General features: G+C 37.7%; 10 protein-coding genes and 2 pseudogenes across 13 annotated transcripts; 6 read left to right on the top strand and 6 right to left on the bottom strand.

The window, feature by feature from the left end:
* Nucleotides 1-5055: 5055 nt before the first annotated feature.
* LOC131299567 (PKS-NRPS hybrid synthetase cheA-like) lies at nucleotides 5056-6343 on the bottom strand. The gene is made up of 2 exons (XM_058325152.1): nucleotides 5604-6343; nucleotides 5056-5497 (listed from the first exon to the last, which is right to left on the bottom strand). The coding sequence occupies exons 1-2, from the start codon at nucleotides 6272-6274 to the stop codon at nucleotides 5056-5058; spliced, it is 1113 nt and encodes a 370-aa protein (XP_058181135.1). The 5' UTR covers nucleotides 6275-6343.
* A 3164-nt stretch (nucleotides 6344-9507) lies between these two features.
* LOC131300332 (DEAD-box ATP-dependent RNA helicase 13) lies at nucleotides 9508-29621 on the top strand. Its single transcript, XM_058326105.1, has 15 exons — nucleotides 9508-9882; nucleotides 11065-11415; nucleotides 12359-12534; nucleotides 12618-12812; nucleotides 13342-13518; nucleotides 14297-14685; nucleotides 21836-22016; nucleotides 23110-23232; nucleotides 23386-23502; nucleotides 23685-23789; nucleotides 25048-25188; nucleotides 25331-25396; nucleotides 27309-27467; nucleotides 29065-29143; nucleotides 29280-29621. The coding sequence occupies exons 1-15, from the start codon at nucleotides 9723-9725 to the stop codon at nucleotides 29333-29335; spliced, it is 2475 nt and encodes an 824-aa protein (XP_058182088.1). The 5' UTR covers nucleotides 9508-9722; the 3' UTR covers nucleotides 29336-29621.
* A 5525-nt stretch (nucleotides 29622-35146) lies between these two features.
* On the top strand, nucleotides 35147-38700 carry LOC131300331 (ammonium transporter 1 member 1). Its single transcript, XM_058326104.1, has 2 exons — nucleotides 35147-35912; nucleotides 37736-38700. The coding sequence occupies exons 1-2, from the start codon at nucleotides 35273-35275 to the stop codon at nucleotides 38572-38574; spliced, it is 1479 nt and encodes a 492-aa protein (XP_058182087.1). The 5' UTR covers nucleotides 35147-35272; the 3' UTR covers nucleotides 38575-38700.
* Nucleotides 38701-67179: 28479 nt separating this feature from the next.
* LOC131300327 (cysteine-rich receptor-like protein kinase 44) lies at nucleotides 67180-75484 on the top strand (annotated as a pseudogene).
* Nucleotides 75485-89583: 14099 nt separating this feature from the next.
* LOC131300328 (cysteine-rich receptor-like protein kinase 44) lies at nucleotides 89584-98437 on the top strand. Of its 3 annotated transcripts, none has more exons than XM_058326101.1 (7): nucleotides 89584-90464; nucleotides 90688-90867; nucleotides 91759-91895; nucleotides 95176-95386; nucleotides 96260-96497; nucleotides 97022-97184; nucleotides 97886-98437. In XM_058326101.1, the coding sequence occupies exons 1-7, from the start codon at nucleotides 89693-89695 to the stop codon at nucleotides 98210-98212; spliced, it is 2028 nt and encodes a 675-aa protein (XP_058182084.1). In that variant the 5' UTR covers nucleotides 89584-89692; the 3' UTR covers nucleotides 98213-98437. The 3 variants fall into 3 exon arrangements, with proteins under 3 accessions (XP_058182084.1, XP_058182083.1, XP_058182085.1); XM_058326100.1 differs by having other exon boundaries at nucleotides 90685-90867; XM_058326102.1 differs by lacking the exon at nucleotides 90688-90867.
* Nucleotides 98438-98780: 343 nt separating this feature from the next.
* Nucleotides 98781-105327, top strand: LOC131300329 (haloacid dehalogenase-like hydrolase domain-containing protein At2g33255). The gene is made up of 5 exons (XM_058326103.1): nucleotides 98781-99227; nucleotides 102834-102876; nucleotides 103708-103768; nucleotides 104302-104436; nucleotides 104952-105327. Exons 1-5 carry the CDS (start codon nucleotides 98885-98887, stop codon nucleotides 105114-105116), a joined length of 747 nt encoding a protein of 248 aa, XP_058182086.1. The 5' UTR covers nucleotides 98781-98884; the 3' UTR covers nucleotides 105117-105327.
* A 2996-nt stretch (nucleotides 105328-108323) lies between these two features.
* On the top strand, nucleotides 108324-113666 carry LOC131300325 (probable folate-biopterin transporter 8, chloroplastic). Of its 2 annotated transcripts, none has more exons than XM_058326098.1 (2): nucleotides 108324-109045; nucleotides 111573-113666. In XM_058326098.1, the coding sequence occupies exons 1-2, from the start codon at nucleotides 108577-108579 to the stop codon at nucleotides 112727-112729; spliced, it is 1626 nt and encodes a 541-aa protein (XP_058182081.1). In that variant the 5' UTR covers nucleotides 108324-108576; the 3' UTR covers nucleotides 112730-113666. The 2 variants fall into 2 exon arrangements, with proteins under 2 accessions (XP_058182081.1, XP_058182082.1); XM_058326099.1 differs by having other exon boundaries at nucleotides 108838-109045; nucleotides 111584-113666.
* Nucleotides 113667-114475: 809 nt separating this feature from the next.
* LOC131300324 (pentatricopeptide repeat-containing protein At3g12770-like) lies at nucleotides 114476-116659 on the bottom strand. Its single transcript, XM_058326097.1, has one exon. It carries the CDS (start codon nucleotides 116553-116555, stop codon nucleotides 114657-114659), a length of 1899 nt encoding a protein of 632 aa, XP_058182080.1. The 5' UTR covers nucleotides 116556-116659; the 3' UTR covers nucleotides 114476-114656.
* A 2643-nt stretch (nucleotides 116660-119302) lies between these two features.
* Nucleotides 119303-120556, bottom strand: LOC131299565 (putative F-box protein At1g65770). The gene has a single exon (XM_058325151.1). It carries the CDS (start codon nucleotides 120554-120556, stop codon nucleotides 119303-119305), a length of 1254 nt encoding a protein of 417 aa, XP_058181134.1.
* Nucleotides 120557-127296: 6740 nt separating this feature from the next.
* LOC131300323 (pentatricopeptide repeat-containing protein At3g57430, chloroplastic-like) lies at nucleotides 127297-129911 on the bottom strand (annotated as a pseudogene).
* A 4454-nt stretch (nucleotides 129912-134365) lies between these two features.
* Nucleotides 134366-135619, bottom strand: LOC131299564 (F-box protein KIB3). The gene has a single exon (XM_058325150.1). The coding sequence runs from the start codon at nucleotides 135617-135619 to the stop codon at nucleotides 134366-134368; it is 1254 nt and encodes a 417-aa protein (XP_058181133.1).
* A 1561-nt stretch (nucleotides 135620-137180) lies between these two features.
* LOC131300322 (transcription factor MYB21) lies at nucleotides 137181-139305 on the bottom strand. The gene is made up of 3 exons (XM_058326096.1): nucleotides 139096-139305; nucleotides 138280-138409; nucleotides 137181-137796 (listed from the first exon to the last, which is right to left on the bottom strand). Exons 1-3 carry the CDS (start codon nucleotides 139235-139237, stop codon nucleotides 137325-137327), a joined length of 744 nt encoding a protein of 247 aa, XP_058182079.1. The 5' UTR covers nucleotides 139238-139305; the 3' UTR covers nucleotides 137181-137324.
* Nucleotides 139306-144179: the final 4874 nt, after the last annotated feature.

The raw sequence follows: 144179 nt of genomic DNA, 5'->3' as shown, positions 1-144179 counted from the left end.
ATCAAACCACAGAATCGGCAGCAGCCCCCGTCCTTTTTTTCCTTTTGTTTTTTCCACGGCAGGTTTCGTCAACAGTAGGTTAAGCCTTTTAAATAGGTATTGAAAACATTAATCACACAAAGGACCTTTGAACTTCATGAAATAACAAATGAATGATTCAATTTTGAATCATTTCGCATTTGAACCCCAAACTTTCTTTTATTGCTATTTTTGTCCAAATTTCTTGAAAACAAGCTTGAGCAACCTCCGCTTTGACACCCCGGCAACGTACGAACCGGCCTCGAGGCCACTCATTCCAACCTTGGTGCTAAATCCGCCTTATTACCTGTGAAAATAATAAAAACACAAAACAAAGACAAAGCACAGCATCAAATGGAAAATGAAATAAAACACGCCTCTAATGCGCTAATTCGCCCTACTTAGGCGCTCATACCTGCAATATTGCGCGCCTATCAGGAATTCATGTGCTAAAGGTTGATTGCTCTGAATTGGTGAATACAGGAAAATGAAGAGGACTCGTCCTACTATTTCAGCAAGAAAGAGGAAGGCTGACCAAACTTTAACTTCAGAAGTTGGAAGGAGAGGACGACGACAGAGGCAGAAGAAGGTTGTCAGAGAGGTCGGGGAGGAGGGGAACAAGCCTGAGGCAGAGCAACAAGTGGAGGAGAATGCTATAGAGGCGGAGGAGGAGGCTAGGCCCAATGCACAGGCGGAGGAGGTCCAGGAGAAGGCCAGACCGGATGCACAGGCGGAGGAGGATGAGGCAAGGCCTGATGGACAGGCGGAGGAGGAGGCTAGGCCCGATGCACATGAGGATGATGCACACATTGAGGCTTCGGTTGTACGCAGAGGGCGAGGGAGAGGGCGACAACAGCGGCAGAGGCATGATGAGGTTCCGGTTGGTCCAGAAGATCCGAGCTTGTTAAAGGATTTCAGGAATCATGTTGCAGCTGATATTTGGAATGGTAGGGAGCGACAGTTGTTGAAAATATATAACCACTCGCGTTATTTGAAAATTTGGGAGCTATCGACAACCAATCCTAGGTTCATGGATAGGGTTAAAGTTTCAAGGTTGTTTCCACTCGCTCAAATTATTTACAGGTATTGCAACAAGGTGTTAGTGTCTGCGTTTGTGGAGAGGTGGCACCCAGAGACAAATAGCTTCCACTTTGGGTTTGGGGAGATGACCATTACACTTAAAGACGTGCTCTATCTTGTTGGGCTCCCAGTCGAGGGGTTAGTTGTGCATGCAGAGGTTCATAGTAAGGAGGATTGTGTTGCTCTTGTGCATAGATGTCTTGGTGTGACAGTGGCTGAAGCGAGTGACGCTGTTTCTTGTGGTGGTGTTAAATTGCACTAGTTGAAAAATACTTTCATGAATGTGGGAGATGATGCCACAGATGAGAGGGTGGATTATTGTGCACGGGCTTTCTTGTTGTACCTTCTTGGGACCACACTATTTGTAGACAAGATTGGAATTAGGGTGAATGTTTCCTACCTCGCTCTTTTGTCTGACTTGGGACAGGTTAGGAGGTATGCTTGGGGTGTAGGAGCATTGAGGTTCCTGTATAGGCAGCTTGGATAAGCAAGTAGAAGTCGCGTTATGCAGATGGGTGGCTACATGACCTTGTTGGTGGTAGTTAGTTATTTTCAAAAATATTGCTACACGAACAACGATTTAGATATCTCTCGCACATTAATTGTATGTACTTATTCATCAAATACGTGAAAAAATTAGATATCTCTCGCACATTATACACGGACAATTTACTTAAAAATTGAAATGAGAGACAGAGAGTTATAGAGAAAGAGAGACATGTTCAAACTTAAAGAGATTTGCTAGAGAGAGAGAGAGAGAGGATACAGATACATGCATACACATTGATAGACTTTGTACTTTTTATAATTGGGACATGAATTTTATAGATTTGGGACATTAATTTTGACACGGATACAGACACATTAAACTTGCAATGTACACATGGATTCTGAATTACTAAATATATGAATTATGTGTACTAAAATGCAGGCATGAATTCAAAAGCATTTTCCTATGTTCTAGCACGCCATAAATGCAAACTACACGGAGGACCTACCACGGGAAGCACACTGGCAAAGTCGTAAGGAGGCTAAGTCGGCCACCACAGTTCGCTACCGTGAGATGTTGGACGATGTCCAAGCTAGCCAGGTAACTAGAATACATACCTGTAAGTTTTATTGAACTAATCAATTGACTTATGCAAAATTTGTTGGGCAGTGGTTTTTGACCCGTACAGAGAACGTAGGCAAATTGTGGCAGGTATAGCTTTATACACTGGCTGCATCTGTTGCATGATCGTCGTTGAGCACTACCTACCGGACAGAGTTTTGAGGCAGTTCAGCCTTGTGCAGTTAGTCCCCAGGCCTCCGTTAGCCCCGTTGCGGGGTATTCGAGGATCTACGTCTGCTACCTACAGTGTGGTGTATCAGTATACAGATGGTCTTTGGCAAAATTGGTGTGACCATATGCTACATGAGGACAAGCGAGTTCCGGTTACACCTGGAATTCCTTGGGAGTCACACCAATACTACCTTCCCTGGTTTATGAGGGTCTCACACTTGAAGGTGGCACGTGGTCGCAGAGACGGGCATAATACTGAGAGTGCAGAGGAGCGGACTGCTACAGCTTTGGTTCTTTTAGACAGTTGCTTGAGTGGAACACATATTTCCCCGTTTGACATGAAAAATACCCTTCGTGAAGTGCAGAGGATTTTTAGGGGCCAAGACGCTGCTCACCCTAGCACATCAGGTCCTAGCTCGGGTTGTTTTTTCGCTCGGCACGCTCGGCGCAACCATTTCACTTGACACATGGTCTGTGGTGGAATAACTTTTGTTTTATGATGGATTAGTAGTGCCATATGACGTTCATGACGGACATATTTTGCACTAGTTGGCCATGGTAGTTCTCGATGGATGTTATTTATTTTGTGTATTATTTGATGATGTAGGATATGACGATTGACGGATACTATGTTCAATTTCTTGGTACCATAATTTTTGGAAAAACTTAAAATCATAGGTTGATGCCAAATATGTTGCTAATATATGTGTTAGCTTATTCGTGCATTTGACAAATACTTGCGGCTACAGATTTGCAGAAAATTAAATAAATAAACAGCTGCCGCATTTGTTTTACCAACATTCGGATGTTAAAATTTGAAAAGTCATGTCAATTTCAAACCCTAGAGTATGAAATTATAGCAACATTTCATATTCTAGAAATTGAACCCAACCCGGTCCTTACCAACATACTATGCAAACATTGCAATATCTAGAACTAGAAATATTACAAAAACTTCATACATTAGAATATGAAAATCCTCAAAAGTTTGGAACTCTAGAGTATGAACTTTTACCAACATTTCAGATTCTAGAAATTGAACTACGTTATCCGAAATGCATAAATTAAATTATACCAATCTAGTCTGTGCATTACATCAATATCATACATTACAATATGAAAATCCTTATAAATTTCAAACTCTAGGGTACGAATAATGCCAGTATTTCAGATTCCAGAAATTTAAATACATAATCTGAAATATATAAATATGAAAAACAGATGGTATGAGGTGGCCCATGTCTGGCATGGATATGAAATTGCATAACAAAATCAGAAATTAAAGTATGAAATTTTTACTAATTTCGAATTCATTACATTGAAATATTTCCCAAATTTCATGTACTAGAGTGTGATTGTAAGCAGTTTGTTCAAACTCTAGCATCTGAAAGTTCTTTGTCAAACTGCCAACATTCATCCATAAGTACCAAAATTGCCAACATTCATCCATAAGTACCAAAATACGTACAACTACAATATGTCAGATATTAGGATCCAAAGTGCAATCACCATTCTATTTCCCAAAATACGAGCACAAAGTACAAGATACATTTGACAAATAAAAATGTCTAATCCACATCAATGACCTCCTTTGTTGCAACGTCATTGTCAATGATCTCTTTGAACTTTTGATTGGCCTGGATATGGTACATCCCAATTTTTGGCTATAGAGTCGCGATAGATTGTTCAATTGCAAGCTATTGGTGGCATGGGACAACCCTTTTTGAAGAACACCTGCCATAGTAGGTTTTTAAAAAAATTAACTTTAATTGGACTTTAAGAGTAACATTCATGATGTACAAATTAATGAGAGGGTATGTATAACAATTACATTAACTTGGACTTCAAGAGCAACATTCGTTATATAGAAATGTGAAAATAATAAACTAATAACTTGACTACCTGTACAAAGTGTCCGCCATCAACGAATCCAATAGCAATAACCTTTCGCTTCATGGAGGGTAGGGGTTTAGATTGGAGGGGAAGGAATGTAAGGCATTGTAGTTTTGATAAGTGGATGAGGACACAGTTATAAGTAGAGGCTATGAGGTGACCCATGTCCGGCATTGTCATCCACTTAGCCTGTGGCGCAGGACTTTCAGACCAATTTAAATGCAATGTAATTCCCAAGCCCTCCCGCTCCTCAATGCCACTCTTTCGTACAAGTCAAAATTTGCATCCAACTCTCTTAGCAAATCAATTCTTACTTGTTTCCACTCATGCTCATTACAATCCTCATTGATGAAGGCCGATATTGCCCGGAACCCACAATTCCCATCAGATTCAACATCCTTAACCGATTCGATGTAAGGTCTTATTGGTTCCGGAAATTGATCGAAGAAGTAGCATGTTGAAACTTGTGCTGCAACTTTTTCTTTGGCTTTCAGATTGCGCCGCGGTTTCTGTTTGACTACCTTGGGGGTTTCAAGGGAGGGTTGAAGGGAGGCCAAAACGTGCTCAAACTCCGAAGGATCCCTACGCGTTGAATTTTTTAATTTGGTTGCATTTTGCATTTTGGCTGCATTTTTTTCTTTTATTGACATGCGACCGCGTGGCTTTGCCTTCTCTTGGGGTTCAACAAGGGTAGTGCAATCCGGATTGATAACCTCTTCGAACTTTTTGAACATATGGCGCTGGACATCAGGCTTTTCACTAACAAATCTATTGTAGAAAATCTAAAACTTAGCCTTCATTGTCTCCCCCAACGAAGCATCATTCTTGGCTGGAACCAAAGACAGCCTTTTCCAATGGTCGTGTATTAACTCAAGCGGTAGAGGGATATTTTTCGTCTTGTAATGAGCAATCTCATGAGCGCAAGGTAAACCATGGGTGTACCTCAAAGCACATTCGCACGCATAGTTCGATTCCACAATCCATTCAACTTGACGTGACGCGGCTAGAACATGTGTCATGCCATTCTTCGAAACAACTTCCCTCAGCATCTCAAATAGAGGACTCCTAAATTCATGTGGGATAGAAGTAAGACTCTTCTCCAAAGAAGCTTTGACTTCAGTTTCTTGTAACAAAATAAGTCGGTGCATTTTCTCCAATATATTGTTAAAGTTGCATTGGGAGTACTCTAGTTGATGTTTTAGCGCAGCATGTGCACTCTCCGCCCTACGAAAAAATAAATATATCCAGACGTTAACCATATCAAATAACATATATAGATTTTACTTGAAATGCAAAAAGAAAGTGCTTAAATTGCGAATAAAACATTTACCTATTACTTGTTAGGTTACCAAAATGCATGACTTTATCCGTCCAAGCTCCAACAAACCTCTCCTTATAAGGTATTAACCAATTTTTCTCCTCATAATCTAGTGCTGCAGGAAACATTTGAAAATCACGCTTCAAAGAACGAAGGCGCTCTTCATACTGTGTAACACTCGCTGAAAGGACAATTAGGCCCCAACTACAACTAAACTCCTCCCACGTCTTATCATCAAACATCTTCCTACACTTACCTAAGACGTTCTTTGAGATATGAAACCTACATAGGAGATTGGTAGCATGAGGGAAAACACTTCTGATGGCATTCATAAGCGCCAACTCCCTATCCGTGACGATAACAACCGGAAGTGAATCAGCATCCATCATGCCCTTTAACTTCTCCAACACCCAAGTGTAGTTTTCCGCCTTTTCACACTCAATGAAAGCAAAGGCTACGTTAAAAGTCAACTCCGTACATGTTACGCCAACAATTTGCAGCAATGGAAACTTGTACCTATTTGTCTTGTACGTGCAATCCATCATTAACACTCGAGGGAAAGCACGTAATATCTCTCCAGCACAAGGGGGAGCCCAAAACAAGTCCGTGACATTCTCATCCTTGTTCGAACGGTCCCAATTCACATAGCTAAAATGTTGTAGCCGAGCCATTAGATGTTGCATTTGAGTTCTCCTCGCTTTCTCTATCACTCTGTACTTATGTCGTGCATTGTACACATGTCTGATTGTCGTGACGTTCGAAGGATCATTGCCCTTTAACTAACTTAGAATTTGTTTGGGTTTAACCATAAAGACTGACAAATCCACCAACATGGCAGTTTGCTCCACTGACAACCTTCCAGGATACGAATGCCCCTCCAAGTACACCACTGGGGGATGATTGTGAGTGCCATTGTGGACAGAGACAGTCCAACCATCATTGTCCTTTACACCTTTCAATAGAAATGGGCATTCAATTTTCTTTATGCCCGTGGAACGCGTCGCCCTTTTCTTCACAGCCACCTCCTCCCCCAAAGACTTCTTCACAAACTTCCTATACTTTCCGCTCCTTTCGCTTGAAAACCTCATCCTTGGTTTGCGATTCTTAATAAATTTCTCCGAGGCCTTAATGATAATGACAAAGCCATATCGTTTACCCGTAGATCTTATCCACTCTACCAATTCTTTCTCGGACAAAAATACCTGTAGAAAGGTAAAAAAAATAATCATAACCCGCACCAGAAGGCTGCACATGAAAAAAAACTCCATGGTTTGAAACACTCACCTTGTCCGTTGTGAAATGCTCTGTATAATCATATAGTGTAGGAGTGGGAGTAGGATTAGTTGCGGGTCCTACATGACTACCAAATGTTGAAGTGTCACCCTAGAACACCAAAAGAAAAATCAATTAAACACACTTTGCACAATATTCGAACTCTAAAGTTTAAAAGTTTGGCAACATTTCAAGTTTTAGGATATGATATTATCAGCAAGTCTCGAACTCTTGTGTTTGAAATTTTGTGATAAGTTCAAGATTTAGAATATGATATAAGTTTCAAACTTTAGAGTTTGCAAATTTAGCATAATTTTAAATTTTAAAATCTGAACACATCGGGACAGAACCAGCTTAAAAATGGGAGAGTGATTATTGTATACAAATTCAAACTCTAGAGTTTGAAATTTTGGCAACATTTCGAGTTTTAGAATATGATATATCTGCAATTTTCAAACTCTAGAGTTTGAAATGTTGGCCTAATTTCAAATTTTATAATCTGACAATGTCGTGCCAAAGCCAGATTTAAAATGGATGAGTGATTATTGTCGACAAGTTTCGAACTCTAGAGTTTGAAATTTTTGCATAATTTCGAGTTTTAGAATATGATATTGTTTCCAATTTTCAAACTCTAGAGTTTGAAATTGTGGCGTAATTTCAATTTTTAGAATATGACAATGTCGGGACAAAACCATGCTAAAAATGGAAGAGTGATGAGTTACTTCGTGCTGTGATTTTGGCTTTGAAACTACAACATCTAGGGCTCCCTCTTCCTTGTCAACTTCCATTTCCATTGCACAATCTTTCAATCCCCAATCAAAATGCACATTGCTCTCATATGTTGGGTTCAAGACTTCTTCTTTACCAATGGAGAGAGAGGAAGCAATGGAGGTTTCCATTGAAAGTTAGAAGGTGTGAGGCGAGAGTTTAAAGGTAGATGTCGATTGGGTTTCTGGTGGAAGCTCAACAATGACGGTTTGGAATGGAACCAGAGAACCAGACGGCTTCCCCTGAGAGGAGATAGAAAAAAAATGGAGGGAAACGTGGGTGGGTTATGGACTTATGAGGTGTATGTTTTTTTGACGTGGTTATATATTTGTGGTTGTATGTAATAAAAGTAGGGGTATTTTTGTCCATTTTTATAAAGGCATTTTTGTCCGAATATTATTTACTTAAAAACAAGTTACATGCAGTAAATTCGCAGTTGTATTTATAAACTCCCTTAATAAAAGACCTGCTATTCCCCCCCCCCCCCCCCCCCCGACAACCCCCCCGGCCCCACCTCCTTTTTCCCAGTTTACCCCCGCCTCTCTCTCTCTCTCTCTCCCTTTTCTTTCTTTCCACCGTTCGCTTCTTCTGTTCTTTTTTTTTTTCCTTTTTTTTCCAGTTTTTTTTTTCATTTTTTTTCATTTTCTTTCTTTCCAGTTTGAATTTTTTTCTCTCTTTAATAATAGGTTCAAGTCTAATTCTAGGCTTTGTAAAGTAATTGAGAGAAAAAAAGTGTTTCAATTGATCATGTTTATCCCACTATTTTCTTTTTCTTTTTTTGTCCTTTATAGATTAAAAAATATAGTTACGAAAATAAGTGTTTCAATTTTCAATCTGTTTGAACCGGGGCAAAGTTGTTATTTTTCTGATCATTTCATCCTAAATGGTCATAATAAATTTTTGGCTCCAAGACCTTTCAATGGACACCCTAAGAGAGTCTTGAAACTAAATAATGAGTCTTAGGGTGTTTGTTGAAAAGCCTTAAACCAAAAAATTCATTATGACCATTTAAAATAAAATAATAAAAAAAACGATCTTTTCTCTGATTTAATTGAATTGAGAATTAAAGCACTTAATTCTTGAATTATATTTTTAAATATACAAACGGTGTATTTATAGAAATTAAATAAATAAGATATAAGTAATTAAATAAAAAAATAAATTAAAAAGTATGGGGGACGCGGGGGCTCTGCTGCCCCTATTGACATAGTAGCCCCTAAAACGTTTCCGTTTTAGTTAAAAAAAAAATAGAAACCATCCATTTGCAATCCTATAGAGTATAAACGTGATTTGAAGCAACATACTACTGAATCAATTAAGAGGAGGATCTATGCTAAATAATGGTTAACAAATTTATAAAATTGTACTATAGTTAAAAAAAAAAGTAATCATAAATATAACATTTGTATTCTGGATTAGTATGTCGTTTGCAAAATACATTTCGTAATTAGTTCCCGAACACTAATTGTAATTTTAATGAATTTTTTACTTTACGACCTTTCAACGAGTACCCTAAGACTCATTATTTAGTTTCAGGACTCTTTTAGAGTGTTCATTGAAAGGCTTTAGAGCCAAAAATTTATTACGACTATTTAGGATGAAATGATCAGAAAAATAACATTTTGCATTAGTTCAAACGGATTGAAAATTGAAACACTTATTTTCGTAACTATATTTTTTAATCTATAAAGGACAAAAAAAGAAAAAGAAAATAGTGGGATAAACATGATCAATTGAAACACTTTTTTTCTCTCAATTACTTTACAAAACCTAAAATTAGACTTAAACCTATTATTAAAGAGAGAAAAAATTCAAACCGAAAAGAAAGAAAATGAAAAAAAATGAAAAAGAGAGAGAGAGAGAGAGAGAGAGAAAAAGAGAGGCGGGGTAAACTGGAAAAAGGGAGGTGGGGCCGGGGGGGTGTGTGTGTGTGTGTCGGGGTGGGGGGAGTAGCAATTTACCTTAATAAAAGAAAAAACTCTGGTCTAGGGCTAGGGTTTACCCATCCGACGTCGTCTTTCGCATTCGACGCCTCTAAACGAGCCCTAGAAGAAGGTGGCCGTTTAAACCCAGTAACACAAAGCTCCGGACATGGCCTCCGAACCTCCCAAGAAGAAACCGAAAAAGGCAAAGCGCGCCAGAGTGGACTCAGAAGAACTCGAACGAATCGACTCACTCTCATGGAACCCCTCCCTCCCTCAGAACGACGACCCTTTCTCTCTCTTTGTTGGCTCGGACGATAACGAAGGAGGTTCGTTCAATTCGTTTCTCTCTTTTAGAATTGTTAATTTATGTATTTGATTTAAGTCTGCTGTTGGTTTTTGCCAAAAATTACTGAAAATAGAGGAGCAAGACAACGGTGAATAGATTGTTGAAAAAACTATAGAAAATAACAAGGTTGATTGACTAGTTTGGTGCCACACCATTGGGTTAGGACCATTTTATTATGTCAATAGAGAGAAATTGGCTTGGATTATGTGGGTAATTTGGCAAAGCTGTCATTAGTATGGCACCAATGATGGCCTTGCCATTTTTAAGCAGCAACTAATGACAATGGGTGAAGTTGGATTTAGTCAAAATATTTGCCAAATGGGTCATGGGTTTTAGGTAATTTGAGTGCACGAGCCTCGAATTCGAAAGTTGAGTTCTTCTAAGGTCTGTTTGATTAGAATAAAGAAACTGAGATGCTAAAAAAAAAAGAAGGTGAATGAAAGAAATGAAACTTTAGGATATGTGAGTATTGCAGAAAGTTTTTTTCGAAAAATTCCATTGTATGGCTTGGATAACAAGAGAGTAATTCACAAAGAAAGATGGATAGATTTAGAATTTGTCGAACCGCTTTTCCACCATCTCTCCCAAAACCAATTGGTGTTAGGAAGGATTCAATTAAGTCTTTTTATGGCATTCAACATTGCACCTGCAAGTCTATTTTTAGAGCGGTTGGCATTGTGTAACCAAATCCATGGTGCACTCCGGCCCAACAATCCCTCTTTCACTTTGACTCGAACCCATGACTTCCTAGCCTTGATACCACTTGGCGGACCGCTATTCCACCAGCTGTCCTAAAACCAATTGGGGTTAGGAAGGTTATGGCATTTGATATCGCACCCGCAAGTCTGTTTTTAGAGCGGTGGAGTGACATTGTGTAATCAAATCAAAGGGGCACTCCAGGCCCAACATAATCCAAATTTTGACGTGTCTGCTTCCCCGGGGAAATTTAGTATGGGCACTCTAAGTGTGTTGTGTACAAGAAATTATATTTAGATGCACTTTCAATGATTCTCTTGTTACGCATAAAAGTTCAATGAGTATTTTCTTTCCATCACTTGCGCAATTTTCTTGCTAATGAGACATACCCTTGCATTCTTTCATTTTCCCGGGAACCAAAAGATGTTACTTTTTGTATTGATGGAGCACAATAATGTGAATGTAGGTTTTTTAACGCTTGAGGAGATTGATGAAGCTGAGTATGGTTTGGAAATTCCTAAACCTGAGAGAACAAACAAGAAGGAAAGACCAAGCAAAACTGCAGAGTCACGAAAAAGGAAGAGAGCAAAAAAGAAGGAAATACGAAGCGAAACTACGAAGTCACAAGAAAGGAAGCAAAAAGAAGGTGTTGAAGGGTCCAGCGGCGGGGCTAAAGCTGGGAGCGAGGAAAAGGTTGATGAAGAGACTAAGAAAGAGAAGAAGCCGAAGAAAAGGAAGAAGAAGAAGCAGAAGACTAAGAAAAAGGAGGAGAAGCAATCCGAGGGAAGTGAGAAGCCTGCTACTGCTGCTGCTGCTGGTGGTAAGTGTTGTGCTTATTTTGAAATTTGATCAGGAATATTTTGTGATTTTGTTTTCTGGGTATCTGGTATTATCGCAAAGTTGATGGTTTCCATAGTTTGAGTCTGTTGAAACTTTTCTCTAGTTTTCTATTTATATGGTTTAGAGCATTTCCAGCACATATATGTCAAAATTTAACAGCAAAACTGTAGTTAGCTGTCTTAGATTCATTTGAAGTGTCAGTTTTTGCAGTATACTGCAGCAGACTCTTCTGATTTGTTTGTGTATGTGTGTTAAACCCAGAAGTAAAAATGTATTGCTATAACGAAAACTTGCAAAGGGTTTGGAATAAAATATATTTTGATGTTTGAAGATGCTTCTCATTGTTTAGAATGAGTGAGAACGTAAAATGAAGAATGAGATGGGGCTAGAAGGATCTGCTTGAGTACTGAAATCATAGCTGAGCCCTCAAATTTCTTTACTTTTGACATTTAAAGTAACTAAACCGTTCTCTTCCTGTTGTGGATCAGTGTAAAACTTAGTTTGATTATATCAAGGCACATTTAGATTTATGTTCTTATTATTAAGTTTTGCTATGCTCAGTTATTGATTTGGTATTTATCGTTTCCTTGTCAACCTTAAATAGAAACTCGGTTCATTTTGCTCACGAAGGTTTGCACATTTACTCCACGTGGAAGGATAATGCATGACCTTTGAATGCGGTACATTTAGTTTATCATGTGGTTTGAGAAGCTGGCATTTTTCTGTTTCGCTCGCTGTAATAGTTTGATTTTGTTTCACTTTAACTGAGTAACATGTTAGCATTTGAGGACTTATCAGTGTTTCGTTTGATTGCAATGTTTAAGTTTATGGGCTATTTTAGACCGGTTAATCAATTGGTCATTTTTGTTTGACATTGTTATTCCGAACTCGATTCTCTTATCGAGTGTTTACTTTGACAGGCACCAGTGACTTCAAAAAAGATATCATAGGAGATTCAGTTGATGAAGCTGACTATTATGCATGGAATGAACTGAGGCTCCATCCCCTACTTATGGAATCAATATTCAGGCTTAGGTTCAAAACACCAACACCAATACAAAAAGCTTGCATTCCTCCTGCTGCTCATCAAGGGAAGGTAGGTTTCTTAAAAGTATGGGTGTAGAAGAAAGTAAGAGCAACACATGGCATTATATTTACCCTGGAATTTTTTTATCACAGGATGTCATCGGTGCTGCTGAGACAGGATCTGGGAAAACTCTTGCTTTTGGTTTGCCCATTTTGCAACGTCTCCTTGAAGAACAAGAAAAAGCTAATAATCTGGTGGCAGAGAAGGGAGAAGCAGTTGAAAAAATTGCTCCAAGAAGTTTCCTAAGGGCTCTCATCATAACTCCCACGAGAGAGCTTGCACTTCAGGTATTCAAATCGGTTTTTTGGCTGCATACACTTTTGGCTTAACTGATTTGGTTTTCTATTATCATCATTTTTGTTTGCAAAATTGGGTTATGTGGCTTATGTGGTTCCATATAACAGTATAAAAATTCCAAGATTACATTTTTTGTGCAAATTGTACTCCGTAATTTTCATATGATCAATCTAATTTACTTATAAGAAAAAACGTGTTAGAAAAAGTGTATGTTCTGCTTTTTTTGGGCTATGCAAGATATCTGACACCAGAAGATGTTTTGTATTACTCTTCTGGTTTTGGTTGGGATAGTTGATAACCCATTATTTGGTTCCAAACTGGCTGAATTTCTTTTTTAGTTTCTATTTTATGGGCAGGTTGAAAGGAAATAATCTAAATGTTTCTGTATGTCATAAAAGAGGCAACTAGAGCTACCGTGGCTAAGCTGATTTTACAGATATGGTTTCTTTAATTGCTTTTCACCCTGCCCCCGGTTATGCGTATCATGTCATATGGGGGTTATTCATGTTTCTTTTCCAGGTTACTAATCATCTTAAGGAGGTTGCAAAAGGTACCAATACTAGGGTGGTCCCAATTGTTGGCGGGATGTCAACAGAAAAGCAGGAAAGGCTTCTGCAAGAAAGACCTGAGATTGTTGTTGGGACTCCAGGGAGGCTATGGGAACTTATGTCAGGTGGAGAAATTCACCTTATTGAGGTTAGTGCTGATGCATGCTATATAGGCATGTATTAGGGGTTATGTTTAGCACACCTCCCCTTCTAAATTGGAATGCTTATTTGTGTTGCGCGCAAAAGGCAAGTTTTTCAGTGAGTACTCAAAATGTTAACATTAATTAAGTTGAAGTTTTGTAATGGAAAACTTCAAAAATCTATTTATACCTCAGTTTCCACAAAGGACCTCGTTGCACTATTACATGTTATGTTGTTCTTTATTGCGAGCTTGTACATGCCAAAAGTTCTTATAATGCCTCCACACATGCATGCACGTTTTACATGTGGACTCGCTTTATATTTCTGGTGAAACTATTTGCGTTCATTTGTGCTGCAAATGATTGCAAGATAAAGAGGACTTAAAACCCATATGGGAAAAGTGCCACGTTCACTAGTGGTACACACGAAGCAAGAGCACAACTAATAGTCTCGTCAAAATTAAGCTTGCCTAAGCAATCTGACGAAATAAAGAGGTATCAAAATCCAATTACAATCTTAATCTTTGTCGTTCAAGTTTACTTACAGCCACTTCCGGATTACAATGTAAATATCACAGCAGTAAGATCCTTCAGTCAACATCATTTGTGAGATAATATGTAAAAAAAGCTTGTTCTATTTCCTTCAATTTAGTTGTTTCCCATACCATTGGGGTTCTTATTTCTCTCTGAAGATTTTTGGTGATACCAACATGTAACTTCCAATTGTTTAATTAGCTTATGTTAAATTGGTCTGCATTCTCGACCCCGCATTTTTCGCTTTTGCAGTTACATTCACTGTCTTTCTTTGTGCTGGATGAGGCTGATCGAATGATAGAGAATGGTCATTTTCGGGAGTTGCAGTCCATAATTGACATACTTCCAATGATCAGTGCCTCAGACGAAGGGCATCCTCAGAATACACAGAACTGTACAACAGTCACAAGCTTCCAGAGAAAGAAAAGACAAACCTTTGTGTTTTCTGCAACTCTAGCCCTATCGGCTGATTTCCGTCAAAAGCTCAAGCGAGGATCACTCAAATCAAAGCAATCAATGAATGATGAATTAAATTCTATAGAAACTCTTTCTGAACGAGCTGGAATGAAAGCCAATGCTGCTATTGTCGATCTGACAAATGAAACAGTTGTCGCAGATAAGCTTGAGGAGACATTTATTGAGTATGTACTTCTCTTTTTGGTCTGTTTTTCACCTATTAATGCAGAATGTCATCATGTCACCCATTATGAGTGTGGGCTACATTCAAGTTTTTTTGGGGGGCAAGCTTGATTAGTAAGATTTGAGGGCAATTCCATCGGACAGATAACTACGCAGCCAAGAAGCCAAATACCTCAAAACTTAAATGAGGATTATGGTAGGAGTACCTATAAAGAAAGCCACACCAGCCTGAAAGGCTAGGCCTAAGAGAAGATAGCCAGTTACCACACGAGATGAGTTATACCCATTGAAATTTTTTAAGCATTACTTTTTGCTTCTTGCTCGATCTATGTTTAAGCATGACTTTTTTGCTTCCACATCTAAGGCTCGATCTTCTCTTCAAGCTTCTTTCAGTTTTCATCCCTTGGAGTCATTGCACTATTCTTAACTCCTTCAACAGAAATGACTCTTCTGTACCTGAATTTCATCAATCGCTTTAGTGTCCACATCCCCACCCTAGTCAAAATCATCTTTCCCATCACAAGACTCTAGGAGATTTGTAGAGATGATGCCAAGTTTATCAGTTCTTGCACATTAGAAGTCACCTTCTTTGGTGATCCCTCTAGTTTTGAAACACTAACTGCCTCCCTGTTTTATTTGTTACCTGCATTCATGCCTTTAAATGTCTTCCTGGTTCTCACTCCTAATTTCCTCCTTTGTTTGCCATTCTGGTTATGGAGGGTTGGAGATTTTGAATCTTTTTGCTTATTCTTTTGGGTGCCCAAAGAGTACGTGCAAAAGTATCATAATTTGAACATCTTTGTAGGTTAGAAGTAGTTTCCCGTCTGATCGCAGATGGCTCTCCATATCCTAGATTGACTTTGGTTCCCTATGGAATTTGTCTATGCTAATTCCAAGAAAATGGAAGTCTGTTGTTAGGAATTGAACTCCTTGTTCAACTCACAACGCCCTACGGATTTTGGAAACTAGGATCACAGAAAATCGCGAGCAAACAGAAATAGTGCGTAATAAAAAAAATAAAAGGAAAGAAAAAGAAAGAACACAAGATATACGTGGAAAACCTCAACGCGAGGAAAAACCATGGGAGCCACACCAGTCCGCTATGGAATCAAGAGTACAAGTCTTCTCGCAATCTCTCTAAGATCTGCGTTTTCTCTTGCCTCTCTCTGTTTTTTTCTAAAAACACGTTAACCTAATTACATACAAACTGCAGTGTAAAATAGGTCAGGTCTTATGTGGAAATTACACCACAAGTCCTTGAAATATCATTTTTGCTGCTGAAGGTTGTCTGCACTTCTAACAATCTCCCACTTGAAGATAACCAAAGCATCAGCAAACAAACAACTGCAAACCCAAATAATCTCAATCAACGCAGACGTAGTCATCTAACCCCTCTTGGTGTGGCTCCAGCCCCATCATTTTTTTCAAACATGAAGGCCAATTGAAGTTGAACACAACTTCAGTTTCTCAACAATAACAGGCTTGGTCAACATATCTGCTGGATTTTTGTTTCCCAAAATCTTCTCTAGTAACAAATCCCCATCCTCCAAAAGTGAACGAATGAAATGGTACCTCAAATCGATGTGCTTCATCCTAGCGTGGAACACTGGATTTTTGGCAAGGTGTATAGCACTCTGGCTGTCACTGAAAAGAACACAGTTCTCTTGCTTCAAACCCAACTCCTCCAAAAAACTTTTCAACCAAATCATCTCCTTTGCAGCTTCAGTCACGGCCACATACTTAGCTTCTGTAGTGGATAATGTCACTATTTTCTGCAGACGTGAAACCCAACTCACCGTTGTTGAACCAACAGTATAAACATACCCCGTGGTGCTTCGCCGCGTATCCTGATCACTGGCAAAGTTTGCATCCACATATCCCTGTATTGTCAACTTCCCTCTCCCAAAACAAAGTGGCAAATCAGTGGTACCTCTCAAGTAACGCAAGATCCACTTGACTGCTTCCCAATGTTGTTTCCCTGGATTGCTAGCAAACCTGCTTACAACTCCCACTGCATGGGCAATATCTGGTCTCGTGCACACCATCGCATACATCAGGCTACCAATGACCGAGGCATAAGGAACCTTGACCATGTACTCCTTCTCTGCATCTGTCTTGGATGATTGACCTAGAGAAAGTTTGAAGTGACTTCCCAAGGGCGTGCTAACTGCCTTAGCACTCTGCATATTGAACCTCTCCAGTACACGTTCAATATACTCAGCTTGACTCAGTCGCAAGATCCTCTGAGCCCTATCCCTACTGATTCTCATCCCATGTATCTGCTTTGCTGCACCCAGAACCTTCATAGCAAACTCTGTTGCCAATTGTTGCTTCAAACTATTTATCTCCCTAACACAGGATCCTGCTACAAGCATATCGTCGACATAAAGCAATAAAACAATGTAACTGGATTCAAACCTCTTGAAGTAACAACAATGATCTGCATTGCACCTCTTGTAGCCGTTGCGCTACATAGAACCATCAAACTTTCTGTACCACTGTCCGGGAGCCTGTTTCAAACCATATAGACTCTTCTTGAGTCTACACACCATCTCTTCTTTTCCTTTCTCAATGAAGCCAACAGGTTGCTTCATGTAGATTTCTTCATCCAAGTCACCGTGAAGAAATGCAGTTTTCACATCTAACTGCTCAAGGAAAAGATTTTCAGCAGCAACTAAATTCAACACCACTTTGATAGTGATGTGCTTCACAACTGGGGAAAATATCTCCATATAATCGATCCCCTGCTTCTGTTGAAAGCCCTTTACTACCAATCTAGCCTTGTACCTCTTCTTACCATCACTTTCTTGCTTAATTCGAAAAACCCATTTATTGTGCAGAGCCTTCTTTCCTGCGGGAAGAGTAGCCAAATTCCAAGTTTCGTTGGAGTATAGAGAATCCATCTCATCCTGCATCACATGCTCCCACTTGGCTGACTCACTAACCTGCAAAGCCTCATCATAGCACTCTGGTTCTCCACTGTGTGTCAAAAGCAAGTAATCTAACGACGAAAGGTACTTGGGATTAGGTTTGGGTACCCTGGTTGACCTTCTCAAATCTCTGACCGGTGAGCTAGACTTTGTCTCTAGAACTGCCTCATCTGAAACTGCCCCATTTGTCCTACTAGAACTTGGCTCAACCCCTCTGTCATCTGAAAGATCCTCTAACCCAAAGTACTTTGAAGTGTCCCCATCTGTAATGCCACTCCCACTGTTCTGTTTGCTGTCCCTATCTTTGTACATTACCCTTTCATGAAATACAACGTCCTTGCTTCTGATTATCTTCCTGTTTTTATAATCAAAAAACTGATAACCAAATTCATCACCGCCATACCCAATGAACGTACACTTCTGCGATTTAGGATCAAGCTTATCCCTTTCCGTATCGCTAATATGCACATAAGATACGCAACCAAAAACCCGTAAATGTGAAAGAGTTATCTCTTTGCCACTCCAAACCTCTTTCGGTATCCCAAAGTTCAACGGAACTGATGGCCCATGATTGATCAAATATGCTGCTGTGCTAACTGCATCTGCCCAAAACTCCTTAGGCAAACCTGCGTGTATCCGCATGCTCCTTGCACGCTCAGTCAAAGTCCTGTTCATCCTTTCTGCGATGCCAATTATGCTGCGGAGTCCCTGGGGGTGTTCTCTCTAAACGAATCCCATAAAGAGCGCAGGCTTTCTTGAACACACCCAACTCATACTCTCCGCCATTATCAGACCTCAACCGCTTCACTTTCAAATCTGTTTCATTCTCAACCATGGCTTTCCACTTCTTGAAGACCTCAAAGACCTCTGACTTTTTCTTCATGAAGAATACCCGTACCTTCCTCGAGTGATCGTCGACAAAAGTAACGTAGTAGTAAGAACCGCCAAGAGAACGCACAGTAGCTGGACCCCAAACATCTGTATGGACAAGTTCTAGTTTTTGAGCCCTGGGAGGCCTGCCGCCTTTCTGAAAGCTAACCCGTTTCTGTTTACCGAAGATGCAATCCTCACAGATGTCAATATCCACTGACTCTAACCCTGGTAGCTTCCCATTAGCCTGCAAAACCTTCATCCCCTTCTCACTCATATGTTCCAGTCTATTGTGCCACAGATCTGAACCTTTCTTGCTGTCTGCAACTGCAAGTGTGTCACTACCATGTGAAGTCAAGTAAAGTGAAGCAACTTTCTTCCCTTTAGCCACCACCTTGGTACCGCTGGAGACTTTCCACATGTCCCCTATGAATGTCGATGTATAACCCGCTGCTGCAAGCTGCCCAACCGAAACAAGATTCCTCTTCAAATTCGGAACGTGCTTGACATCTTTCAGACACCATTTGAACCCCCGCATAGTAATCTGAACATCGCCTCTTCCCGCAATAGTACACGGCTGATCGTCACCCAAGTATACTTTCCCAAAATCCCCTGCTACATAGTTCTGCAGAACCTCCCTGTTAGTAGTGGCGTGGAATGAGGCCCCCGAATCAATAACCCACGAATTGGTGTCGCTGTTCAGAGCAAGAATAAGTGCATCGTGCATAACACGAGCCTCCTGCTCATCCTTATTCTTTTTCGGTGCTTTGCAAGTTGATGACATATGGCCTGTCTGACCACAATTCCAACATTCACCTTTAATAGGCCGAACTTGAAAAGCCTGAGATTTACCCTGATTTCCCTTGCCGCCCTTCGACTTCGACCTGTTTCTGTTCTGATTCTGACCACCCTTACTCTGGCTTCTGCCCCTCTGCTGCTGAAAACTTAAGGCTGAACCCGAAGTGCCTGAACTTGAACCTGAACAATCAATCGAATTTCTTCTGACCTCCTCGGTCAAAATTAAACTAACAACCTCACTCAGTTTCAACTTTTCTTTCCCAGCCGAATTACTTACTGCAGTAACCGTACCCTGCCAGGTCTCTGGCAACTGAGACAGAATCAACAAGGCTTGAACCTCATCATCAAACTTGATATCGACAGACCTAAGTTGATCAACAATCGTATTGAACTCACTGAGGTGTGACATAAAGGAAACCCCTTCTGCCATAGATAGGTTGAAAAGTTTTTTCATAAGATGTACCTTATTCGCAGCAGACGGTTGCTCGTACATCTTAGATAGCGCTTCCATAAGATCCTCCGTCGTTTTCTCCTTCAATATGTTGTGGGTGACTGCCTTAGAAAGGGAAAGGCGAATAACTCCTAACGCCTTTCTGTCAAGAACATTCCAATCTGCATCTTTTTCTTCAGCCTTCTTTCCCTTCGCTTTACCCTCCAACGGACGATAAAGATCCTTTTGATACAGATAGTCCTCTATCTGCGTCTTCCAGTACGCGAAGTCTGACCCGTCAAACTTTGCTATCTTCTGACTGCCTTCTTCAGAACCCATAGCTCCCACTGAAACCCTAGGCTGCCCGAACAAGATTAAACCCTAACCTGTCGAACAAAACCCTACCGCAACCTGCGGCTCTGATACCAGTTGTTAGGAATTGAACTCCTTGTTCAACTCACAACGCCCTACGGATCTTGGAAACTAGGATCACAGAAAATCACAAGCAAACAGAAATAGTGCGTAATAAAAAAAATAAAAGGAAAGAAAAAGAAAGAACACAAGATATACGTGGAAAACCTCAATGCGAGGAAAAACCACGGGAGCCACACCAGTCCACTATGAAATCGAATCAAGAGTACAAGTCTTCTCGCAATCTCTCTAAGATCTGCGTTTTCTCTTGCCTCTCTGTTTTTCTCTAAAAACACGGTAACCTAATTACATACAAACTGCAGTGTAAAATAGGTCAGGTCTTATGTGGAAATTACACCACAAGTCCTTGAAATATCATTTTCGCTGCTGAAGGTTGTCTGCACTCCTAACAGTCTACTCCTTAAGGTAGGCTCATCAAAGATAAGCATTTATCCATCATATCATCCAAACATCCCCTTGTCCAGTGCTCCAATAAGACATTGTAGTGCTTTACCCACGACAACACTGGTACACATTTAGAAGTTCCCCCTCCCTGCGTAGGCATTTAGAAGTAGCCACGATAATTTCATAAAGTTCTTCAACACTTGTTATCAAAAAAGTACGAAGAAGCCACTTCTGCGAAGGTCAATATCAATGTCCCAGTTCATTTTGTGAAAATTTTCAAATGCTTAAAGAAAGTCTCTTACCAACAATATATGCCACTAAGCATATTTCCAATGAATAGAACTTTGTTAGATATCTCATGAGTCCATCCCTAATCACCATTTTCTACTGTTCCACCCTAACGAGCTTACGAGCATTAATCACACATATTGGCATATTTTTCGAGTCATTTTACTGCAATAGAAAGTTAGGAATGCGAAACCACTGGTTGGATTTCTTACAGTGGAAAGCTAGGAGCATGAAACCACTGGTCTTGTTTTCTGTATTTTCATGGCTCATTGTAATGATACTAGTTGTTCCTAGAGTGTTTTTTTGTAGGTAAGAGTTTGCAACGGGTTGGTTACTTTTTTCACCTGGATGATCGTTTTTGGTGCTGAACCTGCCTGAACAGTGGAGGTGGCGTCTATGCTCCTATCCCATAATGCATAACTGCTTGGCCATGGCCTATTGATTGGCCCTGGGACAATGGCCATCACACGATTTCCACCTCCAATAACATTCTGCTACGCACAAAATTTTCGCCTTGTCCTCAAAATCGACGAGGTTGTCATATCTGATCTCGGCAGTGCTTCAGAATCAGTTGAACCTCTAATGGAGCATTCGAAACATTACTAATCTGCAAATTGCCCTCCTCCATTCCAATCTCAAACGCTCTGATTTAGCAAATTACCTCATGACCAAATTCACCATCACATTGGTCATCTTCATTGACATTCTTAACCAATCCCAAAGCATTGAGCTTCATCGCACCCTCTTCTCCTGTACCCTTCGATTTGTGAAGGTAGCCCAACAAAATCTCTAGCAAATGCAATTTGGAGGTCCTCGGAAGCAGACAGATCATCTAGGGTTCCATTCTTCACTATTTTAAACAATTTCTCCTTGAATTCCAATTGTTGGCTTATGAAAATCTATGTAGTGGGACATCTTGTTAAATTATGGGTTGTGACGGTGTTGGTGTGTGTGGCTAATCTTGTATTGGGTGGAACGAGTTCCTGCAACAAAGCAATACTTAAGCCCTATAGGTTGCAGATGCAGGGAAGAAGACAAAGATGCCTATCTATACTACATATTAACTGTGCATGGACACGGCCGCACAATGGTGTTCTGTACATCAATCGCAGCTTTACGCCATACTTCTTCCCTTTTGCGCATTCTTGGAATTAATGTTTGGACACTTCATGCTCAGATGCAGCAGCGAGCTCGCTTGAAGGTTTGTAGTTCTTGCTGGTGTCTGTAGTTATATGCTAGTTTGGATATCAATTTTTGTATGACGAAGTTTGCATCATGAGTTCACTAGAATTATACTAATTTTCATATTTCTACGTATATTTATAGTCTTTTGGTTTTTGTATCTTATTGTCTACGCCAATTATATGTTTGTCTTGTAATATGGCACCTCCTGATCCATCTTAGAAATCTACCACGAAACTGTTATTCAGGACTTTCTGGGTCTGGGTGTGGCACATGTAGTAAGCTTACTAGGAATTAGGATTGTTTGTTTGTGACTCTTTCATTGAATTTGGTACCTCTTGATTCATCTCAGTGAAACTTACTTAGACATCCTTGCTAATAGCTGCTGGAACTCCATAGTTCCATGTTAGCTCGTTTGAAAGGGTGAAATTTTTGTCCTGCTGTTGTTCCGGGCAAATAAATTCTTCCATGTTTTTGCTGTAGGGGCTGACTTTTTCACAGTTGATCCTTTGGTTCTCTTATTTGTGCAACTGGTTTAGTGCTGTTGTATTTTGGTCAAGTTTTTTATCCAGTGATCTCCTTTAGAGTTACTCGATAATGGGTACTGATATTTTTCTTTATATTTTCAAGTATTTGAATTGCTTGTATGACTAGCTCTATGGATATCTTTGATTTGGTTCCATTACCTGTTAGGTTTCTCCCTTCTCATCTCACATTTCATTGTTAGTTTGTATATCGACCTAGTTGAATATAAATAGACCCTTGTTATTAACTCTGCAAGAGTAAATCGACGTCTATTCATAGTTCATTTCAAGATGGGGTACATGGTTGATTCACACTGGGTAACATGTTTGGTTTCTTTCTTTTTTGTGAAGAGGATGTCACTGTTGTTGGTTTTTGTGACGTACATTCCCAAGGCAACCTTGTCAAGTGCCAGAGGCTGGTTCTCTATATTGGAAAAGACTAAAGAGGCTTAAAATTGCTAGCCTGATTAAAATTATAGCACTCGTTCTTGCATTTACTGTTCATTTTTTGGAGAGAGAGAGAGAGAGAGAGATCAGTTTCTGTTTCCGCTCTGAGCTTCTACTACTTTTTCATCTAATTTTCTGCAGGCAATGGACCGTTTCCGCGGAAGTGAGCATGGTATACTTGTTGCTACTGATGTTGCAGCAAGAGGGCTTGATATTCCGGGTGTTCGAACTGTTGTCCATTACCAACTTCCACATTCAGCAGAAGTAATTGACCTGTCTCTTGCATTTCTCACTGCGTTTTTTTTTTCAGTTTTTTATTTTTATTTTTTTATGGTGTGTGTGTTTATCTCTTTTTTTGTCTACACTAGAATTTTGGTATAGTTTGTGGTTGATGACAAGGAGTGAATTCATTGTCAGGTTTATGTTCACAGAAGTGGAAGAACTGCTAGAGCCTCCTCTGATGGGTGTAGCATTACACTAATCTCACCCAATGATACATCTAAATTTGCTGCTTTGTGCAAATCATTTTCAAAGGTAATGCTCCTGGGAAGCAATTTGGCAAATCTTGAAACCTGAATATATGATAATCAAACAGTAAATGTAGATGATTTATATACTATACCTGATACGAGCTGCGGATTGAAAGTTTCTGGAAGTCATTTTTATCTTCCTGATTGAATTTGTGGTTCTTTTCCTGTCTCTGTTTCTGTATCTAGGAAACTTTCCGGAGGTTTCCCATAGAGCTCTCATATATGCCTGAGATTGCTAAACGATTATCTCTTGCACGTCAATTAGACAAGAGTTTGCGGAGGGACTCCCAGGTAATCATTCTTTTTTTATTGATGGCAGTGTTATGATTATAGTAGAAGGGTTCCTTCGTGGAATGGTAAAAAGTTAAAAACTCAAGCGAGCCAAGCATGAGAACTTGGGTTTTCAGACTCGGATCAGCTACCTTGTGATCATAATTCTAAAGATTAGGTGTGTCCAGTAGTACCCCTCCCACACATTCAAGTCACAGGGGCCAACAGGCTCAACATTGTGGTTATGTTATTTGCAGAACCATGACTCACAACTTGCATTTTTTTAGTACATTTTTAAGAGGCTGATAGTGTTATAGGTATCTGAACAGGTCATATTGATGACTTTCTAACTAAAAAGTGCTATGATACATAATTGTCTTTTAGTGTGCAATTTTGTTTTCTATGCATATCCAACGTAAATACTGAAATTTTATGAATGGCATTCACCTCTATACTTGACAAATAGTGTTGTAAACTTGCAACTTATAGGAATTGAAAGAATCTTTCAGAGTGTTCGTACTTCTTAGCATTAATTGGTCCTATATCGAGGTTAAAATAACAATTTTTTGTTAATCTATGTATCGGTTGACAGAATATTATACCTCATTTGGTTTCTATGCAGTTATAGAGATATAACTATGGTCTTGACATTAATTTTGTTAGAATGTGGTGCAAATAGTGAAGTGATTAATTTGTTTGGAAAAAAATTGGGCCCTTGGATTGTCGATTGGTGTCTAAAACGTTATATTTTGTGTTATTCTTTTTATGGTCGAGTAAAATTACAAGAACCGGTGTTATATAAATGAATATATGCTTACGATTCTATATGGAGAATGATATGTGTAGCTTGAGGGAGAAAGAAAGCAGACAGGGAAAGAGGAAGTAGTTTCCACTCCCAAAAAAGAAAACGTAGAAAAGGCCATGAACAAGCTGTCGGAGAGATCAAAAGGGAAACAATAAATTTACAGCCCAGCAAATAGTAATGAGAATAACTGTAATAATCGTAACATTATTAGTCGTTGTAATAATAATAATAATACAAAAAGAGAAGGGTTAGAGGTCTTGGAAATGAATTTGTATGTCGAATTCCCTTGTCTCTGGGCTGCAAAATGTAAAAGTTGGTTGTATCAATATTTCTGCATGATTACCTTTGTTACATATTTTACTGCTAGACTAGTAAATGCTGATTGACATGCAAATGCAATGTGTTCTTTTCAAGATAAATGATTGCTATGCACGTTTTCAATAATTGATTATGATCATTATTTTTATGTTCTAGGAGAAGGCAAATAAAAGTTGGGTCAAACAAAATGCTGAATCAATTGAATTAGATATGGAAGACAATGAGAGTGAGGAGGAACAAGTGATCAATCATAAGCAAAAGAAAGCCAATTCCTATCATCTGAAGAGGCTGCGAAAGGTTTATTCTAACTGTAGTTGCTTTTCTTCTTTGTTAAGTGAAATTGCGTCTCCAATTTGGGAAGCATATGACCCTCAGCAACTTCATCTTCCTAAAAAAATTTCATGTCATCTGAAACCAACTGACTATATGGAGGCTGCAGGAGCTAAATATGCTGCTTTCACGGCCGTTGCAACCAAAAGCATTTTCACAACGCTTTTTAGCGGGGGTAATATTTTGATTTCTGTTCTTCATTCGTTTTCTTTCTCATTCATATTGACTACCTTTTCCTATGTTACTATTTGTTACCCTATCAAATTAATTCTTTTACTTCCATTGGATCCGTAGGGAGTTAAGAAGACAGAAAGTGGGGGCTGGGTACAATTTTTGCTGGTAGTGAGTTATTGTAGGCTATATGCATGATTTTATAACTTTGGTTGATTCATTATAGACTCTACGAGCTATGGCAATAGTTGGTTCAACCCGTTGTTGTTCATATGCTTTGTGAAACAGCTACCAAATTTAAAGGACTGATCTGCCTGCTGAAATCCATGCTTAGGATGATTTTTTCCTTGGAAGAAAAAGGTTTGAAAGCGCAGCCAAATGGCTGTTCTTGTGGTCTGTTAGGCTAGGAAAATATAGATTTCCACTCTGCATAATCATTTACAACTTCTGGAGAACTGGTTACTTGTATAGGACCCATTTATATGTTTTAGTCGTTTATAGCTATTAAAAAAGAAAGAAACAGGAACGACAAAGAAAAGTCCTAATTCTTCTCAACTTTGTTGTAGGGTGATCAGTTGTTTATGGGGAGAGGGGATTGAAGCTGGGGTGACTCTTTTGGTGTAGGATGATAGTTATCCCAATGTATTCTAACAAAAGTTGTCAAAACGGGATATGTGCCGTGTAATTCTTTTTTCCATTTATCTATCATATCGAGATACATATCGCATTCTGTAAGATACGTTGACAAAAGTACGTCTTGGTCAAAATATAACTATAACCAATGTTAAACGAAATTTCCGTTCTACATAGAATAATAAAGTAGTCTAGAAAATACTGAATATCATGTCTTCTACATATAACAAGTTCTAGTAAAAGAAGAGTATTTCGGTAATTCACATGCTATATAAGCATTGTCATTGACAACACATACGCTAACGAGAAATATTACATTTGGTACAAAAATCATAATATCAAGTGTGTCTTGAAGATCAAGTCTACTCTTCATCCATGAAGTCAATTGTCTTAAAACGCCATTAACGTTCATCATTTAATCTTCTACTTTTACGGTTTTGAACATTCATCCATATGTTTTTTTTTTTTTTTTTTTACATTTATCCAACTATTAGTAGGTACAAATCAGTTACCTAAGATACTTAGCATTAAGGAGAGTTATTTATCTAGATTCTAGAATATGGACGATTTGAATTCTCACAAACTAATTACTTCTTTTGCAAATCAAGTGCAAGTAACTAGAAACATATCGGCGTATTGTGTCATGTAGCGCGTATTGCATCATGGATTAGACTGGTATCACAAGAGTATTTAGTTAAACAAATATCATCTTTAGAGATTGTATTGGTATTACCTCTAAACGTATTGAACAGGACGATACCTTGTCTTTCAGAAAATTTCTTTGAATATAAGATACTTTTGGAGACATGTATTGGTTTTACCTCTAAATGTATGGAAACGTAAGACACGTACAATTGATTGTAAGATTTCTTCAACACTCTGATTCTAACAATCGACAAATGGCTTATAGGCTTTATTTTCAAGTGCTGAATCAGCTGATCTGGGTTTTGACCCATATAGGGTGTTTGGGCTTTGGCCTTTTTAGATGGGCTTGTCCCATATGGGTGTCCTTTGATTGGTGTCTTTCCAATTGTAGGTTTTGGTTCTTCGGATTGTACTGAAGTGTTCTCGGAACATGGACGTTATTTCCTTGCTCCTATTAGTCTTGTAACAACTTCAAGATTAATGAAACTCTTTTTGCCTTTCAAAAAAAACAATCGACAAATGCTCTATGTTCTCATCGCACTTGAAATGTCCTAGTTTGTGCCATCTCGAGTATGTGAAGGCAAGCATGAAATTGCCATACAAAATCATCTAGTAATGTGATCATTTTTTTTTCTCAGGCTGGCGTTTCACCTCTTCTCCAACACCAGTTTGAAGAATTAGCTTCGCAGAAGCTTGGTGATTTCACGAAAGTGGGGAATGGAGAAAGAGGAAAATTATTGGTTATAGGTCAGGATTTCGTGGAACCACTTCAGGCGCTTAGGAATGCCAGTCACGAGGTAACCTTTTGAATTAGTGTCAAAGAGTATCTCTGGTTATCATTGATTGTTCTCTGGACACAAATATGGGTAATTGCTATAACTGAGATTTGTTTAGCGTATGCACTCTGCTCAAAATATGGTTTTCCCAGAGGCTAACTTTGCTGTCTCTGTGCTTATAGTTTCTAGTTAGTAATTGCACTAATTAAATAGATCACTGAATGTTTTACTGTCTCATAACTAAATAATTTAATGATGGACTTTTATTGCAATGAACATTGGTCTCTGAGTATGAGTTACGGTGGTATTTTTACTTGTCCAGTAAAAATAAGAAAATATAGTGCTGGTATTTTTCATATATTGTATCATTTTAGGCTATGCATTTACCATTAGTTAAAAAGGATGATAGCTTGGATTCTCTGTACTCGTTTGTATTTACAGTAGCTACTACAGTTGGACATTATAAATGAGTCAATGACCACGTGATTTTCAATTTCATGAACTATGTCATCTCTGTACGGGGAAAACAAGGGGGATCTTATTTTTCTTCTGAGGCCAGCAGCTTGTATATTTCGCTGAGAACCAGTATTTGTGCTGTGTGCATGAGGTACTTACCGAGTTTCTCCTGACCACTTCCCTTCTTACCTACCTCTCTCCACAATCAGTCTCTATGATAACTCACTATATCAATAATCTTTTTCACTGTCCTGCGGGGGTGGGGGGGTCTACTGAGGTTCATTGTGTGTACTTCCATTGCCAATCTCTTAGCATCTCTGTGCATGCATTAGGACTGTTTAGTAGTACCTGCACATTTTAAACTGGTTCTTAGTCCCACTGATTCCCAGCCCGTGTCTTTATGCAGAAAAATTATTCAATGCCCTTGGGGGCATTGCCAAGTGGTGCCCCAAACTCTTTCTCTGCCACACATTTATGTGGTCCCCACCAAAAAGTATGTGGAGCCCACACAAATGTCTGGTAGAGAAGAGTTTGGGGGCACTGAATAATTACTCCTTTACGTAAGAGTTCCGCAGCATAGATGTTTATTCTTGTAAAGGGTTTATACTTATTTTTCTGTATCATTTTCCATAATTCTTTGCTTTTTGTCTACTTTTTATTATTTTATTAATTTTTATTTTTTTTATCTCAGTTCCTTTGTGCTTCAGAGAATGCACTAAGAATTTTATGAACTTTATGACATAATGTTGACACTTGAGTGATTGGTATATGCTATATTTGCTTCATATGCGTTCAGATTCAGTGTACATTAACTGGTCCTCGTAGTTGCCTCTATTACAACGGGCTAGCATTTCACAATGCCTATTTTCTTAGTTTTTAGTTGTGAACAGGATCATGCATATGGCTCGATGTTGGCCTATTCAATTTAGCCTTTCTGCTATATGAAAGCCGAAGTCTTGAATTTTTACTCGAAATTTGATTATTCAAGACCGTATAGTATCCAATTCTTGGATTTTCCCTGGCAATTTAAATGTATCAAGACCAATTAGCATTTCCTTGCGTGTCCTGATGTAATTAGTTCATCTCTCATTCATGTACTTATCAGCCTTGACCTTTTCTCCCTTGAAGTTCTAATCTTTTGAATTGGTTCCCACTTTCCCAGGTCATGGATCTCAAAGAGTCTGCTGGAAAACGAAGGAATGTGGAAAATTTGAAGAGAAAGAGGAAAGAGGAGAAAAAACGTACACTTCTATTTGTCCTGCCTTTTTTTTTTTTTTCCCTTCTCCGGCTTTATAGATTTAGCGTAGTCCTTTCACCAAAAGTTGGGTTTGGCACTGAAGTTGGGTTTCTTCTCATAATTTGATGATTTTTGTCCAGGTTTGCACGACCAACGGAGGAAGCAGAAGAAAAGACAAAAAGCCGGAACTGAGTAGGATCGATGATTCGACGGAGGTAAACCCAAAAGTCACGAGGAAAATGTGAAAGCTTATTAGTATCATGAAAGTATATTATTGCAGACAAGTCATAACCTTAAAAGTCCAATTTTGAAAATAATTAGCCTGGCTATAGTTGTAAAATTCAAGTTATATGTCTGCACCGATGGGTGTTGTAAGTATCAAATTTTGACATTCATTGGGCATTTCACTTTGGGATTGTCAACTGGGTACGGCTTTGCCATCTGTTCAATAAAATGTGTGAACGGCTTTGCCATCTATTTAATGAGATGTGTGAAAGGCATAATAATAGCAGAAATATCCTCTCATTTTTTCAGTTGATAGTTGTCTAGTCTACTGCTAAGGGACGGAAAAGGGTACCGCTAAGCAGCATACGGGTGGAGCAAGTTTAAAGGGCATCAACCACCACACCAAGCACTCGCGCTCCTAGCGAAAATCAAACTCTCACCTTCCATGTGGAAGAGGTGAGAAAGTGCCGTTGGGCTACAAGCCCGTTGGCGGCGGAAATGTCCTTAATCAAGTTTGGCTTTTCATGTGAAACTTATGATATGCTTTGACATGCAGATTGTGACTTCAATTAATGTGGTGTTACTTGAATTGGAAAGACTGAAACAGATGTGAATACGTTTGGTGTGTCCCACAGTGTTTGATTTTGAGAGTTCAGAATTGCTAAGCTTTGATATTTCATCAGTCAACAATCATTTGTGATTAATGGTCACCTCATTCAGCAGAAGAGCTGACACGTTAAAGAACGTGCTACCTAATGAAGAATTTTCTTGCATTTTTTTTATTTTTTATTTGTATTTGTTGAATGTTTTTCTAAACGTGACAAATTTCATTTAAATTCTCAAGGCATTACAAGCGATTTCATCTTATAATACATGAATGGACCAAAACCACCAATCGTTAACGCTCGAGCTCGACAAAACTCGAACTAGGCTTGTTTACAGCCCTAATCATTTGAAAGAACAAGAGCACGTAAGTAGGTATATCAGACTTAGACCCTGTTTTGCTTAGGGGAAATAAATACTCAAATAAGTACTTAGTTTTTTATTTAAAGGTAATGTATTGTGAGAGAATGACTTGTCTCGTAAAACTAAAATAGGTATTTAAAAATAAGAATCTTAACAAAACTGAGCCTTAGTTTAATATCAAACATGCTTTTTCCTTCTCAATTACAGTAATTATGTACCAAAAAGAAGAGAAGTGCTAACCAAGCAAGTTCACTTAAGACAATGATAAGGGATCAACAAGAAGAGAAGTGCCAATTAATCAAGTGATTCGGGGACATGACTTCAAATGCACAGTTGCTGTAAATTAGGGATCAACAAGAAAAGAAGTGCCAATTAATCAAGTTCACTTTGACAATTGGTTAAAATAATGGGATTGCTAAACGCAGAATGCGATATTCGACCCTACTTTGGGCTTAGCTATCAATTTCTGATTAACTTTGATAGTTTATACGAAAAATATGTCGAGTGAATCAAAAAGATAGACGATTTAGATCATCGAGATAGGTCGTAGGTGGTTCATGTTATGGAAATTATTTCTCCATTCTAAGAAACGGACTGCAGAGGAGCATGGTAAAGGATTTATTTTTTATTAAAACATAGTGACATTTGTCACCTTTTTATTACTCCCTCCGTTTCATATTGAGAGTCCCACTCTCTCTCGTGTCATTTTTCAAATCAAAAAATCAACTACTTATGTGTATAATTTTTTGAATTTGTTCGCACCATATTAAAGATCTTGATTATTACTTTAATTTGATGCGAAAAAATTTAAAAAATTATACACGGAAATAGTAGATTTTTTTATTTAAAAAATAACACGACTTTTCGTGATTGGCTCTCAATATAAATCTGAGGTAGTAGCACTTATAGTACCACGTTTGTCCCTTAATCTGCAACCCATGTACGGCAACTAATGGTCAATTTTCTGCCTCATCTTTTTAGAAAATTCAAACACAACATAAAAATACCATTGAAAATTGAAGTTTGGTGATAAAAAAAAAATTACGCATAGAAATGTCAAGGAATTCAATGGATTGTTGCAAATCAGGAAATAAATCCACTAAACTCTAGCCATAACCCATCAAAAAACTAACAGTATCGCTTATTAGGAGAAGTCAACCCGTGTTGATAAGTACTCTTATCCTTGTTAGAGCAAGTCCAATGGTTGATATGCCTAGCAGAAAGTCTACGTCCACCGCTTAACTTTTACAGAGACGAATAGTGAGGTGTTGAGCGGTGAAACAGAGTGGTGGGCATAGCACCTCTGTACACCTAGTGCTGTACTCATACGAGCAGTCGAGTGTGTTTTAATTCGTTCAAGAACATTAACTTTGTAAAAAACTAGTATGTCAATCAGAATCCAGTATATGAAGTCTGTTTCGAAAATCTATTTAGATTGAGAAATGACTTCCAATTAAGGTTGTCAACATGTTTAATTTTGTCCCTAGATACTCGTTACAGATATTGGGTGGTCTTGGCACCTCCGGGCTGCCCCAAACACACTATTCCATTACACATTTTTTTGGGCTCAATATTAATTAAGTATATGAACTACCGGTTTGTTTCAAATGAGGGGGCCCTCGTTTAAGTTAAAATGCGGATCCTCCTTTTTCGATCTAATTTTGATAATCCGAGCCACTCAATGTGTTCAAAACATGATTTTAAGAGTATCAGCAAGAAATTGGCAAAAAAAAGACTGGAAAGGGCTTCATCCGAACAGTTTTATATTGACCGGTTCAAATAAAAACTGTTCAAATCAAGCCCTTCCCGGTCAATTTTTTTGCCAATTTCTCGCGAGCACCCTTAAAATCACATTTTCATCACATTGAGCGGCTCGGATCATCAAAATTCGATTTGGAAAGGGAAGAAATGGGAAGATCCACATTTTAACTAAAATGAGAACCCACTCATGCGAAACAGACTATATGAACCATATAGAAATAGAAATATGTGGTGAAGAAAGACATTGCGGCAACATGTGGTGGTGCCCCCGCCACCACAGAATAATTACTTGTTTCGATGACCTATTGATTCTTTCGTCATGCAATACTTTGATTCTGTGAAGAACATATATATTTTTTTTGTATGTTTCTTTTTTGAATGATTACTCGTTTCGATGATCTTGCTTTTCTACAATCCGCACCCTCATGTTGAGGTCTTCGTGGATTCTTTCCGTCTCCCAAAGTGACCAAAACCGTTCATGTTTCAAATTCGTCAAGAACATTAACTTTGTAAAACACTATATGTCAACCGGGTATCAATAAGTACGTTTCCAAATTTATTTATCTTGAGAAATGAACTTCAATTTTTCTCAACATGTTTTTGTCAATAGATACTCATTGCAGGTTTGTTTCCAATGACCTATTGATTCCATCCCAAGCCCGGAGCTTGTTGGCCTTACCCCAGGACTGGCTCCTGTCATCCTGTCCTCATGCAGTATTTTTATGCTGCGAAGAAGAACTGATTTTTCTCTTCTTTCATTTTTATTTTTTTATTTTTATTTTTGGGGTGTGGTAGTGGAGAAATGGAGTAAATATGAGCCAATATTTCCAAGACAAGAGCATTATGAGGTGGTGGAACATTGTGAACAACTGTAATTTTCAAGTGGAGAGAATTTGAGCCAACATTTCCCAGACAAATTAATAAAGACAATTATGAAGGTGCGTTGCACTTTAATTTCTGACCCCACCACCCACTAAATTCCAAGTTCCAACACAATTTTCTACTGTATTTTTATTCACTGTGTGCGGAGTACATATTGCGTCCCACTTTGATAATCTTTGTTTAACTAACACTACAGTGATAATCAGATCGGTTTGTTTTCTAAGGTTTGATTGTGTTTCGCTTATCTTGAAATTGATTAACTCAATTGGATGTTGGCAAGCGACTGGTCAAATCATTCCGTTTTCTAGATTCGTATGTTTAGCTTGATTGTTTTGCTATCTCATCTTGAAAAAGATCAACTCGATTGGATGTTGGTAAGTGACTAATTAGATCATTTCATTTTATTGTTGTTCTATATTCTGGATTAAAATCTTAAACCAAGGCAAGTCTTTCCACTGATCAGTGATCAAACACTTATGGCATGGGGTTAAATTGGATTTTTACGAAATTTGGCTAAAAATTCTCGCCTTTAAACGACTCATTATTAAAGGTGAACCCAATGCAAATTCCGAATACAGTGGGTAATTTGAAAGGGGTGAACAAAATTATACTAGTAAGATGTAATGTTAGGGTTAGGGTTTTCGGTGTCGGCGTGCAAGATCTGGTGGTGAACAGCAGACAAAGGCTAAAGTTTGGTGTGGCGGTGGCTGAAGTGTATTAGATTGTTAGGGTTAGGGTTAGGGTTTTTGGTTTTCGATTTTCTTTTTCTTTTTGTGGTTCTTTCTCCCCTATGTGGGACTTCCTCACCCCTTGGGGGTGTTGTTGGTAGTGGGTCGCTTGTTGGGTTTTTGTTGGTTAGTTTGTTGGGTTCTGATATACACTTGTGAATCTGGACCTTTTGGTTATTGTTTCTAGTTGGGATTGATAGCCCTCCTTTGTATAGTTTTCTTGTATCAATGAAATCTTTTATCATTTTGGCCAAAAAAAGAATATGTAATGTAGTCTCTAGAAATTCGAGTTGCGCAATCGAATCTGTATAGTGACCTGTTTGTAGTGTTATTCCTCCGGCACTAGAAAAAAGAAAAAGTAGTCTCTAGATGGTAAAGTCACTTTCAGAAGACAAGATTTCAAAGCCAAAAATTTACCACCATAAATTTCGGTTGAGGTTTTCAAACTCTGTACCATCACTTTTTCAAAGTGAACACACAACATGGTCAAGTGAATCTTGTGTCATTGATGCAAAAGATACATGAATATACGTACGTATAGTAGAGCAAATGTTCTGGGGTAATTAAAATTAGAAAATAATTTTCACTCACCCTTTTTTATCCTCCCGCACTCTTTTTTTTTTTTTTGTCATTATTCACGTGAAAATTACTAATTTGTTCTACATTCACTTTTTGTATACGAGGCACAATTTGATAACTTCACGTGGCTAGAGACCAAAAAATGAGCGTAAATGGATCAAAGGGGATTGCGAAAATTACTTCTCTTAAGATTTTCATTTTTTTTTTCAAAAATAAGTGATTGATCATTAATTAGAGTTATGAGTCAAGGTTGAATATGTGACAAGACCATAACAACTCAATTTTCTAAAGCATTTACAGACGCATAAATTTTTTAATATTCTAGAAAACTCCTTTTCGATATGTTTTCAAAAGTAAGGTTTTTCTATAAGAAAAAATTAAAATACAAGTTTTCAAATATGTCAACCAATTTACCAAACGAGTTTAGTGCAAACTTTTGTTTTTGACTTATTTTTCAAATAAATATTTATTTTTTTAATTAAAGATAATGTATTGTGAAAGAATGCCATGTCTTGGAAAATAAAAAATAAGTACTTAAAAAATAAAAATCTTAGCAGAACATGGCCTAATTGAGGAGATGATTTGCTTTCTGTTTGCGTTTTATTTATTCTATCTTTATTCATGCAAACTTACACTATGATTTTCATTGATTATTTAATACATATATTTATTGATGTTTTGTGTGTGTGTGTGTGTGTTTTTTTAATAATTCGGAAATTATGTTTTGTGTGTTTGTAAGCATAAAATGTGCGTGGTTTTAGACTTTTGTTTTTGCCCTTTTCCATCAAAATGACCCATTTCTCCCTCTCCAAGTCTCATAAATACACCCAACCCCTATAAGTTCCCACGAGATCTCAAGTTCCAACTACCCACAAAACAGAAGTTTGAAAAGTCAAAACTCCCCAGCCTACATATTCGGATCCCAAGCACATCATCATCATTTTTCTTCACAATCCTCTCTCTCTCTCTCTCCTCCCCCACCGCACCCAGCGATGGCCCAGACCTGCTCACCCTCCGAACTCGCCCAATTCCTGGGCCCAAACTCCACCGCCGCCGCCTCCTACATCTGCTCCCAATTCACCACCGTCAACGACAAGTTCACCGACACCACCTACGCCGTCGACTCCACCTACCTCCTCTTCTCCGCCTATCTCGTCTTCTCCATGCAGCTCGGCTTCGCCATGCTCTGCGCCGGCTCCGTCCGCGCAAAGAACACCATGAACATCATGCTCACCAACGTCCTCGACGCCGCGACCGGCGGCATCTTCTACTACCTCTTCGGCTTCGCCTTCGCCTTTGGCTCCCCTTCCAACGGCTTCATCGGCCGCCACAACTTCGCCTTGAAGTCCATACCTTCTTCCCTATTCGATTACAGTTACTTTCTATACCAGTGGGCTTTTGCTATAGCCGCTGCTGGGATTACGAGCGGCTCGATAGCCGAGCGGACCCAGTTCGTGGCATACCTTGTTTACTCGTCGTTTTTGACGGGTTTCGTTTACCCTGTTGTTTCGCACTGGTTTTGGTCAGCTGATGGGTGGGCTAGTGCATCGAATACGAATAACTTGCTATTCGGGTCTGGAGTAATTGATTTTGCCGGATCAGGAGTCGTTCACATGGTTGGTGGAATTGCAGGTACTTTTACAACTCACTTGCCTTGCCATTTTATTTAATTTTTTTATGGGATGAAAAGGGTATTTTTTTTATTTTTTTTATATCCGGGATGAAAAGGTGGACTAGCTATTTTTGTTGGCGTGACTGTAAGGATTTTGGACCCGCGACCCGCGACGGGTCTCGCGAGAGTCCAATAATTTACATGGGTGTTTATTGCCCCGTCAAGAGTCGGGTTTCGCTGGAGTACAAAGTTTAAGTGAACATTATCGCTCATTCGAATTTTGAACCTCTAGCTTGACAAGCCCTCATGTTGGCTCATATTTACTCCCAATTTTTTTTTTTTTATCATCTTAGGATTGTTTTCCCCAGTGTTTAAAAATTGACTATATTTATTTTCTCGATCTTTTGTTAGTTATTTATATTTCGATTACAGCTATTTTCGCGTACCAATGGGATTTTGCTATAGCAGTTGTTGGTATTAAGAGTGGCTCGTTGAGCACTCAATATGGAAAAATTATGGGGTGGTCTTGGGGCACTGTGAGATAGTATCCGAACACCACAAATTCACATAGGTAAATATATACCCTTCAACACCACACATTCCAGAGGAACCAATACGCTACTAAAAATAGAAATTACTCACTCTTAGCCTGTGACAAATCCTCTTTTTTTTTTTTTGGTGAAATGGCAAGAAATTCAGTAATATGATGTATTACAATCTACCGTGTGCATCTAATACAACTATTGATAAAAAGACTTCTCGCACACGAATTGGACAAATAACGCATTCAAATCAAATGAAGGTTAAACCAATAAATAAATTGATGAGACGATTAGATGTCGAACCAGCTCGTGCAACGTGTCGATGTACAGCTGTCACGGTAGTTCCACAATCGACGGGACTAATCCTGTTGTTTCTCATTGGTTTTGCCGAGTTTGTTTTTCCAATCATGGCCTCATGCGTGGGTAGTGATTGTTTAGGTGGTTAGGGGAATTGCAGGTATGGGGGATGGATCTTATGCGGCGCACGTGCCATATCTTATCTTTTGTTATTTATATTCCTAATATTATCTCTTGTTCGTATATATCTTTGGCAATTGTTTTTCCTTTATTTTTTCAGAGATTGACTTTGGTTTTTCCTTTTTTAGTTATTTTTTGGTCAAATTTTTTGATATTTCTGATGGGCAAAATCAAAGGATTAGAAAATATTGGTTAAATTTCTTCAAAGAATTACTCAACATAAAAATAAATCAATAGACGCAATTTTTTTTTTACGCATTCTTGTTTTTTAAATTTATTCCAAGTTTATGTTAATTTTTAAATTTATGAATACCTTGTGAACCGAGAAATTCAGACAGAAATTCAGATATCTTGACGAAGGATAAAAAAATTCACTTAAAACCAAAATGAGTCAACTACAAATAAAACATTGGTGGGTGGGATTTGCGGGATAATCAAAAAAATGGAAAATGACGGTTTATGACGTGTTTTGATAATTAATACCCGTCAAGTATATGTTGAGAATATTTGTCAATACTGAAAATATCTTTGACGAGTTTTAATTATCAAAATACGTCATTGGCCGTCATTTTTCCTTAAAAAAAAAAAAAAACATTCCAATCTCGTTATTTGGTTGGATTTTCTATATTGGTAGAAAAGTTTAAGCCATTTTTATTGTCTTGTGGGGCGCATTTGTGCTTAGTAATGAAATGTTCTGTATAATTTCACCGTGCTTTTGATAATAGTAGAATATTTATGTCCGTAATTTATAACTTAGTACGTATTAAATTTCTTTTTCTTACGAAGAGATTGTATTAAATTTCTTTATTGGTCACGGATTGCAGGATTATATGGGGCTCTAATTGAAGGTCCGAGAATTGGCCGATTCGACCACACGGGACGGTCCGTAGCGCTCCGTGGGCACAGCGCTTCCCTCGTCGTGCTTGGCACCTTCATACTCTGGTTCGGTTGGTACGGCTTCAACCCGGGTTCATTTGCCAAAATCTTAAGTCCTTACACCAGCGGCACTTACTACGGGCAGTGGAGCGCCGTGGGTAGGACTGCGGTGACCACCACCTTAGCCGGTTGCACGGCGGCTCTAACTACCCTCTTCGGGAAACGAATCCTTTCCGGCCACTGGAACGTCACCGACGTCTGTAATGGTCTTTTGGGCGGGTTCGCTGCCATCACCGCCGGTTGCTCGGTCGTGGAGCCGTGGGCGGCGATCATATGCGGGTTCGTGGCGGCGCTGGTTCTCATAGGGTGTAATATGTTGGCTGAGAAGGCCAAATTTGACGACCCATTGGAGGCGGCACAACTCCATGGCGGGTGCGGCGCGTGGGGGGTGATTTTCACGGCGCTTTTTGCGACGGAGAAGTACGTGAACGAGGTTTACACGGGTAAACCCGGCCGACCGTACGGGTTGTTCATGGGCGGCGGAGGGCGGTTGCTGGCGGCACACGTGATTCAGATTTTGGTGATTATCGGGTGGGTCAGTGCCACAATGGGTCCCCTGTTTTTTATCCTTCACAAGTTCAATTTGCTTCGGATATCGGCGGAGGACGAGATGTCGGGTATGGATCTGACCCGACATGGTGGGTTTGCTTATGCGTACCACGATGATGATGAGGGGAACAAACATGGGATCCAGATGAGGAGGATAGAACCATCAGCTCAAATATAAAAATGGGTTTTCGTAATTTTTGGTTTCATTTTTTTTAGCATTGTTAGGTTGTGAAGGTTCTATGTATGATAATTATTATTTATTGGGTTGGAGAAAATGGAAATATGGACTGTATTCCTTTGCTTTTGTCTTCAGCATTTTGTGGAAGTGATAGAATCCCCTCGATTGGTGAAGCCCTGTTTTAAAAGATAAGGCAATTGGTTTTTTATTAGATGACACAAAATCCACTCTCAGTGTCAGAATCTTTACTAAACACACACACACACATATATAATCCAGAATTCAGAATTTTGTGCCAAACACCCTCTTTGAACTCATCAGCACGGAGAAGGAATTACTATAAGATACTTCTGTGGGTAATATGTTTGTGTTAAAGGCTCTTTAAACGACGCTGTGAGGTTTGAATCATAATAAGAGAGTTGAGAAAGTGTCGATTGAGCTAGAGCTAGAGCCCGAGGGCGAGGCAGATGATCTTTTATTAGCGTAGCAAGAAAGATTGGACTTGTGGTTGCTTCTTTCAACATCATTTGCTAAAGGAAACAAATTTTCCCAAACAATATTGAGAAGAACCCACCTATTCATAATAGGCACTTGGTAAAATCATGCTCAATGAGGCCCCTCTGGGAACATGCACATGTGAACGATGGGCTCAGTCCCACAGTACCCTCCAATTTCAAATATTGCACAATAATTTGCAGCAAGTATAGTACTAGTTGATTATTGGGTGGGTTTTCTCTTATTTGTTTTTGTCCTTATTCATTTGTTTTTTTGCATTTGTTATTTTTGCGTCAAATTTTGTCAGATTATTAGTTTGTCTCAACGAGAAAAATAGGAAAAGAATTAAACTCAAAGTTTTGTGAATAAAGATGAAAAATAAACCAGACGGACGTTTTTTTTTGTCTTTATTCACAAAATTTTGAATTTAGATCATATTTTTTTTAGTTTTTCAATTCATGTCGTCGAGACTAACTCACCAAAAAATTTAACGCAAAAAAGGAAGGATGAATTTTCTTTAAATAGAAACAAAAAAAAAATCTAAGTGGGTTATTGATGCAAACAAACAAAACTCTAGCAATTTGTGTCAATTATGTTCGAGAAAAAAACAAAAACAATTTGCATCAATTGAAAGTGTGTGTTCACCCATGTGAAAAGGTAGACTCCAAAAATAATGAATACAACTATTTGGTTGTAGACTATTGTTGCTAGTAGTATTAGATAATTGGCTAAATTGGGAATCCGGCCTCTGCCTAGACCTCTTTTACGAGTGGGGGACAAGAGTTCATGGGAGTCTAGTTATGTTGAATTTGGAAATTCTTTAGTGCAGCCCGCACTACAGGGGTTTTAAAGCAGTCGATCCGGCTGTCCATTTTGACACAAATAGCTCATATTTAATCTAAACTTTTATTGATCCGAGCCTACCGTTGCTGAAATGGACGGCTTGATCGACCACCCTACAGAATCTCCGATTTTGTCTACCATGGCTCTCACTTTGTTGGCCAATGTCCTTTACAGTATTTTATTGCAACCGCCAACCAGGTTGTTGATCACCTATGAAAACAATATATCAGTGAGCATTTTTTTGTTCTTTTCATTTAGGTTTAAGGATCCTAAAACTTAAATAAAAACATAGATAATTAGATCAAACACCTATAGGTATCGGATTAAGCTGATTTTTTAAGGAGACCCTAGCAAAAATATTTTAAATTTAATGAATGACTCGGATTGTTTGCGTGGAACCCGTAGTAGACCTCACATTACGATTTGTGCATGGCAAATTTGTGTCAATGGCACAATTGTTCAATTAATTATTTAATTATTGGACTTTTCCATAGATAATTCCCACATAAAACTTACAAGGGGTGACTCAGATTTATCAACGTGAAACCTGTTCCGCTAAGGTTTTTATTTTTTTCGACGAACAAGTTCATCCCATATAATATAATATATACAACAAAACACAGTACAATAAAAACGGACACAATATATCACGTTGATACTCTTATTTTATAAGAGTTATTCTCTCATAATACATCACCTTTAATTAAAAAAAAGAAGTACTTATTTGAAAAATAACCACTTATTTGTGTTAATGGAACACACAACTCCATGACATAATAGTTCATTAGAGTCTTAAATAAGTATCGAAAGAAAAAATATCTTAAATCTAATCCAATTTCTTAAGAATTACCGATAACTCTAACTCTAGAAGGGGATTGGATCCTCTCCAGGCCCTTTGAATGGCTCCACGGTTTAGTCTGACTCGTTTCTCAAATCTTTCTCGAGCCCATTCCGATGATTGAGACCATTTATTTTTTAGACCTCGTCAAGTACATCGCTTGCGCTTAAAATCATGTTGATTTCTTGATCACATTTCTCTTTTAAAAAATGAACTTCGATTCATTGATGCATTTTTGTCCAAATATACTTCCGTCCTAATTTAATTGTCCTTTTTGAAAATTTGTGTCATTTTTTAATTAATTATATATTGTAATTTATAATGTTTTAGATGATTTTGAAAATATTGTATTATGGAATAAATCGAAATCTATCAAACAAGATTTATATTGGATATAAAATTTATTACCAATTTAAAAAAATAATTAATTTTTTATCCAATTAGAATAAAACTGATACAAATAAATTAGGACGGAGGAATGTTTTCTGGGTGGGTGGTAGGACTAAAAAATGACGGAGAGAAAAAGGTCAATTGGTTTCAACGAAAGACTACAAAGATACTCCAATTCGCAGAGAACCACGCAGAGACAAACGCGTTTGGCTCCATTTCGGATCTCAAAAAAATCTAGAAAAATATCCATAAATTTTTGAATATTATTTTATGGGGCCCTGTAAAAAATCAGCTCCAGTGGATATCGGTAAGTATTATTTTTTGATTCGTAGGGGCGAAACTGCTCAGTTCGCCCTTACGACTCAAAAAGTAATACTTATCGATATCCACTGGAGCTGATTTTTTACAGGGCCCCATAAAATAATATTCAAAAATTTATGGATATTTTTCTAGATTTTTTTGGGACCCGAAATGGGGCCAAACGCTTTTGTCTCTGCATGGTTCTCTGCGAATCGTCTCTGCTCATAGTTTTTATCGTCACCAATCATCTCCATGTTCCATTGCAGTACCGCCAAGGTTAATGAGTCAAAATGGAAAAAATTTCAGTGCCGGGTAGGAATCACGTGGTGTCCGCTCAGTGTATCCAAGCCATCCATTACTATTTTGGACGGTTTAGATTTAGAGAGAGAAAATATTGGGGTGCCGAGCCTTCCAAAAGTATATTGAACCGTCCAAATATGCTGAACGTGTACCACGTGAAATATACCCTACTTGGAACCGAAAAATTTCTCGTCAAAAATGAATCTAAAAGCAAACCAATAGATTAGTGGTTTGGTATGCATCACTGTCATGCACCGGAGACTTTGAAAGCTAGCTGCTTTCTCTTCAAAGTTAGCTGCTTTCTCGTTCCCAAGTAGGAAAATTCCGAAGAGCTGCTTCACGCAAAATTAAAGCACCTTTTTGCAATATTCTCCACGGCAGCCGCCACGTTTGATTCAGGTGGAATTTAGGCTTCCATTTCCTAAGGTTCTTAATTTTTAAGAAAATATTAGGATACATGAAAGTGTTCTATGATAAGAAATATGAAAGAGAAATAAACGGTTCAGATTCGCAATACTTATTTTTCGTTTTACAAGACATGTTATTCTTTCATAATATATCACATTTAATTCAAAAATTAAGTCTCAAACTAATTCAGCTCTTTTCACGAAAGGGGCGAAATGCGGGTATGTCAAGACTTGTCGCGTCCAACGTAAAGGACTAAGTGCTCCTTTAATTTGACTTGTAATTAACCGAAAGTGAAAGTTTTGTGATCTTAAGGGTGAGATCACAATGTTGGTTCGTGATTTGCCACAACGGTTGTGGACTTAAAATTTCCTAACTGTGTAGGAAAGAAAGAGCAACCGTAAAAGAAAAGCGAAGTTTATTACTATATCAGAATAACCAAGTTGAGGTATGTTAGAACTATAGCTCATATGTTATTGGGGGGTGCGGGGGGCGTTGTACGGTAGGGTTCGTACAGGGGTATTTTTGGGATACAGACCAAATACCAGATTAGGGTTAGAATAGAGTCAATATAAATACTCTATGTTATAAACCCTAATTCTTACTGTGATAATAAAGAATAGTAGCCGTTCTCGCTCCCATGGATGTACCCGATTTTGGGGAACCACGTATATCTCTGTGTTGATTCTTTACTGTTTATACTCGTAAATCATGTGCGTATGTGTGTCGATCCTAACAAGTGGTATCAGAGCTACAGGCTGTTTTAGATCACACAAAAGAACGATGTCATCGAGTTCGTCTGTTTCAAAGTTCGATGTGATGAAGTTCGATGGAACTGTGAATTTCGAACTGTGGCAACAGCGGGTAAAAGATCTGTTGGTGCAGCAGGGCTTGTACAAGGGATTGAAGACGAAGCCAAAAGCCATGTCTAACGACGATTGGGAAGAACTCCAGATGAAAGTGGTGCGTACGATTCGTCTGTGTCTTGCAGACGAAATTATGTATCACGTGTTGGGTGATGAATCGCCGGTTGGGATCTGGACTAAACTAGAGAGCAGGTATATGTCAAAATCGTTGACGAACAAACTATTTCCAAAGTAGAAACTGTTTGGGTTGAAGATGGCCGAAGGTGCTGATCTGATTCAGCATATCAACACGTTCAATCAGGTTGTGAGCGACCTGCAACGGATTGACGTAAAGTTTGAGGAGGAAGACCAAGCGCTGATGTTACTGTGTTCACTACCGATTTCTCTCGAAACCCTAGTTACAACCTTACTCTAGGGGAAAGAAACCCTAGAACTGGAGGAAGTCACTGCAGCCCTTCTGGCGTATAATCAACGCAAGCAACAAACAGAATCGCTGCAGGGTGAAGGTCTAGTGGTTAAGGGGTACGGGAATCGTGGCAGAAAGAATGAGAGGGGTAAATCAGTTTCGGGGCGTGGGAGGTTTCAGTCAAAGAACAGGTTCGAGGGCACGTTTGAGTTCAAGTGTTACATGTGTCATGAACCGGGGCACATGAAGAAAGACTGTCCGCAGAAGAGTAAGGGAACTGACTGGAAGAAGAAGGGAAAGGCAAGGGAGCGAAAAGATGGATCAACTTCTGCAAACGTTGTGGAGTAGGAGTCAGATGATGGTGATATGCTTTCGGTCTCAGCAAGTTCAGATCACATGGCAAATTATGGATTCAGCATGTTCTTTTCACATATCTCTTATCAAGGAATGGTTCAACACATACAGGTCAGTGGATTGTGGTAATGTTCTTATGGGTAATGATGCATCGTGTAAAGTCATAGGAATAGGCACAATTAAAATCAGAATGTATGATGGTGTTGTGAGAACTTTGGGGGATGTTAGACATGTTCCAAAATTGAGAAAGAATTTAATTTCGTTGGGAACCTTAGACTCTAATGGCTGTGGGTATAAAACAGATAGTGGAGTCATGAAGGTAACGAAGGGTGCTATGGTGATGATGAAGGCTTGTAAAATTCCTGGTAATATTTACAAGTTGGTAGGAAGTATAGTTGTAGATGGAGCTGCTGCCACTACAACAGACGATACTGATAATACTATGCTTTGGCATATGCGGTTGGGACATATGGGAGAGCGTGGGATGTTAGAGTTGCATAAGAGGAATCTGTTGAAAGGGGTTAAATCGTGTAAATTGGATTTCTGCAAGTTTTGTGTTCTGGGAAAACAATGTAAGATGCAGTTTAGGAATGCAACTCACAGAACGAAGGGAATTCTTGACTACGTTCATTCAGATGTTTGGGGGCCAGTGAGGGTAGCTTCGAAAGGAGGATCTCTGTATTTCTTGACCTTTATTGATGATTTTTCAATGAAAGTTTGGGTGTACTTCATGAAGCACAAGTCTGAAGTCTTTGCTAAGTTCAGAGTGTGGAAAGCTGAAGTGAAAAACCAGATAGGAAAAAAGATTAAGTGCCTCAGGACAGATAATGGGAACGAATTCAAGAATGAGAGCCTTTTCTGAAGTTTTGTGAGGAACATGGGATTCAGCGACACTTTACAGTTCAAAAGACACCACAGCAGAATTTGGTGGCAGAAAGAATGAACAGAACCATTGCAGAAAGGGCACGGTGTTTGAGATTGAATGCGGGACTTCCGAAGGTTTTTTGGGCAGAAGCAGTGAGTATGGCATGCTTTGTTATAAACAGGTCACCGAGTGCTGCTTTGGATGGGAAGGTAGCTGAGGAGATGTGGACAGAGAAAGAGGTTGACTACTCAGGGTTGAGAATTTTTTGGGTGTCCGGCCTATATTCATGTTCCCAGCGATGAGAGGTCAAAACTTGATGCGAAGTCTAGACAGTGTATCTTTCTTGGTTATGAGAAAGGGGTCAAAGGGTACAAGCTTTGGGATTCAAAGACAAAGAAGGTGGTGATCAGTAGGGATGTGGTATTTGATAAGGACTCTATGATCAAGGCACATCAAAGGGTTCAAAATTCTGAGTCAGAGGAAGTGAACAGCAAACAGCAGGGCGTACAGATTGAGCTGGAGAGTTTTGATATGGTGATACTTAGCCAGATGAACAGCTTGATCAACAGCAGCAGCAGGGGCAGCAATAAAGCTTGGCCGCTGGGAGAACCAAGCGCACTATCAAGCCACCAGTGAGGTATGGGTTGAATGACTTGGTTTCTTATGCATTGACTACTACTAGTAGGGATCCATCTACTTTTCAGGATGCTATTACGAGTTCTGAAAGGGACCAATGGATGGAAGCCATGGTAAAGGAAATGGAGTCTTTGCATAAGAATAAGACTTGAGCGTTGAAAGAACTGCCCAAGGAAAAGAAGCTAGTGGGTTGTAAGTGGGTATACAAGCGGAAAGAGGCAGCAACAAAAAAGGAGAGGGAAAAGTTCAAGGCTCGGTTAGTGGCAAAGGGGTATTCACAGAGGAAGATGATTGATTTTGATGAGGTCTTTTCTCCAGTGGTGAGGCATACGTCAATCAGGATTATCTTGGCATTGGTGGCTAGCTATGATCTGGAGTTAGAGCAGATGGATGTGAAAACGACATTCCTCCATGGTGATTTGTAGGAAGTCATATACATGGAACAGCCTGAGGGGTTCAAGCAGCCAGAGACTAAGCATCTTGTTTGTAAGTTGAAGAAGTCCCTTTATGGGCTGAAATAGTCTCCAAGACAATGGTACAAGAGGTTTAACTCTTTCATAATACGGATTGGGTACACACGCTGTGAGTATGATTGTTGCGTTTATGTTAAGAGTCTTGATGATGGTTCCTATATTTTCTTGTTTTTTTATGTGGATGATATGCTGATTTCTGCAAAGAGTATGATTGAGGTAAACAGGTTGAAGTCTTTATTGGGTAAAGAGTTTGACATAAAGGATTTAGGAGCGGCTAGGAAGATACTTGGGATGGAGATTCGCAGAGATAGGTCAGCTGGTAAGTTGTGGTTATCTCAAAAGAATTATGTGGTGAAAGTGTTGGAAAGGTTTAGTATGAATAATGCCAAACCGGTCAGCACTCCATTGGCAAGTCATTTCAGATTATCTTCAACTCAGTGTCCGGTGTCAGATGAAGAAATTGAGGATATGTCAAGGGTGCCTTATGCAAGTGTAGTGGGTTGCTTAATGTATGCAATGGTTTGTACGAGGTCTGATTTAGCACATGCAGTTAGCACAGTCAGTAAGTACATGGCCAAACCAGGCAGAGCGCATTGGAAGACAGTCAAGTGGATGTTCAGATACTCGAAAGGTACTTCAGATAGCGTGATTATGTTTGGTAGGCAACGGGGTCAGATTTCAGTTGTTGGGTATGTGGATGCGGATTATGCTGGGGGTTTGGATGACAGAAGGTTTACAACTGGTTATGTGTTTACACTTGTGGGTGGGCCTATTTGTTGGAGATCCATGGTACAATCTCTGGTGGCTTTATCCACTACTGAGTCTGAGTATATGGCGGTGACTGAGGCAGCCAAGGAAGCATTGTGGTTGAAAGGGTTTGTTAAGAAGCTTGGCATAGATCAAGGTGGAGTTCAGTTGCACCTTGATCTATGCATTAGGTGTATCATGCTCGAACCAAGCATATCGACGTGAGGTTTCACAAGGTGAGAGAGTTGATTGATGCAGGAGATTTAATACTGGAAAAGATGCACACTTCTGAGAATGCAGCTGATATGTTGACAAAGACGGTTACTGCAGACAAGTTCGAGCATTACTTGGACTTGGTTAATGTCTCCCGGTGCTAGGAAAAGGGAGGCATCCCCCCAACTTATTGGATAGTGATGGTTATCTTCTGAAGGGGCGAGAGTGAATTCGCCAAGGTGGAGATTGTTAGAACTATGACTCATATGTTATTGGGGGGTGCGGGGGGCGTTGTACGGTAGGGTTCGTACAGGGGTATTTTTGAGATACAAACCAAATACCATATTAGGGTTAGAATAAAGTCAATATAAATACTCTATGTTGTAAACCCTAATTCATACTGTGATAATAAAGAACAGTAGCTGCTCTCGCTCCCGTGGACGTACCCGATTTTGGAAAACCACGTATATCTCTGTGTTGATTCTTTACTGTTTATACTTGTAAATCGTGTGCATGTGTGTGTCGATCCTAACAAGGTACAATGAAAAGATAAAAACCCGAATTACTTGATAAAGTAATCAGATTGGAGGAGTTAATAAAAACAAGGGCAGAATTGTGGATCAAAGCCAAATTTGATCTAAAGGTATATACGGTAGAAGATATCAAAAGAAACCTTGACGGTGTTAGAAGACTCATTATTTAGGTGTATTTGGGTATATCTTTCCTTTAATTTTTCTTATCTTTTTGGGATGGAACTTTCTGGTTCTCCCTTCCCCTCTACTCGATGTACCCTCTTCAAGTTTAATAAAATTTTCTTTTGCTGAGCAAAAAAAAAAGTAATCAGATTGGATTAACTAGAAAAGTAAAGATAAGCAAACTTGCTGGAAGTTTGTGTTTGGCTAAGCGCTGGGCTTGATTGATGTTGGAACTCTTTTTCTGTCTTCAAATCTTGTATTTATAGGCCAAGCTTCAACCGGTTGGCACTTCTTTTGAATTTCCCGCCTTCATTTGGTGATGACAAGTGTCCCATGATCTTTCAATTTCCCTCCAAAGTGACGGTTTGGAGAAGTTATATAGGCTACACATGTTTTTTGGTCTTGAATGTGGGTGGTTATTGGAAGATACAAAGACAGTAGGCCATTTTTTTTGTCATACGATATATATGGAAATTCAGAGGCTATCCAATCTCCAAACATGCTTCCCGTGAAATTCGAACTTAGGTCACCAATGAAGAAAAAAATGAGATAACCAATTTATCAAGTTTGATTTCTCCGATAGTGAGCCATTTTGACAAGTCAAATAGACTTTTAAAAAAATGAATAACTGATTGTCCGCCTCCCTTTTCGTGGCAGGAAGGAGATCACGGGGCCATTTAATGGCCTTTCTATGTATATAATCCATAAATTCAATTTTCTTTCTTCCACAATATTCTCATTCTCCACGGGCCAGCTTCTTCAAATTCTCCTAAATAAATAACCCCCAAAAGACTTAGGCCCGTGGTAGAATCAAATTAAAATTAATCGGGCCTGAACAATATTAGTTTGGCCCATTAATTTTCATCCAATAAATCTTCATTTCATGGCCCAATTTAATTAAGTAATAATTAAATGATCATTCGACGCTAGCTCAGGACTGAGTGTCAAAAATGAGTATAAACACAAACACACCCTTAGAGTGTCGAGAACGAGCCCAAAGATAACTCCGATTGGTTGGTGAGTTAACTCCTCATATAATTGACCGAGGTTTGATTTTTGGAGTCAGGTTGCAAGAAAATAATTTCTTATGAACTTTTTTGTCGCAGCGTGAATGGTCTGACTTTGACTGGATCGGAGAGGGATTAATTAGTTGTTGTGCGGGTCTGGCCCGAACACCCCTAACTGCCGGGAAAAAAGAGAGGATAGAATTCTTTTATCAAGCCTCATCACTTATTGGATTGGATTTAATAAGGTGGTGTGGCCGTACCACCAAAAAAAAAAAAAAACTGCTATGATTACTTGAGATCGATTCATTAAAAAGGAAGTATAAAATAAAGCAATTCTCGTAAGATATGGGGTGTGGTGCGAGCTTAGTCACGTGATCTTATAAAAATATAACATTCATTCTCATTCTCAGTTCGCAATTACAAATTTTAATAATTTGTGAGGTTTTTGAAATTTTTTGATGCTCACGCACTCCACATTCACATCCACGTGCTCGTGCATTATATGACTCTGGGTGCGAGTATAGCAAAGTATGGAGCAATGAGGAAAGACTCAATGTAGAGCCCGTTCTCTTTGATAAAGTGCCAAAAAAAAAAAAAAAAAAAAAAAAACGCTATGATCACTTGTGATTAGCGAAGAAGAAAAATGTTAAGAAAGTAGTCGAAACATGTGGCATGACTGTACCAATAAAATTTACCGTTTTTAGTACTTTTTATATATTGCTCCCTACTCAACTAAGGATAAAATAGTAAAATTGCACTAAAAAAGACCCGCACATGGTCGCATCTTCGTTTATCTATAGTGTACCAAAATAGATATACCATTTATAACGAGTGTAATTTTGTTCATCTTCTTTAAAAGATGATGAATATTACCTTCTTTTTTATTGATTTAATTTGAAAAAATTTCAAAAAAACCCCTGAACTTTCTGACAATTCGCAAAAAAACACCTGAACTTTCACTATTAACAAAAAAATACCTAAACTTAGCATTCCGTTAACAATTAGACCCCTGCCGTCCAATTCCGTTAGTTTGTAACGGATGGAGCTAACGGAAGGCGTTAACTTTTTTATTTTATTTTTACTTTTTACATTCAAAAATTACTTTTAACTCTTTCTTTTTTTATTGGTAAATAAATATGCAATAAAGTTTTTTTTTCTTACTATTTATCAAAAATTACTTTAACTCTATTTTTTACTATTTACAAAAATAACTTTAACCACCATCTTTTTTGTTACTTTCAAATTTTATCTTTCCCATTCTCTCTCTCTCTCTCTCTCTCTCTCTCTCTCTCTCTCCCTCTTTTTTTTTAGAACTTTAACCCCACTTCACCAATCAACTGCCAAAGCTCTAGCTCTAATTTCAGAAATTCAAAATTGCTTTTAACCTCCTTTTTTTCAGCATTCTTGTTTTTTATATTTTTTACTTCCAAAATTACTTTTACCTCCCCCCTCTTCTCTCCACCGATCAGTTTGGAGAAACCCAAAATTCCTTTATCAGTTGGTTGTGGGGTTAAATTTGAAAGTAAAAAAAAAAAAGGGGCGGGGTGCGGGGAAGCAGGGGGTGTTAAAATAATTTTCATAATAGTTAAAAAATGGGGGTGAATAATTTTTGGAAAAGAGTAAGAAAAAAAGAACTTTATTGCATATTTATTTATGACTAAAAAATGAATGAGTTAAAAGTAATTTTTGGAAGTAAAAGTAGTAAAAAAAAGAAAAGGTTACAAAGAGGAGGTTAAAAGAACTTTTGAATTTTTGAAATTGTGGCTAAGGCTTAGGCGGTTGGTTGTGAGGTTAATTGGTGGTGTGGAGTCGATTCTAATAAGAAAAAAAGGGGGAGAGAGAGAGGGGGGAAAGGTAAAATTTAAAAGGGGAATTTAATTAGCCATCCTTTTTACCCTACTTATTTAGGTGTTCATCCTAATGTATTTAAATACTTATCTTTCCATCCTCAAATTCAATTAAATCCAAAACTACCCTTTCTTTCTCCTAATTTTTCAAATCTTTCTCTTTTTTTATCTTTTCTAATTATCTCATTTCTCTCTCATCTTTCAAAAATTTCTCTCACCTAATCTTTTGAATTTTTTTATCTCTGCTAATCTTCTCTCATATTTTCATTCCCCTAAAATATAAAAAGAAAACACGACTCTTATAAAAACGAATGTGTAAGCCGAAAAACATGGCAAAACATGATCAATTCACAAAACATGGCAAAACCTGATCGAGTTAGATGAACAAAACAAGATCAATTAAAAAACATGACAAAATCGAAAAACAAGACAAGTTTCAAGAATTGTAGATTTCAATCGAAGTAGATGAACAAAACATGATGAAATAAAAAACATGACAAAAATCAGAAAACATGACAAGGTTTGAGAAATGTAGGTTTCAATCGAGGTAGATGAACGAATGACAAAAAATCATGACAGAAATTTATTCAACATATACATCATGGAAATTAGGACATATTTCTGCAAAACCATCATGAAATCAACCATACACAATACATCAAATTTTAGCTACAAACATATCATGAAAATCATGACAAATTTTTGCAAATTACCATTTAATCATGTTTGGACGGAATAGATGCACAAATTTAAATGGATATCGCCAAACTAAAAACCAAAATCATCATAAAGAAGGTCAAAACGATCTACATAGAACTGAGCCCATAGTATAAAAAAATCAAAACATATGCGTAGCAAAAATCAAAATAGACAAATTATGTTATGTAGATCTCTTTCCTGTATTACACTTATGCCCAAATACATATGTGTTTGAACTTTGAAACAGAGCCATACATATTTGAGGCTTGTACGAGATTTCTCAATGACGACCCACGAACCGAAGAAAAAAATGGATCGGTGGAGAGGAACCGGATGGCTAACCCCATAGTGTTTGACCCTTAGTAGTACTATTGACATAAGGAGAAGAACCGATGACGACTCGACACTGGTCGCAGTAAAACATTCGGGGCCTTCCGTCGTCGAATTGTTGATGCAAAAAAGGATCTGCCAGGTTAGCAAGTGAGGGGTGGATGTTGACATCGGGGGCGCTGCGATGCTTGAGGGAGGGAGAGAAGGTTCGGGATCCATGCACAAAGGGGGGGTGGGTTTGAAAGGGGAGGGTTGCGATGCTTGAGGGGAGGGCGGATGGTTTGATGACGGCGGAGCACCACCGGTGGTTCGGTTGGTTGGCGACTAATTAGTCGCGAAGGTGAGACGCGACAGTAAGGTGGAGGTGTGATGGGAGGGGTTGTCGGAGAGAGGGGTACTGCAATGGTGGTGCTGCTGTGGTGGTGGTCGCCCGATGGTGATGGATGAAGACGACGGTGTATTGATTTAGGGAGTGAGGTTGTGTTGTATGGTGATCTGATGGAGAAAGAAGAAGATGACGATTTCTCAACCATCCCCCAAATTAAGGGATTTACTATGCTGTGGTGGGTGGCCGGCTAATGATCTGATGAGTAATGGATAAATACGATAATTAATAGAATAGAATAGTAAATTCCTTATTTTGGGGATAGTAACTATCCACATACCTATATTTAAGGAATTAATAGGATTCAAATATAGATATAAATAATAAGGGGCAAAATGGGTCATTTAACTAATTTAAGGATGGAAACATAAAGATTTAAACCCATTAGGATGAGCACCTAAATAAGTTTCCCAAATAGGATGCCTATTTAATTTCTTCAATTTAAAAATAAAAAATAGGGTTAAAGTAATTTTTGATAAATAATAAGAAAAAAAGAACTTTATTGCATATTTATTTACCAATAAAAAAAGAAAGAGTTAAAAGTAATTTTTGAATGTAAAAAGTAAAAAAATAAATAAATAAGTTAACGCATTCCGTTAGCTCCATCCGTTACAAATTAACGGAATTAGACGGCAGGGGTCTAATTGTTAACGAAATGCTAAGTTTAGGTGTTTTTTTGTTAATAGTGAAAGTTCAAGTATTTTTTTGAGAGTTGTCAGAAAGTTCAGGGGTTTTTTTGAAATTTTTCCATTTAATTTTGTTCACATTTCCTAAAAGATGATGAATGTTATCCTTTTTCTTATTGGATTGAGAGATCAGTAATCTCATTCACATTCTCGTTCCCATTCTTCACAAATATAGGAATGTTAGAGCATCCACAATGTAATAATCAAAATCAATAGATTGCTAAAGTTAGCAACGTGTGCTTAAAAAAATGTTCACATTGTAATAATCAAAGTTAGCAACCTCTTAACCAATAATTAAATTTGGGCATTTGAATAATCAAAAGTAATAATGTGAGACTTCACATTGCTAACTTTAGCAACCCTCTAAATGAATAATCAAAACATATAGGAATCACATTTCTAAAAGATGATGAATATTATCATTTTTCTTATTGGATTGAGAGATCAGTAATCTCATTCACATTCTCGTTCTCATTTTTCACAAATATAGGAATCACATTCACATTCTCCCCTAAGATATCTGTCATCCAAACATAGCCTAAAAAACCTCCTTCAAAATCCTTAAACGGTCTCCAATTTGGGGTATTAACATTTGTTTTCTCTAGTTTTTTTTTAAAAAGGTTTTCTCTAGTTCGAACCCGCTTTCTTTGTCAAATTTAATTTGGGCTCAACCCCTTAACTTTATTATTGCCAATTTGGGCTCTTAACACTTTTATGCGAGCGTCGTCAACTTGTTCTCAAACAAATTGAGAACATTTGTCAAAATATATCCTTGGGGAGTGTTTGAGATATATTTTTTAATGGATTATAATTACATATTCTGGATTCTAAATTAACAAAAAATTCTAATATTGATTTACGAAATATTTGGGAGATATCTGGAAAAATACGTCTACGTAAGGTTTAGAAGCATAATTAGATAACTAACTTGCATAATTTGTATGTGTTCTTTCTACCATAATGACATTAACAATTAAACATTATTTATTAAGATATGCACAAAATCTTGTCTTTAAATTTTTCATAGGAATAAATGAAAATATATCGAAACGGGCATTTACATAGAATACGTATTTTGTAAGTGTAAACGCCCTAATTTGCAACCTCTGAAGTACCTTTAAGCCTCCCCATTGATGGTAAAAGGAGGAAACAGTGTTTGGATAGCTAAGAACTATATTCCTTCTAAGTTTCAAATCCCAAACAAAACATTTTTAAAAATCAGAGCCAGCCGCTCAGGTCCATTAATATCCAAGCGCTCAGGTGCACTCTATTCCAAAGTGGACCAGAGCACGCTTTCTGGACTATCTTTGACTTGAGCGTCATCTGCAGACACCTGCAAAAGCAAATCATTTGGCAGACCACTTTCTGCCGAATCTTTTGATTCAATCGTATTGCGGGTGGTGATGAGGATGCCCCTTTGAACACTAGAGTATTTCCACTGCTCTTGCATTTCAAAAACCTCTAATATAAGCATGCATGTGCTAGAGAAAGGAGGGGAGATTAATTTTTTTTTAGAGTGTGAAGTAGAGCAAGAGGGCTTATTTTCTGCATGAAATTTGGTTTTTAGAGAGAGAGAAGTGAAAAACAAGCCTTCAAAATCTAGTTTTCCAAATCAAAACACTACTCCTATACTCTCTAAACCTTACATTCAAATACTTGATTTTTCTCAAACAAAACAGCCATCAACCCTGTTTTCAAACATCCATCAACAAAGGAGCCTTGCTTCGAGCCAAACAAAGGTAGAAAGCCATAATTGACTAATGTTTTCTCCATCCTGAGTGGAGCCACTAGGCTCACGTCAGTTTCTTATACTAACTCTGAGCTCAGCTAATCTTTACTGTGAACAGAAAGAGAGTTTAAAATTTCTGAGCTCAGATAGACCTGAGCACTTAAGACCAGTTCTTGGGCGCTCAAGTCCTTTGTAGAGCATCCGGCCAATTCTTTTCCTTATGCTTTCTGATTAGCTATACTTGTTGGGTCTAAAAGTTGTTTATGATTTGCTAATTGTTAAGGCTTTTGATATTCTGTTAGTCCTTAAAATATTCAAAAATTTCATCTAATTGCTTCAAAATTCATTTTTTTTTAGTGTAAATGCTTTGTCCATTCATTTATTCCGTAGTTTCAACCTGTTTGTAAACTATTGTGAGCCTCACACATGAGCACTCAAAACCAGTTCTTGAGCGCTCAGAAGTGTTACGAAGCGCTCAAGAGTGGTGTGCAACACCAAGTTTCTACGTTGTTCACTGTAAGTACTTATGTAATATGGTTTCTGTGTGTGCACTGATTCTTCCAGAGTCCAGATTAATTGTTTTAGAGCATGCAAGGAAACAGAACCTGAGCACTCAGGACCAATTCTTTAAGTGCAAAGGTCCATAGCTGAGCGCCGAAGCGCTCAACAGTGTTAGCAGTTAAGCGGTAAGGGTCTGTTTGGATGGAGTATTGTAAAAGGGAGTTGTGTTATCCCCTTTTAACACTTGGGACCCACTCTTATACCCCGTTTGGCAGTCAAAAGTGGAGGGGGTATTCCCTTCACCCCGTGTTCCACTACACCACCTAATACCGCCTAAGGGGGTGTTGGCGATGGGTTACCTTCGACCAGTCGCTATGGAATCCCCCCAATCCTCCTTTTTTTGGGACAAATCTACCCCTCCTAATTCCTCGTCCCCCTCTTTTGCACAAAGTATTATTTAATCTCCCTTCTCTAATATCTCATCCAAAACAACCTATTATTTAATACTCTCATCATAAACATCACATCAATGTGAATCATCCTGTATTAATCAATACCCTCCTATTATCTAATCCCCTTTCTTAGATAACACCTCCGAACCTAATTCCGCATCCAAATGAGTTCTAAGGTACATAGCTGAGTGGCTGAGCGCTCAGCAATGTTAGCAGCAGTAGTGTTCTTTTTTGTTGTATAACCTGTCACATGTCATCTCGTGCTTTATACAACTGTATATGTCAGTATCTGGCCAGTTCAAGACACGGAGTGGTCCAAAGTACTCCAAAGATATGGTTGAATTGTTGAAATACCTTTCTTTATTCTTCCGCAGCCGAAGTTGAATTTCCTACTATATGATATAACGACCTATACAATGTACATATTGATTGCCCATAAATACAAAGACAAATGCAAACTAATGAATGCAATTACGCAACCGAAATAGGAGTATCTCATTTCAACCTTGACTTTTCTACCAGAAATCCATTTCCATTCCATTTCCGTGCGATGTTATGCATATTCCGCGTTCGGTGATGCTTCGGATTGATTTTTATTGGTGTCTAATCGGGGTCCAAATACAGGCAAAATTTTATGCTTCAACTTAGATTTTCAAATGACGATGTCGGCTTCGTTTTTTGACGCCACTACAAGAAAAACGGGATATGCCAGCGGCCAAAAGTGTTGGCAAAGGTATCGCAAAGCGTTGCTATAGACCTTTGTGTCCTATACCAGCGCTTTTTGTGGGCGTTGGTATAGATTAATTTTTACTAGCGCTTTGTTTCCCAGCGCTATAAAGCATTGGCATAGACCCCCTTTACCAAAAACCAAAATAGGGGAGGCGGGGAGCACCTGTGCCATTACTAGGTTTTGAACTCTGAACCTTCAACTCACCGTCGCCTGCGTGTACCTTCTCCAGCCACTGCACCAAACATCATTTCCGTTACATGTTTTGAAATATTTATTATATAACATATGTTTAACATCTTTTTTTTGGTTAGCTGTTTGGTAGATTATTATATTATTATAAAAAGGTGAATCATTCCTCCCATGAGAATTATTTTTTATGTTCTATGCTTTATTTTTGTTCCTTTAACTTTTCAAAAGCTTTATTTTAGTAATTTTTATATTTGTATTTTACAGAATCTTTTCCAACCACTACCACCACGACCCCAAATAATGCATCTAATGGGAATATTGCTTATTTCGATTGAGGCAAAATTTTACGGAAATGATTTAATCAACAAGGACAACAAAATCAACGGATTGGATCATCGTGATTGTGTCGTGATCGAGGCATTAAAGTATTAGATGCATTCCGACCCCCACCAAAGTATTTATTTTTTATTTGAATTGTCTATTTTTACATATTACGGAGTTCATCATTCATACCAAGAAAAAAGTTAATCGGGTATCGCTACACACTTGATTGGAAAAAAAAAAACCCATTTTGTTAATGAAATTGTGTCTCGATAAAAAAGCTTTCTAAACCCAATTGAAATATTTTTTTAATGAGAATGATAAAATCAACAAGAAAAACAAAATCAACGGTCTGCGTTGTCGTAATTATGTTGCGGTTGGATGGCTACCATACGTTCAAGTACAACACAAGACTTAGTTTATTAACAGTTGCATTGAATGTATAGAATTTAAAGGTCATTACCAAATCAATTTTTACAGTGGTCGATCTGAACCATTAGGATTTCACGTCTCATTTATTCCGTCATTGTCACCAAAATCGGAGATCATTGGATATCGACAACCGCCTAATCGGATAACATTTGATGCATCCCTAGGCATTAAAGTATTAGATCGCAACCCGACCCCCACAAGAGTCTTTATTTTTCGATCTGAACTGTTCGTCTTTTACACATTACGTAATTCATCGATCGTACCAAGAATGAAGTTGATTGAGTATCGCTACACATTTGATCGAAGAGTATTAAAAATGTATAACATATAGTAATATTATTAGATTTTTGTCAATCAATTTATTTTTTCATTGGGTCTACTCCCACGCTTTTTCCTGGGTCGCTGGGAAATAGGGAGTCTATTCCAGCGCTTTTTCTAAACGCTGGTAAATGATGGGACAATGCCAAAGCTTTTGCTTGGGCGCTGGGAAAGGGTCGGTCTATTCCAGCGCTTTTGGTTTGAGTGTTGGGAAATCCCCATTCTAGCAGCGGCTAAAAAAACCGCTGGCATAGCCCTCCTGTTGTAGCGCTTTTTGCAAGCGCTGGTAGAAAAAGCGCGCATAACTAGTCGAGCCAAAGTTGAGTGTCAACATGTACACTCAGGGCCGGCCAGGGGGTAAGCCCCGCAAGCCGGTTGGCTTGGGCAACCCTCGGCAAGGGGCAACAAAAAAAAATAAAAATGTATGTATACAAAAAAAAATTTGTACAACATATATTTAGGGGCATCATCCAAAAAATTTTGTACAAATTTTTTTTGAAAAAGTAAATATGCATGGTTTCCACCCACTTTAAAAAAATTATGATACTTAAAAAAATTGGGAGGGCAAAGAGAGGTTTTTTATACCTAGGGTAAATAATAGATACAAAAAAAATTAGGAGGGCAAATTATTAAGAGAGAAAATTAGGAGGGCTATCAGATAAGAAGAAAAAAAGAAAAGGGACGCTATAGCCAAAATGAGAAGGGACAGGATTGTGCGAAACTCTTACTCTGATTTGCCCCCAAATTTACCTAGTGTAAACCCTTACTTTGATTCTGTGAAAAAGTTAAGAACAATGCTGATTCATAAGAAAAAATAAGTATGAAATCTGATTCATTTCATATTCGCACACTACTTTGTTTTGAACCGGTATTTGCAAAAAAAAAAAGAGTTGTTTAAATTAAGAAAGAAGCAATTTGTTGAGGATGTGGGAGATGATGCCAATAAAAGTCTATCATCGGAAGATCGTTTAAAATTTTCTTATTTCCTCCGTATCATAGATCAAGCTCTTGCATCACTTAAGGACCGGTTTGAGCAATTTGAACTTTAAGAAGCAATCGTTGGACTTTTGTTTAACGTGAAATTCAAGAGTGTTGCTGAAGAGCAATTGATGGAGCATTGCACTAAACTATAAAGTTTCTTGGAATACAATTAATATGTTGATATTCACGGGAAGGAGTTATTCCAAGAACGTAGACATTTGAAAACAATATTGCCGATAGAAGTAACAAAATCGATGGACATCCTTGATTTTATAAGGTCTTATTGGAAAGATGGCGGTTTCCAAATGGTTTGGGTTGCTTATCTGATTTTGTTGACTATTCCGATCATAGTTGTTTCGGCTGAGAGGAGTTTTTCGAAGTTGAAGTTGATAAAAACTTATCTTCAGTCTATCATGTCACAAGAAATATTAAGTGGATTGACTATGATATCAATTGAAAATAAGTACTTAGATAAGTTAAAGTATGATGATTTAATAATTAAAGAATTTGCTTCAAAAAATGCAAGGAAAAATTATTTTCTTTGAATAGGATCGTGTTAATCATAAAGCACTATACCCAGGTGATGTAATTCAAGCTAAATGGACAATATAATCTTGTTTTTGTTTTGTTTTTTTGTTTTTTTTGGTTGTATGTCAATTTTTTTTGGGAAATTTTTATAAATGGTCCCTCTAGTTTGCATAAATTTTCATTTTCGTCCCTCTAGTATCAATTGTGTTATTTTTAGTCCTATAATTTGCATTCTGTCTCAATTTCGTCCCTCTCACTTACGGCGTTAATGAAACAAACGGAATTGGAGGACAAAATTGTCATTTCTCCTCATAGAGGGACTAAATTGAGATTTCATGCAAACTAAAGGGACTATTTTTATAATTTTGTTTTTTACTTTTGTTTTTGTAAATAAATTTAAAATACATCATATATAATATATTTCTCATCTCATTTTATATTGAATAATAAAATATATGTTGAAATTTTGTAAGGTTTTTATTATAAACATCACAAAAAATATGAGAAAATTCGAAAAACAACCCTTATGTTAATTGTCTTGGTCTTGTATTTTGTTTTCAATTGAATTTTCACTATCGTTATTTTTTTTGTCACATGATTAAAAAGAAAAAGTTGTTCAGTAGTATTTAGAAATCTTGTAATTGTGTTTAATTAAGCAATGAAACACTATTAAATATTAAGAGATCAAATACATTAAAATATGGGTATAAGTGTATTTATTTTGGGACTTACTCATAAGATCACTCATATAACAAATAAACACGGATTTTAAACATTTTTTTATTGGGTGAAAAAATAAGAAGATTATAAGAACATGATACAAAGACATTAGCTAAGGGGTTGATTTGTGCATTTTCTAATATTTTTGTAATGTGTGATGAAATATAAATTTTTCAATATAGTTTGATTACCCAATAAAAAATAATTGAATTGTCAAATACATTACTTATGGCCTTTTTTATTTTATTTGCAAAAAACGAAAGTAAAATGTAAAATTTTAAAAATAATCCCTCTGGTTTGCATAAAATTTCAATTTGGTCCCTCTGTGAGAGAAAATGACAATTTTTCCCTTCAATTCCGTTTGTTTCATGAACGGCGTCAGGGAGAAGGACGAAATTGAGATGGAATGAAAACTATAGGGTTAAAATTGATACAATTAATAGTAGAGGGACGAAAATGAGAACTCGTGCAAACTAGAGGGACCATTTTAAAAAATTTCCCATTTTTTTTTATATACTTAACACTAGTGGGCAACCAAGCGGAAAGTCGGGCTTGGGCAACCCAAAGGTCGGGGTCGGTACTGTGTACACTTTAGATTAAATTACCTGATATCAACATAAACATACATCACGCGCAATATCATCTAAAACAATCAACAATAAATATAATATATGATAAATAGGAGATATTAAGCACAAAAATATACAATATCGTATACTTATCATACCTTCCAACTTAGACTTTGGTAGTCCTTAGCAAACACAAATTACAGAAACTAGACAATCCTCCAAATTTACACATATCATATGCAAATATTTTGGTCTTATTTCATTGAAATCAGAAATAAGAAACCCAAATTACATTGATAGCCTGTATAGCGCATGATGGTCAACCAAAGAAGCCGCGTCAATGGGAGGCGGCCCGATACCCACAATGTATTCCAAGCCACTTACGGGTCTTCGAAGAGAATTTAGGCTGCGTTCTCTTGAACTTGATTTAAACTTAATTTAAATTTAATTTTTTTTTCACTTTTTACTTTTCCAATTCTTCTCATCGAGACGAATCAATAATCCACAAAAATTTAACCCAAAACTAATAAGCGAACAAAAAATTCAAATAAGGATAAAACTCTCAAATTTTAAGTTAAGCTCAAGAGAACGCACTTTAACTTGTTTGATTTGACGATGAGAAAGTCCTGCACTCAAGCCGGGTGGTAGGGAACAAGAGTTGTCACGATAGAAAAGGAAAATGACTATCATTATTTAGCCGGGACTTGAACCCTAAGCTACCCAATTTGCATGCTGAAAATAAACTACAAGAAATAAACATACTACCATTGACCCACCACCACCTCCTAATCACATTAGTCCAATTTTTTTCCATTTCAACCCCTTCTTTTTTTTTGAGAGAGAACGATTTCTAGGATTCAAACGAAGTGGGGGGAGTGTGGATGTAGGGCTTTCTTTTCGATTTGATGGTGGGTATTGTGTAGAGGGAAATTTATTTTTTTTCTGCAAAATTTCTGAGAATAATCATTGTATTGGTACGGAACTGAAATTGTGCATTGCCTCAAAGCACGAAGACAATAAAAATTGAAAAATAAAAGAGGAAATATATATGGACCCTCCGGGTAGAATGTCAAGTTGTCAACCACCTAATACCTCAATCAAGTCTGACGATTTTGCATCACCACCCCTTCGTCATTGGAACTATGTTTCACTAACAACTTATTTTATTTTTTTGGTTTTGCCCTTATTTAATTTTTTTTTTATTTGTTAGTTTTGCACCAATTTTTTTTTTAACTTTTTGATTCGTCTCGTCGAAATCTACTTTTTTTTTTTTTTTACTTGAAAGTGGTCATTGTTCAAAATATGTAGGTAAAAGTAAAAAAAAAATTACTTTTCCAATTTTTCTCGTCAAAAAGTCAAAAAAATTTAGCACAAAACGAACATACACGAAAAAAATTTAAAAAAGAACAAAATCAAAAAGTAAAAAATAAGTTGGTGGGAACGGGGCCTTAACTTCCAAGGTAGTCACACAGCATCATCGTTGGAATTTTATTGCTCCCAGTCTTTATCTCATTTCAACCTTGACTCTGTTAGGAATGCCTTGTATTCTTTAGTCCCACATTGGTTAATTATGTTGTTCCCGTTTTTGTAGCCTATTATAAATAAGGCTTTTGGGGTACTTCTAGAAATTATCTTTTGGGCTTTCATATTGTGGCCTTTCTAGAGTTACGGATTATAGCCGGCTCTTTGTATCTCTTCTTCACGTTGGTTAGTGAATCCTCTCTCTCCTCGCCCGTGGACGTACCCATCTTGGGGAACCACGTATATCTTGTGTCTTTGTGATTTCTTGTTTAGTTTTCAATTTCTCGTTCTTAGCTTGCATTCATAGCGTTCGTTACAACAAACTGGTATCAAAGCCTTAGGTTGCAAAAACTAGGGTTTCGTTTCCGATTGTGGCTATGGCGGCTAAATTTGAGATTGCGAAGTTTGATGGGCAGAGCAGCAGTTTCAGTCTTTGGAGAGTAAAGATGAAGGCTCTGCTAACCCAACAAGGATTGCACAAGGTTTTGTTAGGCAAGACTAGTTCTGGAATCAAAGAGGAAGATTGGGATGATACGGATGCCAAAGCTCTGAGTTCTATTCAGTTGAGTCTGGCAGATGACGTTCTTCGCGAGGTGGAAGAAGAAACTTCAGCAGCAGGAATTTGGCTGAAGTTGGAAGGCATATATATGACGAAGTCGCTCACCAACAGGTTATATCTCAAACAACGTCTTTATACATTTCGTATGCGAGAAGGTATACCTGTTAAAGATCATTTAGACGAGTTCAACCGTATTATTATGGATCTGAAAAATATTGATAGTAAAATTGAGGATGAGGACCAAGCCCTAATTTTGCTATGTTCTTTACCACTTTCGTATGAGCACTTTGTTACAACCCTATTGTATGGCAAAGACACGATATCCATGGAGGATGTTAAGGCCAGCCTATATTCGAAAGAATTGAGGAAAAAAGTGTCAGGTGAGGGTGATGCACATGTGGAGGGTTTGTTTGTTAGGGGAAGAACAACAGAAAGGGTGGAGTCGAGTAATAGGGGAAGATCCAGATCATCAGGTAAGAAGAAGAGAAAGTGCAATTATTGCAAGAAACCCGGGCACTGGAAAAGTGACTGTTTAAAACTCAAGGAGAAGGAAAAAGAAGACCAGAAAGGGGGTAAAGTAATTGCTGGAATTGCTGAAAGTTCAGATGAGTCAGATAATGTGTTATCAGTTACAGAGGGCGATTCTCGCTCTAATACCGAGTGGGTTCTAGATTCTGGATGTTCATACCATATGTGTCCGCATAGAGAGTGGTTTTCTACTTATGAGGCGGTCAATGGTGGTACAGTTTTGATGGGCAACAACATGGCCTGTAAGACTGTTGGTTCAGGAACGATTCAGCTTAGGATGCATGACGGTATTGTTAGGACTTTATCTGAGGTTCGACATGTTCCGGATTTGAAGAAAAATCTTATATCCCTGGGTGCTCTTGATTCTCATGGTTGCAAATTCCTCGGTGAAGGTGGAGTTTTGAAAGTCTCAAGGGGTGCATTAGTACTGATGAAGGGTCAAAAGCGTGGTAACCTTTATACACTCCAGGGCAGTACAGTTTTAGGTGCTGCAGCAACGGTTGCTTCATCCAAGGTTTCAGATTCAGACTTGACTCGTTTGTGGCATATGCGCCTTGGGCATATGAGCGAGAGGGGGATGACAGTTTTGAGCAAACAGGGTTTGCTATGTGGCCAGAAAATTGAGAAACTGGATTTCTGTGAGCATTGTGTCTACGGCAAGCAGTGCAGGGTAAAATTCAGTACAGCTGTTCATCGCACCAAAGGCACGGTGGATTATTTTCACTCGGATCTTTGGGGTCCCGCAGAGGTAACTTCTAAAGGTGGTTTTCGATATTTTATGAGTATTATAGATGATTTCTCTCGTAAGGTTTGGGTGTATATGTTGAAACATAAGAGTGACGCTTTTAATACATTCAAACAGTTTAAAACTTTGATTGAGAATCAGACTGGTAAGAAAATAAAACGTTTGAGAACTGATAATGGTATGGAGTTTTGTCTTGGCGAGTTTGATAGATTTTGTAGTGATGAGGGCATTGTGAGGCATCACACAGTGAGAAAAACCCCTCAGCAAAATGGTGTGGCTGAACGAATGAACAGGACTCTTTTGAAGAAGGCACGTTGTATGTTGTCCAATTCCGGATTGGGCAAAGAATTTTGGGCTGAAGCCGTTTCCACAACATGCTATTTGGTGAACAGGTCTCCGTCGACTGCTATTGAGTGTAAGACTCCATTTGAGGTATGGTCAGGTCATCCAGCTGATTATTCTGTATTGCGTGTTTTTGGGTGTCCAGCTTACGCTCATGTGAATGAGGGTAAATTGGAGCCACGAGCCAAGAAGTGTATTTTCTTGGGTTATGCAGCAGGTGTCAAAGGGTACAGGTTATGGTGCTCTGATGATTTGAAGTTTTTGATCAGTAGGGATGTGACTTTTGATAAAAATTATCTGATTAAGGAGTCTAAGCAGGTTGATGATACAGTTCAGGAACATAGTGTTCCAAAGCAGGTGGAGTTTTTGGGTGAAGCTTCCGACTCAGGGAAGAAGCACATTGAGAAGCCAATTGAAGAGGAGTTCAAGAGTTCAGACACAGAGGTTGATGCATTAGTTGAGCAACCACGCACTATTGCTAAAGATAGGCCAAGGAGGGAGATTCAGCCTCCTGAAAGGTATTCGGCTTATTCTGAGATGGTGGCCTATGCTTTATCAGTTGCTGAGACAGTTGAGTATGAAGAGCCTTCCAGCTATACGGAAGCTATTTCGAGCACTGAGTCTGCACAGTGGTTTGTTGCTATGAATGAGGAGATTGAGTCTCTTCAGAAGAATCAGACATGGGAGTTAGTAGAACCGCTGAAAGGGAAGAGGATTGTTGGATGCAAGTGGATCTTCAAGCGCAAACCAGGTATTCCAGGGGTAGAAGACGCTCGGTTTAAAGCTCGGCTAGTGGCGAAAGGATACAGCCAGAAGGAAGGTGTTGACTACAATGAGGTATTTTCACCAGTTGTAAAACATAGTTCCATTCGCACTTTACTTGCTATTGTTGCATGTTATGATCTTGAGTTAGAGCAACTTGATGTCAAAACTGTGTTTTTGCATGGCGAGCTTGAGGAACAGATTTATATGCGTCAGCCTGAGGGATTTGTTGTTTCTGGTAAGGAGGATCACGTTTGTTTACTTCGTAAGTCTTTGTATGGCCTCAAACAATCCCCTAGGCAGTGGTATAAGCGGTTTGATACTTTTATGATAAGCTAGTCATATTTTAGGAGTGAGTATGACAGTTGTGTGTATTTTCGAAAACTTCCAGATGGTTCATTTGTTTATCTACTGTTGTATGTTGATGATATGCTTATTGCTGCCAAGAGTGTATCAGAAATCAACAGGTTGAAACAACAGTTAGGTGGTGAATTTGAGATGAAAGATTTGGGTGCAGCAAAACGTATTTTGGGTATGGAGATTTGCAGAGATCGAGTAGCTGGCAAACTATTTTTGAATCAGAAGTCTTATGTTCTTAAAGTGCTTGAGCGCTTTGCCATGCAGAACTCGAAGCCAGTCAGTACCCCTTTGGCAGCACACTTTCGACTTTCAGCTGAGTTGTCACCACAGTCGGAGGATGAGGAGAAGTATATGTCTCAGGTTCCATATTCGTGCGCAGTTGGGAGCCTTATATACGCCATGGTATGTACTCGTCCTGATATTTCACATGCAGTTAGTGTCGTTAGTCGTTATATGGGGCGTCCAGGAAAGGCACATTGGGAGGCTGTGAAATGGATACTACGGTATTTGTGCGGAACTGCAGGTGTTGGTCTATTGTTTGGGATTGTCAATTCTGGTGATCATGCTGTTGGTTATGTTGATTCGGATTTTGCCGGTTACCACGATAAGAGGAGGTCTCTGACAGGTTATGTCTTTACTCTGTCCGGAAGTGCCATTAGTTGGAAAGCTACTTTACAGGCTACAGTTGCGCTGTCTACAACAGAAGCGGAGTATATGGCCATTGCTGAAGCTGTGAAGGAGGCATTGTGGATGAGAGGTTTGCTTTGTGAGCTTGGTCTTGCACAGGGTGTGAGTTCAGTATTTTGTGATTCGCAGAGTGCTATACATTTGACTAAAAATCTGATGTATCATGAGAGGACTAAGCATATCGATGTCAGGTATCACTTCGTTCGGGATATCATCTCACAGAAGCAAGTTGAGGTGAAGAAAGTGGGTACGGCAGATAACCCAGCAGATATGTTGACTAAACCGGTTCCGGTTGCCAAGTTCAAGCATTGCTTGGTATTTGCAGTTGATCGCCCCTCGGGGGCATTTGGCGAGTGAGAGGTTAGAAGGGGATAGCTATATTTGGTGATTTGGTTCAGTGGAATTCAAGTCAAGGTGGAGAATTGTTAGGAATGCCTTGTATTCTTTAGTCCCACATTGGTTAATTATGTTGTTCCCGTTTTTGTAGCCTATTATAAATAAGGCTTTTGGGGTACTTCTAGAAATTATCTTTTGGGCTTTCATATTGTGGCCTTTCTAGAGTTACGGATTATAACCGGCTCTTTGTATCTCTTCTTCACGTTGGTTAGTGAATCCTCTCTCTCCTCGCCCGTGGACGTACCCATCTTGGGGAACCACGTATATCTTGTGTCTTTGTGATTTCTTGTTTAGTTTTCAATTTCTCGTTCTTAGCTTGCATTCATAGCGTTCGTTATCAAACCTTAGTCGTTGGAATTTACTTAGTCTTTATCTCATACTTATCAGTTAACCATGACTTTTCGAACCTTAGACATTTCCATTCCACCTCTTGTAAAGACTTTACACCCGGCACTCCATTTCCATTCCATTTCTGTACGTACAATAAGGGTCCCACGAGACCCAAGTCGGGCAATGTTACACATGCTCGGCATTTTATGATGCTCTACATTAATTCTTATTGGTGTTCGATCGGGATCCAAAATATAAGCATTTCTATTTTTTTTTCTTCCTATGGAGGCATGAATACTCAACCCATCTCAAATTCAAGGAGCCTTAGATTTTTTTTTTTTGTTGTCAAAAGTGAGAAGATTGTATTGATAAACGTCCAGCGATACTTACAAAACAGAGATCATTACAAAGAATTTGGACAAGTAAATCACTAGGCAATCAATGTCTTTCATCCTAACCCAGACATGGCCTGATGCAATAGCAACATTTTTAAACTGTTTAATATCTAATTAGGAGTCTCAAACGAGAAAAACGGAGACTTAGGTTCAATAAACTAAAATCATCCCACCGACGTTCCCAACCTCCACCTCTTTTGGATTGTTGTCCGACCACCAGCGCCACCAGCAAAAGGAGTAGTGGGAAAACAATAATCCAACGTAAATTTCAATCCTTCATGGGTCAAAACCCAAAGCCCACATAGCATGTGCACTTCCTCCTTCGGAAAATTTGGGTACCCTCGAACGATCCAACCCGTTCGGCATTTTTTGTGGTTAGATGCCCATCAAATGTTCCTTCTCAAACCAATGTGGGACTATGTGACTTTCACCTTATCAACACTTGCTCATTTTGATTTCTCATTCATCTCTTAACAATGGGACTATGTGAAATTTGCTCATTTTGGGACTATGTAAAATTTGTTCATTCTTTCACCGATTAAAACCCCTTAACAATGGGTATCTAACATTCACTTGGACCTGGGTCCCACTTTAATTATTGGGTCAAAACGCACAAAATAGCAAGGACACCTGGCTAAATGGGGTGATTGTTTAGCAGGCACTATAGTGCGCTGGTTAGACGGACCGTTATATAAGTTTTAATCCAAAGAGCCTTACTCAAGTATTATTAGTAGTAACTTCATCTCCTCTACAAAGAAAATGGGTGTTCTCAGATCTCTCTTCTTCCTTTTTCAAGTAATTCTCATAAACTTGGTTTCCTTCACCGTATCCTTCAATGAAAGGAAAGATTACTTTTGTAATTACACAAGTAGTAATACATACCAGACGAACCGCAACACAACACCCTCCTAGCCTCCCTCCTCAATAAGACAAATGAATACGGTTACTCCAGTTCCTCGGAAGGCGTAAATCCCGACACAGTTCATGCGATGGCGCTATGCAGAGCTGACGTTGAGCTCGATACGTGTCGTGAGTGCATCAAAAACGCGACTGCTATGCTCGGGTCTTGTCCCGACGGCAGGGCGCCAACGGGATGGCCAGCGTACGATCCCGACGACATGGAGGGAATCGTATGGTACGACTACTGTATGGTGCGGTACTCGCGCAAGGCAATGGAAGGCGTTTTGGCTGGCGATCCGAGAGTTTATGCGTGGAACGTTCAAAAAAATGCGACAAGCGTAGAAACATTCAAGGACGCGCTGAGAAACCTATTAATGAACGATCTACGAGTCCGGGCCGCGAATGGGGGGACCCGTCGAAAGTTTGACTCGGGTTACGCTCCCGGCCCGGACAACATTCCTATATACGCATTTACCCAGTGCACTCCTGACTTGTCCAAGCAGGAATGTGAGGATTGTCTCCAGCAGGCTATCGAGGATATCCCTATTTGTTGCGATTTCGCGCCGGTGGGAGGAAGAGTCCTCAAACCCAGTTGTAATTTCCGGTACGAGAACGCATCCTTCCTTGGGGTGATTCCAGGTATGTAAGCCTAAATTTTGTTTTTCCATAGGCGGCTTGTCTCCAATTCAACCATGGATACAGCACGAGGTGCAGTCCGGTCATATCCAAGCCCATTCCAGCTCTAGTTTGGTATATGGTAGAAGCTGGCCGGATTACAACTTGAAGAATCTATTTTGTTTTTTTATTTAAGAATTGATATGTTGAGAATAGATTAATGATTTTTTTTGCAGATCTAGGCAATGAAAATAATACTAGAACGCGAACAATCATCATTGTTGTTGCTTCGGTAATTACATTTGTGATACTTGTCATTGTCTCCTTTTTCATCATATTAAGAAAGAAGAACCAGGGGGACAACCTGGGGAAGCCAAGGACGTATGTTGAAGGTAAGTTTTAAGATAGTTTTTGTCTACAACTTTATTAATTTTAATTTTTCGATTTCTTTCAAGAAATTCTGAAATGGGTTAGGAAAACTAACAATTTCTTATTAGTGTCACCCCCACTATTTAGGCATTTCCAACACCTCCAGATTATGATTAGAAATAGAGGTAATAATTGAATTTGAATTTGTAGATAAAGAGTATAGAGAGAAATAGAATAATTAATGGTTAGAAATAAGAGTAATGATCAGAGAGATAAAAAAAAAAGAAAAAATAAGAATAATGATTGAAAAAAATAAGATAATGATCAAAATCTAAAATTTTAAACCTTTAAACGAACGGAATTATTGTATTTACATGTAAATCGAGGACCATAGAATATGATCAATCTCATCAATATGAAAAAGCATAAAAATACTATTGTGCTTGTAACCTGATGGTATTATCAGATTTTTCTCTTGTCAGAGGCCAAGCCAGGGTTCGAGTCCCATTAGAGGCATTTTTAGTTTAGGATTATGAACAGTATTTGAATCTACTATGGACTAACTTCCCCCTAACTTTCGCTGATGTATACCGTTTGTCAAAACGAAAAAGCAAAAGATGGAGCATAAAATACAATAATGAGCTTCCCATATGTAACACTTGGGCCACAATTAAACACGTAGGCAATACTGCTACGTCACCCATCTTTTTGTTGATCTGACCCTCGCAGAAGTCGTGTTACAGTATTTTTGCTTTTATGTGTATTAAACTTTATTCTGGTTATATATACTCATTCAGATGTTGAATCTGGGAGTGGGGATGGAATTAGCAGTGTGGAATCCTTGCAGTACGACTTTGATACGGTTACCGCCGCCACAGACAACTTTTCTGATGCTAATATGCTTGGACAAGGTGGATTTGGAGCTGTTTACAAGGTAATTTTATAGTAATAAATTTGGAATACACATATTTTGCCCATGCAGTGGGCAAGGAGTAGTGCTATAAGTAGTGGCGGATTCAAGAATTTTATACAGATGAGTCACCTTTTGGATACAAGACCGGCCCTAAGATTTCACAGTGAAAGATGAACCTTAAATATGGGACCGTCAAATATATTTTTTACAATAATTGTTAAGTGTTTTAATTAAGATCATGTAATGGGCCAAAAAAAAAAAGAAGAAGAACAAACTTGCCAGAAATATCTAAAATAAAAAAACAAAAAGTCCACACTAGTACTTCTAAAATTGAATAAAATCTTTTTAATGATGTTTGAAGTTTAGTACTTAATGAATTGGTAAAATTGTAAATGAAAGTTGTAAGTTACAGTGAGAAAAAAAAATTGAAACATTAAATTTTAGTGAGAGAAATTATGCACAGGACTTGGGAAAAAGAGAATACTTTTGGAGCATTAAAAACAAAGCAAAAGACCCCAGCAAAAGTCGAACCTAGGATCTGCTTGAGAAGACAGGGAGAACTTACCACTACACCACAAATGACTTTTGAGAGAAATGAAAACATTTTTACTATTTATTAACATTTCAGCTGGGTTACGTGACCCAGCTGGGCCTACATTAAATCCGCCCCTGGCTATAAGTACTAACATCCGGCACAGGGAAATCATACCGACGGTCGCGCCGGGCCGGTTCTGGCCACCGGACAGTCGATCTGAGTGGTTCAAAAATTTAAAAAAAAAAAACGAAGGGGCCTACGTGATAATTAATGGCATCCGATGTGTCTAGGGTGCTTGATCTAAACACCTTTTTTTTTTTAAATTTTTGGACGGTCAGATTAGCCGTCCGGTGACCGAAGACAGCCCGGCGCGGCCGTTGGTACAATTTCCTTATGGGGGCGTCGGTACTCATATCATTTTCGAGCAAGAAGTGATTATACCATTCAGTATATATTGATGAAACTGTACAATTTATTTACGTAATTCAAAATGGAAATGGGGGACCCTACCGGGACAATATGGGCGTTGGCTTCATCCGAGCCGTTCATGCTCAGCAATGGATGGCTTGAATTTCATCTGGGTCAAACAGACCTCAGCTGTCCAGCCGAGGTAAAATCTGAGCTATCTATTGCCGAACATGAACGGTTCGGATGGGGCCAACACTTATGCTATATCCCATAAGGGACAACCGACGTGAGGGAGCGAGAGAACATGAGTGAGGGTTGAGGAGGGCGAACGATGACGTTATTTTTTTCACCAGGAGAAAGAGAATGACATTAGTGGGAGGGGAGAGGAGGTGTTTTAAGTTTTATAATCTCAGCCATTGATTTTAATAGCTGAAATGGAGTGTCACAATTTGTGTTAACTTTCGCGTGGAAGGAATCGACCCCTATATATACAGTTTCCTTCTACTTAAGGATCATTCATTTTGTTAAAATAGGGATTTTTCATTTCCAGATCATATTATGACAATCCAAATTGTTCAGCTTGTTAAGAACATATTGTTAAGGGTACCCTTGAGAAATCAGTTCAAAATATGATCGAAGAGCCCTTGCCGGTCATTTTTTTTGCTGATTTCTCGCGGGTACCCTTAAAATCACGTTTTGAGCACATTGAGCGGCTCGAATCATCGAAATTCAATCGGAAAATGTGATGAATGGGGAGGTGCGGACCGGAGCTCCGGACCACACCTCTTGACCTGATCCTGACTATGTGTGTGTATATATATATATATAGAAAATTCCTGAAAAAACAAGAAAAATCAACATCAACCTCATTACTTCTCACAACTCACTATCTCTTTTTTTCTCCACCCTTTCACTTTGCTTACACATTTGTTGTTATCTCACTCTTTTTCTTTCTCCACTCTTGCACTTTATTAAGTCACTTATTTAGTGGCCAATAAATCTTTCAAATAATTTGATAATTTTAGCTTTTTATTGTTTATTACAGATTTTAAAGTTTATTAGGAGTACCTTTCAACTTAGTTTTTTTTCTTCAAAATATCACATTATCTACTTTTTACATTTAATATATGCGTGTTTATACCCTATTCTTTTAATGTATATGTTCTTATCCTTTTATGTTGCAGTACATTTTGTTCAACCCATACATCGCGTAGGTTTACACTTGTACTATATAGAGATCATTAGAGTTGAAATGCTTTTGATAATTTTTTATTTTTTTATTATCTTTGTCTTTCGGAACCTTTGATAATTTTTTTTATGAATTAAATACAAAAAGAGCAGTGAAAATGGTAAAAAAAACAAACAGTATGAAAATTAATTATCCCTCCCATATTCACATGATTTGCTTCTATATATATGAATGTCAATCTAGTTGTGATGCACATGTATAGTTATGATGCTGGAATCTCAACCTTCCTCGATGTACCCATTATCAATTTTTCTTATTTATTTTTGCTATGAATAAGTAGATAAAATTTCTTTTGCCGATTAAAAATAAAGAACGAAAAATAGTGTAGATGGTAAAAAAGCTCATGCATTAATGTTCGATTACCTATGTTCTGAAACATTATTCGTTATATGTTCAGGGTAGGCTTTTGAATGGACAAGAAATAGCAGTGAAGAGGCTAGCTCAGGGATCTTATCAGGGAGATGTAGAATTTAGGAATGAGGTTTTGCTAGTGGCCAAGCTTCAACACAGGAATTTGGTTAGGCTCATTGGTTTTTGCTTGGAAAGGACCGAAAGGCTTCTTATTTATGAGTTTGTGCCAAACTCTAGCCTTGATAAATTCTTATTTGGTAAGACTATTGATTCTTGCTTGTCTAAAAGCTTTATTTCACTATTTTGTTTTTGTTTTCTGATCTCAAAAGACAGAGAAAAACCTAACAGTTCGAATTTCCTAATGAAAAACCTAGTGGTTCGGATTTCATAAAAAAATTCTCAAAAACTCATCCAAACACAGCATTAAACATTTGTTTTTTTAATCAAAAGACTAGTGTACCGGTTCAATTCATTGAAAGAAGAACAAGTCAACTCAAGACAAAAATAAGATTAAATGCCATGAGTTTTAGATTATTTTAATTCTTTTTTCTAAAAGAACTTTACTATATTTCTAAGTTTTACTTCCTATCGTCAAGCAAATTAAGTTCAAAATTTTGACCCCAAAGCGTAAAAACCTATTAAAAGACCGCAAAGACAACATTCTATGGGGTTATTTGGCCTTAATAAGCCAAATGACTTGGTTTTTTTTTCCATACTAAAAAAAAAAAGGCCAATGATTTTGGCACTCCCCATTTTGTTAATGACACTCCCAATGAGTGGCAAAATCAATTTTTGGCACTCCTCATTTTGTTTATGGCACTCCCCTTGCACTCCCCAAAGGGAGTGCCATTAACAAAATGGGGAGTGCCAAAATTAGCACCCAAAAAAAATCACATTTGTTAATTTTTTGTCAATTTTTTTTGTGTGTGAATTATTGCTTCGTCATAACAAGAGAAATCTAAAAAGTAAAAAACTACGATTGAAATCCAATTTTTTTTAATAACGACAAAATAAGCCAATAAGCCATTTTTTCCTTCTTAATTCAAAAAATTTTAGGTTTTGACTATAATTTTTTACTTTTCCAATTCCTCTCATTGAATTGAACCAATAATTCACAAAAAAATTAACTTATTTAGCCAAAAGCTCCTAAATTGCCTTTAGTGACGTAAGTATGTCTCTTGATGTGCATACCAAACTCATGATGATATAGTGTAGCATTACATTAAATTTCTTTCATGCATGTGCAAATTTAATTCTATACGCAAATTGAGCTTTAATCAACAGTACTATCAAAATAAGTGTAGATCCAAACAGGCGCGACCAGATGGATTGGGGGAAACGTAGCAAGATCATAGGAGGCGTTGCTAGGGGACTCGTGTATCTTCACGAAGATTCACAACTTAGGATTATTCATCGTGATCTCAAAACTAGCAATGTTCTTTTAGATGGAGAGATGAACCCAAAAATTGCAGATTTTGGCATGGCAAGACTATTTGCAGTGGATGAAACCCAAGCGATTACAAGCAAAATAGCGGGTACCCGGTAAGTTTCAGTATCAATTTCATTTCCAAATAATTTGCAAAATTCTTCCAAAAAAAAATTGACCGTATAATGTCTAACGGGGAAAAAAGGTAAAAACTATGGTTGTAGATTTTGAAAATGAGTTTTTGAAATAAAGATCTACAAAGGGTTATGCGTTTTTTTGGTCTGTAATGATTTATTTTTAAAATCTTATCAAATTCTTTTACTTTTATGGGTAGATTAAGTCTACATGAACTTAAAAAGTAAAAAGAGTGATCAAAATTTAACAAAGGCTTGTCCCATTGGGTGTCTGTTGGTTTCTTGCTAACAGTGTCATGGTACAAAAATTTGAGAGGCGGAAAAGTAGGTTAAGATCTTGCGAGAAGAAGTTGCTCGATCAATACATTTCTTTTTCTACTGTCTTGTACTAATTTCATCTTAAATCCTTGTGATGAATAAAATTATTTTTGCCGATAAAAAAAAAATTTACAAAGGCATTTGATTTTAATTTTTTTAGGGATTTTTTTTTATAAATCTTACATGCTTTTACTTTATAGGCAAAGATACGTTAGGTATACTCACAAATTAAATAAAATTTGACAAACTTGTTAAAAACCTCACTGAAGACAAAAAAAAAAACCGAATCACATAGCAGTCATAGATGCTCATAATTGAGTTTCCTGATCAAGGAAACGAACCAGGCCTAAGATGTTGTCCAATTTTGCAGTGGATATATAGCTCCGGAGTACATGATGCATGGACAATTATCTGTCAAGTCAGATGTCTTCAGCTTTGGTGTCTTAGTTCTGGAAATTTTGAGCGGTCATCAGAACAATTCTTTCCGCGCAGAGAAGAATATAGAGGATGATCACACTAACCTTTTAAGCTATGTAAGTACACATATTAATTTTGTGGAATTTTACCAACAACAAAAAGTTATCCTATGAAATTTTAAAGTCAATAACAAGGTACGTACCCACTCATTTCTGGCTTTTGAAACTCTTAGTCCATGATAAACTAACTACAAGTCTACAAGGGAATTTTTTTTTCAATTTTTTTTGCCAAAGTTTAGATAGGATTTCATTTAATCAAGAACAAGAAACCATGTAAGGAATGGCTCTCATCCTCATGAAAAGGAGGTAACAGCAAAGGAGGAGGATAAAATTCCAAAATACAAATCCTACTTCCTCGATCTCACAACATTCTTGGCCACATAGTGTGCCGCAGAATTGCCAAGTTTTCGCACAAAACTCACCTCTAGCTCGTCAAAAACACCCCTCAAACGTCTTATGTCCGCATAATCCCCTCAAACTCACCTCTAGCTTGTCAATACTCATCCAATACAGTCGTTTCTACTGCTATCAAAATTGTGCAATACTCAATCCAATACATACGGTATAAAATTGCGGATCAAACAAATACATATTGATATAATATTTTCATGATTACGACGCTCGATTCTTGATATATCTCACTCAATGAACTTCTGATACCGTTACTCCAATTAACGCTACTAATGTTACGTAATATATATTGCTTGATATCGTGATTAAAAACCATGTTGCATAGTCATGAAACCTTATTTCCAATGTTGAATTCTTGTAGGCATGGAGAAGTTGGAGGGAAGGAACAGCTTCAAACCTCATAGACCCCATGTTGAGGGCTAATTCTAGTTCCGCGAGTGAAATGATGAGATATATTCATATTGGCTTGCTCTGTGTTCAGGAAAATGTAGCAAGAAGACCGACAATGGGTTCGGTTGTTGTCATGCTTAGTAGCTCCTCTATAACTCTTTCTGTACCTTCAGAGCCTGGATTTTTCTTGTCTGGTACCAATTCAGAAGTAACAAGGGTAAATGGGGATAGCTCAGAGGCGAATGAGTCAACTCAATCAGTAAATGAGTTGACTCAATCAGTAAATGAAGTTTCACTTACTGAGTTAGAACCTCGTTAATTTGTGAATTGAAGGTGTTATTTTTGCAACAAGAAAATTTGTGGATGAGCATATGAACGATGGATAAGCCCATTAATTTTGTATCTTTTTTCCTTCCTCAATGTTGAACTTAATTTCATCGATGTAATAATATTTGTGTAGTGCGGGGTGCACTACAGCACCCACGGATCCGCTTCTTTTTATACCTCACTTTGTAGTAAAATTTGACCCCATTTGGCCTACCTTTCTCGTTATGCATCTTTTCTTCTTCTTATTTTTTTCCCCTTGTTGAACCCATTCAAGTTCAGGTCAAAACTTTGCGATGGTTAGACTCTAATTTCGGAACGTATCAAAAAAAAAAAATATTTGTCCATTTCAAATATCAAAACAAAAATGTTGTAAGTTTCTCAAATTGGGTTGATGAATTAGCTTCCGGCGTACTTTTTTTGTTATGAAAGGCAAAAAAAATTTAATTAATCTCTGAAATTGTTACAAGGATTGATGTCATCATATCTTTAGACCCAAACAAGATACAATGCTAAGAATAATCTTATACCCATCTAAGACCCAAACCCGAGATTAGCAAGAAGCCAATCAAAAGAACATTTGATCAACGGTCTTTTTGGTTATTTTCTCTTAATCTATACTAGAATCTAGTCAAATTCTTACGTCATTATGTTAATTGACGAGATGAATAAAAAAAAATGAAAATATATATCAAAGTTGAAAAAAAATTCAATAAAGTCTAAAAAGACGAAAAAGACAATCTTTTAGTGTCTTTACTCTTTAGCGTCGTCTTTTATGATTTTTTTATTAAAATTTGGTCTATGTTTTTATAGTTTTTTTATTCCCCTTGTTGAGATGAATTATGCGATTTTAAAATTATGACGAAAAACTAAAAAAAAAAACTAAAAGCTAAATAATATTGATTGTCTTCTCAAAATGTAATTTATTCAAAACCCAACCTGCAACACCTCAATTTTCGGACACGTTAATTAAATTATTTATAATTGATTTAATAAGCCATAAAACTGATCTAAGAAAGGAAATTTTATTAACCAAAGTTTAGCTACGAAAATCTCAAATACTAAATTCAAAACTACTTAACTGTCTTACAACTTAACAAAATAAAACAGAGTTGGACAAATGTGATAACACTTTTGGAAATTCAAATAACAATACTTAAAATTAACAGAGCTTTTAGGTAAGACATCCAAGGCTCGACAAACTCTCCTTCCTCAGCTGGGAGGTTCTCAACCTGATACTGATCATCATGTAAAGGATTCTGTTCCTCGATCTTCTGATTATCTGGCATGAAATGCCAGTCCAACGGCACTATAATGAGTTTTGAAACTTAGTAGATAATTTCAACCCTACTAACCCCATACATTGCAATTAGCAGTTCAACAATATAACAATTGATAATACACAAAAGGTACATGATAGCACATCGTCTTTTTATTTACTATCCATTAACTTACATGAAATCTAGAGATCTTCTCCACAAGATCTTTTCCTCCCACATCCACTAACTACAACTATCTCATGGGTCCACCATTCCTCTTGCTTGTCCTACACCAGGGTCATAGGTGAGCGCACTTAAGACCATAACAGGATAATCGAGTCCTCCCATAACGCATCGTACATTAGGGCAGGACGTACATTACTTACCACTAACTATAACCGTCTCATGGGACCTATTCCCTCTTGAACAAAGAAGCGAATTTTCCCATGACGCATTATACATTAGCGTCATTTCTCATCATTGGGTTCCGCAGGTAACCCATGTCAACATAGGGCTCCATTGGTTACCCTTTTCAACACAGGGCCCCATTGGTTACCCTTGTCATAGCCATGGCTTAAATCACAATCCACAATCTCACACTTCCAACACTTTACCAATTTCCATTTACTTAACATCGTCTACATGAGCCACTACTCGTAACCACCTAAGAATCTAAGTCCATTCTAGCACGTACAACATGATACAATCAACAACAACTCAAACATGATATATTTTAGTGAGACAACAATATAACAATTGATAGATGCAAATAATTAAACATGCAAGAGATTTGGATTGGGCCGATACCTTTTGTATTGTTGAAATTTTTATATCGAACAAATATGTTACTTAGTAATTTTATTAACTTAAGATGTTATAAGTACACTGTATTTAGATTGTCCAGTAGTAATTTCGTACACCTTAGGATAACTTGGTAACTTAGTAAATTGTTATTTCTCATTGAGTATTTAGGTAGGTCTTAAGATGTTATAAGTAATGAAAATATTTTAGGACTTAGATTGTACGTACAAATTTCCTCAGGGTCCAATTGTACTTTAATAATTTCTACGGTGACCTTGTAGTTGGTGAAACCCAGGGCTCCTAATTTATTTGTCCATAGTATGATTTTATCAGTTTGTAGGAATGCATGTTCTTTACTAGTTAACACTAATTTTCTTTTATTCTTTCATACCTACTGGCCTTCTTGTTGTGCATAAAAAAAAATATTATACTTAATGTTTAGGTTATAAAAATGCCTATCTTTCGTTTCATTCATAACTAGTCAAGTTTAATATTTATTATCTATTATAAAATTTTATCTATAATAATATATTACATAAAGTGCATTAATCTTGAGTACGAACATCTAATTAGGGTTGTAGATCTGTAGAAGAACGAAGGCTTTTAGAAGGAGAAGGAGAAGAACAAAGGTTTGCAGTAGTTCCTCGTCCTCTGGGCCAGCGTAATTTTTGAATCAAAAATTTGATTTTTCTAACGAAGAGTTTGTAGATCTTTTGTTGTTGAGTTTTTGTTGTTGAGTTCGTTGATTTTTTGAACGAAGGCTTTTGTTGTTGAATTTGTAGATCTGGTTGAGTTGATGTATTTCTGCTGTATTTACGTAGTTTTTTTTTTCCTAATACGATGACCCGACCGAACCCGACTACTCCAATCCGACCACATTTCGGTCGGAGCCCGACCAGTGGTTCGATCGGTCTCGGGTGGGCATTACGACAATCTGACTAAAGTCGGGTCGGGATACTGGTCGGGTCGGTCTCGGGTGGGCATTTCGACAATCTGAGAGAGAGAGAGAGAGAGAGACCTGTGCACCAACGGATCTTTTCGAATCCAAGAACTGGTTGTAAATGCCATATAACCGATGCTTCTCTGCTTCTGACACCGATGGTCTTGCCTTGGATGCAACGGAATGCAAAAGGCTCTGTGTGACGACCACTATCATTTTTCCAGGCTTGTCGCTGACTAAAGTCGGGTCCAACCCGACCTAACCCGACCCAATCCTACCCTTGGCCAGCCCTAATGAGGATGCCCAAATTGATTTTGGCACTCCTCAAATTGATAACCACACTCTCTAGGGGAGTGCCAAAATCAATTCCATACAGGAATTGATTTTGGCGCTCCCCAAATTGATTTTGGCACTTCCCTTTGGGAGTGTGGTTATCAATTTGGGGAGTGTCAAAATCACTCCCCAAAAACCTCTAATATAAGCATGCATGTGCTAGAGAAAGGAGGGGAGATCAGTTTGTTTTAGGCTCCATTTGCTTGGGCATAAAATATTTTTCGGTGTTTGGTTGTGAAAAAAATTAGAAAAACATTTTACATGTAAAATATTTTCCATCAATTGGATGAAAATGACATACTGAAATCTTTCGTAAGTTATTTTCCGAAATGAATCCGCTGCCTTCTACTAAAATTCTCACTACTTAGTTTCCTCGATCATTAGTCCTGATCCACGTTCAATTCCAATATTCACAGATCTCTCCACCGTTTAAGGCCCCCCCTCTCTCTACACTATTTTGTTGATTTCTGAAAATATTTTCAAGTCCCAACCAAACACCGGAAAATAAAATTTTGAAATTTATTTTCTAAAAAAACATTTTACATGGAAAACAGTTTACATTGTAAAACATTATACATCGAAATAAACGGAACCTTAGAGTGTGAAGGAGAGCAAAAGGGCTTATTTTCTGCATGAAATTTGGTTTTAGAAAAAAAAGAAGTGAAAAACAAGCCTTCAAAATCTAGTTTTTCAAATCAAAACACTACTCCCATACACTTCCTTTCATTGAAGGAAACTGATTTTCGTGCTCCACTTTTTACTGATAGCGCTCCAACTTTAACGTGAAGTTACTAGTAACTTCATAAAAAAAGTGTAGCGTCATTAGTATAAAGTGGAGCGCGAATATGAGTTTCCTTCATTCAAACACCTGATTTTTCTCAAACAAAATAGCTATCAACCCTGTTTTCGAACATCCATCAACAAAGGAGCCTTGCTTCAAGCCAAACAAAGGTAGAAAGCCATCTTTGGCTATTGTTTTCTCCATCCTAGGGGGAGCCACTAGGCTCGCGTCAATTTCTTATACTGACTATGAGCTCAACCTTTACTGTGAACAAAGAAGAAGTTTAAAACTTCTGAGTTCAGAAGGATCTGAGCGCTCATGACCAGTTCTTGAGCGCTCAAGTCCCTTGTAGAGCATCTAGGTCTTTTCCTTATGCTTTTTGATTAGCTATAGCTGTTGGGTCTAAAAGTAGTTTATGATTTGCTAAGTCAAGGCTTTTGATATTCTGTTTAGTCTTAAAACATTCAAAAACTTCATCTAATGCTTCAAAATTCAATTTTTTTTTTTTGTTATAAATGCTTTGTCCATTCATTTATTCCGTGGTTTCAACCTATTCGTAAACAGTTGTGAGCCTCACATCACGCTTGAGCATTCAAGACCAATTCTCGAGCGCTCATGAGTGTTACACAGCGCTCAAGAGTGGTGTGCAACACCAAGTCTTTATTTTGTTTGTTGTAAACACTTATTTCAAGTTAATATGGTTTCTGGGTGTGTACTGATCTTTCCAGAGTTCAAATCAAATGTTTCAAAGCATGCAAGGAAATAGAACCTGAGCACTCAGGTCCAGTTTTTAAGTGCTCAGGTCCATATCTGAGTGTCTGAGCGCTCAACAGTGTTAGCAGCAATAGTGTTCTATTTTGTTGTATAACCTATCACATGTCATCTCGTGCTTTACTATTACGTACAACTGTACATGTCAGTATCTGGCCAGTACAAGACAAGGAGTTGGTCCAAAAAAAGAGCTGTTAATCGCCCCCCTCCCCCGTGTCGGGGGGGTCTGACACTGGGCACATGGTATTTCCCGTTTTACCCCATCCACATGCTCTCTCACACACCCACACAGTTTTCTTTCTCTCTTATTTTATTTTTCTATAAAACTGTAAATGTGAATAACTTTTTTTTCACCTATTTTTTAAATAAATTTTATATTTTGAAAAGTACTCAATGAAACCTATCAAACGAGCCTAATATTGATGGTGAAATAATGTAAAACGGAAAAACTATATTTTTGTGGCAGTTTAAATTGTCTAAAAAGGTTGAAAAATTAAGTGTTCCAAATTTTAATCTGTTTGAACCAATGGAAAGATTTTAATTTTCTGATCATTTTATCTTAAATTGTCATAATTAAATTTTGACTATAGGGTTCTCGTTGATTAACCATGAGAAAGTCGTAGAATCAAATATTTCTTAGGGTTAATCAATGAGTGCCTAGAGTCAAAATTTAATTATGACCATTTAGGATAAAATGATCAGAAAAATAATATCTTTCCACTGGTTCAAACAGATTGAAATTTGAAACACTTAATTTTTTAACCATATTTTGTAATATATAACTGTCTAAAGAGGTTGAAATCACATATTTTTTAAATAAATTTTATATATTTGAAATCTAATCAACGAAACCTATCAAACAAGTCTAATATTGAATATGAAATAATGTGTTTAAATTAAATAATTTTTTTGGGCCCAATATATTAACTCTATGTTTTTATTTGTTTATTCTTCATTTTTTTTAAACTTCTATATTTGAGTTTTCAAGTAAATTATGTATGTTGAATCCACTTAAATTTACTTTATATTTCTCTGAACAGTCAATAATGCAAAACTGAAATGAAACTTCATTTAATTATAATTGAGTATATAGAACCAATACATGAACATAAATAAATACACAAATTTAGTCAATGTTTCCGCTAAATTTTGGTCGTCGTCCCGGCGAATCTATCTGCATTACTTCGTACCACAATTGGAGGCGTGCTTCATAAGGATGAGCTTATCCGTGTGCTTCATTTGATGCATTTGGCCTCCACCATATGATGATGGATGGTACAGGGTAATGACAGTATAGGAAAACTTGCACGAAGTGATTGCCATTAACATGGCCAATAGCTATATGTGTGCGCGCTGCAAATGAAAATGGATGGGAGCTCAACGACAAGTGAGTGAGACAACTCGAAGTGATCATATCAAATGTATGCAGTACAACGTTGTATAAGGTGCTCAACCATAGGCAAGTGGATAAGGTGCTCATCTCTAAATATTTTTTCTCTGCAGGATAACTGATTACTCCTACTTTCTGACCCACGTACTGTAATGTTTAGTCATCAAGCCCCAATTCACCTATGTGCTCCACGTTCAAAACTCTTCAAGGCTCACATGCACACAAAAGCACCACGTGCACTACAAGGCACCGATTGCCTCTCTTTTTTCTTTTCTTTTTTTCGTTTCAACCAGTGAAAAGATTTTAGGTTTTTGATCATTTTATCATAAATGGTCATAACTAAAATGATCAGAAAACTTTTTCTCTTTCTACAGGTTCAAACGGATTTAAATTTGAAACACATTTTTCAATCTCGTTAGACAGTTTAAACTACGAAAAAAATATAATTTTTCCGTTTTACATTATTTCTCTATCACTATTAGGCTCGTTTGATAGGTTTCGTTGAGCAGATTTCAAAAATATAAAATTTATTTAAAAAAATACATGAAAAAAAAGCTATTAAAAAGGGGGGTGGGGGGGGGGGGGGGGGGGGGGGGGGGGGGGGGGGGGGTTGGCGGGGGCGATTAGTAATCTGCGGTCAAAGGGAGTTGGGGGAGCTGCTGTCCATTGTCCCTTAAAGGGACAGCAGCCTGCTGTCTCGGCCAAGGGGGCCCCGCTCCGATCTCGCTCTAATTATCGAAAACGTTCACTTCGTAGAGCTCATCGAGTTGAACAAGTACGTAAAAAATCAAATCGATCGGATATCATTAAGTGCCTAATCGAAACCTTTTTGTCTTGAAAAGAATGGATCCGAAACACTGGATCAAATCTACTATATCCCATTATTGGCAAGTTATATATATTCCGATCAGGCACTTAATGATATCCGATCAAATTGATTTTTTGCATACTTGTTCAACTCGACGAGCTCTACGAAGTGAATATTTTTGATCATCGAAGCAAGACCGGAATGGGATCCCCTCGGCCGGGATAGCACGTTGTTGTCCCTTTAAGGGACAACAACTCCCCCAGCCCGATCCAAAGTACCCCCTAAAGGCGAAAATTGCTACTCCCCCCTGACACACCTTCCCCCCCCCCCCCCCCCACCCCCCCCCCCCCCCCCCTTCCCAGTTTACCCCCCGCCCCTCTCTCTCTCTCTCCCTTTTCTTTCTTTCCACCGTTTGCTTCTTTTCTTCTTTTTTTTTTCCTTTTCTTTTCCAGCTTTTTTTTTCATTTTCTTTCTTTCCGGTTTGAATTTTTTTTTCTTTTTAATAATAGGTTCAAGTCTAATTCTAGGCTTTGTAAAGTAATTGAGAGAAAAAAAGTGTTTCAATTGATCATGTTTATTCCACTGTTTTCTTTTTCTTTTTTTGTCCTTTATAGATTAAAAAATATAGTTACTAAAATAAGTGTTTCAATTTTCAATCCGTTTGAACCAGTGCAAAGATGTTATTTTTCTGATCATTTCATCCTAAATGGTCGTAATAAATTTTTGGCTCCAAAGCCTTTCAACGAACACCCTAAGAGAGTCCTGAAACTAAATAATGAGTCTTAGGGTGCTTGTTGAAAGGCCGTAAAACAAAAAATTCATTAAGATTACAATTAGTGTTCGGGAACTAATTACGAAATGTATTTTGCAAACGACATACTAATCCATAATACAAATGTTATATTTAGGATTACTTTTTTTTAACTATAGTACAATTTTATAAATTTGTTAACCATTATTTAGCATAGATCCTCTTAACTGATTCAGTAGTATGTTGTTTCAAATCACGTTTATACTCCATAGGATTGCAAATGGATGGTTTCTATTTTTTTTAAAACAAAAATGGAAACGTTTTAGGGGCTACTATGTCAATGGGGGCAGCAGAGCCCCCGGGTCCCCCATACTTTTTAAATTATTTTTTTATTTAATTACTTATATCTTATTTATTTAATTTCTATAAATACACCCTTTGTATATTTAAAAATATAATTCAAGAATTAAGTGCTTTAATTCTCAATTCAATTAAATCAGAGCAAAGATTGTTTTTTTATTATTTTATTTTAAATGGTCATAATGAATTTTTTGGTTTAAGGCTTTTCAACAAACTCCCTAAGACTCATTATTTAATTTTAAGACTCTCTTAGGGTGTCTATTGAAAGGCTTTGGAGCCAAAAATTTATTATGACCATTTAGGATGAGATGATCAGAAAAATAACAACTTTGCACCGGTTCAAACGGATTGAAAATTGAAACACTTATTTTCGTAACTTTATTTTTTAATCTATAAAGGACAAAAAAAGAAAAAGAAAACAGTGGGATAAACATGATCAATTGAAACACTTTTTTTCTCTCAATTACTTTACAAAGCCTAGAATTAGACTTGAACCTATTATTAAAGTGAGAAAAAAATTAAAACTGGAAAGAAAGAAAATGAAAAAAAATGAAAAAATAAACTGGAAAAGAAAAAGAAAAAAAAAGAAGAAGAAAAGAAGCAAACGGTGGAAAGAAAAAAAAGAGAGAGAGAGAGAGAGAGAGAGAGAGGCGGGGGGTAAACTGGGAAAAGGGAGGTAGGGCCGGGGGGGGGGGGGGGGGGGTGGGCTATAGCCGGGGAGCCTCGTCTCGCACCCCCCCCTGACACACCCCCTCCTCCGGCCCCACCACCTTTCTCCCCTTTGCCCTTCCTCCCCTCCTTTTTCGATTTTTTTTCTTTTTACTTTGATTAGTTTTTTTTTTTTGTTTTTTAACAGTAAATAATTACTGTTTTTTTTTACTTTTACTAATTTTTTATACTTTTAAAATACTTTAATTACCGTTTTAGTTTTTTTTAACTTTTACTAGTTTTTTTCTTTTAAAAGATTTAATTACTGTTTTTGTTTTTTTTTAACTTTTAACTTTTACTATTTTTTTGTTTTACTTTTAATAGTTTTTTGTTTTACTGAATGTGTGGTTGTAATTGAAGATAAAAAGAAAATTTAAATGAGTGGTTATAGTTGAAGATAAAAAGATATAAAGAAATCTAAACAAGTGGTTAGAAATAAAATAGATAAAAGAAATAAATAAAAACAAAATTAATGAATTCAATAACATAAAATAATTATAAAATTTTAATAAGAGTAAAATTTCAATAACATAAAAAAATTTATTCACGCATATAATATTAAATAATTTAAAAATACATATAAAGAGTAAAAAAATAAGTGTTCCGATTTTTAATTCGTTTGAACCGGTGCGAAGATCTTATTTTTTTTTTATCATTTCATCCTAAATGGTCGTAATGAATTTTTGGCTCTAAGACTTTTCAATGAGCACCCTAAGAGAGACCTGAAACTAAATAATAAGTCTTAGGGTACTTGTTGAAAGGCCTTCGAGCCAAAAATTCATTATGATCATTGAAGACAAAATGATAAAAAAAAAACAAGATCTTTGCATCGATTCAACCGGATTAAAAATTGAAACACTTAAATAATATTAAATAAATAAAAATGAAAAAAGATATAAAAGTTATTAAGTGAATTAATGAAAAATAAAAAAATGGCGTAGGTTGAGTGAATTATTGCTGGGGTGGTTTGGTCCGGGGGTGGGGTCGGGCTGGGGGGTGTGTCAGGGGGGCGCAAAGAGATTTCCATAGCAGGCCTCCCTAAGAGCATCTCCAACCCATGCTCTATTCCTTCATTTGAGAGTATGGAACTCCTCCAATTCATCCTCTCAAGCCTCCTCTATTTGAGAGGATGAGATTTTGATCCTCCATATTTAGAGGATGAGAGAAAATATGGAGGATCTCCTCTAAAATCACTTTATGAATAAATAGAGGTTTGTGGTTGGAGTAAATAGGAATAGTGATTTCCTCTAAAATCGCTTTATGAATAAAATAGAATATTTTGATACTCTCAAATAGGGTATTGGATTGGAGATGCTCTAAAGGCATGAGAAAGTTTTTCAGTGCCGTCTCGTGCTTTACTATTACAACTGTACATGTCAGTATCTGGCCAGTACAAGAGACGGAGCTGATCCAAAGTACTCCAAAGGTATGAGAAGCTTTTCAGTGCCAGGTAGGCACCGGCCACGTGGTGCAGAACATCATCTCAGCTGTCCAAACGTATTTTGAACGGTCCAGATATGTTTGAATAAATTTTGAGTGTAAAATTACCAAAAAAAAAGTTTGTGAATAAGTTGTTAATGAATTTGTGAGTAGAGTTTCTGTAACAAAAAAAAATTTGTTAACAATTTTTTTGTTAGTAGAAATCAGATGGTAAAATGTTTAAACTTTTTTGTTAGTAAAAACGAGATGATAAAATGCATTAAATTTTTAGTATTTTTTGTTAGTGAAAACACCATTATTGCCCATAAATACAAAGACAAATGCAAACTAATGAATGCAACCGAAATTGATTTTCCGCTTGGAAATAAGTAAATAAGTATCTCATTTCAACCTTGACTTTTCTACCAGGACTCCATTTCCAATCCATTTCTGTGCAATGTTATCATACTTGGCGTTCGGTGATGCTTAGATTGATTTTTATTGGTGTCCGATCGGGGTCAAAATACAGGCAAAATTTTATACTTTGAATTGGACTTTTGAATGACGATGCCGGCTTCATTTTTTGGCTCGTGACTAGCAAGTTAAAGTTGGATGTAACACGTACCCTTTAGATTAAATTACCTAAAATCAATATAAATATACATCACCCACAATATCATCTAAAAGAATCAACAATGAACATAATGATATGATAAATAGGAGATACTATGCACAAAAATATACAATATTGTGTGCTTATCATATCCCCAACTTAAACTTTGGTAGTCCCTAGCAAATGCAAATTACAAAAACTAGACAATCTTCCAAATTTACACGTATCATATGCTCACTAGACGCAAAAAATAGCAAGAGTTCATCAATGTTTTTATTATATCCTTTTTCATTTCACTTTTTTTGCGTGAATTTAGAATCAACAAACTAGTCAATGAGTGCTATGAGCAAGCCATAACAAAAACTTTATTCAAATTCTCACAGAAATAGACTCTAAAATGAAATCACTCTAATAGAAGAAAAACCATATTCCTTGACTAGTGCCCAGAAGTGTGCAATAACAAGAACAAAAACCATGCACTTTATTGGAGGAGCACCAGATAACAAGAGTTTATTCACAATAATGGACTATAATTATACAAGACACGAACACAAGTTAAAGTATGCTAAATATCAAACTGAATCAAAATTGACGCAACCGAATTAACAAAAAGATTAGTTATGTACTAATTCAAACGATTGATAAACTCGAGTCCATGAGAGAAAGAGACAAAGTCTGAATATTATTAATAAAAAGCTACTTACATAATGAGGTTATAGCCCTTTTATGGAGAAAATGCGTAAACCCTAGCAAAACCCTAACTTAAGAACGAAGTTTTCCGAAATTTGGGAAAAATAATAAAATTGAAAAAATAAAAGTAAAACAAGACTTTCCCAAAAAGAACCAGCTAATAAGGAATTACGGACTAAGAGTTATTAACGAATTAAAACTTTTCTAAAATGGCAAAAAATGCAAATTGAAAGCCTAAACGAAGGAAATAGGCCGAAAAAACCAGGGCTCATGTCTTAGGGTTGTAAGTCTTGACCGCAGCGCGAAATAAGTCAATTTGCCAAGTTTGGGCCCGATCAAAGCTCGTCCAAAATTTGCCAAATCGGATAATTTGCAATTAAATAACGTTTGAGCTTCCGAAGTTTCGATCGATCCAATTGATCATAAAATTAGACCTCCAAATATTCTACATAAAAATAGAACAGAGGGCGTACAAAAGACCAACTGTGGTCTTTCATGGACCTGGGGGCTTTGCTGTGCCCATGAGGAAGCAGCCCCTACCCAGTACAAAAAACGGCAACGTTTTGGAGTAAAAAAAAATTCTTATCTTCCATTTGCAATTCTGTGGAGCAAAAACGTAATCATAAGAGTCTTAGAGACAAAATTTGATTATGTCTTTTTAGAATACTATGATTAGAATAATAAGATCTTCTCACCCGTTCAATCGGGTTAAAAATTAGAGCACTTAATTTTTTAACCATATTTTTTAATATATAAACGGTCTCAAAAAATTAAGTGCTCAAATTTTCACTCTGTTTGAATCAGTGCAAAGATCTTGTTATTCTTATCATATTATTCTAAAGGGTCATAATTATTTTTTGTTATAGGGCTCTAATAATCACATTTCTGCTCCACAAAGTCTTAAATAAAAAACATATATTTAATATGAGAACCCTAGAGATAAAAATAAATTACGACCTTTTAGAATAATATGATAAGAATAACAAGATTCTTTCAAACGGAGTGAAAATTTGAGCATTTAATTTTTCGAGACCTTTTATATATTAAAAAATATAGTTAAAAAATTAAATGCTCCAATTTTTAACCCGTTTGAACGGGTGTGAAGGTCTTATTATTCTGATCATATTATTCTAAAGAGACATAATCAAATTTTATCTCTAAAGCTCTCATAATCATGTTTCTGCTCCATAAAATTGTAAATGGAAGATAATGATTTTTTTTTACTCCAAAACGTTGTCGTTTTTGTTTTTTGTACTGGGTAGGGCTACCTCATGGGCGCAGCAGAGCCCCGGGTCTGGTCTTTCATAACGTGCAATGACCACGGGCGCCTCCCAAGACGAACCAATAGGTACTTTTTTTTGAACAGAAACCAATAGGTACTTTCATAATGCCTAAAGACCAACTATGGTCTTTCATAATGTGTAATGATCATGGTCATAAAAGGTACTTTCTGCAGTCCACGACTCAGGTCACGTTCTTTTTAACTTAATTTAAATTTGAGATTTGTCTTTATTTGGATTTTTTTTGTATTTTTTAATTTTGCGATAAAATTTTAAGTTATTGATTCGTCTCAGAGAGAGAAATTCAAAAAATAAATTTTTTTTTGCTAAAAGTGATCATTTCTCAAAATACATGGGTAAAAATAATTTTTTTTTTACTTTTCTAATTTCTTTCATCGAAATAGATCAATAATCTATAAAAATTTGACATAAAATTAATAAATTAAAAAAAATTAAATAAAAATAAAATCTTTAAATTTAAATTAAGTTCAAGAGAACATAGCCTCAAAGTGTGGGAGCTTGATGGCAGTGACTTTTACGTTTTCCTGAAGGTCACAGCGTAGAAGGTGGAGTGACATTTGATTTGATTGCGCATGATTCAGGTACACACAATGGTTAACCAAAGAAGCCGCGTCAATAGGAGAGATTCTCTTCGTATTCCAACCCACTTATTACGGGTCTCCGAAGAGAATCTACTCACTTTACAGTTGTTAGATTGATGACCAAGTCTCAATTTTGCATCACCACCCCTTCGTCATTAGAACTGAAAACTCTTTTTTCGCTATTTAAATACTCAACAAGCAAAATAATAAAAATTAAAAAAATAAACGATGAACACAAAGATATACGTGAAAAATCTTTTACAAATTGTAAAAACCACGGGTAGAAATCAAACCACTAAAAATAATCATTGTGCAGTTACAAAATGATCTTAACTAAAACAACTGTGAATCCTCATCGACTGACCGAATATCGAGTTGTTGAATCCACATACACCACACCAAATAATTAATTGCCGTACGCCTTGATTAATCCTCAAGTCCTCCAAAATATTTCTAGAATCCACCGGAAGAACATTTGAATCAATGATCGAAACAAACCCTTAAGAGTTATATTTGGAAAGGTAGATTAATGGATCGTAGGTCACTCCAAGAAATAACCTACACTCTCCCTTCGGTCTATATTGAAGCCAGATCTGGAGAGAAGCAATTATATTTTCTGTACCTTCGAAAATCCAACTACACCATATATAAATAGACGGACTTCGGGTTGGTACTGTGCAGTGAAGTGTACAGTACCTTGCTGTGCACCTCTGAGATGTTGGATCGTGCAACATGCGATTTGGATCCCACTTCAATTTTTGGGTCAAAACCCAGCGAATACTCTTTGCCCATTTTCCAACATTTATGTGGACATCATTTGCAGCACCTTATGATCCAGAGTTCCTTTTATACAAGTTTTAATCCAAAGAACCTTACTCAAGTATTATTAGTAGTACCTTCATCTCCTCTACAAAGAAAATGGGTGTTTTCAGATTTCTCTTCTTCCTTTCTCAAGTAATTCTCATAAACTTGGTTTCCTTCATATCCTCCAATGAAATGATAGACTACTTTTGTAATTACACAAGGAGTAATACATACCAGACGAACCGCGACACCCTCCTAAACTCCCTCTCCACTCGGACAAATGGATACGGTTACTCCAGTTCCTCGGAAGGCGTAAATACCGACACGGTTTATGCGATGGCGCTATGCAGAGCCGACGTTGAGCCCGATACGTGTCGTGAGTGTATCAGCAGTGCGACTGCTTTGCTCGGGTCTTGTCCCGACGGCAAGGCGCCAACGGGATGGCCAGAGTACGATCCCGACGACATGGAGGGAATCGTATGGTACGACTACTGTATGGTGCGGTACTCGCGCAAGGCAATGGAAGGCGTTATGGCGGTCGATCCGAGAGTTTTTAGGTGGAGCGTTCAAAAAAATGCGACAAGCGTAGAAGCATTCAAGGACGCGCTGAGAAACCTATTAATGAACGATCTACGAGTCCGAGCAGCGAAAGGGGGGACCCGTCGAAAGTTTGACTCGGGATACGCTCCCGGCCCGGACAACATTCCTATATACGCATTTACCCAGTGCACGCCTGACTTGTCCAAACAGCAATGCGAGGATTGTCTCCAGCAGGCTATCGAGGATATCCCTAAGTGTTGCGGTTTCGGGCCAGTGGGAGGGAGAGTCCTTAAACCCAGTTGTAATTTCCGGTACGAGAACGCATCTTTCCTTGGGGTGATTCCAGGTATGTAAGCCTAAATTTTGTTTTTCCATAGACGGCTTGTCTCCAATTCGACCATGGATACAGCACGAGGTGCAGTCCGGTCATATCCGAGCCCATTCCAGCTCTAGCTTGGTGATCGGATTCGGGCATATGGTATATGGTAGAAGCTGGATTACAACTTGAAGAATCTATTTTGTTTTTAAAAATTGATATGTTGAGAATAAATTAATGATTTTTGCAGGAGATCAAGGCAATGAAAATACTGCAGGAGGAGGCAATAATAATAATAATAGAATGCGAACAATCATCATTGTTGTTGCTTCGGTAACTACATTTGTGATACTTGCCATTGTCTCCTTTTTCATCATATTAAGAAAGAAGAACCAGGGGGACAACCTGGGGAAGCCAAGGACGTATGTTGAACGTAAGTTTTAAGATAGTTTTTGTCTACAACTTTATTAATTTTTCGATTTCTCTCAAGAAATTCTGAAACGGGGTGGGAAAACTAACAATTTCTTATTAGTGTCACCCCCACTATTTAGACATTTCAAACACCTCCAGACTTTGGAAATATAAGTAATGATTGAATTTAAATTTGTAGGTAATGAGTGTAGAGAAAAATAAAGTAATGATTAAAATAAAGGTAATGATTAGAGGGAAAAAAAATGAGAGTAATGAATAAAAAAAATAAGATAATAATTAAAATTAAAATTTTAAAACTGTTAAACGGACGAGATTATTGTATTTACATGTAAATCGAGGACCATAGAGTATGATCAATCTCATCCATATGAAAAAGCATAAAAATACCATTGTCTTATAACCCAATGGTATTATTAGGTTCTTCTCTTGAGAGAGGCCAAGCCAGGATTTGAGTCTCGTCGGAAGCGTTTCTAGTTCAAAATTATAGACAGTCTTTGAATCTGTTGTGGACTAATTTCTCCGTAACTTCCGCTGATGTATACCACTTTTCAAAAAGAAAAAGCAAAAGATGGAGCATAAAATACAATAATGAGCTTCCCATATGTAACACTTGGGCCACAATTAAACACGTAGGCAATACTACAAAGTCACCCATCTTTTTGTTGGTCTGACACCTGCAGAAGTCGTTTTTGTATTTTTGCTTTTGAAAAATTTTAAAATCAGCTTAATGAGTTGACAATGATGAGTGTGTGAATACATATTAAAGGATATAAAAAGTACTAAAAAATATATATTTTTTATCTTCTAATGTGTTTATCGTCAACTTAATGGATTGACAATAACAAATTTGTTTTGCTTGTATGTAACTTTATTCTGGTTCTATATACTTCAGATGCTGAATCTGAGAGTGGGGACGGAATGAGCAGTGTGGAATCCTTGCAGTACGACTTTGATACAGTTAGCGCCGCAACGGACAACTTTTCTGATGTTAATAAGCTTGGACAGGGTGGATTTGGAGTTGTTTACAAGGTACTCCTTCTCACCTACTTTGTTGTGGTCTTATTTTTTTGGAATGTTTCAAAATGATACATTTGTTTCAAAATTTACCAATTTGGGATATTCATATTACCAATTTACCCCTCATTAACTCCCTTCTAAATTCAAATTTTGAACTTAATTTGAAAGGAAAATTGAGCAAATTAATGACATGACAAGAAAGTTGACAAAAAGTTATAAGTTTCAAAGAGGTAAAATAGTAAAATTAGCACAAAATCAATGTAAGGCTCCGTTCCGCAACTCAAAATAAGTACTTATTTTTTAAGAAGGCAATTTCAAGTTTAAAAATAATGTGTTTATACAAATAATTTTCCTATCAATATGAATTTTGTTTGATAGACCCCATCAAGATCTTTTATACGGTGCAAAAAAAATTAAAAAAATATTTTTCATTTACTTTATTCTTGAGTTTGAAAATGTGAAATAAGCTGCTTATTTTATAAGAAGATTTCTGGAACGGAGCCTAATTATGATTTTTCCTTAAATTGCGTGAAAGTCAAAATAGGCACAACAAATTAGGATGGATGGAGTAATTAATTACTCCCTCCGTTACAAAATTAGTGACCTTTTTGGGAAAGCGTGTCATTTTTAATTGCTTATATATTTCAATATGAGTGTTAAAAAATATGCAATATGGATCTTATTCGATAGATTTTAATTAGTTCTATTAAACAAAAATTTCAAAATCAAATAAAACTTTATAAATCGAAAGATATAAGCATTTTAAAATGGTACGGAATTCCAAACAAGCCACTCATTTTAGAACGGAAGGAATAATTTGGAATACACATGAATAAAATCATACAAGCCATTTGCCCATGCAGGGCAAAAGAAGTGATTACACCATTCAGTGTATATATATACGGGGCGGTTTTAAAGACGCCTAAAAAAACATCTAAAAAAATACCACAAATCTTAATCTCATAGTTTCCGATCAAATTTTGATGATCCGAGCCACTCAATATGTTCAGAACATGATTTTAAGAGTATCCACGAGAAATCGGCAAAAAAATTACCAGGAAGGGCTTGATTTGAATAATTTTTTATTAAACATTTACGTAATTCAAAATGGAAATGGGGGGACACGGATGGGGCTAACACCCAAGGTATCCAGATTAGACAACATTTTTCTCTACGACAACGAGAATAAGAGCTTATTTTGAATGGGTTGAACATATCTCAGTCATCCATTGTCGAGCATGGACAGCCCGAATGGGACCAACACTTATGCTGTCTCCTAAGGGACAACATGCGTGAGGGAGCGAGAGAACATGTGTGAGGGTTGAGGAGGGAGAACAACGTTACTTTGTTTTACCAAGAGAGAGAGAGAATGACGTTAGTAGGAGGGGAGATGAGGTGTTTTAAGTTTTAATCTTAGCCCTTGATTTCGAAGGCTGGGATGGAGTGTCACAATTTGTGTTAAGTTTTGTGTTGGTGGAACCAGCCCCGATATATACAGTCCCCTTCTTATGAGAGATCCTCTACTTAGCTTAAGTATGGACTTCAAATTTTTCATCAAATTTCGATGACCAAGAAGTGCTTAATCCAAAAAGTTTTTCATAAAATAGTTATATGCGAACTTTATGAAAAACTGTTTGGATTAAGCATTTTTGGTCATATTTTTAGTTGATTTCTCTCGGGAACCTTTAAAATCACGTTCTAAAAACATTCGACGGTTCGGATCATCGAAATTTAATCAAAAAATATGAAGTTCGCACTTAAGCTAAGTAGAGGATCCCCTACAAGAAGCTTGATATATACACCATGGATCCTATAAGGGATCCCTTATTATAATAAAATGTGAACCTCCATTATTCAATCAAATTTTGATGATCCGAACCGTTCAATGTTGTTTAGAACATAATTTTAAGGATTCCTTCAAGAAATCAGCAAGAAAAAAGACTTCTAAGTGCTTTCATCCGAGCAATTTTCATTGAATGGTTCAGTGAAAAGCATCCAAATCCCCAATCCTAATTTTCTAGATTTTTTGATATCTTTTGTTTATAAAAATAGACCGAGAGAGAGTGAGAAAAATGTGGGAGAGGGAGTGACAGACGTGGGGAAGGGATGTGATATGAAGGACAAATTGTTCTATGCTCATGAGTACCGTCACATGGTGCCTTAAACTCATTCTTGAACACACTTATGTCTTTTAGTACATAGAACGGGAACACTGCTAGCGTGCATCGAATGTAACTAGAAAAAAAATTATACTACTTGTTTTTATCAACTATAGCGTTGCGTCCGTTCGATACGCGGGATCTAAAAAAATCAATGTGATTTTTTTATCCCGTGTATAGAACGGAAACAAACGCTAAGCAAGTGTAGTCCATGTGCCAAGCCAAGCTCTTTATATATATATATATATATATATATATATATATATATATATATATAGAGAGAGAGAGAGAGAGAGAGAGAGAGAGAGAGAGAGAGGTCCTGAAAAAACAAGAAAAATCAACATCAGCCTCATTACTTCTCACAACTCACTCTCTTTTTTTCTCCACCCTTTCACTCTCCCTTACACATATATATGTTATCTCACTCTTTTTCTTAATTTCTCCACTCTTGCACTTTGTTAACTATTAAGTCACTTATTTAGTGGCCAAGAAATCTTTCAAATCTTTCAAATAATTTGATAATTTTAGTTTTTTATTGTTTATTACAGATTTTAAAGTTCATTAAGAGTACTTTTCGACTTAGTTTTTTTTTTCGCAATATCACATTATCTACTTTTTAGAATTCAATATATGTGTGTTTATACCCTATTCTTTTCATGTATATGTTCTTATCTTTTTATGTTCCAGTACATTTTGTACAGCCCCTACATCGCGTAGGTGTACACTTGTACTATATGGAGATTATTAGAGTTGACATACTTTTGATAGTTTTTTATTTATCTTTGTCTTTCTGAACCTTTGCTAATTTTTTATGAATTAAATACAAAAGAGCAGTGAAAATGGTAAAACAAAAAAAAGCAGTATGAAAATTAATTATCCCTCCCATATTCATATAATTTGCTTCTATATGAGTGTCAATCTAGTTGTGATGCATATGTATAATTATGTTGCTCGAATTTCAACCTTCCTCGATATACCCATTATCAATTTCTCTTAATAATTTTTGCTATGGATAAGTAGATAAAATTTCTCTTGCCGAATAAAAATGAAGAACAAAAAAGAGTGTAGATGGTAAAAAAGCTCGTGCGATGTTCGATTACCTACGTTCTGAAACATTATCGTTACATCTTCAGGGTAAGCTTTTGAATGGTCAAAAAGTAGCTGTGAAGAGGCTAGCTCAGGGATCTCATCAAGGAGATACAGAATTTAGGAATGAAGTTTTGCTAGTGGCCAAGCTTCAACACAGAAATTTGGTTAGGCTCATTGGTTTTTGCTTGGAAGGGACCGAAAGGCTTCTTATTTATGAGTTTGTGCCAAACTCTAGCCTTGATAAATTCTTATTTGGTAAGACTATTGTGATTCTTGCTTGTCTAAATTAAAGCTTTATTTCACTATTTTCTCTTTGTTTTTCTGATCTCAACAGGCAGAGAAAACCCTTACAGTTCGGATTTTCTAATGCAAAAAGGGCTTATTTTTGTCATTTTTAAACATTTGTTTTTTAATCAAAAGACTGCTGTACTGGTTCAATGCAATATTGAAAAAAGAACAAGTCAACTCAAGACAAAAATAAGATTAAATGCCATTAGTTTTAGATTATTTTAAATCTTCTTTGAACCTTTTTTCTAAAGAACTTTTCTATACTTCTAAGTTTTACTTCCTATCGTCAAGTGAATTAAGTAAGTTCAAAATTTTTACCCCAAAGCGTAGAAAACTACTAAAAGATCGTAAAGACAACTTTCTAAGGGGTTATTTGGCCTAATAAGCTAAATGACTTGTTTTTTTTCCATATTCAAAAAAAAAAAAAATCACATTTGTTAGTTTTTCAACAATTTTTTGTGTGGATTATTGTTTCGTCATGACCAGAGAAATCTAAAAAGTAAAAAATTACGATCGAAACCAAATTTTTTTGAATAAAGACAAAATAAGCCAATAAGCTATTTTTTTCCCTCTTAATTCAAAAAAAATTAGGTTTTGACTATGATTTTTTACTTTTCCGATTTCTCTTATCAAGTCAAACCAATAATTCACAAAAATTTGATTTATTTAGCCAAAAGCCCCTAAATTTCCTTTAGTGACGTAGGTATGTCTCTTGATGTGCATACTAAAGTACTCATGATGGTATAGTGTAGCATTACATTAAATTTCTTTCAAGTGCAAATTTAATTCTATACACAAATTGAGCTTTAATCAACATGGTATGTATAAAAATATGTGTAGATCCAAACAGGCGCGACCAGATGGATTGGGCGAAACGCAGCAAAATCATAGGAGGCGTTGCTCGGGGACTCGTATATCTTCACGAAGATTCACGACTTAGGATCATTCATCGTGATCTCAAAGCTAGCAATGTTCTTTTAGATGGAGAGATGAACCCAAAAGTTGCAGATTTTGGCATGGCAAGACTATTTGGAGTGGATCAAACCCAAGCAATTGTAAGCAGAATAGCGGGTACCCAGTAAGTTTCAATTTCAATTTCATTTCCAAATAATTTGAAAAATTCTTCCAAAAAAAATTGACCGGGTAATGTCTAAGGGGAAAAAAGGTAAAAACTATGGTTGTAGATTTTGAAAATTAAATGAGTTTTTGAAATGAAGATCTACACAGGGTTATGCGTTTTTTTTGGTCTGTAATGAATTTTTTTTCAAATCTTATCAAATTCTTTTACTTTTATGGGTAGATTAAGTCTACATGCACGCACTTAAAAAGTAAAAAGAGTGTTCAAAATTTAACAAAGGCGTTTGATTTTTTAATTTTTTTAGGGATTTTTTTTAATATAAATCTTACATGCTTTTACTTTTTAGGCAAAGATATGTTAGGTATACTCACAAATTAAAGAAAATTTGACAAAATTGTTAAAAACCTCACTAAAGACCAAAAACAAAATAAAAAATTATGAATCACATAGCAGTCATAGATGCTCAGAATTGAGTTTTCTGATAAGGAAAAGAACAAGGCCTAAGATGTTGTCCAATTTTGCAGTGGATATATAGCTCCGGAGTACATGATGCATAGGCAATTGTCCGTCAAGTCAGATGTCTTCAGCTTTGGTGTCTTAGTTCTGGAAATTTTGAGCGGTCATCAGAACAATTGTTTCCGCGCAGAGCAGAATATGGAGGATGATCCCACTAACCTTATAAGCTATGTAAGTACACATATTAATTTTGTGGAATTTTACCAACAACAAAAAATTATCCTTTGAAATTTTAAAGTCAATAACAAGGTACATACCCACTCATTTCTGGCTTAGTCCATGATAAACTAACTACACGGGAAATTTTTTTTTTTAAATTTTTATTGCCAAAGTTTAGATAGGATTTCATTTAATCAAGAACAAGAAACCATATCAGGAATGGCTGTCATCCTCATGAAAAGGAGGTAACAGCAAAGGAGGAGGATAAAATTCCCAAATACACAAATCCTACTTCCTCGATCTCACAACATTCTTGGCCACATAGTGTGCCGCAGAATTGCCAACTTTTTGCACAAAACTCACCTCTAGCTCGCCAAAAACACCCCTCAAATGACTTATGTCCGTAGAATCCCCTCAAACTCACCTCTAGCTCGTCAATACTCATCCAATACAGTCATTTTCTACGGCTATCAAAATTGTGCAATACTCAATCCAATACATACGGTATAAAATTGTGGATCAAACAAATACATATTGCTGCAATATTTTCATGATTATGACGCTCGATTCTTGATATATCTCACTCAATGAACTTCTGATACCATTACACCAATTAACGCTACTAATGTTACGTAATATATTGCTTGATATTGTGATTAAAAACCATGCATGCATAGTCATGAAACCTTATTTCCAATGTTGAATTCATGTAGGCGTGGAGAAGTTGGAGGGAAGGAACAACTTCAAACCTCATAGACCCCACATTGAGGGCTAATTCCAGTCCCGCGAGTGAAATGATGAGATATATTCATATTGGTTTACTATGCGTTCAGGAAAATGTAGCAAGAAGACCAACAATGGGTTCAGTTGTTGTCATGCTTAGTAGCTCCTCTATAACTCTTTCGGTACCCTCAAAGCCTGGATTTTTCTTTCCTGGTATCAATTCAGAAGTACCAAGGGTAAATGGGGATAGCTCACGGGTGAATGAGTCAACTCAATCAGTAAATGAAGCTTCAATTACTGAGTTATATCCTCGTTAATTTGTGTATTGAAGGTGTTATTTTTGCAACAAGAAAATTTGTGTGAATGATCATGTGAACGATAAGCGCATTAATTTTGTATCTTTTTTCCTTCCTCCATGTTGAGCTTAATTTTATTGATGTAATAATATTTGTGTAGTGCGAGGGTTGCACTACAGTCTACAACACCCCTGGATCCACTTTTTATACCTTACTTTGTAGTAAAATTTGACCCCATTTGGCCTACCTAGCTTTCCCGTTATGCATTTTTTCTTCTTCTTTTTTTTGTCCCTTGTTGAACCCTTTTTAAGTTTAGGTCAAAACTTTGTGATGATTAGACTCTAATTTCGGAACGTATCCAAAAAGAAACAAAAAAATTGTCCATTTCAAAATATCAAAATATAACTTTCTCATATTGGGTTGATGAATTAGTTTCCCGCGTTCTTTTTTCTTGTTTTGAAAGGCAATTTTTCTTATGAATCTCTAAAATTGTTACAAAGATTAACAAGAACAAGAATTAATGTCATAATATCCTTACCCTTAGACCCAAATGAGATACAAAATTTAGAAAACTGTTATTCAAGCCGGTACGGAATTGGAACCTTGCTACAAGCCATCTCAATTGGAGATCACACACGTAAGCCACAACAAAAACCCACTTAGGGGCCGAAGTCCAAACTCCACGTTTTATTAATGCCACCACTACTCACCTCCAGAGCTATCTCCTCCCTCTTCCTCTCCACAAGGTCATTTCCCTCCATGGCCACCACCACCACCGCCGCCCCCAAGTCCCGTCTCAGGGGCGTCGTCTTCGACATGGACGGAACCCTAACCGTCCCCGTCATCGATTTCCAGGCAATGTACAGGGCCGTGCTCGGCGAAGAGGAGTACTTGGCCCTCAAATCGAGGAAGCCTTTTACGGGAATTGATATACTGCACCACATTGAGAATTGGAGTCCCGATAAGCAGCGGAGAGCTTATGAAATTATTGCGGATTTTGAGCAGCAGGGCCTCGATCGCCTCCAGATTATGCCCGGTTAGCTGTTTTTCCCAATCTCATTCCTGCATATAGATAACGATTCACCGTGGCTGAGCCTAAGTCCCCATAATGCGGGGGCGGCCAGGGTGGGAGCACGGGCGTGAAAGCCTCCCAAACAACTGAAATTCGCAAGTATAAGGTTTGAGAGCGTGAGCACCGAATGAGGATTGAGAGCGGGAGTGAAAGCTATATTGAAGGATTATGTGACTAAGGGCGGAGCCTGGAGCAAAAAAGACAAGTATTAGCATAGCCTAGAGGGCACACATTAAACATAAGCCTGAACTTCTTTTTTCAATAATCAAGAGAATTAGATAGTTTCTAACCATAAATATTCATCTTTGAGACCAGATGTATGAAATATACATCTTTTCTATAGGAATTTACCAAAAAAAAAGAGAGAGAGGAGAGCCAAAAAAACTGCAAGCTAAGTGTTGGTAGTTAGGACTTTGGGCACATATTGCACTAGCGTGAAAGCATTTTCTGAAGAAAAAAAAAAATTTTAAGTACTAAAATTTGCGAAAGAGAGAAAAAAAATTAAACTACTAAAATTTGTGAAAGAGAGGATTGAGAGCGGGAGTGGGCGCGTGAGAATTGAGAGAGATTTGTCCTACTTTCCCTTGATCGGTACTCGAAATGATCTTCCAGTTCCGGGGAGAGTTCGCAGGAGTGGTCTGCGGAGGGTCCTCCTAGTCTCCTACTAGAGGATTACGTGACATAGCTTAGGAGTATAAGAAGGCGTTCTTGAAACATCTAAGAGTACTATGAATCTATAACGAGAAATTAAAATTTACAGGGGTAAGTTAGAAATATTGTTTGTAGTAGAAATACTATTAATACAGAGTATTTCGGAGTATAAATGTTATTATCAAAAAATCAGGAGGGGCACTTGCCCCCTGGCCATGGACTTAATCTGCCCCTGCATAGATATATGTGTGGGGTGCCTATGGTACATTTTGTTTGAAATTGAAATGGCTACAATATACGAGCACTGGAGGAGGAAGGTTTTTTTTTTTGGTTGAAACTTTTCTGAATGTATTTGAAATGGGTTTGGTGAATCATGCCTGGAGTTTAGTTTAGCTTTCACAATTTATATTACTTTGGAAATTCACCCCTGTTGTGCTTAGTATATTGTTACGGGTGGGAGGATGCTGTTGCATGGTCATCTCACCGAGGGATCAGAACGAGAGTGCGGGAAAGCCCATTATAATCACTTTATTTGAGAGTGGGAGTGCCTCCAGAGCGTTTTCATATATATGCATACTCGTATTTGTTCTATCAAGCATTCGTTTGTGTTGGTATTTCAATTACTTTTTCAGTAACTTGTTAACATAAAAGTTGTGTGTCCTGTGTAATGTACTGATGATAAGGTAATCTAGGCAGCATTGCGGTAGTTCTATTTTCATGGTGATTACATAATGTTTTATCATTAGACAGTAGAAATGCAGTGCTGGGAGTGTTTAAGAGCAATTTGAGTTTTAGATTTGACTTCAAGCATTGTGGAGTAAATGATGCATGGACCATGTAGACATTTACTAGACGCATTCCTGTGTTGCATTTTGCCCCACATCGGTTGTTTATCACCTCGAAAACTATTATATGAGCCCGGGCTGCCTCTTGCCTCATTGTCATTTGGTTTTAAGGTGGATGCATTAACATGGTATCAGAGCTCAAGTTGCAAAAGGTCTTGGATTCAAGTCTCTCTGTGCATTTGTTCACCGTTTGTATTCTGCTTCTCCCTTTTGTATTCTGTTTCGGTCTATCTATGAAAATTTGCAACTCCATGTGCAAGACAGGGTTGCACATGAGGGAGGGTGTTAGATTGCTTGATATACATTTGGTTTTGAGGTGGATGCATTAACATGGTATCAGAGCTAGGTTTTAGAAGGCTTTTCCCCTTTGTTTGTGCCATAGTTGCACTTTGTTTCATTGTGATTTGTATGTTCCGGATCCTTTGTTGAGCTCTCCACGTGCGAGTCGAGGGTCGCATGTGCAGGAGAGTGTTGAAATTTGTCCCACGTTGGTTATTTAACATCTCGAAAACTAGAATATGAGCTTGGACTACCTTTCTCCTCATTGCTAATTGGTTTTTTTGGTGGAGGCATTAACAACATGGCCTGTGGAAAAATGATCATTGATGCTAGGAGGTCGGATAAATAGCATCCATGGAGATGGTGGGTAGTTTGGACTGAAGCAAGCCCTTTTAAGTAAGGGCCCCATACAGAGCCTTATCTTCTTTGAGAGAAATACGCATTTGAATGTTCTTTTCCTTGCTAAACTTCGGGTTGAGAATGCTTTTGTCCCCATTTGGTTGGTGAAAACTTGGAAGAAAAGGATCCGAAAATGTTTCCTTTCCAGATGTTTAAGTAACTGCAAACTTCTTATTTCTTTTCCATTCTTGGAGGTATTAGGTTATATTCCGCTAATGTTCTTACAAATGCTGTTCAAAAAAGAAAAAATAATAATGTTCTTACAAAACCTTTTTTGCACCCTGTGACTTTTGAGATGATATATATTTGGGTGATGATTATGCTGTAATATCTAGGACTTATTCTGTCCAGCGTAAAAAAGGTTTATGCTTATGGTTCTTACTTCTTATGAACTTGTGACTGAAAAATAAGAACTTTTTAACTGTTACTTTGAGGACCATACTAACTAATTGGGTTATAGAAGATGTTTTTGTGTATTTCGTCATATCCATCTTATGACCGTATGCTCAGCGAATTGAGCTATTGAGGGACTTAGTTTTTTTGGTTAAGAAGTCTACTGATAAGACTTCAAGCAGGGATGTTGCTATTTTCGCTTTCTTATTGATATTCTTGTCTTTCTTGTTTCAATGTGAATTGAGCGTAAAAGCAGAACTATTTCTGTATTTCAATGAACGAGCTTCTCCAACAGGCAGGTAAAAGGCCTGTTATTGCGTAATTTTGGTCAGCAATACTTGAGGAGTGTTCCAAGTAGGCCTCAATCTGGGATGCTTCCGTAAATGTTATCTCATTGATATGCTAGTCTTATCTTGTTTTCATGCAAATTTAATGTATGAGCAAAAGTATTTCAACTTATGAGCTTGTCAAACAAGCAGGTAAAAGGCCTGTCATTACCTAGATTTGGCTTGAAGCTCAATTTTGAGCTCTCCCATGGCTCGCTAAACCCTGTATTAAACTTTACCTGTATTAAACTTCATGCCAAATTTGGCCCAAGGTCTGGCAATTGCTAAAGTCTGGCAAGTCTCTTATGGTTCTGCATCTTTGTTGATGCCCCAAGAGAGCATTCCTTTTGGAACCTGTGAGAAAAATTGAAGAAATAACATTTGCACAACTTCATTAACATTTATAAAATAGGGCATTTGGACATTGTTCATTGCTAAAATGGCTTTAGGGAGCCGTTGTAGCAAATTATCAATGGAGATTCCCTAACTGAGAACTTGTTATGTTGTTGGTACTTGGTAGGCTGGGATTTTGGATTTCCAAGTAATTATATCTTCTATAAACATTTCCTTTAGCTCAAAGCTTTGTTTCTGAATTAACATGGCTCCTTTGCTTGCCACCAGTCCATGCATTTTTGTTCTAGTCTCTTTAACTTTTTCATAGGTGAATTATGTTTCAGGTGCATCAAAACTTTGCGGGTTTCTTGATTCAAGGAATATAAGGTAAAAGTTTCCTATTGAGTATTGATGTCTCGGTCTTTCATAGTATCATCTTTTCTTATAGATGTTGCTAACTTGTAGTTGCTTTAATGGCCTTTTATTTTTTTGGTTTATTTCTCCCTGCAGTGACAATTTTAAAGTCTGTCATCTTTTCTTTTTTGGTGATAAGTAAACGTGTTGCGTGAGAGGGTTAAAAACTGGACACAGCGCTAAGAGCTCTTTTATATTAAAGTGTGAGCCTTAAGAAAGCAACAAAAGATAAAATGAGGAATACCTACAAAATCTTGGTGTGCCACGGGAAGGGTTCAAAAGGCATGCAGCCAACTTTGCAATTTACAATTCTTTTGGCACTGATCTAAATTTTCAACCCAAGAATCAAGACTCCTAGCCCGTATACTCAAAGATTAAGATCGCTACCTTACACTTTTGTCATTCTTTTTTTTTGAATGGCGAAAATGAATTTTATTAACCTTTGAAGTTGTTACAAAGATTAATACGACAAGGAGAGAACGAAAAGTCCAATCTGAGACCCAAGCCCATGATTGGCAAGCTGCCAACCGTGCATGCTAGATTTCTTTGTGACCACGGGAAGTTGAGTGTTTCGAAATGTATGGTTCTTTGGGTTGAAATCATTATTTCCATTTTAACAGTATATACCACGGAATATTGCTTCCCCCTCCCCCCCCCCCCCCCCGACCTCTTTTCGAAGAAAAGCTTTTGGCCTCTTTTGTGAGTGCCATAAATTTGGCAAGGTGCACAATTTATAAGCTCTCCACGATTTTGTATTTTGCTTCTCTGTAAAGTGTCACATGGTGAGGTTTTCCTTTTTCTCAGAAGGGGATTAATCACTCGGAATGTCAAGGCTGCAGTTGATTTGTTTCACTTGAGGTTTGGGGTAAGTTCTGTTCAATATCATCGAGTTTGCTGTTCTCTATAACCTACACAGCACCGTATCCCCTTTATTAACTCTATTTCCTCAATGGCGGTAAGTGCCTGAAAATATTGTATGAGAGAGAGAATTATTGCTTCATGGTGTTACACTCTTGCATCAAGCAGAGAACAAGTGCTGCTAGGCCAGGTCATACCGTCATACCTACTTCACAACATGTGTTACACATCTCTCTCTCTCTCTCTCTCTTTTTGGTACTTAGAAAACCTTTCTAGGATTATACTGCTTCAAGCTGGTCTCAACCCCTCAGTAGGTACAGCTGGGATGATAAAAGAGTCTCCTGTGAATAATAGGTGGCTGATCTCTTGTCTAGTTTCTAACTACTGATAATTGTGAGACGTAAATTGTGTTTAGGTCTGTTTACAACCCTATCACCCCAACAGATTGTTTTGCATGCAAATGTGATACACCTCACAAAGGTCTTATTTACTTCAAAAAAACTGTTTATCCTAACCTATCTCGTGAGCATGTGGCTACAGATCACATTTGCTCCTGCCCTAAGCAGGGAATTCCGTCCTTATAAACCTGATCCAGCTCCACTGCTGCATATCTGTTCTACGTGGGATGTTCTGCCGAATGAAGTGATGATGATTGGAGATAGCCTTAAAGATGATGTGAGTGCATTATTCTCTCTCTCTCTCTCTCTCTCTCTCTCTCGCGCGCGCACACAATGATTTGAATGATCTCTGGTAGGCAATATTTGTGATTTAGTCTTGAGTTTTTCTTTGTTTTTGTTTTGTTCCGTTTTGGCATTTTACATGATATGTCCTTAGATTAAAGCTTCTGGTCTTGCAATGAATCTTATTCAGTTTGATGTCGCTTGGTTGCAACTTGTCAATAGATGACCTGTACTTTGTTGTGGTTGTAACTTGTATGTACTTAAAAATGGGTAAGAGGCTTGGAGAATGTGTTTTCAACCACATTATTCATTCTGTTTGTTGTGTCTAAGAAGATTATCATGGCATTTGTTCTTTCTATCCATTTCGTTATTCAAGACCTATGAACCACCTCACATTTCCCTTTTCCTAGCTACTATATAGTTCATTACATCGTTAGTGAACTTGCAGAGTTCTTTTTATTGAGTTTTGTAATGCACCAAATTTGGTTGTCATTTTCTTGGTATTTGCAGATTGCTTGTGGAAAACGAGCAGGTGCATTTACATGTTTGCTTGATGAAACCGGAAGGTATGACACTCCTGAATTTGAGAATGTGGCATTGAAGCCGGATTATAAGGTGTCCTCTCTTGCTGAAATTTATTCTCTACTGGAAGCGAATTTTGACCTGATTCCATGATCCGCGATTTCCTTGACAATGGAACTTGCATAAATTGATAAGCATTGACATTGTTCTTTACTGGACGTTTCAAGTTCGGGGATTCACTTATTTTCTGATGAGAAGCCTTTCTGAATTGCGTTTATGGGACACACGAATTGATTCTTTTGTTTAAGTGAAGGACAAGGGTAATTGTTGTGGCCGTATTAATGTACTGCAGAGTTACTGATCATGTGCATATTCTTGGCAGAGTAATAATGGGGGAATTACGAATCAGTGGAACAAGGGACAAATAAGTCTGAACTCATGGACTACTTTTTCGAAATTATGAAGTAATGGCAAGGAAACAAATAATTACCAAGACATGGTATTTCAAACTTACATAGACAAAAATACCCCTTCCCCTGTACGACATTTCATTGGCCCCCTTGTCCTCTGCATGGTGTAAGAACAAAACACAAATCCCCCTTCTCAGAATCTCAACCTCTTCACCACCACCACCATCCCACGGCCAAACCCACCTCTCTCCCTCTCAAATTAATGCCCATTAATTGAGTTGATTCCACCAATTTCCCTCCCACCCCTTTATTATAGTATACAGTATACACACACATATACTCATACACACACACCCACCATTCCCCCCATCCCTCCTGTCCGACAGAGAGAGAGAGAGAGAGAGAGAGAGAGAGAGAGAGAGAAAGGCAGCCATAGCCACCACCGTTTCATCTCCGCTGAACGTCGACAACATTTCGATTTTTCTTTTAGCAGGAACGTTGATTGGATCTCGACAAAATTGCGTGGGAATTATTCTGTATGAAAGGGAGAAATCCATGAAGTTTAAATTAGATCCCTTTCTGTCTAGACTTGTGCGCAAGATTGATAGAGAAATTCCATGGAGATTAGATTGGTTTTGCTTGTGAAATTAGGGTCTCTGAAATGGGTATTGGTTTCCTTATCACTGTTTGTGTCGAAATTTGAGATTTAAGTCGTGAATTTGAGGATTTCAAAATTAGGCTCTCTCTCTCTCTCTCTCTCTCTCTCTCTCTCTCTATGTATGTATCTATATGTGTGCGTGGGTGTGCTTTTTTTGCTAGAAAATCAGAATGATACTAAGGGGGGTATATTAGTCTTTTTATGTGGCTCTTTTAATGTATTATGAATTAGTTTTCTCCATTTCATATCTAGAGGAATTTCACAAAAACTACTCCATGACTTGGGACTTATTTGCCCCAACGGCCACTGAACCGTAATTCCCCCTAAAATTTTATCTCGGTTTTTGTTGTGTATCAGTCTCATTGATGTGATCTTCTTTTTGAACTAAAAAATGATGTAATCTTCTTGTTGGCCGTGATATTGCATTTTGTTTTCTTCTCAAGTTATTTCATATTTACTTTTTGTTTTCAAACTCTTCTCATCGAGATAAATACTCCACAAAAATCTTAAAAATTCACATAAATGATGGGAGTATTTTAAAGTATAATTTGATAATTAGACCAAATCACTTTAGATGAATTAAAGCAGATTCAGTGCCACATTAGTTGGTTGTTTGTGAACTTTTCCAAAGATAACTCATGACATTTTGCATAAAACAAGAAGAAACAGCCACTTGTGCATTCATGATTGCTTGCTTGATCATGATTCGGGGGTCGCGAAGGGAGAAAATCATGATCAATCATGATCCCCATGACTGAGATATTCAATCAATCCCACCATTGGTTGCCTAATTAGTGTAACTTGTTTCTAAGAGACCTAATCTCTGTTTTTGATTTCCTTGTACTCCCTCCCACCGTCCATTTTTCAGTATTCATTTTTGAATTGCGTGCTATTTTTGTATTGTTTGTATCTTTCGATCTATAATGTTTTTTGTAATTTTAAAAATTTTGTATTATAAAACTAATCGAGATTTATTAAACAAGATCCATATTGCATATTTTTCAATATCCACATTAAAAACTATAGGCAAAAGACATAAAAAAGACAAACAAAATAATGAATAATTAAAATGAGACGGATGGAGTAATTAATTCCTGTGTCCTTATATATATGAGAAATGATAATGCCAAAACTATTTTTATTTGTGCCAAAATTCTAAAGAGCATCTCTAATGGGAGATGCCAAACATGACTTGGCTGGTACAACGGCTACTTTTGGCATTAACTCACATTCCAATCCATCTGTCTTCACTCATGTCAAAGCTGATGTGGCTTTGGCATGAACCTCCTGCATGCCAATTCTAGCTGCTATCCTCTCCCATGCCAAATTTCAAAAAGTAACCGTTGAAGATAAAAAAACTGTTAGAAAGTTTAAAACCTCTCCGTACTACTTGTTTGAGTTTTTTTTTTTCCTTTTTAAATAAATAGAATTTGGTATAAGGGTCGGAGAGGAGGTTTTAATATCAAATTTGAGATGTTAAAATGCTACATAAGTTTTCAAAAAAAATTCGACCTCTCCAATTTGAAGTCATGGGAACATCTCCAATGGGAGATGTAAAAGTTGAGGTGGACAAATTAACGGTCATTCTTTGCATCAACTTTCAATCCAACCCGCCTTCACTCTTGCCAAACATACACGAGTTGAGTTTTGTTCACCTTCCACTTAAGAGGGTGAACATTATCCTTATTTCTATTGGTTAAAATGATGTTGACCTCAACAAAAAGTAATGTCATGCTTACCAAAAAGTATATTACATGGTAAGCATGACATCACTTTGTGGTGCGGTCCATATTATTTTAACCAATAAGAGAGAAGGTAATATTAACCCTTAAAGAGGGTGAACAAAATTGCACTCAACACACACAGCTTAAAAATCAGCAAACTAACGCTGAGGCGATCTCTCCGAGAGACCTGAACTATAAGGCCCCGTTCCGGAACGTAAAATAAGTACTTATTTTTTAATAAAGCAATTTCAAGCTCAAAAATAATGTGTTTACGCAAATAATTTTTCTACCAATATGGATCTTATTTAATAGTAGATCTCATTAAGATCTTTAATACGGTGCAAATTTATTTATATTATTTTTGAGTTTAAAAATGTGAAATAAACTGTTTATTTTTTAAAAAGGTTTCTGAAACGGGGCCTAAATGTGCTGGTAGTGCCTTTCGAAAAAAAGAAAGAACAGAACCATCTATACAAGTACATATGCGAGGATAAAAAAAAAGTACATATGCTGGTAGGCCCCTCCAAATCTCCCGAAACAAACAACAAAAAGAGGAAAGCTCCGTTCCAATGCCAAGGTATCAGCTGGAAGCCTGGAACACTCTCCATCTCTCTCTCTAGTCTCTAGTCTCTAGTAGTACCCTCCCCAAAATTCTTCCAGATCCCTCTCTTCTCTCTTACTCTCTCTCCTCAATCTCAATACCAGCACACACCACTCTCCCCCCACCACCATCTTCTCTGTGGAATTGCGAAAGCCACCAACTTGGGTGTTCTTCCATCTCTCCCACCCTCCCCCCCCGCCCCTCTCTCTGTCTCTCTGCCATGATTAACCCATTGGTTTCCAATGGAATCCCATTAATTCCCCAAGTCTTAGCAATCCAAAACCCCCCACAAAGACCATCATTTCCCCTCTTGAGATCAATCCGTTGTTCTAACAATCCAAACCCCAAAACCCTTATCATAAACCCTATCAGAACAAACCCAGACGAGGTCCCTCCAATTAACTCCAAGAAGAACAAAGCATATGAGGAAAGAAAAGGTTTTTCCCAATTGGGTATTAGAAAGATGTTGGTTTTGTGTGGATTTGGGTACTGGGTACAAGGTTTCAGGGGATTCCCCTGGCTTGGGCTTAATTTCCACATGGCCAACAATCTTAATTTCGACCCATCAACTTTGCAGCTTGTGCAGAACACTGGAAACCTCCCCATGGTGATTAAGCCTCTCTATGGAATCTTGTCTGATGCTCTTTACATTGGTCGTGCTCACAGAATTCCCTATATTTGCATTGGAGGTCAGTTGCCACCCCATATGAATTTTCTTTATTTTTTTTAAATGGTAAGATTTTGGATTTTATTCATTTGAGCTCAATTGTTCAATTTTCTCTCTAAATTTTGTCTACCATGCTTCGTTTCTATATCTCTTTTGATGTCTTTGAAACTTCTGAAGATCTATTTTGCTTTGATGGCCTTAAACTGCTTATTTAGTTGTACTTGCTCTTTTTCTGTCTAGTCCCTAGATGGCAATGAGGTGGGTTTGGGCTGAGCAATTATTCCATTCCGCCCCAGGTGCATTGAATAATTTTCCGTTTGGGCAAGTTTAGCCTGAATTTGAAAACCAACACTAACTTAGCACTAGATGAAGACTCATACTATTTCTACATAGCCATGAGAAGATCTATGAAAAGAAAAACCACGAGACGCAAGTGGCAATTTAGTTATAAAATTGAACCCTTGAAATTACTTTGTTACATTGTGAAATGCCACCATGCCATGTGTTTATACATTCCTCATCGAGATACGTGTGTTCTCAACTTGTCCCAGGCGTGTCCCTGATAAGTTGATTATATGTAATTGGACATGTCTCTCGACATGTCCCATATGTATTTTTGTGTGTCCCGGCATATGCCATACGGACACGGCGACCACTTAGGCGTGTCGGTGCTTCATAGATTGCACCTTCTGCTTCTTTAGTGCATGTTGAGGGCATCTACAAATTTTGGATTGGTCATCATTGCAAGTAGTTCAACTCCACCAATTTTGAGATACTAGTCTTACTTGTGAAGACCAAGCAAAAACCCTTATTGTGACCTTGCATTGATCAGTTCAAGAGGAAGTTTTATTTTACTACATAACAGCCTATTTTATCTATGTGTATTACATAGTGCGACTTTGCATTATCTTGTTTTACTTCACTTTGCGTTCGTGAACAATTTCGTACAACGACTCCATAGTCACAGTAGCAGCGAATGCATAACAGGTCCTATAACTTATGTCATACCTTACGGGGGTGATTATACGCCTCTCCCGGCTGAGAATGTTGCTCCGCCACCACCGTTGATGAATGGGCTTTTGAGAAGCTTCGGACGGCAACACGGTTGTACAAATGCTTCAAGCGTCGAATGGTGAGATTCATGTCTCTCTCCTCTCTCTCTCACTCCTGTAGTGTCGTGTTTGAAGAAATCTTTGAATCTGAAGAAGATTCAAAGATTTCTTGATTGTGAAGTGAAAACCCTAGAATAATAGAAGGGATCTTCTTCACAATCAAGAAATCTTTGAATCTTGTTCACATTCAAAGATTTCTTTAGACACAACACAACAGGAGTGAGGGAGAGGGAGAGACATGAATCTCACCAGTCGGCGCTTGAAGCATTTGTAAAGCTGTATTGTTGTCTGAAGCTTCTTGAAGGTCCCTTCATTGGCGGTGGTGCCGGGGCTACATTCTCAGCTTCGAGGGACATCCCTATTCCACACGACATTGCTACTCCGCGGAGTATAGATTGGAGGGAAAGGCATATAATCACCCTCGTACAGGACATGCTAGAACCTGTTATGCATTCGCTGCTGTAGCGGCTATGGAGTCGTTGTACGGAATTGTTCACGGACGCAAAGTGAAAAAAAACTGGATAATGCAAAGTTGCAATAAGAGTTAAGCAAATAAACAACAGTCATGCTTTACAAGACTGGTCATTAAACTATGTGTATTACATAGTGCTGGGAGTTGGAAACAAAAACCCAGTGATGGGTTAACCAAATAAACAACAGTCAACCAGACAATTTAGTTGCTTATTTGCTCATTTTAACCAGATAAGAAACTAAGAAAGGACAACCAGACGGACCCTATGTTTATATCTACATTCCAGAGCTTTCAGACGTAATCCAAGGACATCTAATGTGTTATAAGTTTGACCTTTTTGGGATTAATCCTGTGTTGCTAGAACTCTCTAATACCCTAGCAATGTACGTTTCAAAAAGCCTGTTCTTAGACATGGTATGCCTACATTCCAAGATTGTGAATTTAGCGTTTCAAAGCTATTCTGGTGTTTTCTCTTTTTATTTTCTAGGAAAAAGTAAAATGTAAAGAACCAAAAAAAAGAGCTTTAATAGACAAATGTGGAAGAAAACTTGTCTGAGTGCTTCTGGAAATGTGTTCTAAACACATAACTGGAAAGATACAATGCTGAAGTCATTTCATGAGTGCTGAAATCGGTGCCGACCGTTGTGATGCAGTAACCTGTGTTAAAAGGGAATTGGGCATTGCGGTTGGATGCGTGTCATGTCGAAGTGTTGGATTCATATAATTTCAGTAATTAATGTCCATTCGTCGGGAGACAGAGACTTGACAAAGTGTATATATCACTTGTGGCAATCCCTTGAATTATCGTTGTAGTGGTACTTAAAATGTGTCACAAATCATTTTATGAATATTTGTCGCAGGTGTATGCTTCTATGGTAAATTTGAACTTCGGAATATGTGATGAGTGGATGCCCAGTTACATGTATCTGACGAGGGTAGTTACTGATACATATGATGCTCTATAGTCCTTTTGCAGGTTTTATCTTGGGGGTCATTGGCATTGATCCCCTTTGCTCGCGAAGCCCTTCCTACTCTTATGGGGTGTGTTCTTCTCAGTAATCTTGGGGCATCCATTACAGAAGTTGCGAAAGATGCTCTTGTTGCTGAGTATGGCCAAAAGCAAAAAATAAATGGCCTTCAATCTTATGCATTCATGGCCTTAGCTGCTGGTGGAATCCTCGGTAACTTATTGGGTGGATTTTTTTTGCTGAAAACACAAGAACCCAAATCCATTTTTCTTATCTTCACTTTGTTACTTGCCCTTCAATTTGCAATTTCTTTGGCAACAAGAGAGGATTCGCTTGGTTTGCCTCAGCCATCTCCCAACTCTCTTGAAAAGAGATCGATATCAGTTAGTATCAGGAAGCAGTATTCCGATCTTTTAATGGCAATCAGTGATGAGAGTATCTCCCGGCCTTTGATCTGGATTGTAGTTTCAATTGCCACAGTCCCAATTCTCTCGGGCTCCATCTTTTGCTACCAAATACAATGCCTTCATGTAGATCCTTCCATCATTGGGATGTCTAGAGTGACTGGCCAATTGATGCTTCTTGTGATAACTCTACTCTATGACCGTTTCGGGAAAACTGTTTCCATGAGAAAACTGATTGGTTTAGTGCAGATTTTGTATGCTGCTTCTCTCCTCCTTGACCTTGTCTTGGTGAAGCAGATCAATCTGAAACTGGGTATTCCGAATTGGGTTTTTGCCCTTTGTTTTTCTGGAGTAGCGGAAACTATTACCCAATTTAAGCTCTTGCCATTCCAAGTGCTTTTTGCAAGTTTGGCTCCACCGGGTTGCGAAGGATCACTCGCTTCCTTATTGGCCTCAGCCTTGTGTTTGGCATCCATAGTTGGTGGGTTTCTGGGTGTCGGATTGTCTTCTCTTCTTGGAACAACATCAGGTGATTATGCCAGCCTGCCTGTGGGAATTGTCGTACAATTTCTTGCAGCTTTAGTGCCACTGGGATGGATTTATCATGTCTCCTCATCGCAACCTGTTGTTGAGACAGAAAACAATAGAGGTAAGAGTAAAAGAACTCGAAGAAAGAGGAGGGTTGGACGAGTTGTTTTTGCCTCTGTTTATGACTACCGTAGAGAAAGAGAATCGGAGCTGCATAAGTAAGAGATGTACTTCAATCTAAACAAACCATGGGGATGCTTACATCAGTTTTCCTGCTCTATCTATTTTTAGATGGCAATTCTTTGACTGCCTTAATAAGCAGATTTGATTGCCATTGTGAATGCCTTTCGACCTCTAACCCAAGTGCAACTATTTTGCTCCTGAAGGGTTGCATTCTCCAAATGTACATACAGCAATTTTTTTGAGCTGTACGCAGTACAGAATTTTCATGAACATTCAGTTTGAGCTGCGGGAGTTCGTCAAATGGATGGTCTGGCAATTCTAACATGCATCAGGACCAGATTTTCACAGTCGATATCTTGAAATTCCTCCATTCCATAAGCATGACTTTCCTGCTGTCTACATACAGATTTCTGTGCAAGCAGGATGTAAATGCCATTTAGAACGTGTACAGAGTCAATCCCCGGCATTGTTTTGAGCAAGTCTAGCGTCCCAGAAGCTAATTTGCTTAAGTACGTTAGGGATGTTAGAAGAATCTCTCATTGTCAGGTCGATGCCATGTCCTAATCTCGCGAAAAATTGAAACATTTTCTTGTTAATCCTAAACCACTCTATGGAGTTGAGAAGAAAGTCTTGGCCTGTCATATTGATGCACCGGATTGCACTACAGAGCATTGCACGCTAGAAGTGCAAAAGCTGCAGACCTTACTTTCATGTCAACATGACTTGCTCAATCCAATGGCCTATGATAACCAAACCAATCAAACTGAGTTTTATGTTCCAATCAATTGGGATCGGCAATCCAACGGCCTATGATATACTTCTTAAATAACAACCAGCTCACTGGTCAAGATGAAGCTGTAGCTTCGGCACTGTTGGAATTTCAAGAGAAATTGAATTGATTACTTCGAACAAGAAGAGGGAGAAACAAATGAATGACACTTTGTGATATTCTCCTCCTCATTTTGCAAAAGAACGAATAATCTCTAAGCATTTGCAAGTACTCGGCCTAAGGTTGTATACCACTGGTCCACTACAAACTGTTTAGGCTACGTTTGGTCGGGTGTAAAATATTTTATAACTGAAAATATTATTCATGAAAACATTTTACAGGAAACAAAAGCTTTTACAATTGTTTTTTGGTGTTTGGTTGAATTCCAATTTTGATTCTTACAAACCAATAGCTCATCTAATTGGCCTAATGTAGTATCAAAGTTTGAGTAACTCTCTCTTCCTAGAGATGCTGAGCGGTTTTTCTTGTATTTTGTTTTGTTGTCGTGGTTGTAATTTTGTTCTTGTTTAATATATTTGGGATGATCTTCCCTTCAAAAAAGTGAGTATTTGTTTGGAGAAAGTCTAGGAGAGACGTGAAGGAAATTTCTACATAGGCTTTGTGTGTGCAGAGTCCACGCGGATATATATAGAGAGAGCATCCTATTTTGCAATTGCATTCACACGGCCATGAGGGAATGAGAAAATCATTCGTTGCACAACCCGTCCAACATATTGGAAAATAACTTACTGGTTTTTCGAAGGTAAGTTGTTCTACTGCCGAAGGCATAAAAGATTTTCCAAAAAAAATAATTTTATGGGATTTTCAACAACCAAACACTGGAAATTATGTCCAAACAAATGGAGCCTTAATGCAAATAGTTTTTTGTCAAGAAATTTGATCAAAATTGAGCAGATACTGGTTCATTCCTAATTTTGATAAAAAAAAAAAAAAAAATGCTACTAGTTGCAGTCCCAATAATTGGTAAAATCATCTCAACAAAGTAACATGGAAGCAATCCTAAATCTGTTGTTTCTAATTCATTGAGAAGCCAGCGAGACAACATCCATTGGAAGATAATATGCGGTTAGACGCAAATTATATTTCGATAATTTAACTGTTTGAGAACTTGGGAATAGGCACATAAGGGTTCACTGTTCCTGATTGTGCCAAATAGCCTGTTTATCCCTGTAACATCTACGTCAAATATTCCGTATCAGGATAATCGAAATCTCCCTTCATCACTAAAAGGAGTTCCTCCAGCATTTCATAAATCATATCAGAGCAAGAATGGGCTTTGTCAGCAACGTAGAAACTGTGAGTTTTGCTATTAAGGGTTATCCAACTGCAACCAGGCAACTTCCTAAGTCGTTTTTCTTTCATCGCTGATCTCACTTCCGCCACAATGTCCCACTTCTGGGAAGAAGCATATAAGTTTGAAATTGAGACAAAATTAGAGGGGTTCTCAGGTTCTATATGAATAAGGAAGTTATGAGCCAAATCTTGCATCTCAGAATTCCCATGAAGTAGAGATGCACTAAGAAGAGCTCCCCAGACACTAGGACCGGGCTCCACTGGCATTGTTTTGATGAATTCCAATGCTTGCTTCAGCTGGCCTGATCGACCCAACATATTAACCATGCAAGCACATATCTCGAGCGTTGGTTTAATCCCATAGTCGTTTACAACAGAGTTATAAATAGTAAGACCTTCATTAACCAATCCTGACCTACCACAAGCAGAAAGCACCCCAACTATCGTAATCATGTCTGGTTTAATCCCAAGCTGAAGCATGTCCTCAAACAAACAAATGGCTTCTCGACCATTCCCATGCAATCCGTATCCAGAGATCATCGTACTCCAAGATATTGCATCTTTAACAAAAGAATGATCATTGAAGACTCTCCTTGCCAAATTCAAGCTCCCACACTTGGAATACATATCAATGAGAGCATTGCATAAAGAAGTTTCAAAATTCAATTCCTTTCTCATGGTGAATCCATGGATCTGTTTCCCAGCCGTAAAGCCAGCAACTGAGCTGCAAGCAGGGAGAACGCTTACAAGAGAGACCTTGTTTGGTTCTACTCCTTGTTTCACTTGCATTTCGCGGAACAAAACCATTGCTTCATCTGATGCTCCATTCTGTACATAACCATTTATCAACGCTGTCCACACAAAAACGTTTCTAGACTCCATGCGGTCAAAAAGCCGCCTAGCCACATTGACTTTATTACTTCTAGAATACATGTCAATCAAGCAACATCCCAAATGAACATCAGAACCCAAACCCACATTCAATTCATTCTTCACAATGTAACAATGAAGCTCTTTTCCATAACTCCATCTCTCAGCATCTCCCCCACACAAAGGAAGCAGACTAGAAACAGTAAACGCATCGGGTTCCAACCCATCAATTCGCATACTTCTAACAAATTCCCATACGCAACTATCAACATTAACCTCCCTGGAATTCACTAAACCTGCTATCAGGGAATTCCAAGAAGAGACATTCCTCTGCGGCATTTCATCGAACACCTTGCGCGAGTCGATAAACTTCCCACATTTACAATACACATACACTATAGAATTACCAACTACTATATCCGTTAAAAACCCAATACGTATACACTTGCCATGAATGGCTGCCCCTGCACGCAAGTCCCCTATATCACCACACGCTTTCGAAAGAGTCGAAAGCGTGAAACCATCAGGCGAAAAATCCTCACTTAAACACATTTGACTGAACAGGTCAAAACTTTCATCGAACAAGTAATTCTTCGCGTACCCATTAACCATTGTGTTCCATATGTACACGTTCTTGTATCGAAACGAGTCGAAAATGAGTCGCGCGTCGACAGGGTTTTGACACAGAGAGTACGCGGAGATGAGTTTGGTTGCAACGACGGGGTGTTGGTCGAGGCCGAGGCGGTGGAGGCGGGCGTGGGATTGTTTGGTGAGAGAGAGAGAGTGGCGGGATATGGAGAGGTGGAGGAGAGAGAGAGATGTGTCGAGAACAGGGGAAGAAGAGGTGTAGGAACGTGTGGTGAAATGGGTGCACGATGCAAGTGTTTTGCGTGTAGAGAAGTGGGTGCTCATCAAAAATCAACGAGGATCCAAAATGCATTATCGAGATATAACAGAGCACCTATTCCAGTGAATCTCACTGTGTTGCAATGAGATTCGTAACGGATCAACAAAGTATTTTAGAGAGAAGGAAGACTGGGAGAGGTTATAATAGTAAAAATATTCAGGGGGCGTTCGGGTTTCTTAAAAAAAAAAAAAAATTTCAAGCTCAAAAATTATGTGTTTACGTAAATAATTTTTCTACCAATATGGATCCTGTTTGATAGATCTCATTAAGATTTTTTAAACGGTGAAAAAAAATTGAAAAAATATTTTTCAATTTTATTATATTTGAGTTTGAAATTACCTTCGTTTAAAAAAAAAAAACTTTTTTCAAAAGTGGAACACCACCTACTATGACCACTCTCTTTTCTTTTCTCGCGCATTGTTTAGCCAAATAAAATTGGTGTGAAAGGATGAGAAACCATTCTCCTTTTCTTTTTCTTGTTTAAGGGTAAACTATAGTTAACCCCCTCTAACTAAGCCTCACGTGCACTTTGCGCCCTTTAACTTTTTTTTTTTGACACTCAACTCTCTCTAACTAACTGAAATTCAAACGGTCATAACTTCAAACGGTCATAACTTCTTCGTCCGAAATCGAAAACATGCAAATTATATATCGTTTTTGAGTCTTGAAGTCAGCTTTCCAATGACACAAAAATCACATCACGATTCAAAACACACAGAAAGTTATGATCAAAACGGTCTTTCTATCTACCAGCCCTTACTCTTTTGATCATAACTTTCTCTGTGCTTTGAATCGTGATGTGATTTTGGTGTCATTCGAAAGCTGACTTCAAGACCTCGAAATCGATATATAATTTGCATGTTTTCGATTTTGGATGAAGAAGTTATGACCGTTTGAAGTTATGACCGTTTGATTTTTAGTTAGTTAGAGGGGGTTGAGTGCCAAAAAAAAAGTTAGAGGGGGCAAAGTGCACGCGATGCTTAGTTAGAGGGGGTTAACTATAGTTTACCCTTTTTTTAATCGACGAAGCCATTCTCTTTTATTTTGTCCATCCAAATAAAATGGCTAAGAACTGCACTCCTTTATTTTCTTTTCTCACCTAGGTAGCCAAAGGGGCTGGTAATGCTGGGAGTGCACTACAAGGTGTAGTGTGGCATTCGAGCTGTCTGTTCGACAATCAATGTTTCAGATTTCATCTCGGCTCTTAAATATCAAGCCGTCGATTGCCGAACAAACAAGATCCTTACACTTCGAAAATGTGGTCACTAGGAATGCAATAAGAGCATAGCAAGAACTCAAAACTTGATCAATCTATCACCAATGGATAAGGTCTAGCAAGCTAATTCAGACATCCAATTATAAAAAAAAGAAAATGGAAAAAAAAGGTCTAGCAACCCCTTCAAACACTACAGTAAGTGTTTCCTTCTTGCCAAATCAAGTTGACTTTCCTACTACTGCAGTCCAAAGCAAGCTTTCTTAACCTACACAATCTGAATTCCACTTTGAACTTGTTACAAAACCAAGCAACCAAATTGAGGCAGGGCAGAGGGGAAACTAGAGATCAAAGACAGCTTTGTAACATGCTGCCAAATAGCCTTAGAAAAACCAAAATGCTCTACAATTCCATCCACCTTATAGAATGGAGGAAAATTGGGCAAGTATAATCTGTAGCTACTTTGGACAATACTACTTTCGTTTTTCTGAAGTTTCTTTTTTAAGTTGGTCAATACTACTATGTTACTGTCTTTTTTGATTTGTTCTTGTCGAGATGAATTCAACAAAGTAAATTTTTTTTTTGTTTTACCAAAATTTAAATTATAATCCACTAAAAACTAAACTTTTATAATAGAAGGAAAGTTCAGATAGGGGATGCCAAAGCCTGTAAGTCCTTGAGCATTGACTAGGGATAAATGGAGTAGGAAACAAAGTCAACTGGTGCCATCAAACATTAGGGGATGTAGCCAAAAAAGAATGAAAAAGAAACACTAAAAAAAAGGAGAGTGATTTTGCCACTCTCCTTTTCTCTAACGGCACTCCCGAAAAGGAGAGTGGCAAAATCATTCCCAAAAAGGAGAAAATGTTAATGAGTTCTTACAGCGTCCCAAGAGAGACGGGACTCGTTCCAAGAACTACTAAAGTGTAGGAGATGCATATACATAGATACATCTAATGAAAATGATACTGGGAATCGTTTGGGCTTTAGATAACAGACAGAAATCTTGTAGGAGTAATGTTTTAGACAAGCTTAATACACTAAGGTTGCGTTTGAATCATAGATTTGTGAAGAATATATACAACCCTGAATTTCATCATCTAAAACAGCTTACAAAAGAAACTTGAATTCAGATTTTAATTAGAGGTTGTTCTGCATCATCAGTTACCACTTACCACATGATAAATAGACCCAATGCTTGAGAATGCAAGAGTGAAAAAGTCTTTTTCTACAAGTGATTGAATCCAATTTGCCCAATATTAACATGGTTCTTGGTTCTCGAGGCATACGTAACTTGACTCGAACACCTGCGTCATAGGTTCTTGGTTGAAGTACAAAACTAGTTCACACATCCATGCAGTATATAACCACGGGCTTATTACCCTTATCAATGGATCCCATGTTACCAGGATAAGAAGTCCTTCCCCTTTGAATGAATTCAATTCCACTGATATAATAAAAAACCAGACAAATTGACTATCTGGCTATAATAATGTATTTTACATTTGATAAATCAACAGACAAGTGCAGCATCAGCTGTCACATGTTGTTGGGAACAAGCCAAATGGGTGGTGGATCAGTTCTGTGCAGCATATCAAGATGCTTCAGTGGCTTAACACTTCTATCACCCAAGCTAAAAACTCCCACGTCATGGCCTCCATACGAGTAATCCTCCTCCATTCTCTCCCAATAATCGTCGGTAAAGTAAATCGAATTCTTCTTACAGCGCGATGGATGTTGAGCAGTGCCCGCGGCAGGCAGGGACATCGAGTGGTTTCCGCCCAAAAATAGCGCATTATCGCCCAGAGATTCGACCTCTTCCAGTTTCTGCTGCATGAAATTGAGCCTGTAGACCGTGAACTCGAGAGTCTTGTACGGGTAAACCAAAGGGTGGCTGCACTCGTCACTCAAAAGATCGGCCTCGCGAACGGCCTCACCGTTATCGCCAACAAACTCGCCAACGTGCCTCTCGACAAGCAGTAGATTTCCGCGCGATTCGGCTAAGTAACACCGGCTCGAAAAACGCTCCCTGTCGTGGTACGCACAAGTAGTTTCCGCCACTCTCTTGGAACAGATATACAAGGGATGGAAGTTCATTGTTTTGACAAGGAGAGGACCGCCGAAATCCCACGATTCGACTGAGCCGGTCTCGGACAGTGCGAAGAGCCGATTCTTGTGGCATATGATGTCGCAGTAAGGCCGGTTTTGCCCATTAAGATCGTTCCAGGCGCTGTCTCCGTGTTTACACATGGCAACTTTCGCGTCGCACCCGTAAATCGCCATGACCAAATAGTCCTCGCCATTGCCGTGTGAAGGGTCAGACGACAGAATGGCCTTGAGCACCAAGCACTCTTGCAGTTCTTTCGCGGTGACCGAACGTTGCACATGCGATTGCCGTGCGCCGTGAACGTATTCCACGTCGAAACCGTGCTCGGGGGATCCGGACACGCCGATGATGTGGGGAAAGGTTTCCTTCGGAAGGAGCGAAACCCGGCGGCACGAGAAGGGTTCGAAAAGGTACGGGTCCGCGCATTCGTCCAGCAGAAGTAGCCACCCGTGAGACGACCCGATGAAGCGGCTGCGGCATAGCTGCCGGTTGAGAGCGTTCTTGGTCCGGTGGACTCTTTTGGCATCGAGATTGAGGAAGAAAACAGAGTGTTCCTCATGGGTTTCTTCTTGGCTGGGAAGTAGAATCAAGAATGGGGTTTTCTGGAGTGGTGATTGGAGGGTGGAAGATGGGTACGGCGAGACACGAGAATTGTGGGTTTGATTCTTTGCTTTGAGGGGAGCCATTGGTGTTTCTCTGTGACAAGAGAGACGAGAATAGGGTTTGCATGATTTATAATCTTTACAGGAGTCACTGTTTTTTGGGAATTCTAAATGAATCAGGAATGCAGAAGGGAAATTGCTTTTTGCCCCTCCTGATACACCCCCGATCCCACCTCTCTCTTTCGAAAATACTCCCGCAACCCGAAATACCCCAATCCCATTTTCTCTTATTTCTCTTTTATTTACTTAATAATTTTTATATCGTTTTTCTCTTTTATTTATTTAATATTATTTAAGTGTTTCAATTTTCAATCCGGTTGAATCGGTGTAAAAATCTTATTTTTTTTAATCATTTTATCTTCGATGGTCATAATGAATTTTTTGCTTTAAGGCTTTTCAACGAGTATCCTAAGATTTCTTATTTAGTTTCAAGTCTTTCTGGAGGTGCTCATTGAAATGCCTTAGAGTCAAAAATTCATTATAACCATTTATGATGAAATGATAAGAAAAATAAGATCTTCACACCGGTTCAAACCAATTAAAAATTGGAACACTTATTTTTTTTTACATAGTTTATATATTAAAAATATAGTTAAGAAATTAAGTGTTTCAATTTTCAATCTGTTTGAACCGGTGCAAAGGTTATTTTTCTATTCATTTTATCTTAAATGGTCATAATGAATTTTTGGCTCTAAGGCCTTTCAATGAGCACCCTTAGAGAGTCCTGAAACTAAATAAGGAATTTTATGGTGCTCGTTGAAAGGCTTAGAGCAAAAAATTTATTACGACCATTTAGGATTAGATGATAAAAAAAGTAAGATCTTCGTAGCGGTTCAATTGAATTAAAAATTGGAGAAATATATAAACGATATATTTATTCCGTTTGAACCATAAATGTTCTAATTTTCATAGATAAACGGTGTATATTTTTTTATTTATTATTCATTGTTAAGACAAATTAAAATAATATAAAGTTCTTAGGCCCCATTCTCTTGAACTTAACTTAAATTTGAAAATTGTCCTTATTTGAATTTTTTTTTTTGCATTTGTTAGTTTTGAGCCAAACTTTTGTGGGTTATTGATTCGTTTCGACGAGAAGAATTGGAAAAGTAATTTTTTTTTTACTTTTACCCAAGTATTATGCTAAAAAGTGTTTATTTCTCAAAATACTTGGGTAAAAGTAAAAAATATATTTCTTCAATTCTTTTCGTTGAGACGAATCAATAATGCAAAACTAACAAATGCGAAAAAAATTCAAATAAGGACAAAGTTTTCAAATTTAAGTTAAGTTCAAAAGAATGGAGCCTTAAAAATATAAAATCAAATTTAAATGTAAAAAACATATTTTAGTTGAAAATATTATTTGAGTTAACCAAATTAAAATTAAATAACTAAATAAATAAATGAATTAAATAAATAAGATAATAGAATTAAGGAATTAAAAAAATTAGTTAAAAGGGTGGGAGTTGGGGGCAATTTGGTCTCCTTTGACAAGAGGGGGGGTGGGTGGGTGTGGACCGTGTGGTGGCGGTGTAGGGGTGGGAAAAGCAGCTCTCAATGTAGAGGCGCGCTAGAAACGGAAGATCAAAAAAAGGTGGATGCGGAGACGTATGTTCAACTTGGGACTCAAGTTTGGCAAGTGGAAGTCTTGCCAGAGAATCTCTCTGTTGACACACAATGTTGATTCTATGTGGATTGAAAAGTTTTTGGGTGCCGAGCTGGTACCACACGTTGTATCCGTCGGTGATCTTAGTTGTTCGAACGTATTTTAGAAGGTCCAGATTTTATAAATGAAAAAAGAGGAGAGAGAGTGATGTCGTGAGGGGAGAGAGAGAATAAATTTGAACCATCCAAAACACATTTGGAAGGTTAAAATCGCGGGCAGGTTCCGTCACGTGGTACTGGCTCGGCACCCAAAATTTCTCCTGTGAATTGATATATTAACCAATTCGAAACGGCAAAACCCTACAACCTGTGCTCTGATGCAAAACATAGACCCCTTTTTTTTTTGTTTTTTAGGGATATTTTCATTTCAAACTAACACATCCATTATTGGAGTTCATAATCCTAATTTAGCGAGTAAAAATGGTATAAACTATCTTTTGTAAATCATTTTTCCTCTTAAACATTTATTCTAATATTTCAAGGCCAAATAATACAGAATGGATGAAAAAATTCATTTAGCCGAACCCAATTGATTGAGTCAAATGCTTAATTTGGTTAAGATATCAATACATAGGAGAAATTAAAAAATACTAAGTAATTATTTATAATTTTTAAGTTTAAAAATAGTAGACTTACTGAAATTAAAAAATATGTAATATAGATTTTGTTTGATAGATTTCGATAAGACCTATCAAACTCTGCACAAAAATTTATTTTTGTGATTATATTATTTTTAAGCTTGAAAATAAATTTTTATTTTTTAAATACTTATTCCAAAAAGCGAAACGGGGTACACTCGTCTACTAACTAAAATAGTACATGTATAAAGTCAAAGTTTGACATATGCATAGTGTTGTGGTCGACTTGACGAGAAAATTTTGTTTCCGGCTGTGCTATAAACAAGTGTTTATAGCATTCAATTGTGACCGTTTAAAAGATTTTTGGACCGTCCGAATGTTAAGGAAATTTTTCTGGAGAAGAGTAAAATTTTTCCCTGAAAAAGTTTAATTAAAATTCAGACCGTTCAGAATACTTATGGACGGTTGTGATTGATTGGTGCTGTAAACAACCTATTTACAGCACAACCGGAAACAAGACAATCTCGGACTTGACTACTTTTATAAAGTGTATGTTCTGTAGTCTGTACCAAACACATATTCCATGCCCTCGGTCGACTTCAAAACTGCTAATTTTTTGTTACTTCCGAAGTACTATGTTGTACTTTCCCCAAATAAGTGATCACCGCCACATAACGTGGATTTCTTTAACAACATATTGGAACTTAACAAATTAAAATTGGGAAAGTAAATGACTTAATCAACTTAGTATAAATTTATTGGGCTGGATTACATGCATTACTATTTTCTCTCCGGATTGAGAACCTTTTGGTTCCAATCACAACCATTATTAAAAACAACGGATGCATCAAGAAAATAAAAACTCACAACTAATAATTTAAGACTCAAGAGAAAGATCAGGTGGATAAATTAAGCAGAGCAGCTTTATTTGCACCACCCCCCATGATCATCTAGGTTCCACGACTACAAGAATTTAAGATTTGCCGGCCATAAAACGCTATAATAAGAGGTCTACACCAAAGCTTTTTCTAGCCGCTGCTAGAATGAGGTTTTCCCAGCGTCCAAAGCAAAAGCGCTGGAATAGGTCGACCAATTTCTAGCACTCAAGCAAAAGCGCTGGAATAGACCCTTCATTTACTAGTACCTACTAAAAGCACTGGAATAGACACCCCTTTTGCCAGTAGCCCAAAAGAAGCACTGGAATAGATTCTATGAACAAACAAAACTATATCTAATAATATTACTACACCAGATCAAAAAATAAAAATAATATTACTACATGTTATACATTTTTAATACCTTTCGATACGATTATTTAGCATATCTCATTAAAACAAAACTATTTTAATATTCGAGGCCGTTGATCATCGTTGTTCTTATTGATTAAATCATTATCATAAAAATTTGGTTCAATCAGGTTTAGAAAACTCCTTGATTAGGACGCAATTTATTTTTTGGATGATAGTTATCGTCCGATTAAATGTGTAAAGATACCCAATCAGCTTAATTCTTGGTACGAATGATAAATTCAAATATATGCAAAAGATAGATGTTTCAGATCAAAATATAAAGACTTTGGTGGGGTCGGGTCTTGCAATCTAATATTTCAATGCCTCGGGATGCATAAAATGTTGTCAAATCAGGCGGTCGTCGAAATCCGATGATCTCTGTTTTTGGTGACAACATTGAAATCAATGAGATGTGAAATCCTAATGGATCAGATCAACCACGGTAAAAATTGAGTTGTTAATTGCCTTTAAATTCTATACGTTCAATGTAATTGTTAACAAATTAAATCTTGTGTTATACTTGAACGTACGGTAGTTATTCGACCGCAACACAATGACGACGATCCAGACCGTTGCTTTTGTTTTCCTTGTTGATTATAGCATTCTCGTAAAAAATTGTCTCGATCGGATTTAAAAAAGCTTCTTTATCGAGACACAATTTCATTTAAAAAATGAGTTTGTATGACCGATCAAGTGTGTAACGATACGTGATTAACTTTGTTTTTGATACGAATGCTGTACTCCATGATATGTAAAATATGGACAGTTCTGATCGATAAAAAAAGACTCAAGTGGGGGCGGGTATTGCAATCTAATACTTTAATGCCTTTGGGATGTATCAAATATTGTCCGATCAGGCGGTCACCGATATCCGATAATCTTTGATTTTGGTGATAAAGAAGGAATCAATAAGACGTGAAATTTTAATGGTTCAATCGACCACTATTAAAATATAGTTAGCTAATTAAATTGGAATTTTTTCTTATTGCTCCATACGACGGCGTTTAATTATTTTGGCCTTAATTCTAAAAAATAAATCTTTCGCCAAGCCTTCCCTCGTCCGTTCCCAACGGTTAGTCATGCATCTCTCTCTCTCTCTCTCTCTCTCTCTCTCACACACACACACACACACACGCACACACACTCGCCCCACCGGCCTCGGTCGCAAACCACGCCGTGTTCAGCCAGCGCTCTTGGAACCGAACACCCCTATTTTAGCAGTGGAGTGTTTCGAAATTAGGGTTTCGAGAATTGGGGGAAGGGTTTAGCAGTGGTTCTGTTCAATATTAAGTGTAGTACAGTGGCCATTGCATGCAAAACGAAGTAAATGGACTCGCAGATATTTTTTTGTGAAACCTCCATGACCGATTTCGGCTTACGAATCTTGTTTTATCTTTGCTCCAAATGACCAATTTATTTGTTCTATAGCCAGAGATTTGTTGTATTGGCGTGTGTATGTATATACAGGTAACCAATTTCGGCTCTGCATGTACGAATTTTTTTCCCACTTTATGAAAGGCATATTGGTTAAAAAGAAAAAATGAAAGCAGTTACAGAAGAATATTTGCGGCATGATTTGTGGTGAAATCGTCATGTGGTGTCGTTTAGTTCACTTGATTGGTCCTGAAATTATGTAAATTACTTTCCTTATTAATATATATCGTTGAAAACGCAAGATTGTAGTTTTATAATCAATTTTTGATTTAACCCAAATCAAAGACTTCTTTTGAAGAAAATCTTTGTTAAACTCATATTTGATGAATCCAGGGATTTAGTTTGGTGGCCATACGACAACTACCATATGGTTTATTGTCCAAGAGGTCGCCAAATATTCCAAACTTAAACTTTGGGATTGCTGAAGATTTGTTCACATCGTTAAATTTAGGACATTAAATTAGTCGAAAGGTCATCAAGCTGGTCGTTCAAATATATACTGTAAAGTATGATGGTATAGCAAAAGGGCAGGCAGTAGGGGCTCGGGTAGGGAGGTTTCTTTCTTTTACTACTTTTTAGGTACGTATTTTTATAATTTGTTCTTCAAATATATACTGTAACGTATGGTGGTTTTTATTTTGAGTTGGTTTTTTCAGCTCAAAATGCGTAGTGGTGATCTGGGTTTTAGCTTGTTTGGTCTATGGTACGAACACAAGCTCACTCCCTACGTGGAGTTGCGGTACTCGTTGCCACTTTCGAACCTAGCATACAATACATACATCCACATATGCGAGTATTAGTATAGAGATGCTCCTAAAAATGAACTCTAGCAATCTCTATACACTCTCCTTAACTAAATATAGCAATTGATTCCCACTTGTTCGATACAAGTTCTGGCAGATTCAGTTGCAATTCAGCTCTTAGTGCTCATTCACAGCAATCAAAAAGCTTATTTTTAGCATCTAACATATAATTCCTGCATCTACACATACAGTTTTCACATCCAAATTCACACTTTCAGCAACTGGGTTCACATTTGCAGCATATACTATCAATTTTCAGCACATAACAAGTAATTCCTGCACTTTTACACACAGTTTCAGCTCTTGAAAACTATTTCCAGCATACAACACAACAGATTCAGCACTTACTAGAGGCGTTTCCAACCTCTAAACCTCATTTCAAGCAGTTAGAACTTCAAAACTGGGTAGTGGTGATTTGGGTTTTAGCTGAGTATGAGTTTGCTACATGAAGTTTGCTTATGCCCTCTTATGCATTAGTGAACATTATTGTTTATTATTCTACTGTTTGTTTGAATATGCATGGCAAAGAAAAGACGATTTTCTACTTGCGATATTGAGCAACATTCACAACCTAGTCTCTCACATGGATCTCCAAATCGTGCCAAATCATGTGGGGCTTCACAACCCACTCAGCCACATGGATCTTCGCGGACTATCCATTTGCCTAGAGCTTCATAGCCTCACCATTTGCCTGGAACTTCACGGCCTTCCAACTCACATAGCTCTTCGCAGCCTCTTGGATGTACAAGCAAATGAACTGTTTCATGGTACTTTTCACAAGGATTAATTTAATTTTAGCTAGTTTAATAATATGGTAAAGTGATTGAGTAATTCTGAATGAATTGTTCCACATGTTTCTTATGTTGTTGTATGCCATTGAATTAGATAAAAGCAACCATCATGTTCTACTAAGTGCCTTGATACCCAAAATAGTAGGCTAAGAAGATTAATTGATGTTCATATTGATAAATCATTCTCTTTTTTACGTAGATGTCTTTTTCCTACATTGTTTTAGTTAATGCTAAACCAATGGATAAGACTTGGATGACGAAGAGTAGATCGTCAAGAGATTATTTGCAAGGGATTATGGACTTTTTGCACTTTGCTTCTCTCAATGCGTCAAAGGAGGGAACAATCTTATGTCCATGTGTGAAATGTGCAAATTCATTCATGTTTAGCCTCAATGTTGTCCATGATCACTTAGTCTCATTTGGCATTAGTCAAGGTTAGATTGTTGGTATTATCATGGCGAAGCTATCTCGGTACCAACTTCTAGCAAAACTTGTGAGACTCCTGTTGAACAAATAGGACTTTAGTTTGGTGACATAGAAGAAATGTTGCATGATGTGTTTTACGTGCATACTCAATCTATGGATGACATTCGAGATGAAACAAATGAACCAGAACCCTTTAACCAAGGTCTAAGTGAGCAACCTGCTCAAGTACCTAACGCAAATGCACAAGGATTCTATGACTTGCTTAAAGATGCCAAGCAACCTCTTTATGAAGGTTGCAAGAATTTTAGCAAGTTGTTAGCCATCGTGCATTGGTATCACTTAAAGTGTCTTAGGGGGTTGAGCAACAAGACATTTACAATGATTCTCCGTATCAGGATAATCTATCTCCCTTCATCACGAAAAGGAGTTCCTCCAGCATTTCATAAATCATATCAGAGCAAGAATGGGCTTTGTCAGCAACGTAGAAACTGTGAGTTTCGCTATTAAGGGTTATCCAACTGCACCCGGGCAACTTCCTAAGCCGTTTTTCTTTCATCGCTGATCTCACTTCCGCCACAATGTCCCACTTCTGGGAAGAAGCATATAAGTTTGAAATTGAGACAAAATTAGAGGGGTTCTCAGGTTCTATCTGAATAAGGAAGTTATAAGCCAAATCTTGAATCTCAGAATTCCCATGAAGTAGAGATGCACTAAGAAGAGCTCCCCAAACACTAGTTCGGGACTCCACTGGCATTGTTTTGGTGAAATCCAATGCCTGCTTCAGCTGGCCTGATCGACCCAACATATTAACCACGCAAGCACATATCTCGAGCGTTGGTTTAATCCCATAGTCGTTTACAACCGAGTTATAAATAGCAAGACCTTCATTAACCAATCCTGACCTACCACAAGCAGAAAGCACCCCAACTATCGTAATCATGTCTGGTTTAATCCCAAGCTGAAGCATGTCCTCAAACAAACAAATGGCTTCTCGACCATTCCCATGCAATCCGTATCCAGAGATCATCGTACTCCAAGATATTGCATCTTTAACAAAAGAATGATCATTGAAGACTCGCCTTGCCAAATTCAAGCTCCCACACTTGGAATACATATCAATGAGAGCATTGCATAAAGAAGTTTCACAATTCAATTCCTTTTTCATGGTGAATCCATGGATCTGTTTCCCAGCCGTTAAGCCAGCAACTGAGCTGCAAGCAGGGAGAACGCTTACAAGAGAGACCTTGTTTGGTTCTACTCCGTGTCTCACTTGCATTTCGCGGAACAAAACCATTGCTTCATCTGATGCTCCATTCTGTACATAACCATTTATCAATGCTGTCCACACAAAAACGTTTCTAGACTCCATGCGGTCAAAAACCTGCCTAGCCACATCGACTTTATTACTTCTAGAATACATGTCAATCAAGCAACATCCCAAATGAACATCAGAACCCAAACCCACATTCAATTCATTCTTCACAATGTAACAATGAAGCTCTTTTCCATAATTCCATCTCTCAGCATCTCGCCCACACAAAGGAAGCAGACTAGAAACAGTAAACGCATCGGGTTCCAACCCATCAATTCGCATACTTCTAACAAATTCCCATACGCAACTATCAACATTAACCTCCCTGGAATTCACTAAACCGGCTATCAGGGAATTCCAAGAGGAGACATTCCTCTGCGGCATTTCATCGGACACCTTGCGCGAGTCGATAAACTTCCCACATTTACAATACACACACTATAGAATTACCAACTACTATATCCGTTAAAAACCCAATACGTATACACTTGCCATGAATGGCTGCCCCTGCACGCAAGTCCCCAATATCACCACACGCTTTCGAAAGAGTCGAAAGCGTGAAGCCATCAGGCGAAAAATCCTCACTCAAACACATTTGACTGAACAGGTCAAAACTTTCATCGAACAAGTAATTCTTCGCGTACCCATTAACCATTGTGTTCCATATGTACACGTTCTTGTATCGAAACGAGTTGAAAACGAGTCGTGCATCGACAGGGTTTCGACACAGAGAGTACGCGGAGATGAGTTTGGTTGCAACGACGGGGTGTTGGTCGAGGCCGAGGCGGTGGAGGCAGGCGTGGGATTGTTTGGTGAGAGAGAGTGAGTGGCGGGATATGGAGAGGTGGAGGAGAGAGAGAGATGGGTCGAGAACAGGGGAAAAAGAGGTGTAGGAACGTGTGGTGAAATGGGTGAACGATGCAAGTGTTTTGCTTGTAGAGAAGTGGGTGCTCATCAAAAATCAACGAGGATTCAAAATGCATTATTGAGATAAAACAGAGCACCTTTTCCCGTGAATCTCACTGTGTTGAAATGAGATTCATTACGGATCAACAAAGTATTCTAGAGAGAAGGGAGACTGGGAGAGGTGATAATAGTAAAAATATTTACTATGACCACTCTCTTTTCTTTTCTCGCACATTATCTAGCCAAATAAAATTGGTGTGAAAGGATGAGAAACCATTCTCTTTTTCTTCTTTTTTTTTAATCGACGAAGCCATTCTCTTTTATTTTGTCCATCCAAATAAAATGGTGAGAAACTACACTCCTTTATTTTCTTTTCTCACTTAGGTAGCCAAAGGGGCTAGTAATGCGGGGAGTGCACTACAGGGTGTAGTGCGGCATTCAAGCCGTTTGTTCGACAATCAATGTTCTAGATTTCATCTCGGCTTTTAAAAATCGAGCCGTTCATTGCCGAACAAACAAGATTCTTACACTTCGAAAATGTGGTCACTAGGAATGCAATAAGAGCATAGCAAGAACTCAAAACTTGATCAATTAATCACCAATGCATAAGGTCGGACAAGCTAATTCAAACATCCGATAAAAAAAGAAAAGGGAGAAAAAAGGTCTAGCAACCCGTTCAAAGTTCAAACACTACTGTAAGTGTTTCCTTATTGCCAAATCAAGTTGACTTTCCCACTACTGCAGTCCAAAGCTAGCTTTCTTAAACAACACAATCTGAATTCCACTTTGAACTTTTTACAAAACTGTGGAGGCTTCGGTCATGGTCTTGGTAATCTAACCGGACCACCATTAACCGAGGCCTCATATTAACACGGGCTTGTGTATACCTTTCTGTTTACTCGCTCGGCGTCAGGTCTCCTGTTGACACTTCGGTTAATTACTGAGGTGTGCATTCTGTTTGGGCCTCTTGGCAGAATGCAGCATAGCAGGAGGGGACCATGAGCGACACGTGGCGAAAAGGATCATCTGGGCCAGGCCTGCCCATGTGCTTCGTAACCGTCTTATCCCGTGCGTCATCTATGATGTCACCGAGGGCGGTTACCTAAGCGTGACCTCCACGCACTGGCTTGGAGCCCAAGTTAACCTAGGTCTATAAATACAAAGGGTATTCATCTTTGAGAGGTATGCCATCTTACCCTAACCCTAGACCTAAAAGCATCTCTCCTTACATCTAACTTGATCGTCGGAGGGTCACAAGGCGATTCCAGCCTTAGTGACTTGTTGCAGGGTCAGCGGCGGAGGAACGGAGTAGCGGAAGTGAAGTACTAGTTCAGGCGAAGGTCCCTCCTCCTAAATCGAACTCCTACAAAAACCAAGCAACCAAATTGAGGCAGGGAAGAGGGGAAACTAGAGATCAAACACAGCTTTGTAACATGCTGCCAAATAGCCTTAGAAAAACCAAAATGCTCTACAATTCCATCCACCTTACAGAATGAAGGAAAACTGGGCAAGTATAATCTGGAGCTACTTTAGACAATACTACTTTCGTTTTTCTGAAGTTTCTTTTATAAGTTGGTCAATACTACTATGTTATTGTCTTTTTCGATTTGTTCTTGTCGAGATGAATTCGACAAAGTAATTTTTTTTTGTTTTACCAAAATTTAAATTATAATCCACTAAAGACTAAACTTTTATAACAGAAGGAAAGTTCAGATAGGGGAGGCCAAATCCTGTAAGTCCTTGAGCATTGACTAGGGATAAATGGAGTAGGAAACAAAGTCAACTTGTGCCAACAAACATTAGGGGATGTAGCAAAAAAAGAAAGAAAAAGAAATTTTGCTACTTCTCTTTCCTCTAACGGCACTCCTGCAGAGGGTAGTGGCAAAATCATTTCCAAAAAGGGGAGAATGTTAATGAGTTCTTATAGTATCCCAAGTGAGACGTGACTCGTTCTAAGAACTACTAAAGTGTAGGAGATGCATATACATAGATACATCTAATGAAAAGGATACTGGAACTCGCAGGGCTTTAGATAGCAGACAAAAATCTTGTAGGAGTAATGTTTTAGCCAGGCTTAATACACTAAGGTTGCGTTTGAATTGTAGATTTGTGAAGAATACAACCCCGAATTTCATCATCTAAAACTGCATACAAAAGAAACTTGAATTCAGATTTTAATTAGAGGTTGTTCTGCATCATCAGTTACAACTTACCACATGATAATTAGACCCAATGCTTGTGAATGCAATAGTGAAAAAGTCTTCTTCTATAAGTGATTGAATCCAATTTGCCCAATATTAACATGGTTCTTGGTTCTCGAGACGTGCGTAATCTGGCTCGAACACCTACGTTATAGACAACACGGTTCTTGGTTGAAGTACTAAACTAGTTCACACATCCATGCAGTATATAACCATGGGCTTATTACCCTTATCAATGGATCCCATGTTACCAGGATAATAAGTCCTTCCCCTTTGAATGAATTGAATTCCAATGATATAATAAAAAACCAGACAAATTGGCTATCTGGCTATAATGTACTATTTTACATTTGATAAATCAACAGACAAGTGCAGCATCAGCAGCCACATGTTGTTGGGAACAAGCCAAAAAGGGTGGTGGATCAATTCTGTGCAGCAGATCAAGATGCTTCAGTGGCTTAACACTTTTATCACCCAAGCTAAAAACTCCCACATCATGGCCTCCATACGAGTAATCCTCCTCCATTCTCTCCCAATAATCGTCCGTAAAGTAAATCGAATTCTTCTTACAGCGCGATGGATGTTGAGCAGCGCCCGCAGCAGGCAGGGAGATCGAGTGGTTTCCGCCCAAAAACAGAGCTTATCGCCCTGAGATTCGACCTCTTCTAGTTTCTGCTGCATGAAATTGAGCCTGTAGACCGTGAACTCGAGAGTCTTGTACGGGTAAACCAAATTGTCGAGATGGACGGTTGAGATGCTGCACTACACCCTCTCCTGTACTACAATTCATACAAGTTCTTGATGCTCTGCCTGGGGAACGGGTTGATTTTTCAGGGGCGTTCCGTCATTGTCGTGGATCTTTCCTACTCACTATTCTGACGCGGATTGCCTCGTGAAAAAAGCAATAGAGCTTTGCAAAACAATCGTAGCTGGTGCTATTAAACAACTTCATGATTCTGGTAGTTGCGAAGAGTCAGATTTGGAAGAAGGAGCCTTGAATAGGAAATGCTTTCCAAGAGCCAAACGTTAACCATCGACTCGAACAAACAAGATTCTTACCCTTTGAAAATGCGGTCACTAGGAATGCAATAAGAGTGTTAGCAATTTTCAAAGCACAAAGAAATCAAAACTCGATCAATCAATCACCAATGGATAAGGTCTAGCAAGCTGGTCTGCACATTCAGTTATAAAAGAAGAAAAAAGAAAAAAAAGGGTCTAGCAACCCCTTCAAACACTACTTTAAGTGTTTCCTTCTTGGCAAATCAATTTGACCTTCCTACTACTGCAGTCCAAAGCTGGTAACCAACACAATCTGAATTCCACTTTGAACTTATTACAAAACCAAGCAACCAAATTGAGGCAGGGAAGAGGGGAAACTAGATATCAAAGACAGCTTTGTAACATGCTGCCAAATAGCCTTAGAAAAACCAAAATGCTCTACAATTCCATCCACCTTATAGAATGAAGGAAAACTGGACAAGTATAATCTGCAATTACTTTGGATAATACTACTTTCGTTTTTCTGAGGTATCTTTTTTAAGTTGGTCAATACTATGTTATTGTCTTTTGCGATTTCTTCTGATCGAGATGAATAGAAGTAAAATTTTGTTGTTTCACCAAAATTTAAATAATATATAATCCACTAAAGATGAATCTAAACTCATTATAACAGAAGGAAAGTTCAGATAGGGGAGGCCAAAGCCTGTAAGTCCTTGAGCATTGACAAGGGATAAATTAGAAAACAGAGTCAACTTGTGCCAATTAGGGGATGTGGCAAAAAAAAAGAAAGAGAAACACTAAAAAAAACTACTGAAGTATAGGAGATTCATATACATAGATAGATTTATCTAATGAAAAGGACACTGGGACTTGTTTGGGCTTTAGATAGCAGACAAATCTTGTAATGTTGTAGACAGGCTTAATACACTAAGGTTGTGTTTGAATCATAGATTTGTGAAGAATACGACACCGAATTTCATCATCTAAAACAGCTTACAAAAGAAACTTGAATTTAGATTTTAATTAGAGGTTGTTCTGCAGTTATCACATGATAAATAGACCCAATGCTTGAGAATGCAATAGTGAAAAAGTCTTCTTTTACACGTGATTGAATCCACTTTGCCCGATATATAGTAACACGGATCTTGATTTTTGAGGCGTGCGTAAGCTGGCTCAGACCCTTGAGTTATAGAAAACACGGTTCTTGGTTGAAGTACCACGCTAGTTCACACATACATGCAGTATATAACCATGGGCTTATACCCTCATCAGACAGAAGAAAAGCTAGATGACTTGTTCCACATACCAGGATAAGAAGTCCTTTCCCCTTTGAATGAATTGAATTCAACTGATATAATATAAAACCAAACAAATTGGCTATCTAGCAATAATGTATTTTACATTTGATAAATCAACAGAGCATAAGCTGTCACATGTTGTTGGGAACAAGCCAAAAGAGTGGTGGATCAATTCTCTGCAGCAGATCAAGATGCTTGAGTGGCTTAACACTTCTATCACCCAAGCTAAAAACTCCCACATCATGGCCTCCATACGAGTAATCCTCCTCCATTCTCTCCCAATAATCGTCCGTAAAGTAAATCGAATCCTTCTTACAGCGCGATGGATGTTGAGCAGCGCCTGTGGCAGGCAGGGACATCGAGTGGTTTCCGCCCAAAAACAGCGCGTGGTCGCCCAGAGATTCGACCTCTTCCAGTTTCTGTTGCATGAAGTTGAGCCTGTAGACCGTGAACTCGAGAGTCTTGTACGGGTAAACCAAAGGGTGGCTGCACTCGTCACTCAAAAGATCGGCCTCGCAAACGGCCTCATCGTTATCGCCAACAAACTCGCCTACGTGCCTCTCGACAAGCAAAAGGTTTCCGCGCGATTCGACTAAGTAGCACCGGCTCGAAAAGCGGTCCCTGTCGTGGTACGCACAAGTAGTTTCCGCCACTCTCATGGAACAGATATACAAGGGATGGAAGTCCATTGTTTTGACATGGAGAGGACCGCCGAAATCCCACGATTCGACCAAACCGGTCTCCGACAGCGCGAAGAGTCGATCCTTGTGGCATATGATGTCGCAGTAAGGCCGGTTCTTCCCGTCAAGATCGTTCCAGACGCTGTCTCCGTGTTTACAAACGGCAACTTTTGCGTCGCACCCATAAATCGCCATAACCAAATAGTCCTCGCCATTGCCACGGGAAGGGTCGGACGACAGAATGGCCTTGAACACCAGGCACTCCTGCAGCTCTTTCGCAGTGACCGAACGTCGCACGCGTGATCGCCGGATGCCGTGGACGTATTCCACGTCGAAACCGTGCTCGGCTGATCCGGACACGCCGATCACGTGGGGAAAGGTTTCCTTCGGAGGAAGTGAAATCCGGCGGCACGAATAGGGTTCAAAAAGGTACGGATCCGCGCATTCGTCCAGCAGCAATAGCCACCCGTGAGATGACCCGACGCAGCGGCTGCGGCGTAGCTGCCGGTTGAGAGCGTTATTGGTCCGGCGGACTCTCTTGGCTTCGAGATTGAGGAAGGAAACAGAGTGGTCCTCGTGGGTTTCTTCTTGGCCGGGAAGTAGAATCAAGAATGGGGTTTTCTGGAGCTGTGATTGGTGGGTTGAAGATGGGTGTGGCGAGACGTGAGGATTGTGGGTTTGGTTCTTTGCTTTGAGGGGAGCCATTGGTGTTTCTCTGTGACGAAGAGAGAGGCAAGAATAGGGTTTGTAAGATTTTGTTGGCAATTTAAATTAATTTTTGGTGATTTTGGAAAGAGATAATCTTTATAGGAGTAACTTTTTTGGGGAATCCTAAATGAATCAGGAATGCAGAGGCATGTTGAACTTGGGGATCAAGTTTGGCAACTGGAGGAGTCTTTTGAACTGTGAAATAGAGCTCTGCCCCAACGGTCGACGGGAAAAAAACAGAGAATCTCTCTGTTGACACACAATCTTTGATTCTCTGTGGATTGAGAAGTTTTTGGGTGCCGAGCTAATACCACACGTGGTATCCGTCGGTGATTCCAACTTTCTAAACATGTTTTGGATGTTCGGATTCTAGAGATAGAAAAACGAAGAGAAAGTGGTGAAGTGAGGAGAAAGAAAGGGAATAAATCGCGACCGTTCAAAACACGTTTGGATAGTTAACATTGCCGACAGTACGGCCACGTGATACGCGCTCGGCACCTAAAAATTTCTCCTGTGGATTAATATCTTAGCCAAATCGAAACGGCAAAACCCTACCACCCGTGCTCTGATGCAAAACATAGACCCCTGTTCTTAGTTCTTACTTGTCATTTTGGGATATTTTCATTTCTAAAACATCCATTATTGGGGTTCATAATTTGGCGAGTAAATCATATAAACTATCTTTTGTAAATCATTTTTTCTCTTCAATACTTAGGTCCCGTTTCAGAAACGTGAATAAGTATTTATTTTTTAAGAAGACAATTTCAAGCTCAAAAATCATGTATTTACTCAAATAATTTTTCTAACAATATATATAGATCTTGTTTGATAAATCTCATTTAGATCTTTTAAACGGTGCAAAAAAATAAAAAAATAAAATTTCATTTACATTATTTTTAAGTTTAAAAATGTGAAATAAACTGCTTATTTTTTTAAGAAGGCTTTGGAACGGGCCCTTATTCTAACATTTCAAGGCCAAATAATATAGAATGGACAAAAAAGTTTCATTTAGCCGAACCCAAGTAATTGGGTCAAATGCTTAGTTTGGTTTGAATCATGAATAAAATTACACTCATCTACTAACTAAAAAACAGTATGTATAAAGTCAAAGTCTGACATAAGCATAGTCATGTGGTGGACTTGCCTACTTTATAAAGTGTATGTTCTGTACCAAACACATGTTCTGTGCCCTCGTTCAAGTGTTTGATCACATGGACCATGCTGGTTTTGGAAATTGGATTTTTGATAATAATTAGAAAGGGGTAGATATATAAATGAAAATAATAATTAAGAAAAAATTTATTAAAAATGTGCCCAGAAATAAAAAGTTGAGATTTGAGTCCCAAAACGAAATTGGTCATAGTTACTTCACAATCGCTAATTTTTGGTTACTCCCGAAGTAGTATGTGATATTGCCATGTGGTACTTCCCGCAAATAAAAGATTACCACCACACAATGTGGAATGTGGATTTCGTTCACAACATATTGGAACTTAATTAACAAATTAAAATTGGCAAAGTAAATGACTTGATCAACTTAGTATTAATTTATTGGGCTGGATTACATGCATTACTATTTTCTCTCCTGATTGAGAACCTTTTGGTTCCAATCACAACCATTAACAAAAACAAAGGATGCATCAAGAAAATAAAAACTCACAACTAATAATTTAAGACTCAAGAGAAAGATCAAGTGGATAACTTATGCAGAGCAGCTTTGTTTGCACCACACCCCATGGTCATCTAGGTTCCACAACCCATCCCACCACACATTCTCGTCGACATTGTGAGCCTCAGGGACAGACCCATAGCCATTGAAAACTGGATAATAGAAGCCTTGTTGATCCTCTGCGGTGCTGTTCGGATACAGAGCTGCCATGTCTTGCCTAGCCTGGGGCAGGGCTGGCAGTCTCTGCTGATCATGATCTTCATCAAGAAATGACATGATCATTTTCAGGGTGATTTGGTTCATTTGTTGCTGTGGTGTTGGTTGTTGCTGCTGATGCTGCTGCTGCTGTTGTTGTTGCTGGAACTGTTGACGTTTCAGAAGCCGGGCTCTTGCCCTTTCATTGCTGGCGGAGGAGGATTTTGCCTTCTTTTTGAAGTGTGTTCTCCAGTAGTTCTTGATCTCATTGTCAGTTCTTCCGGGCAAGCTTCGCGCGATTGTTGACCATCTGTGATCATTAAAAAACAAAAAATGTATCGTTAAAGTTTTGTCACCCTGTTGTATCACTGTCTACTTGATAAATGCTCATGATTGGTTACTTATTTAGAAATAATTACTAAAGAAATAGTGATGTGCAGTAATAGTCCCCGAAGTATGCTCAATTTCGGCAACTAAAGTTTCAGTTTTCATCACTTTGTTTTTAGTTTTTGATTTGTCTCAAAATAGTCCAATTGTTCACATCTGTCGAAATAATCTATGGAAGTTGTGAAGTGGAGACCTTCATGAAGAGACACATTTATTTAGTTTCAATTAGGAAGTCAGTCTGCTCTGGGACCTTTAGGTGCAAATTACGAACTTTAGGAACCAAATTGACAAAGTTCGAACTCTAGGGAACAAAATAGAAAAGAAGGCGTAAATTGAGTCTAAGTTGGTGCATTTTATCCATGATATAAAACAAGTCAGCAGAATTTTTGTTTGGAAAAATTATTACCTGTTCCCCCACCTAGCATGAAGCTCCAAAATTATGTTTTCTTCATGTGGGGTGATTTGTCCCCTCTTGAGGTCTGGCCTCAAGTAGTTCACCCACCTCAGTCTACAGCTTTTCCCATTCCTTTTCAACCCTGGACAAGAAAAACCACTTTATTAGAAAGTCCAATCAAATAGAAAAAGGCAGTCATTAGAAAATTTTAGAATCATGTCAAGGGCATTCTCACAAGCTAAGTCATGGCAAACGTGACAACGTTAAGTTTGTACTTTGGACTAAATATACGGAGTGATTGAGTATATTTTGTTTTCGTAGCTATTTACGAGCAGGTGTTAAGAGTTTCAGATCTTGGTGCACTTTAGAATACCCAACTTTATGTGTTTCGCCCAATGTAAGCTACATTTATAATTTTGCCAGCATATATTATTACTATACTAGGTTTCATTGTCTATGCAAAAGACCAAAAGCTCGCTTGATATATAGATTGAACAGAGAGACATATGGGGAGGTGTATTACACTATTAAGCTCCAATAAGAGCTTAAGAACTTGTCCAAGTTTGGGATCAGAAGTGCGTCGAATGGCTGGATTCCTGTCTCACTACTACTAGGTACAAAAAATTATTCAGTACCCTGGGTGCCCTTCGTGTCCTCCAACCCCATAGTTTCCCCTGTCGGCTCTTATTGCTTGATGTGTGATGACACAGATTCGGACCATGTTGGTTATCAAAGATAATAATAAGAGGTAAAAAAAAAAAGTCACTAGGAAAATTGATTGAAACCAACTAGCTAGAAATTATCTTAATGGTGGTGAGTTAGAAGTACCTGCAACCCTAGAAACAGAGTTCCATCTTCCTTCACCGTGCAACTTGACATACTCAATGAGCAACCTATCTTCCTCTGCAGTCCAAGGCCCCTTCCTCCACCCTTCTTCTATCACCCCCCACCCAAAGTACTCTCCTGCCATAACTCTCCCACAAGGCTTTAAAGCCCCAAAAGCCTAGTTTTGTATATTAATTATTAGGTATAGAAGCTTTGTGTCTTCAATATTCTGTGACATAATGGCTTGTGTTTGTTGCATATTTATACTCACCAGGTTAATGCCCTTTTAAACCATCACTTTCTTCTCTCCATATAGAGATACAAATGGTCCCCCCCATAATGCCCTTGATCGTATGATGTTACCAGAATGCCCTTATGCATTTTGTCATTGTTGAAAGAATAGAATAATGTTAAACATTCATAACTTCATTTTGCTACGGGCCAAATAATGAATATCCGACCAACAAGTACCCAACCAATGATGCCAAATTGCGAAGAAAGCAATACCCATCGAACGCCCATATGATGTTTTGATGGATAGGGTGGATTTGTTGCATCTTAAATCATGATAAGAGTAGAGACTAATTAAAAGAATCAATATAACCTTCTTGGTTATTCGTACTTTTCAACTTATTATTCAAGCTAGGTCTGTTAGTAAAAACAAAAGTCGTGGAAACAAACTAATAGACACTCCTATGCAATTATTTCCGAGAAGGTGTAACGGAAAATCCGGAATGATTGATCAAAACGCGAGTGGATGCCCTTGATAATGTATAATTGCAGCACATAATTATTAGAGGGCATTTTGTGAAACCAAAATATCTGCCTAGGTATTGAGTAACATGCTCTTATGTGGATCCAAATCTATTTGAGTATATATGTAGGTGCTAAAGTAAACCCAAATAGGAATGAAAAATGGCCACGTATCACCTAGGGGTTTATGCGTCTACTAGACACTAATCAAGAACTAATAGCTCTAAAAGCATTTTGTCTTATGATACTAATTAATAATTAGTGGGTGGCTAAGTTTTTTAAAATTGAAAACAACTGCATGGCCAATGTCTGTCAACCATGTGGTGAATTTGCTTGACTTCTTAAAGAGGATTTGAGTCTTTCTTTCACGATCCTGATCGATCAGCACTCCCAGCTGCATAACGTGGTGAGAATTTAATCTGGAACCTACGAATCTAGCTAAGGGTTTGTTCCTATAAAATTAGGGGACAAATTTTTTGAGGAAAGAATATTAATGTGTAACCAATATTCCTAGTCCATATGCTATGTAATGCTCCATGACAACACATGTACGTTAAAAAACGGACACAAATATATGAAGAACAACTTATATAGAATGACATGACGGCGCCACAACGAGGAGTCATGTTATTGTTGTTCACGACCATTCAATTTGCGCGTCAGATTTGCATATTTTTTTTTAAGATTTGAAGCTATTAATCAAAAATCGGATTGTTATGGTAATCCAATCAATTTTATAATTTATCATCAATGATGTACAAAGAAAATAGATACAGTACATCGTAAAGGAGTACGTGTGGGGGGCTAATTAAAGATTCAGAGTAGGCATGTCAATGGGCCAGATCTGATCCAGATCCGACAGATTCGGATCAGATAAGACCCAAATCCGATAAGACCCAAATCCGATAGTGGTAATCCGGATCTGAAAATTCGAATCCGATCCGAAAACTTTTTTACTTCAAAAACTTTAGCAAAAAAAAAAAAAAATTTGTGAAAAAAAATTTCAAAAAATTAAAATAAAAGTAAAAATAAAAATACAACTTCTTAAACATTTTTTTTTCAAAATAAAAAATTTACTGTTTTTAAAAAAAAAATTAAAAAATTAAAAATAAAGTTTGGATTCGGATCGATAACGGATTTAATCCGATCCAATCCGAATCCGATCCGTATTTGGATTACTGGATTGGGATTATCGAATCGACGTTATCGGATTCGAATCCGGATTCGGATCGAATTTTTTTTGGATCGGATTCGATCCATTGACAAATCTAATTCAGAGGCCAAACGTCACGGTTCACGAAGGCCAAAAACTGGACAGTAAACTGAACCAAAAAACTGGAGGGGAGCTGCCCCCTAAACAGTGACTATCATTGTACTGCTAGAGCCATTCAAAAAAAAAAAAAAATATTTGTACTAAAAAATTCAATGTACATCATATTAGTATTTAATTAGGACAGAGGATTCGAAGGATGTCTTTTCTGATTCCCAGAAAAACAAAAATATCTAAAAGCATTAATTAAGTTTTGTGATTAAAATATTAGTGGGTGGTAAGTTGTTTAAGAATGAAAACCACTGGAAGGCCAATGGGAGATAAGCAGGTGTTGGATTAGCTTACTTCTTAAGTACAATCTTTAGGGTAATCACCATACAAAGTCTTAATTAATTATAATTAATTTGCTGGATGCCATATTTGGGGTGTGTGTTGGGGCCATAGAATATTTCATGCAACCGTGGGGTCGATGCGTCAGCAAAGGGACACATGGAATTCATGCGATTCGTTTATTTCGCGATCTTAAAACTTTCGGGCACGGTCTCTAATAAAATTTCTTTATCTATCTATCTCTCTCCACTTATTAATTACTTTTAAAAATCTTCCTCAAAATCCAAACCGAATAGGCCCAATGATCGAGTTTGGAGTAAATGGTTTAGTTACATGAGGAGGCATCTTTTCATGCTACTGCACTCATATCGTGACAAGTTGCTTCGTTATGGTAGTACTATTATTTTGAGTTTTAAACATTAGACACCCCCTCATAAGCTCATAAGCAAAGTAGGTGCTTCTTAATTTTTATGACGCCAAGAGTCCCCAATATTTTTTCCTATGAGAGAGAGAGAGAGCCTGCATTTTGTATAAGCTACTATACTAGTAAAAGAAATGATTATAGATCAAAATATAATTCAGATACTACAAAATAAAAAAAAATCTTAACATTAAAAGACTAAAAAACTAAATTAAGAGCCCATTTCAGAACATCTTTTTAAAAAATAAGTACTTATTTCACATTTTCAAACTCAAAAATAATATAAATGAAAAAGAATTAAAGATCTCAATGAGATCTTTTAAACAAAATCCATATTGCATATTTTTAGATTTCAATAAGCTCATCATTTTTTAACTTGAAATTATATTCTTAAAAAATAAGTACTTATTTGGCGTTCGAGAATGAGATCTAAAACCCAGTATACATCGCTCGTACTATTGCAAGGAAAATGTACGAAAAATAATTTCACATTGAGGACAACATAGAAAGGGAGACCGTCTTCTAGTTCCGATTTATATTAATTGTAGTAATATAAAATAGAATATGTAAATTAATGCGTGAACAAACCAGTCTTATCATAGAAAAAACAAAACACGGGTCATAAAGCATGGGTATATGTAAATCAAGTCGATTGATTCCCTTTTCACTTTCATATGGAAATTATAAAAGCAAATTAATCAGTATACGCGCGTTCATGCGTCACCTTATCAATTTCCTTTGCATGCTGGCAAAAATCATCATTTATTATTAGTACAATTTTTAAGAGTTCTAAACTGGGTTATGTATGTACGGATGGCAGACAAATGATGAAACCTTACTTAATTAAAATAATAATAATTAAGCATGCTTAGTTGCTTAGTGACATAAGATTTCATTGATAACAGTTGTCAAAAAGTATAGTAAAAGTCGAAGCAAATCTCTGAGGTTTGGATACTTTTGTTTTTGGGTGTCATTTTAAACTAGATTGGGATAAGATGTTTTGATGATCTGTTGTTGAAAGCAATATTTATTGGTAAAATAAGGCATATTTATCTCTTTTGTTAGGGTTAAGCTGAAGGGAATGTTTGGGTCACCCCTAATGAGTTTCTAGAAAAATTGGCTTTTTATTTAATTGATACTTTGCCAAAATTATTGGATTTGCAGAATCTTTGGGTGGGTTACTTTTGTAGTCCCACGGACCGTGTAGACTTAGTAGTGGCCGGTGCCCCTCCTAAATGCGAAGGTTTCAGCGTACGAAAGCCGGCTCAAACTTATCGTGGGCTGAAAGCGAACTCTCAATATTAAGCTTCTTACATTTTCAAAAATTTATTTTAAGAACACAATAAAATTACTAAAAGTTACAAAAATGTAACCTAAAAGTATACAATTGTGAGAGAGAAACGTTACCTATGGAATCTTTAAGATACGTATAGATAACGTATATCGAAGTGAGGCACCAAATTTGTTCTAAAATTTGGGGGCCGGAAGTGCTTGGTTCTTCCGCTTCTCCTCTGAGCCGGCATTGCCGTGTACACCAAGGTTTGAGAATAGTGTTTTTTCTTTTTACCAGCAGAAAAGTTTTTTTTTTTTGATCGGCAAGGTTTGAGAAAAGCTATGTAACTTTTCTCTAACTCGCCAGGTTTGAGAAAAGTTACGAATTTTTACTAGTACTTAGAAGGGAGTGATTAATTTATGTGATTTGCTACGCGAGCCACAATGCTAGAAACAAATGGAGTACTAACATTCTTATCACCTGTGATTATGATCTCTGATATGAAAATTCAGCGACCAAGATATATATAGTGGATGTTTGCGAAAAATTATATATTTTGACAGATTTTAATTAGATTCTAATTTCTAAAAATTAGTTTAGAATATTTATCAAAAATTCTACATAATTGATTTTTAGAATTTATAGATTCTGACACCTGAAAAAGGAAAGAAATTCTCAAAATTCCAAGGGTTTAAATAGTTTTTGGGATTCTGTAACACAAATTCTCAAAAAAAAAGAAAGAAAGAAATTTTGATAATCTCGCAGCTAGCTCCAACAAAAGGGTCAATTCTCAAGCTAAAATATAAAATCTGTATGATGTAGAACAAGTGGAGGCCCAATTCCATGATCAGCTGGATCGAGCCAAGCCTTGAAAGTCCAAACGGTGTTTAATTTCAGATTACCCAAATTGATTAAATTCGGACGAGCTCGGAATAGGCCCAAACTTGGTGGGCTGACTTATTTTCGCGCTCCGGTCAATACTCATAACCCTAAGTTGATGATCGATGGTGCTTTTCGGCCTAATTCCTTCGTTTAGGCAT

Source organism: Rhododendron vialii, chromosome 9a (genome assembly GCF_030253575.1).
Source record: "Rhododendron vialii isolate Sample 1 chromosome 9a, ASM3025357v1".
NCBI lineage: Eukaryota > Viridiplantae > Streptophyta > Magnoliopsida > Ericales > Ericaceae > Rhododendron > Rhododendron vialii.
The sequence above is the reverse complement of the archived record's forward strand: the minus strand, read 5'-3'. Positions and strand labels throughout refer to the sequence as shown.

Coding starts and splice junctions, on each gene's coding strand:
- LOC131299567 (XM_058325152.1), bottom strand. CDS start 6,274: ATGCAACATCTAATGGCTCGGCTACAACATTTTAGCTATGTGAATTGG. Junction 5,498..5,603: donor GGTAACCTAACAAGTAATAG/GTAAATGTTTTA, acceptor ATTTTTTCGTAG/GGCGGAGAGTGCACATGCTG.
- LOC131300332 (XM_058326105.1), top strand. CDS start 9,723: ATGGCCTCCGAACCTCCCAAGAAGAAACCGAAAAAGGCAAAGCGCGCC. Junction 9,883..11,064: donor CTCGGACGATAACGAAGGAG/GTTCGTTCAATT, acceptor ATGTGAATGTAG/GTTTTTTAACGCTTGAGGAG. Junction 23,233..23,385: donor AACTTCCACATTCAGCAGAA/GTAATTGACCTG, acceptor ATTCATTGTCAG/GTTTATGTTCACAGAAGTGG.
- LOC131300331 (XM_058326104.1), top strand. CDS start 35,273: ATGGCCCAGACCTGCTCACCCTCCGAACTCGCCCAATTCCTGGGCCCA. Junction 35,913..37,735: donor CATGGTTGGTGGAATTGCAG/GTACTTTTACAA, acceptor CACGGATTGCAG/GATTATATGGGGCTCTAATT.
- LOC131300328 (XM_058326100.1), top strand. CDS start 89,693: ATGGGTGTTTTCAGATTTCTCTTCTTCCTTTCTCAAGTAATTCTCATA. Junction 91,896..95,175: donor GATTTGGAGTTGTTTACAAG/GTACTCCTTCTC, acceptor TTACATCTTCAG/GGTAAGCTTTTGAATGGTCA. Junction 95,387..96,259: donor CCTTGATAAATTCTTATTTG/GTAAGACTATTG, acceptor AAATATGTGTAG/ATCCAAACAGGCGCGACCAG.
- LOC131300329 (XM_058326103.1), top strand. CDS start 98,885: ATGCCACCACTACTCACCTCCAGAGCTATCTCCTCCCTCTTCCTCTCC. Junction 102,877..103,707: donor CTTGATTCAAGGAATATAAG/GTAAAAGTTTCC, acceptor CCTTTTTCTCAG/AAGGGGATTAATCACTCGGA. Junction 103,769..104,301: donor TGTTTCACTTGAGGTTTGGG/GTAAGTTCTGTT, acceptor ATGTGGCTACAG/ATCACATTTGCTCCTGCCCT.
- LOC131300325 (XM_058326098.1), top strand. CDS start 108,577: ATGATTAACCCATTGGTTTCCAATGGAATCCCATTAATTCCCCAAGTC. Junction 109,046..111,572: donor TCCCTATATTTGCATTGGAG/GTCAGTTGCCAC, acceptor GATGCTCTATAG/TCCTTTTGCAGGTTTTATCT.
- LOC131300324 (XM_058326097.1), bottom strand. CDS start 116,555: ATGAGCACCCACTTCTCTACACGCAAAACACTTGCATCGTGCACCCAT.
- LOC131299565 (XM_058325151.1), bottom strand. CDS start 120,556: ATGGCTCCCCTCAAAGCAAAGAATCAAACCCACAATTCTCGTGTCTCG.
- LOC131299564 (XM_058325150.1), bottom strand. CDS start 135,619: ATGGCTCCCCTCAAAGCAAAGAACCAAACCCACAATCCTCACGTCTCG.
- LOC131300322 (XM_058326096.1), bottom strand. CDS start 139,237: ATGGCAGGAGAGTACTTTGGGTGGGGGGTGATAGAAGAAGGGTGGAGG. Junction 138,410..139,095: donor CTCTGTTTCTAGGGTTGCAG/GTACTTCTAACT, acceptor TTTCTTGTCCAG/GGTTGAAAAGGAATGGGAAA. Junction 137,797..138,279: donor CATGCTAGGTGGGGGAACAG/GTAATAATTTTT, acceptor TAATGATCACAG/ATGGTCAACAATCGCGCGAA.